General features: G+C 37.8%; 1 long non-coding RNA gene across 1 annotated transcript; it reads right to left on the reverse strand.

Annotated features, from left to right (window-relative positions):
- Window positions 1–32,540: 32,540 nt before the first annotated feature.
- Window positions 32,541–117,600, reverse strand: LOC129627234 (uncharacterized). The gene is made up of 4 exons (XR_008702498.1): window positions 117,525–117,600; window positions 64,174–64,307; window positions 63,676–63,752; window positions 32,541–32,808 (listed from the first exon to the last, which is right to left on the reverse strand). It is a non-coding gene; the product is annotated as an uncharacterized LOC129627234 (long non-coding RNA).
- Window positions 117,601–144,179: the final 26,579 nt, after the last annotated feature.

A 144,179-nucleotide genomic window follows, 5' to 3' on the forward strand; every position in this document is an offset into this window, starting at 1 on the left:
CTTAAACGACCTAATTTCTTAAATTAAAAAAAAAAATAGTGTGACTCTCAAAAGATCATTAAACTGTTATTAAAAATATGTAAGAAAAAATAAAAACAAAACTACGTACTGTCTTGGAGCCCACTCCTGTCCTACCAATAGAAATCGGAAGGAAAATTTAGAGAAAGCATGCTAGGAGTCGAGTAACCTGGGAATATTGAAATGAACTGAACAGAGGAAATATTGTGAATAACATCTAGTCAGTTTCTTTATCAGGCTTTCAGTACATACTCACATCTCTGTACCAGAAAAAAAGAAAGTGAAAGCTCAGTCGTGTCCGACCCTTTGTGACCCCATGGTCTGTAACCTACCAGGCTCCTCCGTCCATGGGATTTTCCAGGCAAGAATACTGGAGTGGGTTGTCATTTCCTTCTCCAGGAGATCTTTCCCACCCAGGGATCGAACCCAGGTCTCCTGCATTGTAGACAGACGCTTTACCATCTGAGCCACCAGGAAAGTCACTTCTCTACCAGAAGCCACTGGTAATTGTATACACATGTGAAGATTTAATTTCTAAAAGAATATACTTGTTCACCATCATCATATAAAAATCATTTGTGCACATTTTTGCATACTTCAAAAGGCATGTGAAGTTTACCTGCCATATGAGAAAACCAGTGGACGGTGTTAGTTTGATTTTGGTGCAGGTATTTAGATAATCACACCAGTGGTTTTCATCATTTAAGCACAGAGAGTGACTTCACATCTGGAAATTTTCAGGGCAGGTATTGAAAGTTGCTGAGTTAGAGAAGAAGGCCCCTTATTATTCAGCACAAAATAAGGCTGACACAATAACATTTGGATAAGCGATTTTTTGTTAATTTTAGAAAACTTATGCTCCAAAGCAATTTAGCGTTTCTGTGTTTGTTGATATTACCTTTTAATGTGACAACCATGACACCATTTTCCAAAACAGATGGATTAATGTCATTTTCTAAAAAAATTACTTCACCTAGACAGGTGTTTCCTGTGTATGTTTGACGTGAAATTAAACATAGCTCCAGATGTTCTGTTTGTAGCAAAGCCAGTTAATTTTATTAGAACGTTTAATCACAGATCAACAGTGTAATAGAAGGGCAGTGGACGTGAAGCAGAGATTTAACAGAACTTCCTAATGAATTGTGAATTAGCTTATAGAGGGAAATCTACTGAACTGCAATGCTGCTTATGTTAATCCGGTAAATGTATTGATTTGAGCATATTATTTTTTCCTAAATTCTGATACTGTTCACATTGAGAAGCTTCACTTGAATTGTAAAGTTTGTGTATATGTGTGTGTTAAGCTGGCAATACGATACACTGTTTAAAATCCAACATCTGTGATATTTTGTAAACACTGCTCCTTAGGCTTGAGATCCACACAGATGCCTCAAAGCACATTCCGGTGTGCCTGAGATTCACAAGAACTGCTCTGCCTGCTAGGCACATACTCAAGAGATAGCAGCGAAGAGTTCAGCTCTGCCAGGCTTAAACATCATTATATGCCTAGTTATTTTTCCTCTAAGATTAGCTATAGATTTCCCATTAATTATAACATCAGGTTGATTCATCATTAATAAAATAAATCTCAGTGAACTGTCACTGATTTCTTGACTAAAATGAAAACAAATGAAGAAAAACCCGTTCCTGTCTTTGTTACGCTCTTATCAAATTTGTCTTTGCAGCAGCATGGTCATTCCAGAGCTGGAGCAAAATATTCATAATTTTCTACTTTGAAATATTAGTGTGCCCATATGCACTAATAAAAACTTAAAGCCCTGCTATGATTGATGTTTTTTGTTGGCCCGTCACCTCATTGTATAGAAGTTTGTTTTAATGAGTTTCTCTAATGAATATTTTATATTGCTACTTGGATGAATGGCATATGGTAAATGCAAGGTAAATTACAGCTCTTTAAATAAATATTTTTCATAAATTATTTATTTTGTGATGCCTGTATTGGTAAGATGTCATGTCAGATAAAGATTGGAAAGTATTTACTGTAATACTTATTTGTAACTTGAAGAAGTAAAAATTTTTAATTATTAACAAGCTTCCAATATACTCATGAAACTTATGGCAAAATTAGCATAAACTCTGTGTGGACAGCTTCCATTTTAAAGTGCAAAAATAAGACAATCTCATATTTATAAAAATTTTTATACAGTACTATACAAATAAGAAAAATATCTATTCTACAAGGTTAAAAAAGGGGAACTTGGTAGGAACCAAACTTAAGATGAGATTTAGTGTTGAAAACTATTTGATTTCTGAATTATATGGTATTTTTAAAATTATACTGTAATTATTTTAATTGAGTAACTGCACATATTTCATTGTGCTTCTTATTTTCTTTGGAGGTATATTTGAGTGAGCAGGTTTTCATCTAATAAATATTAATAGCTAGCATTTGTTGACTTCTTTTATAAACATTATCTCATTAAATTCTCATGATAATCCTGAAAATATGGTAGAATTATCTCTAATTCTACATATAAGAAAATTGAGACTCACAAGGTAGGAATTAATAAAGATTTGAAGCCACAGAAGATTTGCTACCAAGCCTATGACTTTCTAGCTAAACTGACAAGGTCTCAAAACCACCTTCTACAAACAGATTTTAGATATGAGAAAAGCAAATATTCTCAATTGCTAAACTATTTTATTATTATTAATAGCAAAATCCAGCACTTAAAGAGCTATTACACTGTGCCTGCTACCAAGTGCTTTGCATATATAAACTTATATAAACTCCCCTGATACTAAGAGATGGATACTATCATGACCCCCACTCTACATATGATAAAGCTGAGGTACAGGTTGTTTGGGAAGTTGCCTAAGGTTACATAGCTTATAGAGAGCAGAGCTGGTATTCAAACTCAGACACTGGGCCAAAGTCTATGCTCTGAAGAACAAAACTTACCAGGTCATGCTGAAGCATGTTCAGGTATCACTTTCTTGCCTGAAACTGTGAGTATCCTAAACTTATGAGTGTCTTATTCATTTGTGTAATTCCAGAATCCTCAAGATTGCTTAGAAAACAGTAGATGCTCAATAAATATTTGTTGAACGGAACTGACTCACAAAATATCTGCTGTTTACACACACATTCAAAATTGAATGATTCTCACAGTTTTAGTTCCAAAAAGCAGAAAAATGAGCAAACACAGACAGCTGTGTGCCGAAATTCAATGAAGAGGGTCCCACCTGTGCTTATCCCGAATTAAATAGTAATAATAATAACAGCATGTGTGTATAGACAACAATTATTTGGGACAAAAGGAAAAAAAGAACAGAAGATTTGCTAGTGCTATTCTAAGCAGCCAAATGTTGACCCCTCATGTTACTTGCTAAGGTAAACATTGGGCTCCTTAGACTAGCACTAGCATTATGATAAACATTTTAGAGTAGTAGAATAAAAAAGCATTTCTTTAAAGTGGCAAATAAGGTGAAGCATCGTTATTAACTAAGTTAGGTTGATTCATTTGAAACCATTTTTTTGCAATCATTTTTCACCCATAATAATGGCAATTTCCTGTGGTTTAATCTAGCAAGTAACTGAGAGTTGACTTTCATACCATGCCATACCTAGACAAACAATTTTAAAATACAGCAAACTGTTCACATTATGCTAAACTCTACAAAGCACAAATGATCTTTCTTTAATCATTTCAAAAGGAATATGAAGATTTTATGGCTGTTTTAAGGATATCATTACAAAAAATCCATTTATTAAACTATTATAAGCACCACACAATCCAACATTTCTAGTTACACTTAAGTTTTGCTTTTAGAAAATGGAAATTTACTATACATAGCAAGCAGGAGACACAGGTTCAATCCCTAGGTGGAGAAGATTACCCTGGAGAAGGAAATGGCAACCCACTCCAACATTCTTGCCTGGGAAATCCCATGGACAGTGGAGCCTGGTGGGTTACAGTCTGTGGAGTAGCAAAGAGTCAGACGTGACTGAGTGATGAAACAGGCATGCAGACTTTATTATTTATACATAGATTAGTTCCTATACAGTTAAAATTTTCTTATTCTCTGCAAGTTAATTCAGAGGTCCAAATGCAAGCATTGGCAATCAAAATCATCACATAGTTTGGTACCATGTTCTCAAACAACACATTGATTCCAAAATATCCAGATAAACAACAAAAAATTCATCCGTATGTTGTTGTTGTTGTTTTGCTTTCTTTCCTGACAGATGGCATGCTTGAGGATAAATAAAAACAAATGCCTTATATCAGAAGAGTCCTTCTATTTATAAAACAATTCTGGTTAACAATTGAATGTAAAATATTATTTGATTGATGTAAATTTGACGTAAATTGCAAGTAAAACCACAGAAGATTGTCACTGATTATAAACTGGGAGAAAAGAAGCACAGGATAGTTTGCATTTTAGGACCTGCCTTTTCCCTCTTTGTTCAGTGGCAAGATGTCAGTTGTCTCATGATGAAAGCCAGCGAGGGCCTGGTGGGCAGGTCAGGTTTGAAAAGCCACATTGAGACACTGCCTTCACTTCTTGGGAGACAAAAGTGAAAGTGAAAGTCGCTCAGTCTGACTCTGTGACCCCATGGACTATACAGTCCATGGAATTCTCCAGGCCAAAATACCAGAGTGGGTAGCTTTTCCCTTCTCCGGGGGATCTTCCCAATCGAGAGACTGAACCCAGGTCTCCCACACTGCAGGTGGATTCTTTACCAGCTGAGCCACCAGGAAAGCCCAAGAATACTGGAGTGGATAGCCTATCCCTTCTCCAGCGGATCTTCCCAACCCAGGAGTCAAAGTGGGATCTCCTGCATTGCAGGCAAATTCTTTACCGGACAACTTTGCAAATACTTCCCTTTTTGTTGCTGAAATACTACCAGATGTCTTTGATTTTTTTCTTATCCTATTTTTATGTGTGTATGTGTGTGTTAGTCACTCAGTCATGTCTGACTCTTTTCGGCCTCATAAACTGTAGCCCACCAGACTCTTCTGTCCATGGTATTCTCCAGGCCAGAATACTGGAGTGTATCGCCATTCCCTTCTCCAGGGGATCTTCCCAACCCAGGGATCGAACCCATGTCTCCTGCTTCCAGGCAGATTCTTCACCATTTGAGCCTCCAGGGAAGCCCTTATACTATTTTTATTTAATGTTATTTTAAATATTGTTCTGATAGCTAGATACCAGGTGAAGAGAGAAGAATATAATGAATAGCAAAGCAGTTGATATTTGTAGATGAGACGAAAGTTGCTTGAGAGGCAGGACATGTTTATCAAAAGACCCAAGGATATTTTAGGGGCTTTCCTTGGGGCTCAGCAGGCAAAGAATCTGCCTGCAATGCAGGAGACTTGGGTTTGATCCCTGAGTTAGGAAGATCCTCTGGAGAAGGGTAAAGCTACCCACTCCAGTATTCTGGCCTGGAGAAGTCCATGGAGTAGCAAAGAGTTGGACATGACTGAGGGACCTTCACTTTCACTTTCAAGGATGTTTTAAAGGAGTTATTTCTGATAATTGGTTTGAAAGTGCTGACATCATTATACATACATAGACAAGAATGAACACCAGAAGTAGAACTGGGAAAACAAATATAGCAAGCCCTGCAAGCTTGGGAGAGCAGAAAGCAAAGCTACCCAGTAGGGCAGAAACTAGCAGTAACCAGTGCCCGGATCTCTCACCCTCGCATCATGTTCTTCCTTCCCAGCACCACAATCAGCCTTTTTTTTTCTGGCCACATTTGATACCTGGAAGGCAAGTGCTGGAAGACAACAGAGCACACACCGGCTAGGCTGTGGGGAGCAGCTGTGTTCTGTGGAGGTGATGAGAACTGGTACTTCCAGAGCCGAGCGCTATCTCTGTCTGTGACGGTCATCAGACTCCATTTCTGTGTAGGGTTCACTGCAGCCATTGACTGCTTTGAGGTAGGGGTTTGAGTATGTGTGTGCCAAGTTGCTTCAGCCGTTTCCAACTCTCTGTGACCCTGTGGACTGCAGCCTACCAGGTTCCTCTGTCCACAGGCTTTCCCAGGCAAGAATACTGGAGTGGGTTGCCATGCCCGTCTCCAGGAGATCTTCCCCCACCCAGGGGTCGAGCCCACCTCTCTTATGTCTCCTGCATTGTTAAGTGGGTTCTTTACCACCAGTGCCACCGAGAGCATGCCAGAAAGAACTAAAAGAATGTATACCCTCTCTCTCTAAGAACAGGAGGAATGAATACATTAATGCTAAGTGAACAAAGACCCAAATTTTAGAAGTGAAAAGTATGGTTTATCCCATATAATCACAGACTAGCTATCTCAAAGTACATTTTTTTTTTCCAGTTGGAGATTTTTTTTTATTTCTATTTTATATTGGAATACAGTTGATTAAGGGCTTCCCTAGTGACTTGGCGATAAAGAATCTGCATGCAATGCAGGAGACTTGCAGGAGATGTGGCTTAAATCCCTGGGTTGAGAAGATCCCCTGGAGAAGGAAATGACAACCTACTCCAGTATTCTTGCCTGGAGAATCCCATGAACAGAGGAGCCTGGTGGACTATAGTCCATGGGGTCGCAAAGAGTCAGACACGAATGAGTGACTAAACAATAAAAACAACATCGTTGATGAACAATATTGTACCCGTTTCAGGTGTACATCAGAGAGACTCAGTTATACATATACACAAATCTATTCTTTTCAGGATTCTTTTCCCATTTAGGTTATTACAGAATGTTTAGCAGAGTTCCCTGTGCTGTTCAGTAAGTCCTTGTTGGTTATCTATACACACTAGTATATTCAAAGCAAAGTTTTAAATAGCATAATAATGTGAAATAAAACTGACTTTCTGAGTCATTCACACTTGTAAAGGAAGGATTGTTTTGTTCAAGGTCCTAAAGTAATATTAATACCATAGAATTAATTCACATATTTATTTTCTAATTTCTTAGAAAATTTGCATCATATTTTGGCCACACTCACTACATGACAGAAGACACTGTATTTTATAAATAGAAAATCCTTACGTATGACATTTTATATCTTTCCTAAGCAACCATAGACAATCCTTAGGGAGGAGAAATGGTGGGGAGGGATTTAAATCAAAGTACTTTGACAATCACTGTCTTCAGACCTTCTAAATTATAGTGTAACTAAATTGTTGGGAGGAGGGAACAGTATCAAAATCACCTGGGAATGCTTTTCAAATTATAGGCATGCCATCATGGTCCCCACCCTCCCACACCATTCCTAGAGGACACTATGATTAATAAAAAGTATGTTACATCACTCAGGTGTTTGGTGTGTGGGCAGAAGGGGGCAGGATGAGGTGTTGAGAAGCCCCAGCAGCTCATACTGAAATTCCAAACACTGATTTGCAGGTTAAGTCATTTTAAGACTTGATTCTAAAGCAAGGTTTCATGGGACTTCCCTGGTGGTACAGTAGATAGGAGTCAGCCTTCCAATGCAGGGGACACAGCTTCAATCCCTGGTCCAGGAGGATTCTACACGGCTCAGAGCAACTAAACTTGTGCACCGCAACTACCGAGTCTGCGTGCTGCAAATACTGAAGCCAGCATGCCTAGAGCCTGTGCTCCGAAGCAAAGGAAGCCACCACAAGGAGAAGCCTGCACACAACAACCAAGATTCATCACAATTAGAGAAAGTCCAGGTGCAGCAACAAAGACCCAGAGCAGCCAAAAAAATAATAATAATAACAAATTTTTTTAAAGCAAGATTTCTCAAATGTTTCACTACTGACACTTTAGACAAATTATTCTTTATTGTGGCTGAGCTACCTTATTTACTGAAGGATATTTGGCAGCATCATGCTCTTCTACCCTCTAGATGCAGGTAGCTACCCATCCCCCTTTCCACACAGGCAATACAATCAGAGAGGTCTCTGGACTTGCCAAAGTCCCCTGGGTGGCTGAGCAGAAGGGATTACTACTATTAAGAAACACTGATCAAAAGATATGTAAAATACAAACAGGGAGAAGAATGCTGGTTTGAATCAAGCAGGAGACCTCTTAATCAAATATATATCATCATAATTAGAGAGTAAGGTAACAATTGGAAATCAGATTCAGGAACAGGGCTCAGTCCAACAGTCACAGTATACTTTGTCAGGATTGGAAAAAAGCAAGCAAGCATAGTTGCCTTAGTCCTACTCTCACTTTGAACGGAAAGTGCTAATTCTTGGACACAAAGTTTGTCTCTCATGAATGAGAGGAATGCTCACTTTGCCCTGAACTTGGAGAAGACTCTTGAGAGTCCCTTGGACTGCAAGGAGATCCAACCAGTCCATTCTGAAGGAGATCAGCCCTGGGATTTCTTTGGAAGGAATGATGCTAAAGCTGAAACTCCAGTACTTTGGCCACCTCATGCGAAGAGTTGACTCATTGGAAAAGACTCTGATGCTGGGAGGGATTGGGGGCAGGAGGAGAAGGGGATGACAGAGGATGAGATGGCTGGATGGCATCACTGACTCGATGGACGTGAGTCTGAGTGAACTCCGGGAGTTGGTGATGGACAGGGAGGCCTGGCGTGCTGCGATTCATGGGGTCACAAAGAGTCGGACATGACTGAGCGACTGAACTGAGCTGAACTGATGTGTTCACTGTTGACCTTACAAACAAAAAGTTTTAGAGCCTTCCATAATGGTCTAGTGGCTGAGACTCAGCACTCACAATGCTGCAGGGGGCTCCAGTTTGATTCCTGGTCAGGGAACTGAATCCCATGTGCCTCAACTAAGACCTGGTGCAGCCATATACATAAATAAATAAAAATAAATATTAAAAACGCAGTCTCTTCTAAGTTTTAAAAAAATTGAAATAAAATAATAAAAGCAAAAATTTGTTAAGTTCTTTTTCACAACAAAATAGGTATTGTGAAGATGTATATAATCTTTGGGGTAGGAACATAGCCCCATTGTGAAAACAGACTTGTCCTAGCAAGACACTGGGTCAGGGTAAATTTCTGATGTATTTAGTTTTGTAAAGATAGTACACCATGCAGTGTTTCTAAACACTCTGCATCCTTTACTTAACTTCCTTATAGTCACCATGGCAAAATAAGTTGAGATATGAACAAAGAATTTATAAGAGAAAAATAACATCTGGAAAACATAAAATTGAAATGATGCACAACTTCAATAGAAATCAATACCATAAAACATAAACAACATTAAGATCTGATTTTTACCACCTATTAGATTGGAAAAATAACATATTTTATTGAAACTAAGGTATCCCACAGACAGAGGAGCCTAGTAGGTCGCAGTTCATGGGGTCACAAAGAATCACCATTAGACTGCTAAGTCATAGAGTATATCTAGCCTTCCCTTGTGGCTCAGTTGGTAAAGAATCAGCCTGCAATGCAGGAGACCCGGGTTCGATCCCTGGGTTGGGAAGGCCCCCTGGAGGAGAATACGGCAATCCACTCCAGTATTCTTGCCTGGAGAATCCCCATGGACAGAGAAGCCAGGAGGGCTACAGTCCCTGGGGTCACAAAGAGTCAGACACAACTGAGTGACCAAGCACATACAGGTATCATCAATGACAAAGCACAATCATGGTTTTATGCATCAAAGAGAAAGTGAAAATGCTCCCATTCACCTATTACATTTCGTAGATGATAAAACATTCAATTTTTGGAGCTGCTAACACTGGAAAAAAGAAATGCATCTAAGAATCAATAAATCTATACTTAAAATTTTTATATGGCCTCATGTCAATGGCACCCCACTCCAGTACTCTTGCCTGGAAAATCCCATGGACGGAGGAGCCTGGTAGGCTGCAGTCCATGGGGTCGCTAAGAATCAGACATGACTGAGCGACTTCACTTTCACTTTTCACTTTCATGCATTGGAGATGGAAATGGCAACCCACTCCAGTGTTCTTGCCTGGAGAATCCCAAGGATGGGGGAGCCTGGTGGGCTGCCGTCTATGGGGTCGCACAGAGCTGGACACGACTAAAGTGACTTAGCAGCAGCAGCATGTCAATAAGGGTATGGAAATATGCATTCTCCTACAATAACAGGAGCATTGTAAATTGATACAAATTTTGGAAAGAAATTTGACAAAAGAATCACAATAATAAATCCATATATACTCTTAAGTGTGCATGTTAGTCACTCAGTTGTGTCTGACTCATTGTGACCCCATGGACTATAGCCCACCAGGCTCCTCTGTCCATGGAATTCTCCAAGCAAGAATACTGAGTGGGTAGCCATTCCCTTCTTCAGGAGATCTTCCCTATCCAAGGGTCAAGCCCTGCATTGCAGGTGGATTCTTTACCATCAGAGCCACTAAGGGAGCAACCAGGGGAGCCCATTTATACTCCATGACTTAGCAATCTAATGTCCAGAAATCTATCTAGCAAAAATACAAGCATAAGAGCAGAAGAGCACGAAGATACATGCACAGCAGATTTAATAAAATATTCTTATAAAAGTGGTTTTGCAAAATTAGAAACAACTTCAATGTCCACCAGTAGGTGAGAGGATACAAAAATTTTAGCATAAAACTGTAATTCTAAGCTGTCATTAAAAAAAAAGGTGGTTCCATTTATTTTACTTTGAAAACATATTAATATTAAATATTAGCATGGTACAGAACAAAATATCATATCAAACCTCATTTTTCTGTAAAGACAATTTTTTAATCATGTAACTTTTGTCATCACTTCTAGAAGATTGAAGGAGATACATTTTTTATTCTATTTACTTTTACTTTTAAAAATATCATAATTTTATAATAAGTAATGTAATAGAATCAAGAGCAAGAGAGAAGACAGAAGAGTGAATATAGAATGATATTATTAGACTTAGTAGGATGGTATCTACACACATGTATGTTCCATAGTTTGAAACAGCTCTTGAAGGGACTCAGGAATCTGATAGCAGTACTGGCCATTGTGGTGGAAAATTAGGGAAAGCGAAAAAAAAAAAAGTGAGATTCTTTATTTTATTTTATTACTTTCTATTTTTATGAAAAATAATTTTAAAATATTGTACAGTTTTTCATTTTATCTTGAAATGTTTCCTTATGTCCTTGTATTGATACAAGTCTAATAACATAACTTCAGATATTTTATTACTTGCTCTCTCTCTGGCTGAACTTAGACTGTTGGGTAAGAAGAAGGTATTATAAACAACCTGAGTAAGAGCAGTGTTGCAATGCCTGGACTCCAGCACCTGGATCCAAATTCAACAAACATTTTTCAGAAGTGTGACCTTGGGCAAGTCACTTCCATGTGCCAGATTTTTTTTTTAATATTTCACATATATTAACTTGTTTAATCCTTATTCCTTTGGGTAAGCTTGTTATTATTGTCATTTTAAAGATGGGGAAATGGAAGTACTGCTAGAAATCAGAGTATCTTGCCCAGAATTATTAAAAAGTTGGAGGTGTGAGATGTGCACTAAGTTGCTTCAGTCATGTCCCACTCTTGGAGACCTTATGGATTGTAGCCCTCAGACTCCTCTGTCTCACTCCTCTCCAAGCAAGAATATCTGGAGAATGGAGTGAGTTGCCATTTCCTTCTCCAGGGGATCTTCCCCATCCAGGGATTGAACCTGTGTCTCTTACATCTCCTGCATTGGTAAGCTGGTTCTCTACCACTAGTGCCACCTGGGAAGCCCCAGGCATGATGAGATGTGAGGTGAGGAAAGCAAATTCTCTTCTAATATAGAATGGCTTCCTGTCCACAGAAAGCATGGTTCATTGAGTCCCTTAAGGAGAAAATTTAGAGCCTTGGTGTAGCGGATGGACGCAGTATGTATGTTGAAAGATTGGTTGCCCGGCGCGTGAGTTCACTTGGAAACTAAAGGAAAGGACAAAATTTGGGAAAGTGGCTAATATCTGAACAACTAGACTTAGTTTAGGTCTTAGGTTAAGTGTCAAGGTTATCTCTGTACTTACTTTTTTTTTTTTCCATCACTTACTTTTGTAACTGAGGATTGATGACTGCATCTATGCATCCAGGTAGCTTCTAAGGTGACTTGGAAAGACCCACAGCCTTTGGGGTGTAGGCATGGAAAGATAGGAGAATTCTTTTACCTTCTTAAAAAGTTTATTTTAAATCAAGTTCCTGGATTGTGTTATTTTAAGGCTTTCAGTTGTATTAGTAGCAAGTAAAGACCACTTGCGGCCTTCTCCAGTGGCTCAGTGGTAAAGAATCCGCCGGCAATGCAAGAGACACAGGTTTGATTCCTGGGTCGGAAGATCCCCTGAAGGAGGGGCAGCCCACTCCAGTATTCTTTCCTGGAGAATCCCAAGGGCAGAGGAGCCTGGAGGGCTACAATCCATGGGATCACAAAGAGTCGGACACGGCTGAAGCGACTCAGCACATAAGCAGGCAAAGACCACTTGCATTCATTCAACAATTTCATTTATTTCCCAATACTCCTCCAAGATATGATTTGCTATTTGCACGTTACTGTCCATAAAAGTGAAGCCCTGAGAGGTTAGGCAACCTGCCAAAGTCTATATAGCCAATAAGAATCGGTAACAAAAATCAAATCTTTGTCCACTTGGCTTCAAAGCTAGTGCTTCTGTACAAAACCACATGACCTGACAGTGATGATCCAAAGTCTAATGTACCTAACCTGACTCCCCAATTATAGCTAGATCAAGTTATATCTAGACCACCTAAAACCATATTAGCATAGATTTCAAGCCTCATTTCAAAATTGGTGAATCAATCTTTTGAGGAGAGAGGCCTGTAATCACTGTTTACAGCAAGTTGCTCAGGCGAAAACTAGTAAAATAACTGAAACTTCCAGACAACTGTTATTGTTTTCCCATGGTTTACATACATCAAGGTTATATACATAATATTTTATCTTCATTCAAACTTAGGACTGTCATGTTAAATACTCACCAATAGGTATACACCTAATTACATTTTTAATCAGAAGTATAGAATTTGGCAACCCACTCCAGTATTCTTGCCTGGAGAATCCCAGGGCGAGAGGAGTCTTGTGGGCTGCCATCTATGGGATCGCACAGAGTCAGAGACGACTGAAGTGACTTAGCAGCAGCAGCAGCATAGAATTTATATATTTTTCAGTGAATCAAATAATTATGTGACAATGTAACATGTCAGGAAAAATGGAGCTCATATTTTTGTTGTTTTCATTTATTTATTTTATTGGAATATAATTGCTTTACAACGTTATGTCTATTTCTACTGTACAACATCATGAATCAGCCATATGTATACATATATCCCCTCCCTCTTGAGCCTCTCTCCCATTCTCCCATTCCATCCCTCTAGGTCATCCCAGAGCACAGAGCTGAGCTCCTGGTGCTGTACAGCAGCTTCCCACTAGCTAGCTATTTTACACTTGGTAGTGTATATATGTCAATGTTGTTTTACACTACCATTAGGTATGCTAGCGATAAACCAGGAAAATACAGAGATTTATTTAACATTAGGGAGAGCTTGGTCATTTGATTATCTCTATTTGGACCATTCAGTTACAAAATAATTAATAGAGCACACCAGCAATACTTTTTAAAAGTAATCTGTGATCCACTGAAATGCATATGATACTTTGGCAAACACCAAGTTTCCATGTTAGAATGCCGCTTGCTATGACTTGCAAAACACTGCATACTTCTCTCTGAAAAGCCTTACATCATTGACACAACCGCCCCTCAAACTCATAGCTGAGCTTTGTGTGTATAAAATTGAAAGTATCACTGAAAATTAGATAGTTGCATTGAGTGGTTATAAATTGTGTATTTTTTTAAAGCCCTATTTTTTTAAAGTATTTTGAGTCCAACAATTCCCTTTAACGCCTCTGGACAGTATTTTCAGAACTCATTTGTTTGAGGGGTTTTTAATCTGAGGACATTGAAAAGTTATACCCGCTGTGCTGTCGTCAATCACGCCAGGAGGAAACAAAGTGGCATGATTTGTTATCTGTTATTCCCCTTGCTGTGGGGACTGTCTGCCAGTGCCAGCTCTGTCCTTAAGGCCATCACTTATAGGGACCACTGTCTGTCAAAACCACAGCCAACTTTAAGAGCTGCCTTTGTTGGAACAGACAAATGAGTATGACCTTTAACAATAAAATAGGCACCTACTGAGAAAGATGAAACAGCAGCTGAAATTAAGAACACCATATAGCCATTTCAAACACTTGAGAAAAGTTGGAAGTTGGACTAAAACTTAATTATAGGAGTAAATGTGGGTAGACGTTGTCAATAATGAAACAGACATGGTCAGAAGTATCGATTTGCAGCCTGAACTAAAACTTCATCCAGGAATCATCTTACCTTTCATTAATAATGAATGGTATTGATGGGGTTTATTTAAAAGGGGGGATTAAATTATGATAGCTAAAGGTTTATCAGGGGGTGATATTTTCTCAGTAGATGCAGCGATATACAATTTGTTGATGAATATTCTAGAAGGGCAAAGGGGAAAAAATAAGAACACACTAAACCTTTGATTTACACTAATAGCTACTTCAAACGATTGGCAGCAAAGTGCCTCCGCCCGGGAAGGTATTGGCTGTGAACTGGCCATTGATATTTCATAGTGTTTCAAAGCTTAGGGTGAGCATTCCAGACATTGCATCAGAAAGACCACAGCACAGTTTGTGGTTTGAAAGGCTCTTGTAACCCAACCTGGCAAGTGGTCAGTGGAGACTACATTTTACAGAGAACACAAATCAATCTTATTGAACACTTTTCAAGGAATATAATATTCTGTCTGTGACAATAATGAAATTAGTCTATGGATTTTGTTTAAATATTGAAATGCCATTTGAATATTTAATGAAGCAGTACTTTATAAATATGCATATTTGTGTGGTTTTTACAAAAATGTCATTGATTTTTATAGAGAAATCATTGAGAATAATTTCTGAAAATCCCCTTTAATCAAAATTTGGTATATTTATTAATTCAGCAATACCTGTTCAAGTTAGTTAAAGAGTTCATGAATTTCCCAACTGTAACTCTATCATCTCCTATGTGGTAGACTTTTGAGTGACTCACATGTATTTCTTGTTTTCCTCCTTCAGTTTATGGTGGGGATGGGACGGGCGGTCATTTTAATTCCCCACCCCCAGTGACACTGTTTGGCCAGTGAAACGTGAGTGGAAGTGATGTGTCATTTCCAAATAAATGTATTTATTTAGCCATGTGAGACTGTAAGCTATTTCTTCCCTTGCCATGGAAATAAAGGAGAAAACTTTTGTGTTGAGATGTTAAGGAACCTGGATCACTAAGAATGGAAGACTGATTCTTGCAGGCTCTCCAGGGCTCCTATGAGAAAGAACTAAACAGTATTTGTTCAAATTCATTGAGATTTGTAGTTTTTTGTTACCCTAGGTTTTCCTTAATATATTCTAAGTGGGCTTTTTAATCTCCAAATTATCAAAACATAATTCTACCATGATTTCTTCTGCACGGTCTGTTTATGCATATGCATGCATATGCATGTGATTTAGTATGAGATACTTTAGATTTTTTCTACATTTTATGGAAGTTCTGTGCCATTTATACGTGTACTCCATGAGCTTAACTTGAGTCGGTTTGCCCCATAACTCTTCTAGCCCAAAATAAAATCACAGTACTTTCAAAAAAGAAAGGATCTAAGGTCTGAGTTCTAATCCTAGAATTGGCTTCACCTGTAACAAGTCCAGGGTTCACAATATAACCTCTAGTACAGAGGTGCACATCCTCAAAAGTACATAGAAATTTTTTATAATCAAAAGCCTGCACCAATGTAAAGGCCCAAGTTTTTAATAGGTTTGGAGTTTCCATTGTAACCTCACTCTGAAGTGGTTTTCCTTTCAGCGTAGGGTTAAAAAAGCTTTGACAAAGCACTGCAGGGAATACTGGATTGCACTCACCTACATTGTACCTAGCTTGGGATGGATAAATACAGTCTCATTCTCTAATGTTCCCAACTGCCTCTAGCAACACTAAATTTTAAGAGAGAAAAGCATGAATCCTGTATTTCAGGAGAGGTAGAACTAAGCCATTGTTAACTCCCCTTAAAAAGGATATTCAGTGGCCAGTTCAGTTTGCCCCTGAGACACCTAAAGCTGCATTAAGTACTTGTGAAAGTGAAAATCCACTGGGAACGGGATTCCAGTGTTTAAACCTCAGCATGAATAGTAGAGTTCCTAGCAGGGTGCACTTTTACATGTCGTTATAAGCAGATTCAAAACTTAGTGTATGCGGTCAGGCTACCGTATTTTTTACTAACCTATAGCTAACCATAGTCTTACATAAAATGAGCAATCTAAATATCAAACATTACATAATCTCTGTAAAATTCAAGGAAAAAAGCTGATGAGCAGCTGAAAGTCAAGAGTCTGTATATTATGTGTCACTTAGTGTGTGAACAGTAAAATGTAATCAATTCAAGCATTTTTAATCTCTAGGTTCTGTCTTTATACTAATACAGCATAATATAAATTCCCTCAATTTTTAAAAATATATTGATATTTGCTATTGACTGAATCATGTTTCAAATACTTACAACAGATAGGTGCTTTATGAATTCTGCTAACAAATGCTTGGTAGTATAAAATAGTTGGAAATTCATGCATTACATGAAATTAGCGAACATATAGTTTTAAATTGAAATCACATGTAGGCATATATTAATTGTTTTTTAAAGAGATCATGTCTAAAGGTAATCAGATTCAAAGATTTAGTTACTTTGCCTGAAAAGTGAAAAAACTTGAGCACTCTCCCTGTTATGCCTATGTTTTAAGTTTTAAGCTTGTACTTGTACAGTCTAACAACTATTTTACTAGAAACTACTGAGAAGTCTGCATTTCCTTCAATATTGCTTAGCAAATGCATTGTTATTCTGCTTTAAAGTCAATTTTAAACATAGCATCTTGATTGTTCTTTGACAATAATAGGTCAAGCATGGGATATTTTAGATCCTATTAAAATTTTTCAGTTCTAGCAAAGGGGACAGCAAAAATACCATTACAGGATCTTTATTATATATGCTAAAACCACAAATAAATTTTGCATCCCAACTTCCAATGTGCCCAGATGTGGCTGAAAGCTAAAGGGTGAGATTTTCTATTGATTTTCACATGTAAGCTAAGAGGCAAAATTATCCCAACTCTTTAAAGGTGCCTGTGTGGTGAATGATTTGGTGTATTTTATCTCCTAAAAATAAAATCAGCTGAATCTCAGGCATACCCTAAGGTTGTTAATGGCCAAAACAGCACAGTTGGAAGTACACAATTCATGGACCCCAGTTTCTTGTCTTTCCCACTGAGTCCATTCATTCTTGTCGTTGTTTAGTTGGTAAGTCATGTATAACTCTTTGTGACCCCAGGGACTGTAGCCCGCCAGGCACCTCTGTCCATGGGATTCTCCAGGCAAGAATACTGGAGTGGGTTGCCGTGTCCTCCTCCGGGGAATCTTCCTGACTCAGGGATTGAACCCAGATCTCCAGCTTTCAGGCAGATTTTTTACCGACTAAGCCACCAAGGAATAAAATCATTCCAAGAATTGCACAAGAGCCCTTGTTTTGAAACACCAAAGATAGTGATTTGGGATTTGGAAAAAGAACAGAACCTTATCAGCCCCTGGATTGACTTTAGAATCCTATCATAATTAAACATGTGCTATAAATTTCCCACTGGGAATTTGTTAATGACTCAGGTCTGACTTAAATATGGAAGATGGATTTAGTTGCTCTTCTTCCCAAAACCCCTTAAACAGGCTACAAATTTGCATGAAGGTAAAGCCCTCTTGATAAATCTTGATAGATTATTTCATGTTAGTGCATTTAATGAACTCTGCTCCTTTCCAAAAAGGATTTGAATCAGTACTTACAGAGCAGCAATTTTTAACCATTTGGATGAGGGGCAGTGGGTAATAGTTTCCACTGAAAATCTGATGAAATACACATTGACACTCATACACTATCTAGAATTTTTTAAAGTTCATCTTTTAAAATTTTTTAAAAGATGTTCAACTTTTAAAAGTTCATTATCATCTGAAACTCATCCATCAACTACATGTTAGTGACAAGAAGTATGTTTGAAATCTGCTTCCAGTGTTAAATAAATGATTGAATAAATATGAATACATGATTTACATATATTTATAGAAGTAATCAAGGGAATAACGTATGTAAGATGCTTCCAGAGAATTTGACATATAGGGCTCAATTAAGAATAACTTATTGATATATTATTATCATTAAAAGACTATTTTCCTTTAAGGGTAGAAGAAAATTATTCTCAATCAAATACAGAAAAGTTTATTCAAACAGCTGAAAAACAAAGGCATATACATACATTCCCAGCAGTAAATATAGTTACTTTCTTAACCAAATACACATAATTAGAAACAAGTGAATGGGACTTGACCAGTGGTCCAGTGGTTAAGAATACGCCTGCTAATGCAGGGGTCATGGGTTCGAATCTTAGCCCAAAATAATGGCACCTGGTGTGGAGCAACTAAGACCATGCACCACAAGTACTGAGCCCACATTCTACAACTACTGAAGCCTGAATGCTTTAGAGCCTGTGCTCTCCAACAAGAGAAGCCACCGTGAAGAGAAGCCCACACACTGCAATGAAAAGTAGACCCCACTTGCCACAACTAGATAAAGCTGGCCAGCAGCAAGGAAGACCCAGAGCAGTCAAAAATAAATAAACAAACAAAAATTGGTTTTAAAATGAATAATAATAATAATGTTCATTGAATTCTTATGGTATGCCAGACTTCATCCTCACAGCAAGCTTATGTGGACTTAAAAAAATTGCATAGGGACCTCCCTGGTGGTCCAGTGGTTAGGAATCTCCCTTGCAATGCAGGGGATGCAGGTTCAATCTCTGGTCAGGGAACTAAGATCTGACATGCTGTAAGGCAACTCAGCCTGTGTGCCACAGCTAGAGAGAAGCCGTGTGCTGCAATGAAGATGCCATGTGACACAGCTAAGACCTGGTGCAGCCAGATGCAAAGAGAAATACAATATTTTTTCTTAAAATTGCACAATGTGAGAGTTGTAAGCTAAGTTTTATTTGGGGCAAACTGAGGACTGCAGCCTGGGAGACAACACCTCAGATAGCTCTGAGAAGCTGCTCCAAAGAGGCAATGGGGGAAGGGTCAGTATCTATGTGATTTTGGTGGAGGAGGAATATATACAACCAAGCATTTATTTTTCTGGAAGATTTCTGCTAGTCTTAAGAAGCTTTGGAAGTCATGAGGAATAGTCATCACCATGAAGGATTTTATTGATTTATAATTATGGGGAGATACAAGATTTGGGCTCATAAAATTGGCTCCTGAAAATATCTAACCATCTGAAGACCTGTCTTGCCAGTTTTTGCCTGAGTACAGAGTGCCTTATTTCTGCTCTCCATGCTGAATTTCTTTCAGGGGATATTGAAGGTCAGCAGCTACAGCAGTACATGATTTAATCCTTGTAGAGGTAGATCACAAATGTCAATTTTCAGTTGACACTTACGAGGAATGTAATACAAATATCTCCATTATACCAGTAAGTGAACTAAATCATAATTTATTCCCATTATTTATTTATTACTTACCAGGGTCTACTGATAATATATTTTAGGCTTTTTATACAGTTCATGAGTTTCTCACGGCAAGTGTACTGGGGTGGTTTGCCATTCCTTCCACCAGTGCAAGAGCTGGCTTAAGACTAAATATTAAAAAAACTAAGATCATAGCAATGATCCCATTACTGCATGGCAAATAGAAGGGGAAAAGGTGGCCGCAGTGACAGATTTCCTCTTTGGGGGCTCCAAAATCACTGCGGATGGTGACTGCAGCCATGAAATCAGAAGAGGATTGCTTCTTGGCAGGAAAGCGATGAAAAACCTAGACAGTGTGTTGAAAAGCGAAACATTACTCTGCCGACAAAGGTCCATGTAGTCAAGGCTATAGTCTTCCCAATGGTCACATACAGTTGTGACAGCTGGATGGTAAAAAAAGTGGAGTGCTGAAGAATTGTTGCCTTTGAACTGTGAGGCTGGAGAAGACTTCTGAAATTCCCTTGGACAGCAAGATCAAACAATTTAATCTTAAGAGAAATTAACCCTGAATACTCATTGGAAGGACTGATCCTGAAGCTGAAACTCCAGTATTTTGGTCATCTAATGCCAACAGCTGACTCATTGGAGAAGTCCCTGATGCTGGAAAAGATTGAGGGCAGAAAGAGAAGAGGGTGTCAGAGGATGAGATGGGTGGATGGCATCACCAATGCAATGAACATGAACTTGGGCAAACTCTGGGAGATGGTGAGGGACAGGGAGACCTGGCATGCTGCAGTCCATAGGATTGCAAACAGTCAGACACGACTGGGCGACTGAACACCAACAACCAATAATATGCTAGCTGCTAAGTCTGCTAAATCGCTTCAGTCGTGTCCGACTCTGTGAGACCCCTTGGTGGCAGCCCACCAGACTTCGCCACCCCTGGGATTCTCCAGGCAAGAACACTGGAGTGGGTTGCCATTTTCTTCTCCAATGCATGAAAGTGAAAAGTGAAAGTGAAGTCACTCAGTCATGCCTGACTCTTAGCAACCCCATGGACTGCAGCCTACCAGGCTCCTCCGTCCATGGGATTTTCCAGGCAAGGGTACTGGAGTAGGGTGCCACTGCTAGAGACCTATATTAAAAAATATATATACTAATCAAAAGTAACCATCTATATTCAAAATTTCCTTTCCAGTTGTCCTACCAGAGCTTTTAAAATTCCATCATATTTAGCTATAAGGACTTGAATTGTGGTGTGATCTTCAATTCTGGTCTCCGTACGCCACGTATGAGGAGGCAGATGTAAAAAGTGTCTTAACAGCCAGGACTTAGGCATCAGACTGACCCTACTTTGAGCCTCCCTTTTGTGGCTCATAACCTCTGGGAAAGTAGGCAGGTTGTTTAATTCCTCAGAGATCCCATTTTCACTTCTTAAATGGACACAAGAACACCCTATATTACAGAGTTTAAATTTAAAATTAAAAGCTGATAAAGCATGTAGCCTGGAGCACAGTAGATGCTCAATAAAATATAGCTTTCCAACTATTAATTCATTCTCCATAATCACTTAAAGCTGCTCCTTTCTCTTTCTAGCCATTGCTACCCCTAGTTTCATCCTAAAGGATTATTGTATTATTCTAATCCAGGAAGAAGTTAGATTATTTTGTACCTGAAGCTTTGAGGCCTGTGATAACTTTTTCACTAACTGGATCTCCTGGGGCAGCTTTACTTTAATCGACTAGGATTCCTCCACCACCAATAGCATGCTTGCCAATAGTCTGCCTTGCTTTGCAGCCTGTGGGTTTTCCTCTGCTGCAGTCACCAGATCACTCACCTACTTAGCAAGAATGCTCTGGGTTTGATTCCCTTCAGCTGGAGAGAGCTGGGTGATTGGCAATGGCGTGGAGGAAGAAAGGGCTTTCAAACAGCCCAGTCCCCTCGAGGCCCCTCCTTTTGTTCTTGCTCCCTAGGAAATAGCCATTCTAGATAACACCTAAAAGCAGGCATACCTGCCTTGGAGCTATCCCTTTGATTGTAAGGATGTCAGGTTCCCTGCTCTACTGAAACTGGGCTACAGTTTCATTCACATTTCTGGACCTCCCTATTGTCATGAAGTAAACTATTCAGGAAGCAATTTATTTATGAGTTCTTTCACTCAGTTAGTGAGCATCTTCCCAGGGTCAAGGACAGGGTCAAGGGCTCATTGAGTGAGTGGACAGACAGGCATATAAACCATTAAGGTAACACAGTAGGACAGTGCCCGAGAACAAAGTGTCAGAGTTAACAGTGAGGAAGAAACAATAAACTGGAAGGTGAGGGAGTGGAGAGTTTTGGAAATCTTTCCTAAGGAGTTGGAAACTGAGCTGAGTGTTCAAGATAAACCCGAAGGTTACTATGCTCCCTGAACCCTGCAAAGGTTCCTGACATCCTCCCCTACTGCCAGCTAGCCTGAAACTTACTAAAATATTAGTGTCTACTCAATGAGCAATTGAATGAATAAATTAATTAATTTCAATTTAGTTGGGAGGGGAGCAAGTTAGGTTTTTTAAAATTATTATTATACAGAGTGGTCAAAATGGAAATGTATATTTAGGGTGGATCATAGATGTAATGAAGGCTTCCCAGATGGCACAGCAGTAAAGAATCCACCTGCCAGTGCTGGAGACACAAGAGACACAGGTTTGATCCTGGGTCAGGAAGATCCCCTGGAAAAGGAAATGGCAACCCATTCCAGTATTTTTGGCATGAAAAATTCCATGGACAGAGAAGCCTGGTGGGCTATAGCCCATGTGGTCGCAAAGAATCGGATACATCTGAGCAACTGAACACACACACACACACACACACAGATAATGAGATACCTGAACCCTCTCTCTCTGAATTGTCTGTGGCAGACACCATTTCAGTGGCTCCTGGAGAAATAATATTAGTGAGACTAATTATTTTTCCTAAAGCACACAAACACTTGACTCAGTGTTCTGCATACATTAACAACTCATCACAATAGTATTAATCACTCTGCTTTAGATGTAATTTAAAAGTTGCAGTTCAATAGCATCCTTGAGTGAGTCTTCCCTACTGCCTTAGATGGTAAAGAAATTACCTGCAATGCAGGAGACATGGGTTCAATCCCTTGGTCAGGAAGATCCCCTGGAGAAGGAAATGGCAACTCACTCCAGTATTCTGTCTGGGAAATCCCATGGAAGGAGGAGCCTGGGAGGCTATAGTCCAGGGGGTCGCAATGAGTCAGGCACAAATGAGCAACTAACATACACACGAGTGTATGTTAGCTGAGTCACAGTACCTCTGAGTCACAGTAACTTTCACAGCAAGGATGGATTAGAAGATGGGTCAAACTTCTGTTTCTTATGTACACAGGAAGGAATTTCCCCACTTGGCCCTTCTGCCTGTTAGAGATAAGACGTGCCCTTCCCCTCCACAGATCTGGAAGAGCTGAAGCCATAGAATTTCAATAAATGTGTAAAATCTCAAGCAGAAAATGAATAAATAGCCTCATCTAAATTAAAAGTGAAGAAATGATGCTATGGTTCAACAGGATGTTTAGATCTGTCCCCCTCCACGAAATAAAATTGAGGCTAACGTTGATTGCCTTTAACAAAGCTTTATCTTTCATTGGCCAATAAATAATACACTGAAATCAGTTTCAACTTGACACCACTGACAGGATGTCCCTGCAAGATCCATACATGGAAAACGGTGAACTGGGGTTCCCTTCGTAAAGGCAGCTGAACAATGATGTTCACACACAGTTCCGTCAAAGGAGGGGGTCTCCCTACTGACCTAGAGACCTGAACAGCCAGAGAGTGATTCTTTCCAACTCAAAGAGAAGAAGAAGCCACAGATGATTAAGAAATAGAGCAGGTAGGATGGTGAAGTGCTTAATCAGTAGCCAAGCAATCAATAAACACCAACAGGTCAAATCAGTTAAATTGAATTAGATTGACCTTATATCTTTGGAGAAAAGCCTAAGGACAGAGAGAAAGAGAACAGGTTAAGGTTGACTGGCCTTGTAGCAACAGAAAGTCCAGGAGTGGAGGAATTTTAGGTTATAGCCTATCTATTGAAGCCTAGTTAGAGATATGTGTATCCTCAATGTGAAGGAGCTTCAAATGGGGGGAAAGCAGTATTGTGTACACATTATAGTATTTGCTTATATAAGGATTTTCCTAAGCATCTCTCTGTAAATATTCAAACCTTTTCTACTTTCCAGCTGCAATCCACATTCATTCTTTCTTTGCTCAAGCTTTCTTACTTCCCATTCCCTATTTAGGGTAATGCAATGTAACTCCTCACTGCCCTACTGAAACTACACTGCTGACTTCTCACTGCCTGGTTTCCTAACTGTAAAGAATAAGAATCTTGATTGACACATTGTGATATACAAGTAACATCACAATTTAAATGTCATATATAAAACATGTGCACAACTTTTAAAGATATGATAACTAAACATTAGCTGCTAAACCAAAAGTTTGTAAAACCCAGGAAGAATTGGCAGAATGTATTAAATATAAGGTAGCAATGTGCACAGCATAAAATAAATCGCAAGTAAAGCATGTATGTGTTAAATATAGAAAGGCAAGGAAGGACCATGAGATACTGAATATTCCTGAGGCACCTGAGATTAAATATGCCAGAGGCACTACAGTGTATAGGATACACCAGTACTAATGTGTGCACGCTGTCGCTAAGTCGTGTCTGACTGTGACTCCACAGACTGTAACCCACCAGATTCCTATGTCTGTGGGATTTCTCAAGCAAAAAATACTAAAATGGGTTGTCATTTCCTTCTCCATAATACTAATAGTTAATCCCTAATAATCAAGATTTAATTGAGCCACCCATTAATGAAACCCATTCTGGACCCATGTTACTCTGGACCAAGAAACGTGTACAATATATGGATGCTCACCAAACTAATTGGTAATGTATACCTGACCATACAGGCTTGTCCTTCCATCTCTGATAGAGGAAGTGTTAATGATTGGTCTAGGACATCCTCTGTCTGCAAGTTATCTTACTAGAACCTCAGCTCTGGTCTTTCAACCACACCATCAGCAAGGCAAGTCTGATGTGGCAGAAAAAGAGAAATAGTACATATAAACACTGAGTACGTTCAAATTCAGATTTTGTGGTCTTCAACCTTACTTGCTTCTTTTTCTAAGTGCATTAATTTACTTATCACTTTCCCCAAATGCTTCTTTAAAATTAACTTAATAATCTACTGGGGCTACTATCCATGGGGTCTCAAAGAGTCAGATATGACTAAGCACGCATGCATTCACATTCACAGTGTCTCTCCCAGCAGGAAAGGGCTGCTCTGCCTACTGTCCATTGTAATAAGCATAGTTTATTAAATAAACAAAAATTAGGCAGGTTTACTGCTCATTACAAAAGGTCTGGGTTCCCCAAGACCGTGCTCCTCTCTTGTAACATAACCCACTGTATGGCCAGGTGCCACTTGACGCTGGGAAACAGGCCTCACAGAACTGACATTGACTGCGAGTCTGAGCACTGTGACTGCTGCTAATAATAAACTCATTTGTCTCTAACCCAGGAGACTCGGGTCTTCTGCCTGCATGCATAAAACTGTGGCAGGTTTACTTATTAGTTTGCAAGCAGAGTGAAATCTCAGACTGTTCAAAGTGAAAGCTGCTCAGTCATGTCCAATTCTTTGCGACCCTGTGGACTTCTCGTGGTCCATGGAATTCTCCAGGCCACAATACTGAAGTGGTTAGCTGTTCCCTTCTCCAGGGGATCTTCCCAACCCAGGGATCGAACCCAGGTCTCCCACACTGTAGGAGGATTCTTTACCAGCTGAGCTAACAGGGAAGCCCTTCAGAACCCTTCAAGGTGCTTCATAAAGATCAGGCAACCAACTACCCTAGTCTGCCTCCTTTTGATTTTTATTGGAAACCAACCAAATGTTAAGAAATTTCACCTAAAATTGCCAAGGTTACAGAGAAAAAGAAGATAATTTTCATGTGTTTTCATTCTTGGAACTCATGTATCTTTGATCTATGGGAGAGACTAACAATCAAGAGACCTAAAACTTTAAGTTATGGACAAAATTGCCTTAATGTGTCAAAGGTATTAAGCTTAAGTACCTTATAAAATCAGCACTTTCCAGTGTGTAGAAAATTAAATTCTAGAACTTTGAACATGTATTAATTTTAAAAAATTGCTTAGTCCTATGTTGGTGACAAAATAAGTCCATCTTCAGGCTGATATGCATGAATATCAGATCATCTTCTTATTTTATAAAGAAATAAAATATTTTGAAGAAGCAATTTCTTATTTTGAAACTACATAATTTTTTCACTCATCAAGTTGCTTAGCAAATCTACAGAAAATGTAAATTTATTTTGGATATAGAAAAGTAGTATAATGTTTATGTTAATAAAATTATGCTTTCACAATAAAAATATCAAATATGACTTCTTATAAACTTGATCTATACTTTCTGACAGATATAAAATATTGGTTCCATTAAAGCTAGAAGTGTTTCCCCCTCTTTATTCTATCATTTTTGGTGTATTGTTTAAATGAGTTATCAAAAATTCTTTACTTGCATGAGTTTTACACTCATATTTATTGCTTTAAATATCAACAAAAGCATGATTTTAACTTTTTACACAAGTGCGTTTTATAACCATGAAATTGATCCAACGGTAGGCAAGAAATACTAAACAAACATGAACATAGAATAATATACTAGTATCAACATCTACCATGGTCCAAATCCACTAATATACACATATGAACTGCAAATTAATATATATAAATATTTCGTTTATATTTTAAATATTAAATATTTATTTATTAAGATAAATAAAATAATAACTTTAATAAATAACATTTGTTATTAGTAGATTGTGTGCACAATATTTAGGCAGTTAATCTCACCTCCTCTAATATATCTCAAAGGATAAATGAAGAAGACTTTCACTTGATTGTCATTTTTCTCATTTCAATATTTCAAAAAATAGTACTAATAGCAGACTACATTTTACTGAATGCACAAAATATCACACATACTATTTCAAATTCCTAAGAGGTCTAGCCAAAACAGGGTTATTAATACCTCCTTTTCCAGAAAACTTTAGCTCATTCATTCACTATCAAAACAAGTATGGGAATATAATATCAATCTTTATATCTAACCCACTTCTATAGTGCTGTACTTCAAGCTCATTTATGTAATTTTGAGATTACCAACTATCAACTTCCTTCCTTTATGGACTCAACAAGATATAAATTTTCCTCTAACATAATTATAATTTTATTCATTTTTTCTTAAAAAGAAAAATTCTGTAATTTTTGACCTCTTAAAATAGTGGTTTATACTTTCTTTAAAAATCATGAGCCTAAATTAAACTGAACCCAAAACTTACAAATTCTTTCCTTAACCTGTTAGAAATTTTCACTAGAAGCCATGAGGACTATAACTAGTATACATGCATGTATGCATGCTCAATTATGTCTGATTCTTTGTAACCCCATGGACTCTAGCACAGCAGGTTCCTCTGTCCATGGGATTCTCCAGGCAAGAATACTGGAGTAGGTTGCCATATCCTCCTCCAGGGGATCTTCCCAACCCAAGAATAGAACTCATGTCTCCTCCGTCTCCTTCATTGCAGGCCAATTCTTTACCACTGAGCCACCTGGGCTTCCAAAGTAACTTTAAAAGAAATGATCACTAATCACCCTGCATATGAAAATCAATGATCATCTTATGCGGAAGAGAATGATAGCAAATATTAATAATCAGTGAGTATATCCCTTTGTCCAGGGGAAATTCAGGGCAAAATTAATGTTCAATAGATCCTTTCATTTTTCAAAAAGCAGTGTAACAGTCCCCACACATCTTATTCTTCCTGTATATACCTAAACAAATAGATGGGATATTAAAACAACCATATGAAGATCTAGGACGAAACCTTTCCTTTAGTGAAAGCTTATCTTAGAATACCTTTAACCTAATTGGCTAAGCCTGTTCTTTACAAGTAACTTCAACTAATAATTGACATCCTCTAATGCAGACCATACTGAGAATCTGTAGGTTGCTCATAGTGGGCATTGTGCTGGTCTTTAGAGATCTTCTTGAAAGGCACACACATTTCTGGGGTCACCATCACTTTCTAGGGTGAACGTGACTGCCTGGAATGTCATGTACCTAGCATGTAACTTGAGAACTAAGAAAAGGAAGAATTCTATTATTGTCTTCCGGACTTGAATGATAATTAAAATATATGCCAATTATTTTTCATGACTTCTCAATTTTATTGTGCTTTTTGTTATGAACGTTCTTTTGTGGTAAAGTCACTGCCTCCATTTTAAGGATTACCATAGAATTGCATGCGTGCATGCCAAGTTGCTTCAGTCATGTCAGGTTCTTTGCAAACCTATGGACTGTAGCCCACCAGCCTCCTCTGTCCATGGGATTCTCCAGGAAAGAATATTGAAGTGGGTTGCCATTCTCTCCTCCAGGGAATCTTCCAGATTCAGGAATCAAACCTGCATCTCCTGTGACTCCTGCATTACAAGCAGATTCTTTACCACTGAGCCACCAGGGAACCCTGCCATAGGATTATTTACTGGTAGTTACTAAAAGAGACCAGTCACCATTCTTTTGAAGCAAAAGACCTGTTTATCTAGATAAACTTTTGTTTTGCAAATGGCTTGTGATCAGACATTGTGCTGTTTTTTATGTCTTAGAGAATAAAGGTTAAGGTAGAGTGCTAAATGGTATGAAATGCCTGGTGGGAGTGTTAGATTTCATCTTCTACCCTAGAAGTATGGCAGGCTCTGCAAAGTCAAAGTGTTAGTCGCTCAGTCTTGTCCGACTCTTTGCTACCCCATGGACTGTAGCCCCTCCAGGCTCTGTCGATGTAATTCTCCAAGCAAGAATACTAGCGTGGATTGCCATTTCCTTCTCCAGGGGATCTTCCAGACCCAGAGATTGAACCCAGGTCTTCCGCATTGCAGCAGATTGTTTATCCTCTGAGCCACCAAGAAAGCCCAGTGGCTTCCCTAGTGGCTCTGTTAACTTTTTCTTGTTTGCTTTTATTCTGATGATCATTATTATTGATTTTATTTTATGATTATTACTGAAATAATAGAATAGGATACAGAAATAATCTACAAATTCTCTGCCCCATTGCAGCTTTAAGTCCAGAGCTGGAGGTGGTTAGGTGAGAAGATTATAAAAGTCAGTTAAAAGAGAGAAATACTGAGGGATAGTAAAGCACAGTCAAGGAATTGGAAATGTCAGCAAGGGGTGGGAGGATGAGAGAATATGTGTGGTGAAATTTTAAAGAGGTTCCCAAAGTAGATTTTATCATGAATGGAAATATTCCAAAAAGTCTATATATAAACTTCTTGAGTAAATACAAAAATTTATTTATTTACCAAATAATTTTAAATAAACATGTACAATTTTTAGGAAAAGAAGAGGTTGTGATTCACTGATTATTGATCTATCATCAGTCTTTGATTATTTAATCTGATAATATTTATGGGGCCAAGCTATATATTAGGGAATCAATTCAAGAGTTTTATTTTTTTTCTTCAAATTCTGTGTCATATTGCTACTGGCCCAAATAAGAAACATGCTTTTTCTCTAAATTAAGATATAAAAAAATCAGAAAAATTGTATCATTACCTTCTAAAGTTTATACCTAAATAACTTGACTGGGCTTCCCTGGTGGCTCAGATGGTAAAGAATCTGCCTCCAATGTTCGATCCCTCAGTCAGGAAGATCCCCTGGAGAAGGGAATGGCAACCCACTCCAGTATTCTTGTCTGGAGAATCCCAGGGACAGAAGAGCCTGACACTCCATGGGGTCACAAAGAGTCAGACACGACTGAGTGACTAACACACAACACAAACATGCAACTTGACTATCTTCCCACCTGCCCTAACAGAGAGGCGTAAGGAAGAATATAAAAGCCTTTTCTAGACTGATGAAACTGTTTTATTAATAGTAACATATAGCAATAGGCAACTAAAACATACATGGAGACATTTAGCTAATTATCTTCAGGCATCTTCACATAGTCCACCTTAGAAGTAAAGTGCTAAACTTATGCCTTGCATTTGCATTTAATTATTTCATCAACGAGGGGAAAAAGGATGGGAGAATAGATAAAACAAGATGCAAAATACTGAAGCTGAGTGACAGCCACCAATTTTAGGGGGTTCAATATGCCATTCTTCCTACTTCAGTGGTATGTTTGAGATGTTTTATAATAACTTATAAAAAATAAGGTCCTCATTTTAGAATATTTTGAATTATCATCAGGTGCTAAAGAAGTCATAAGAAATCACTGCTTCCTCAGCCACTGAGGACATACATTGCAAATCCAATGTTTTAAATATTTCAAAATAAAATCATCTTATAGTCAAATGACTAGTTCATAATATCCATCTTTAAATTATGTGTAAGCCAAAATAAAATACCTCATACTTTTTAAGGTAGTATATCAGTATTTCATTTATATATGTGTCCCTATAGATAAGAAAATCATACTTCCTCAGTTTGGTTCTGTCCATATATATAGCCACAGCCTATATTCCTATGGAAGTGGGGTAAGCCTCGGCCTCATCTTGAATATCTCAGGTGCCCTAATTTTAGCACTGAATGTCGTCTTGGAACTTATCTACCTTAGTTTAAAGTATAGGATCTCTCTGTATTCAATTCTGAAGCATGATGATTTAAGGTATTTATCAAAGGGGTCAGCGTTGACCTAATCTATACCCAGCAAAGAACTTCCCTGGTGGCTCAGATGGTAAAGAATCTGCCTGCAATTCGAGAGACCTGAGTTCAATCTCTGGGTTGGGAAGATCCCCTGGAGGAGGGCACAGCAACCCATCAAGTATGCTTGCCTGGAGAATCGCCATGGACAGAGAAAACTAGTGGGCTACAGTCCATGGGGTCACAAAGAATAGGACGTGACTAAGGACACACACACACACACATATACAGCAGAAGCATAATGTAAGTAGCTTATTTGTTGTTGTTCAGTTGTTAAGTTGTGTCCGACTGTGACCCCACGGACTACAGCACGCCAGGTCTCCCTGCAGCTTATTTGAGAGAGCAACTTTCCCAGATTCTCTGGGCTAATGATGACCAGCAATCAAGGTGAAATCATCAGGAACAGAGAGGTGTTCAGACACACACCTATTGCTTAATCAGACACCTGGCCCTAGGTGGCAAATCTCAGGAACCTTTGCTTCTGACAACATCCAGCAACAAAAGACTGCTAACAACACAAGCAAGTCAAACAAAGTTAGATGTATTCCTGTGTCTGAACAAAGAACATATCAGAGGGGACTGTGGGATATCTCTGTAAGAATGAGTTGGAAAGGACTCAAGGGTTTGTGTTCACATTAGGTGGTTTTGGGGGACTGTTCAAGGAAGCAAAGTTTGTTCTCAATTGGATGCTCTCAGAAAGTGGACATTACTGTGATTAGGTATCTTAATAATTTTTATCAAGAAGGGAGACGAATAAAGCAGGAATGAAGCTGTGGTTAGTAAAAAAAGCAACATTCTGTCCTGTTTGCTAGTAGAGGGGGATATTTGGTAATTTTTGAGGTTTGCGTAGTGACTTGGTATTTGTTAATACAAAAGAGGACTTTTTTTTGTCTCAAGTCATTGTGTTCACAGAGCAACCTTGTCTGATGATGGTAATCTTTAAGATAGTTTATATTCTATAGCCAAACTGTAAGAGCCAGGCCATCTCCTAGCAACCTCAAGGTACAAATATTAAGTCTGGCTATTAGAGATTGCTTTTGTCCTTTCTCAGAGTTCTATCCTTCTATTAACTTGAACCATAGTATAACCATTTATGTGCATCAAAAATGATTGATATTGACAATTTCATATAGTTCCACCTACATCAACTTAGATCAAAAGGATGTTATACTTAGCCTATGTTAGCTTAAAATACATGAAGTCTTTGTTATATTATAAAATTTAAATTAAGGATGGCTTTTTTAATAAAGAATAAATATACAGTAGGGTTGTATCAAGAACATGATCTATATTCTACAGCCTAACTGAGCTGTGGACGACAGACCCTGGGTCGGGAAGATCCACTGGAGAAGGGAATGGCAACCCACTCCAGTATTCTTGCCTGGAAAATTCCATAGACAGAGGAGCCTGGCAGGCTACAGTCCATGGGGTCACAAAGAGCTGGACACTACTGATCAACTGACACACATATAGCATATTACTTATATAACCTTGGAAAAATTTTGCAACCTCTCTAAATCTCTGTAGGATTATTCATAAAACATGCTTCAGTTCAGTTCAGTTCAGTCGCTCAGTTGTGTCCAACTCTTGCGACCCCATGAATCACAGCATGCCAGGCCTCCCTGTCCATCACCAACTCCTGGAGTTTACTCAAACTCATATCCATGGAGTCGGTGACACCATCCAGCCATCTCATCCTCTGTCGTCCCCTTCTCCTCCTGCCCCCAATCCCTCCCAGCATCAGGGTCTTTTCCAATGAGTCAACTCTTAAAAATACAAATTATTCAGGCAGTAAAAATTAGTTCTATCCTTTCCCTCCTATATCTGCAGTTTAAGACAAACTCCATTATGTTTGCTTAATGTTCACTATGTAATTAGCATAATAACCTCTTCCTAAAGAATATGTTTAAGAAATATATTTTAAAAATTTCAAACAAATTCATGATTTCTGGTATCATAAAACTTTCTCATCATTTTATTTCCCTTCAGGGCCTAATGGTCAGGAGTTTTACACTTTCAGAAAAAAATGTAGTGGACAATGAAATAGTTGCTTCACATTTCCATTATACTTTATTATTTGGAAGTTCTCTTTTATCATTATTTCAAATATCTTCTATGCAGGTTTCTATTTTATAAATCTGCCTCATATTGTATTTGAAAATTAGCTGTGTGATTTTTAAATACCAAGCCTGTAAATTTTCCCTCTAAATGCAAATAAAATTCAAGAAGGTAAACAAAATGATTGACCATTTCAGTAATCATGTCATGTCTATTGTATTCAGCATATAACCTGAATGAAAATATATATATATATATATATCAGAGAAATTTTGTATGCACTTAACACATTTGTACAATCTATAAGATGGAATTATAATTTCTAACTGGTCAAAATTGGGGGGGGGATTTATGAGAGGAGGGTTAGTTGGGCAAACTCCAGCTACCATTGCTCTGGTTGGCCGTGACTGGTGGGTTGACATCAACGGTCCTTTTCATCCTGATCACTTGGCTGTTAGTGTCTCTTCCACAGTGGATTCTCTCTGCTGTAATAAAAAATAAAACACAGTCTGCTTATTCCCATAAGTCTACTTAGATACCATTTTCCCAGACTTCCTTGCATCTTCATCAAGGCCCCTGACTGACTAGCTAAGTTATTTCATAATAAGCTAAGTCTGGCGCTAGTGGTCAAGAACCTGCCTGCCTTTGCAGGAGATGTGAGATGTGGATACAATCCCTGGGTCAGGAAGATCCCCTGGAGAAAGAAACGCATGACAATCCATTCCCATATTCTTTCTGGAGAATCCCATGGAGAGAGAAGCCTGGTGGGCTACAGTCCATAGGGTCACAAAGAGACGTATACATGAGTCTATGAATATCCTTAGCTCAGGCCACTTCTCTCTTTACATAAAGTAGTTGCTCCATCTGCAATTTAACACACTGACAAGATTTCCACTACCCACTTCTCTCCCAGCCACACAACTCATTGCAGTGTAACATCTAGTGCTGTCCTGTGCTTAGTCACTCAGTTGTGTTCACTTAGTCATGTTGGACTCTTCGCAATCCCTGGATTGTAGCCCACCAGGCTCTTCTGCCATGGGAATTCTTCAGACAAGAATACTGAAGTTGGTTGCCATACCCTCCTGAGGGTATCTTCCCAACCCCCGACTGAACCCTGGTCTCCTGCATTGCAATTAGATTCTTTACCATGTGAGCCACCAGGGAAGCCCTATCATCGAGTTAAGTTCAGTTCAGTCACTCATTGTGTCTGACTCCTTGTGACCCCGTGGACTGCAGCACACCAGGCTTCCCTGTCCATCACCAACTCCCGGAGTTTACTCAAACTCATGTCCATTGAGTCAGTGATGCCATCCAACCATCTCCTCCTCTGTAGACCCTTTCTCCTCCCACCTTCAATCTTTCCCAGCATCAGGGCCTTTTCCAATGAGTCAATTCTTCACATCAGGTGGTCAAAATATTGGAGTTTCAGCTTCAGCATCAGTCCTTCCAATGGATATTCAGGACTGACTTCCTTTAGGATGAACTGGTTGGATCTCCTTGCAGTCCAAGGGACTCTCAAGAGTCTTCTCCAACACCACATTTCAAAAGCATCAATTCTTTGGCACTCAACTTTCTTTATAGTCCAACTCTAACATCCATACATGACTACTGGAAAAACCATAACTTTGACTAGACAGACCTTTGTTGGCAAAGTAGTCTCTGCTTTTTAATATGCTCTCTAGGTTGGTTATAGCTTTTTTTCCAAGGAGCAAGCATCTTTTAATTTCATGGCTGCAATCACCATCTGCAGTGGTTTGGCAGCCCCAGAAAAAAAAAAAGTCTGTCACTGTTTCCATTGTTTCCCCATCTATTTGCCATGAAGTGATGGGACCAGATGCCATGATCTTAGTTTTCTGAATGTTGAGTTTTAAGTCCACTTTTTCACTCTCCTCTTTCACTTTCATCAAGAGGCTCTTTAGTTCTTCTTCACTTTCTGCCATAAGGGTGGTGTCATCTGCATATCTGAGGTTATTGATATTTCTCCTGACAATCCTGAATTCCAGCTTGTGCTTTATCCAGCCTTGCATTTAGCATGGTGTCCACTCCAGTACTCTTGCCTGGAAAATCCATGGACAGAGGAGCCTGGTAGGCTGCAGTCCATGGGGTCGCTAAGAGTCGGACATGACTGAGCGACTTCACTTTCACTTTTCACTTTTATGCATTGGAGAAGGAAATGGCAACCCACTCCAGTGTTCTTGCCTGCAGAATCCCAGGGACGGGGGAGCCTGGTGGGCTGCCGTCTATGGGGTCGCACAGAGTTGGACACGACTGAAGCGACTTAGCAGCGGCACTCTACATATAAGTTAAATAAGCAGGGTGACAATACACAGCTTTGAGGTACTCCTTTCCTGAATTGGAACCAGTCTATTGTTCCATGTCCAGTTGTAACTGTTGCGTCTTGACGTGCATATAGATTTCTCAGGAGGCAGGTAAGGTGATCTGGTTGGAGTAGTCAATAAAGCAGAAGTAAATGCTTTTCTGGAACTCTCTTGCTTTTTCAATGATCCAATGGATATTAGCAATTCGATCTCTGATTCCTCTGAGTTTTCTAAATCCAGATTGAACATCTGGAAGTTCATGGTTCATGTATTGTTGAAGCCTGGCTTGGAGAATTTTGAACATTACTTTGCCAGCATGTGACATGAGTGCAATTGTGTGGTAGTTTGGACATTCTTTGGCATTGCCTTTCTTTGGGATTGGAATGAAAGCTGACCTTTTCCAGTCCTGTGGCCACTGTTGAGTTTTCCAAATTTGCTGGCATAATGAGTGCAGCACTTCCATAGCATCATCTTTTAGGATTTGAAATCCTCTAGATGGCAAGCATATAGAGTACTTGCCAAATCTTGCTCATTTTCTCCAGTTGATGTAAATGTCATCAAGGACACCAATGTTTTGCTCTGTAGAATGTTTAAATAAATTCCAAGTCTCTTTGTGTATGACCATGAATAAATTCTGTGAATATGAACTGTTTCTGATAAATTCTTGATGTGTATTAAAAAGAACACATTCATATGATTGTACTTACATACCACATATCTGTAAGTACATATATGGTACTTACATACCACATATCATATGCTATGTTCTTCTTTAGTAAAGAGACAGTATTCAGCACAGTAGCTGAAATGATTAAGCTGAAAGCTAATCATTCATTAAGTGAATAGTATTGTCATATGAAGTGATTCATCTTATTTTTGCAGGAGCCAAACTGGTAAATTAAATGATGAGAAGGAACATTCTTGCATCTTTGAGGGCAGCATTAAACTCTGTCATTTCCCCCAGGGTATGATATTTTCTTTGATTTACCTTTTTGCCTAGGAAAGTTAGAGAAGTTTCAGTTACTTTTGTACAGCCTTTCCTACCATAATAGCTTTTACTCTATTGTATATTTCTTACTCCTGAGCCAAAGAACCAATATGAAAAATTTGACATTGCTAAGTATGTCTATTTCAATGATGCATTGGGAAGTTGGAAATAGCCACCAAATTTCCTACTGTGAACTGTACCTGAATGAGAACTCCATTTGTTACCTGATTCACATGTGACCTACTCTAACAGAGGTCAATATTGCTACATTGGTACCATAAGTCCCCAGATACCAGAAACACTTGGAACCCAGAATCAACATCCCTTGAAAGATATACACATTTGCCTTCCTCTAGTATATGATTACTTAAGTAAATAGCTATAATCTTTGAATCTGAGAATTGACTCAGGTTTGGAAACTAGACAAGGATTCATGAATAGCTATTGGAGTAATTAATCTTGGCCTTCTGCTTATTCTTTCCTTAACTCAATTATACCTAGTAAGCAATCATTTTGTTAGCTGCTCATCTGTCATGCTGCTAGGACACCATGTTATAATTTCATGTTGTGTGTGTGTTCAGTTGTGTCTGACTCTTTGCTACCCCATGGACTATAGCCCATCAGGTTCCTATGTGCATGGAATTTTCCAGGCAAGAATACTGGAGTTGGTTGCCATTTCCTTCTCCAAATATAAATATTACCATGTGTAAAATAGATAGCTAGTGGGAAGCTGCTATGTAACACAGGAAGCTCAACTAGGTGTCTGTGATGACCTAGAGGGGTGGGATGGGGGGAACAGGAAGAGGGCTCAAGAGGGAGGAAATATGTGTATACATGTAGCTGATTCATGTTGTTGTACAGCAAAAACTAATACAATGTCATAAAGCAATTATCCTCCAAATAAAAATTTTTTTAAAATGCACATTCTCAGGAGAAATGATCATTCTACAGATGATCAATTTTGTTAATCATTTCAAAGAACAAAATTTTCAGTTTGTTAAATTTTCTCTTCTGTGTATTTCTTTTCTATTTTATTTTCCTGCTCCATATTGTGCTCTTACTTCTACTTTCTTTAGGTTTCATTTACTTCTCTAGTTTCTTGATATGGTACCATGGATCACTGATTTTTAGTCTTACTTTTTAAAATATAGACATTTAATACTACAAAATATTCTTCTAAGTATTGCTTTAGCTAAATCTTACAAGATTTGATATGTAACATCTTTGTTGACAATGGGTTCAAAATCTTCTGAAATTTTATTATGATTTCTTATTTGACCTATGAAGTATAGTGGTGATTTACAAACATTGGCAGACTTTTTGATTTAAAAAAAACTTTTGTTACAAATTCCTTTTTATTTCTTATTTGCTTTAACTGTGTTCAGAAAACATACTTTGAATTATTTCAGTTTTTAAAATTTTTGTTTTATGCTCAATCTGCATTCAAAAAAAGAACGTATATGTTTTATCACTTTTGAGTGGCAGTATAAATATAATTCATTTAAGTCAAAAATTAATTATGTTCTTCAGGTCTCAGTTCTGCTGCATTCTCACTGGTATCTGGTGTTTCAACAGCTTTTTGTGAAAGTTTAACAGAATATTTAAATGTGGATATGTTACAGTAACAGCAATAATTATGAAGAAAAATTTTGGTAGATTTGACTTTGTAATTAAAAATGTATTGTAAACAAAGCTAAAAAGAAAATAACAGACACAAAATGTCTACAATGAACAAACTGTTCATTACTATCCTTAAAATGTGTTTCCCGGGTGGCTCAAATGGTAAAGAATCTTCCTGCAATGCAGGAGACCTGAGTTTAATCACCGGGTTGGGAAGATCCCCTGGAGAAGGGAATGGCTACCCATTCCAATAGTCTTTCCTGGAGAATTCTATGGACAGAGAAATCTGGAGGGCTACAGTCCGTGGGGTGGTAGAGTCAAGACTTGACTGAGAGACTAACACTTTCACTTTTCATTTTCATCCTTAATATAAAAAGAGATAAATGTATACATAACTACAATTTTTAAATGATGAGATATAATTGTTGTTGATGTTTAATTGCTAAATGGTGTCCTGCTATTTTACGACCCCAAGCTCCTTTCCCAGGCAAGAATATTGGAATGGGTTGCAATTTTCATCTCCAGGGGATCTTCTGACTCAGGGGTCGAGCCTGTCTCCTTCATTGGCAGGTAGATTCTTCACTGTTAAGCCATCCAGGAAATACAATTAGTAAATAAGTATTTGACAAATTATTTACCTCATGAGTAGTCAAATAGATGCAAACGAAATTATTTTTTTTGATCTTTCACATTGATAAAAAGTATAAAGATAGCCACCATATTGGCAAAAACTTGCAGAAACAAGTTTTGTTTTTAAATTTGTTAACCCTATTGGTGGAAATGCAAATTGCTACAACCTTTCTGGAAGGCACTCTTGTATTAAAAGCCTTATAAATGTGAGTTCAATCTGGCAAGAAAACAGAGCTATATGTCTAAGAGTGTAGCCTCTGCAGCCACTTGTCACAGGTTTAAATGTCAGCTCTGCACTTATGAACTATCTTATCTTGAGCAATTCAGGAGACTCTATTTAATTCTAGTGTGCATATTTAAATATTTCTTAGAAATTAATTGGCAGCATTTGGTTTCTTTTTAAATTGTATATAATAGTGGTGTTTCCTACAGTTGACGGCTATTGAATCAAATGTGATCTTAACATTTTATGCATCAGTATTCTGGGTAACTCCCTCAGAGAATTGTTCTGAAGATCAGATGAGCAAAAATGTACAAAGTAAGCATTGAGTAAATACATTTAAAGCATTTGTAAACTATTATCATTCTGCCATTATATTGTCAGAAAACTTAGTCTAAGATGTAATTAAAGATCTATGTACATACATATTGGCCACAGTGATTTGTATAATATATTGAAAAAAAGGAACAATCAAAATACACAAAAAGGATTGGTTAAATAAATAATGGCACTAAATGAGGTAATAATATATGTCCCTAATAAACACGTTGACTTACTTATTCAATTATGTTCACAGTAGATGATTATGTTTAAAATAGCTACAAACTACATATATACTATAAAATCATTTTGTAAACAAATAGTTATGTTATATATATTCATGTACCTTTTAGGAAAATAAGTGGAATGATAGAGCAAGGGAGAGGTATATTACTAATTATTCACATTTTATGTGACTTTTTTCCTTATCTGTAACTGTAAAATTTCCTCCCTTGATCCTGCATTACTGCATCTAATTTTAAAATGATAATTCAAATAAGTATCTTTTACAAGTTACTTTGCATGTGGCAAGAAATATTTTTGACTCAGCTTGGCAGGAAAATGAAGATTTGAAATTCCTTTCATGGATCTGAGCAAGAGAGAAGAAAAGTGACTTTACTCCTTTAGGTATTCTTACCACACCCCACATACCATGTCCCCACAGCACCTGATACATTCCAAGTGCCGAATTAATGTTTGTTGGAGGATGAAAGGAAAGAAATAGTTCAAACTCTCCACCTGCAAAACAATTACGATTAACTGATGGCTCAAATGATGGTTAGCATTTTTTAGCAATAAGGTATTTTTTTAAATTAAAGCATATACCTTCATTGTTTTTTCAGACATAATGCTATTGCACACAATAGATTACAGGACAGTGCAAATATAGCTTTTATATTCATAGAGCCTTTTAAAAAATGTATGATGCTGTGAAAAATCACAATGAAGTGGAAGGGTTTCATAGATGAAATGTGTGTAGTTATTTATCAGGACAAAAGGAAAGAGACTTTACCTCTTTTCTCACAACTTTTTGACATATTTTATAGCTTGCATCTGAGAAGGCAATGGCACCCCACTCCAGTACTCTTGCCTGGAAAATCCCATGGGCGGAGGAGCCTGGTAGGCTGCAGTCCATGGGGTCGCTAAGAGTTGGACACCACTGAGCAACTTCACTTTCACTTTTCACTTTCATGCATTGGAGAAGGAAATGGCAACCCACTCCAGTGTTTTTGCCTGGAGAATCCCAGGAATGGGGCAGCCTGGTGGGTTGCCCCATCAGGGCAACAGACGGCAGACAGCCTGCCGTCTATGGGGTCACATAGAGTCGGACACGACTGAAGTGACTTAGCATAGTATAGCTTGCATATCTTTGTGTGCAAGCAGTTGAGAATCACTCAGTGAAATAAAGGCGGGGCAGATTAGTTGATTAACAGGCTTCAAGAAGAAATTTGCTGATTGTTCATCTGAGTTTTTTTCATTTACCAAACACCCATCGATCCTTACCAGGTGCCAAGCAAAGTGCTAGATGGATATACAAGATGAACAAGACAATGTTCCTGCCTCAGTAGAGATTATGTCTCAGAGGAGCACTGAGACAGCAAACAAGTAAACAATACAATTACAGATTGGGTGTGTACAATGAAGTATATATCCAGTGTGCTCACAAAAATGCCAGAAGGGGCCCAGGGTGAATGGTGAGCTCTAGAAAGAAGGGTCTAGAAGGCCTTTCTGAAGACTCAATATTTAAACTGAAGCCTGAGAAATGAGCACCCTCCATGCAAACTGCCAGAGGCATGAGTTCAAGGTAGAGACACAGAAAGAGGAAAGAAGAAAATTGTGAAGGGCCTGGCTTGCTCTTGGAACCAGCAGAACATAACAAGAGCACAGACGAAAAAAAAATTGAGACGATAACAGATGGAAAGATAAACCTCAAGGCTATTTGAAGAATAGGTAGTATATTTTGAATATTGTCTTTTGAATTTGAGAAGGATTTTGTTACAAAAAGTGAGACCATATTTTGACATTTATACCTTTTCTAATTTAAAATAAGCCTTATATGATCTCCAAAGTAAATGAAGGTTGAACACAACAAGATGCAAAACTGCATGCCATCATCCATCTATACATGTATAGAATATTCTGGAATGATACATAAGAAACTGGTAACACTGGTTCCCCCAAGGAAAGAAACTGGATAGATGCAGAAGGAAGAACATTTACGATTCTGTAACTTATTAATTTTGCCTCATACTCTTATGTTACATTTAAGAAAAAATTATTAGTTTTTTCAAAATATTTAAAAATGAATTATTTTTAATATGTCATTATGGAGATTCAGCCCAAACTTGCTTAATTTTGTTCTGATTTCCCATTGGTTTCTTTTAAGATGAAGGCATATTACAGAAAGGCTTTCAGTGCAATATAACTGAGATGTAATCTCCCTTTTAAAAGTGTACTCTTCTATTAAGATCTTTTAGAATAGTCAGGGTGGTTTTACTGCTTTAAAAAGAATTTTTGCTAGTTAGCTTCTGACCAGCTCTTTATTTTGTGATTTTGTAGTAATTTGAGTGGGTAAAATTGATAGTCAATCTAAGATGCCAGCTCCAAGCCTCCAAACCAATGTTATTGGCAGTAATAGGGAGTCAAATTCTGGGTCTTGAATCTCCTCTTCACCTTTCTCCTTTGCATTCTCTGTCTGAAGTGAAGTGAAAGCCACTCAGTCGTGTCTGACTCTTTGCAACCTCATGGGCTATACAGTCCATGGAATTCTCCAGGCCACAATACTGAAGTGGGTAGCCTTTCCCTTCTCCAGGGGATCTTCCCAACCCAGGGGTGGAACCCAGGTCTCCTGCATTGCAGGATTCTTTACCAACTGAGCTACCAGGGAAGCCCTCTATCTGAAACGTAGATGTAATTGCAGAAACTAGATCAACTTCTTGAATAACAGGATGGGAGTGATGTTTGAAGGCTGGACAGAGTAGAGCATGTGTCCCAGCATTGTGGAGGTGCCATGTCAATCATGAACTGCTTAAGATCAGATGGATGAGAGAAAAATGTATCTTGTTTAAACTACTTTATTTTTGTTCATTTTTTTTTTCTTACAGCAGCTTAATTGTGTCTTAAGTAATATCGGGTTCCCTGTATCCAAGGAAGTCATAATCAAAGAGAGAGAAACAGGCTTATAAATGATTATAATATTATTGACAAGTCCTTTAGTTACAGTATATATTTAGTATTCCAGGGAAGAAGGAGCTAGTAATACTGATTAATAAAGAAAATGTTTATAGGGAAAAAAAAGACTTTTAATTGTCTTAACGGATAAATAGTATTTTCCTAGATATAAAAGAAGGTAAGAATATTCCTGGAAAGGGAAATCAAATATAAAAATTCCCAATTTGTGACAAGACATCTCTTGCATTGAAAGTATTGAAAAGCTCATTGTGACTGATATTTGAGGTATACAAGGGAAGAATGGCAACAGATACTAAGTTGGATGAAATTCTAATGCTAAATAAATTAGGTTTTTTTTTTCCTTTAGGTAATGGGGAACCAGCAAGATGCATAAACAGCAGAGTGACACCATCAGATTTGTTTCTTAGGAAGTTGCCAACTTCCAAATCTGATGGCAATTTGAAAGATAGATGGATTGGAGGAGGAAGAGATGTGTGAGAGGAAGGCTAATTTTAACTTCATGGAGAGTGTGTAACTTGAACAAGAAGGCATACATTTTTCATATTGGCTGATTAATTATTAAGTATGTACAAGAAAACTGATCTTAACCATCTTTCATTCTTATTCTGTATTTATATATTAAAAATATTAATAAAACCCTTATGAAATATATTAAAATAATTAACAGAAGTAATAAATATGAATGAAAATGATGTATATGTATTTATACATATACACATATGTAAGGGAGAGAAAAAATAGTAGGTAGATATAATGTAAGCTTTGCATGTGTGTTTAAATATGGATATCATTAATAAATGAACTTCCAAGAAAAATTTACATGTGTTCTGATCTGTATGTAGGTAGAAGCAGAACCAACCTAATAATTGATCTGTCCTGTCAGATAAGCATTCCAGGAGAAGACCAATTACACCAAGACCAAATTATACTTTTCAATTACACAGGTGAATCAATCCAACTCAACATGTCAAAGCATAAAAAAATGTTTTAGAAAAGACAGGCAACATACTAAATTTCCCTACCCATTACCTAGAAGTAAGTACTACTTGGAAGAGTAAAATGTCATTCTGTCAATATCCGTGAGCTTATGAAGGTTTCCCAACCCCATCCATCAGTGAACCTTCACTTCACTCTCAAATACTTCCCCCAAATATATTACCTTATGAATGATCTTTGAAATGTTTTTGAATTTGAGAAAATAAAGCAATAATAAAATAACAACATTTAGAGACCCATCAATGTTCCTACTAAGCATACTCTCGTCTTTCTGTTTCTGTGTTTTATGTTTCACTTTTAAACCTTGCCTTCCTGACTTCGGGTGTGTGATGCATAGGGTGTGGTTAATGCATCAAACTATATAATACTCAGGCCAGTAGGGTAAAAAGAGAAAAAAAAAAACTTCTCTATGTAGTTATGGTATTGTGACTCAAAAGCTAAAGAGGAATAAGGAGTCAGATGAAACAGGAGCAGTAACTTGGACCAGATCACACAGAAGTTTCAGACCAGCTTCAGGTTTTGGTCTTCATCCTGAGAATAAGGAGATGCCAGTGAAAGGCTGTAAGCAGAAGAGTAGGATAATCAGGGTTGCATCCCTTAAAAGATCTGTCTGGCTCCAGTTAGGAAAATGGGTTGCATGACGATAAGGATAGGAAAGGACAGACAAGAAAGGGACAAAAAGATGGCTTCAATGAGGCTGTAGGGAAAGCAGAGAAATGGACACAAACTAAAGTTATCTCAGAGGTAAAACTGATAGAACTTTGTGAGAGATTAGATAAGGGAAATAGGAATAGGGAGAAGTTGAGGATAATAATTCATATTGTATGTATTCACAAGACATTTTCTATTTATTTCACTTGATCTTGATACTACAGGGAAAACATGACAATTGTTATTATTCTCAAGCTTACAGAGGAATAAACAGAGACTAAAAGAAGGTAAGTGACTTAACCAGGGTCTTACGCACCTATTATTATTTGGAGCTTGTACTTGAACTCAGAAATTCTCTCTTCAAATTCAGGATGCTTTCTATTGAAAATCCACCCATCTGTCCTTTTATGAGAAGCTAGTCCCTGAAAAGGCCCTTGGATCACAACTGGGTACCAATTTATCTACTCACCTCTCAATTCTAATCTCTCTGGGCAGGGAGCCCAATCAATTTGGCAGGAACTTCAAAGCAAAGAAAGGCAAGGCCACAGCCACACAGCATTCAAAAATGAGAAGAAAACAAAACAAAGAGAAAAAGGAAAGCAAAGAACCCTTTTGCCCCATGATCACCTCTAAAAAAAATCATGTTGAACCTGGTTAAATGGCACCTAAATGTTATGTCACCAAAGCTGCTGAATAATAACAATAGAAGTTAATTCCTCTCTAAAGGCAGCAAGCTCAAATTGCAGGCACCCAGAGCATTAGTCTCAGGCCGATGTGCTGATGAGTTTCTTATACAGTAAATAAAGTTAAATAATGCAAGCCTTTCAACTCTTAGCATAATCTTTCTGAAGCACTGAATTACTGAGAGCAAACTGATGCACTAGAGCTAGCTTGATGTAATTTCAGTGGAAAGATTTCTACCTCCATGGCTGAGTACCTAGTCACATGGAGTGATTGGGGTAGGTAAGTTTCAACTTATGATCAGGAAAGGAAGAAGGCAGTGCATGGTATAACTTCAGTAATTTTGGAAATTTCTCCATCTAATAAATGTATAACCTAACTTTGGAAATAAAATATTATTGGTGCAGTTGAAACTTCCAGTGAATTCCTCCCTGATTTGATCTGCCTGCCATCAAATAGAGAGACTTCTACCTTGAATTCTGTGTTATTCATTCTCTTGCCTTTTTATACTCATACCACATAGGTATGTATTCCTAAGCCATGTGTTACTTTATTGTTCTTTTTCTGAATTGTGTTTTTAAAATTAAATCATAATATAGACTGTTTTCTGTGATTTGCTTTTCAAATTCAAAAATGTTTTATTTGTTTTAAAATGTAAGTCATTGGCCAACTTCGGCATTGGATGATTTTATTATTGGTGACATATTACTTGCAAAATACCTCAAAACAAACCTGGACAAAACTAAACACAGTGACATTGAACTTGAGAATTCATCAGCCTGAAGGAATATGACAATCAAAAGAATTATGATCATGCTTAAAAAAACAATTCTCATCCAGTCAGAGAAAAAGCTACTCATCTTATTCCCGATCTAATACATTCCGCAGCCTGGTCATCTTGTTGTTACTAAGTCTCCTGGGGGCGGGGGGATGAGGGATTCAACTTGGTCTTCATCAAGAAGTGTTGGAAACTGTCTTGAAAGGAATCTGACCTTTGAAAGTCTGAGCAGAGACTGGGATAAGAAACAGAAGTGTGAAAAAAGCCAAAGTTCAAAAAGATACATGCACCTGGTGTTCACTGCCACACTATTTACAACAGCCAAGGCATGGGGGCACCCTGAATGCCCATTGACAGAGGAAGGGATAGAGAAGATAAGAAGATGTGGTACATGCATATACACCATTATATTATAATGGAATATTACTCAGCCATAAAAAAGAATGAAATAGTACCATTTGCAACAACACGGATAGACCTAGAGATTGTCATACTGAGCGTGTAAGTCAGACAGAGAAAAGCAAATATCATATGGTATTGCTTATACATGGAATCTAAAAAAAAGGTACAAATGAACCTATTTACAAAACAGAAATAGAGTCACAGATGTAGAAAACAAGCATGGTTATCAGGGAAAAAGGGGGAGGAGGGATAAATTGGGAGATTGGGGTTGACGTATATGCACTGCTATGTATAAAATAGTTAACTAAAAAGAGCCTACTGTATAGCACAAGCAATTCTCTTTGATATTCTGTAACAAACTATATGGAAAAAGGTTCTTAAAAAGAGTGAAGATATGTATGTATATATATATATATGTATAACTGATTCACTTTGCTGTACAGCAGAAACTAACACAACATAGTAAACCATCCATACCCTAATAAAAATTAATAATAAAAAAAGAAGAGTTGGAAGGAACTTGACCTTTGAAAACCTGAGCAAAGACTGGGAGAAGAAACAAGTGGTCTGCTTTTCGAAGGGCTCCTGGGAACTATCCCTGGTGCTGGCCCAGAATCAACGCCTCTTAACACCAATTTTGGGTTGTTTGTCCCCAGCAAGAGTTCACTAATGGCCTGAGGTAGATGACGGCTCAGCTGGTGGAGCCGCTGGAGCTGACCAAAGCCCTTGTGTCAACTCTGCAATGATTGTCCTGTGTTCTGGGCCCTGGATCTCTACCACCTTCTCCCTTTTCCCCATGGGTACCACATCCCTCCTTGGGTACCACAAATAACAATCCCATAGCCATATCTTGAAGGGCTACTATCACTAGGCACTGGCTAATTATTGATATTAATCTCGCTCTAATCTAGTAAAAAAAAAAAAAAAAGCCCTGTATGAGAGTATTTATTTTACAAATGAAGAAGTAGCCTTAAGAACAGGTGAACTCAAAGTTACACATCTCTAACGAGGCAAGTATTGACAATATTTGCCTGACTTCAGAGTGATAATCATTTCCCTACTTCTTTCACTAGATGCTGCCTGAACTGTACTTTTTTTCCTGGAATCCCTGAAACTCCTACTCTTTCATGAGCCATGACTACTTTAGGCTGAATTATAATACCACCATTTAGATACATCTTTCTTGAAAACATAGCTAACACATATTGAATATTTTATATTTGCCAGGCACTGGCATTTGCATGTCATCCTCACATCCACTCTGTGAAAGATTTTATGCTTTTCCTCATTTTATAGATCAGAAAACTGAAGCACAGAGATGCAAGGATTTGAATGCAGACATTTGAGTCCAGAGCCCATATTATTAAGTAGTGAGCCACATTGCTTTCCTTTATCTTTAAACATCATCTTTGGTTAAATTGTTTCAAGGAGAATCCTGTCTAAGTACTTCTAATTTTATTTTTAAAAATAATAAGGTCATGTTATTACTGTAAGATTGCTTTAGAAATTAACTTAGGAAGTAAAACAGAATGATTCATTTTCCTAATGGCCTTTTAAACGAAAAATTAATTATTAAATAAAACAGTTTAATATTATAAATTAATACAGGCGAAATGGTGAAACATCCAACATCTGGCTATTAAAAGTAAATTGAAATATTGTAAGAATCAGATTTGAATGCACATTGAAAAACAGAAATGGTAAATGATATTATATTGGAAGCTAATTTACATACCCTTTCTAACAGTCTCCCTTTTGTTTTAAAATTTTTATATTTTTTAGTGACTTTGCAATAAATTACCAAATGTCAGGCTTTTTTAAATCAATTCAAACAGAATGTCAAACCAGTAGGTTTCATTCAGGGCCATGGTAGCTCCTTTGGCAGTTTCCACTTTCTCCCTCACTTTTGAAAATCTTCAATCACTGCCATTTCTGGTCTCAGCATTCATGACACAGCTGAAAAGGAAGCCCTTCTCAGAGACAGAGAGGCATTCCCTCCATGATGAACCTGAAATGCCCTCAGGTTGTGGCAAGGAAGGAGTTTAGCACTTGAACCTAGATAGCCCTCTGTTTTGTTTTTTTTTTCTTTTTAATTAAAGTGCACCATTCATGCTACATACTGCCTGCTGCACCATTTATTTAAACAATAAGGTATACCAGAGAAGGTAAACAATAATAATAATACAGAAATAACAATGTGTCCATAAATAATACAGGAAGCCACATGGCCCCAGCACCTTCATGAACTAGGACTTCAATATACATATTTCTTATGCAGTTTTATGCATGACTTCATTTCTATGGTTTGCACTTCACTGCTCTGTTGTGTCACTCTCCCAATAAACCTATACATCACACAGAGTGAAATATGTTCACGGTCTCTTTACTTGAAGGAAAAAAAGGAGCAGTGTGGTTTAGAAGAGTGAGCTCTGAATCAGCAGCTCAAAGATTTGAACTTGAGTCCCAGCCTTGCCACTTTCTGGATTCCGGATGTTGGGTGAGTCGCATCTCCTCTCTGCAATTCTGTTTTCACTCCAACGAGACATCTCAGTCCATGTCCCATAGTCCTTGTGGTAACGTATTGAGCTAATTCATGAGAATGCATTCTGAAAAATTGTTATACATAAGAGAAATCTTTGCGATGGAAGCTAAGAACTCGACAAATAAATAAACAGCTTTACTGCTTTTACTGTACAAATTTACAAATCTTTACTTTTCCTGAATTTACTTACAGATGCATTTGTTCATTCCTGGTATTTCTTTGTAGTTTATTACCATTTAAAACAATATGTTTATCTAAAAGGATGAAGATTTTTGGAGTTTCTTCCAGACATATTATATTTCAGGAGTGATAAATATTGCAAAGTATATGCTTAGGCTTGAATCATGTCTTCATTTCTCTTCAATGAATTATAATTTCACTTTTAAATACTACAGATACTCTGGGCAGAGGGAAAAAAAAGCAAAGCAAAAATGCAAACACATGTTAACAGACAGTAGTTTTTAATCATTCTGTATCTTAACTGTCTTTGGAAGTGAATCTAATTAGAAAGTCATTATCTAACTTGTTCTATGTTACCAATAATTCTGTCTTTTAAAGAATGTAGACCTGGTACATTTTCTGGTAAGTCTTTGGATCCATGCCTTTACAGTGTCAGTGATATTAAAGTCATAGTATGTCTTGGAAATCAGAGGTTGATTTTAACTAAAAATTTTGCACCTTTAGTGCAGTTGGAACTTATCTTTTCTAATACATTTTTTCCTAAAACTTTCATAATATCCAAAATCATACAAAGCCTATATAGAATGTTAGAAAAATAAATATTTTCTAAGCATTCATGATCCATGTGCTACATTAGGACTGTAAATTAAGGGCTGCTGTGTTGCAGAAATCAGCCTTCCATATCATAGTTTTCCTCCACGAATGAGGCAAGAGTCAGCCAGTAAATATATGTGGTCAACCTCAGATTTGCCTCACTGGGAGTTCACATGTATTTTTAACTGCCTTCAATTGTTAATGTATTCCTCAAATGAGATGCATCACCTTGAAGAATGACTTTTTGCCCCCTGGGAATAAGCCAAACAAGTATTTCATTCGCTATGATAATCAGTTCTACCTTCAGCAACATATAAACCCAAATTTAATAGGCACTGGTGATTAGGCTTTAAGTCAGAGAGTCATCACTGTCCACTGTGAAAAAATAATAAGAAAAAAAACAAATTATAACGAATTTGCCTTCAGGAGGCCTTGTTAGACATAATGGGACCATAACTATTTCAGGAGACTGTGAATAAATGTTTTTCCTTCTCATTATAGACATTTTTGAATCACCAATTTTCAGTGATAAGAAACACTTTCTTTAACTCATCCTAAAGATCCTAGGTCATTTGTTTTGTCCATTTAGTGTAGAAGAGTCTTGAAAGAAAAAAAAAAAAGAGGAGCACTTACCATAAAACACTTATTTCAGTCTTTTAAAATGCTTAAAACTATATAGAGCCATTCAAAGGGATAGATAAATTTGATCTTATCCAAACCTTCCACTGTCAAAATTATCTAAAGCTTTTTCTCCAACTTAAACTTTGCATTGAAATAAAAAAGAATTGTACAGGACATTATGGAAAATAACAAATCAACCCTTAAATCAGCAGCTTAGGTTGTGGACAGTAAATGATACAGTGGTTCCACTTTCTTGGAACTGAGTAGTGGAAGAAAATGAAGAAAGATACTACTGACAAGGAAGGATGATGGGAGCAGGCTAGCATTATGAATGATATGTTAAGTGATTGGCTCCGATGGAATCATGGGATTGCAGCTGCCTTTTGCAGAAGCTGATTTTCATTCTTATTGTTCATCTCATAAGACGCCAACATATGGGAGGGGGAGGGGAGAGAGAGAGTATGCGAACATGCATTCCCTATATATATATATATATATATATACACACACACATATTTGGGAATATTCTGAACATTTGCCCAGATATATAGAATGGTAGGAATAAATATCTAATGCCAAAAATATAACTCTTGTCAGCAAGGTTTATTAGTTTTAATATTCATGTATGCTTTCTGCACTCTTTCCTGTGAATTGATTGCCATATTCCTTTTTATTTGATAAAACCAAAGATATATATATATATATTCTTAACTCCAAAAAGTGTGAAATAATAATTCAGTACTCTAATAATTTATTGAAGATAATAACAAAGGCCTGCTATAGGCTGCTTTGATATGCTTAGATGTGCATTCTATATATTTCTTTCTTCAGTCTAGTAGACACTGCTTGACTCATTTCTGCCTGATGTGGTTTTGTGTGCGGGTGTGTGCGTGTGTGTGTGCACATGCATGCGCTGTCAGACTGAAGGTATGGGGGGAAGGAGCTAAAGATGGACCAGCAATCAGAGAAAATGACTGTTATATGATGCAGTATATCAGAAACACAGGCATAAAATTAAACACAATGCTGAAGTCAAAGAGTTCATTTACGATGATTTTTTTTTTTAACTACGTAAATGTGATTAACTTAGAGCTTCTTTAAATGTCAATTCTTTTGTGCACCAATGCTCAAATTTATAACATGATTCATGTTATAACTTTTGTTACTATGAATTTCTGGGTCCAAAACATCTTCAATATAGCCAACGATTTCTTATTTTTTGCATTTTTAGAAATCCAAATAAGCAAATTAATACCCTGTCTCTATAACGGTTATTTCTTCAAAGGAAAATATAATAGGAATCACTAATTAAAAAAAAAAGAAAAATCAGAGGAATTCAAAGCATGATATTATAAGTTTAGCCCTTGCTGTGAAGAGACCTATAGCAGCAGCAGCAGCAGCAGCATGCTAACTGGGGAGAGAAAAAATTTGGCAAGTAGGTGGTGATTAATTCATTTATCAAATCTTAGACAACAAGCTACCTTCCTTTAGATAAACTTTTTAGAAGCTACCTTAGGAGGGGCATGAATAATTTTTACCATCAACAAATAAAATGAACCTAAAAACTAATTTTGACTTGAGAAAGGACAAAATTCTAGCTATAAAATTGCCCTTAGAATTCTGATAGAAGGCAAAAAGAGTGTGATTTAAGGAAGATAAGCAAAAGAGCCATCAGAGGATGACTGTAATTACTATGCCTTCTAAATTGATGATAGAGTTATATACTTGTTAGTGTTAGGGGACCCTACAGATTTCATTTTCTAAGGTCTTAGCCCAGCAGGCATGTTCAGTGAAAGGGGTGCCTCTGAATCCCCCTGTACCACTCAGCTCACCCCCTGAGGGGAAACGCCACGTGCATTCAAATCAAACGTTTGCTATCAAGTTCTCAACTAATGGCTTTCCTAGGAGACCCAAGCCTGTCAGTCACCTATTTCCTATTTAGGCATGTTAAAACAGAATTTGTTGTTTATTTGTATTTCATTGAAGTGAGTCTGTTTTCTCATATTGAATTTGTATCCAAACCCCAGGTTGTCAATACTGCTTAGCTGGGGCTTCTGTTAGTTTTGTTTTTCTCTGCATGTAATCCAGAAAAATGGTGTCGTTCATGCCAGTTTCAACCCTTGTAGAAATTTATAGGCAGTGTATTAATTAATTGTTTAAAGGCCCTGGTGCTAATGGCAGAAGCTGAAAAAAACACCTCTTTCACTAAAGGCTGTTTTGTCAAATTCATTAATATACCAGAGCCACAGTTCAGTCTAACTCCCCATATGGACGAATCAGGAAAAAGATCTACTTTTAATAATGAAAGGCGGGGGAGCATTTTTAACTTAATTATTTTCTATGTGATTTAAAGCATAACTGGTCTCCTTAGAGAAAAATCCAGTGATGCAATGTCACATATTTGACCAGGCTGTGATTTTTGTTCCTGGTAGAGAAAAAAAAATTATGTGGTCTGTGTGTGTATTCCTGTGCTTACAACATCTCAGTTAGTTTACTTGTGTTTAAGACTAAATGTAAGTATTAAGCATTCCATAAAAACAAGAACTGTTATGTTTGATATGCACTTCAAAAGCCTAAAAGGCCAAAGAAAGCCCTTCCTTAATTATTGAAGAGGTGTCTGTAAAGGAAACATGAGCAAATAGCATTCATGCTTTCATCCCCAGTAACCTTTTATTGTCCTTTTCTTCAGATGGCCAAGTCAGTATATTTAATAAAGGCAGCAGCAACCATCAAAGAAGGCAGGGCTCTAATAAATGGTCCTGATTAAAGGCCCTGACAGGGTATGAACTTTGCATAAATTTTCTTATGGTGTCAGGCTAGGATACTGATTGAAAACTCATTAACATAATCACACATTTAGAGGAAATGCTGTAATGTATCAAAAACATTTCCCTTAGTGTAATAATTTTAAGGACATTAAAATGCAAATGATAATAAGGAGCTGTGTTTAGTGATGTTCAGAAAGCTTGATTATTCAGATATTTAGTATGAAGTATAGAGCTCCGTTCAGTAATGCATCCACATGAATTCAAAAATTTAATCCATATATGGACCCCAAAGTCTCCTTTGGTCATTCCAACTCTGTTTTTCCAGTCATCAGATATATAAAATTAATCAAGAAAATTTAACTTGGCTACTATCAGAGAAATACTAAAACATAATTTTAAATCACCACATTTCTAAAAAAAAAAAAATGAGTGCAAGCCTCCAGAATCCTGTTTTTCTTATGTTTTAAAAAATACTGAAAAGCGGTGAGCATTTTTGTTTCCATGCCATGGTACTTTGAGAAATCTGCTGGAGTATTTTTAGTGTCCTTTTCCCTGCTTTTATTAAAATGTATATAAAGCAGCAGAGACTGTCCTAGGTCACAGCAGTGTTATCCCTTAATGCTGATTCTTAACAATAAAAGAAACACTGCCCTGCCCCCACACAAATAGCCATAATTATGTAAAGAATGACTGCTTCAGACTGATGACTTTCAATATGCTCAAGTCTAGCATACTGGTATAAGAGGCCAGAAAGGTCAACAGTAATTCATAACTGCTATAAAATTGTGTCGCATCCCAGGACTACTGTAGGATGCTGACATTATCATGCGTCTTCTGCTGGTTTGTATATGTAAATTTGTGATAGGAAGTGCACTGCTTTTACCGAATCACACACAGAGCATCAATCAGGCAGTGGAATACATCAGAGTATTTTCATTATGCCTAGTTATTTACTGCATCAGAAGAAATTACCCTGGCAAGCCAAGCGGCCTTCTCTGGGTAGCATGATACGACCAACCAGGTTTCAGCTCAGGAGTCTTGTAAACATTACAGGATTAATCTCGCAATCAAAATCATCAATCTTTCCTAGTCCTGCCTGGGTGCAACTGTGGAGATTGGTAACCAGGCCATGTGGATTTAAATTTAACCCTGAACATCAAAAACTAGATGTCAGATCTCAGCTGCACATGGCAAAACACCTGTGTTTTTTCCAGTCTAGATGGAAGACAATAGACACAAGTGTTCAATGAAGTAGCTTAAGGTCATATTTAATGTGCTGCTTTCCTTTTCAGCATGTGCTTGGGAAATTAGAAGTTTCTTTTTAAAAATGCTTTTTTTCAGCATTGGCTAGAAGTGGGAAATGAGCGACCACTTTTTAACCCTCTAAACAAATGTAGACACTGCAGGAGGCTCACTGCAGAATCTTGAGATGGGACCCGAGCTTGAGGTCTGGGGCCCTGCTCCAACTCCTTTGGCACTGGACCAGAGGAGATGACAGCCCTGGGGAATTATGGCGTTAGCCCATATGCAAGACAGTGTGAAACGTGCGCTGCTGATTCACAAGATGACACTGGCATTGAATGCAGAAACAACGGCCTGCTTACCCTCCTGCCAAAGCAAAAGACTGTCTTCTCTCCCTGCACTCTCACCGAAGAAAGGGGAGATGAGATGAGGAAGACAGACGGGCTAAATGAACATTATATCATTTTAAGTTTAGCAACTGCACAGAACATAGCCTATTCTATTTAGATAATGCAAAAGATAATGTGCATTCATTTTTGAAACTCAGGTGAAAACCATGGTGATAATGATCATGTTTCCATAGTCAAGAAACAATAAATATATAATGAGCAGGTCACGTAGAGACTGCCTGGCAGTTTAATTTGAACTGTGACCTTTTATTATTATTTTTTATCCAACGCACTTCTTATTAAACACATAGCATGGAGTCAATTCTTTCTTTCTTCCTCTCTCACTCTCTTGCTGCCTCCTATCTTTGAAGAAAAGATGTAGTAACCATAAAGATATGCCTTTGCCTTTCTTCCAATAAGAGTTTCAAATCTAGCAGTTATATTCATGCTATATATTAAAAGTAGATATTTCTTCTGTATGCTTTAATCCCTGATTGATTTAACCATAGGTGCTTTGCTAGGAATGTTAGGACTACAGTTAAAAAAAATTATGTCAAATATTGAGAATTCCTTAAGAACTAGTCATCCCTACACAATGATCATTTTCTGATTTCCTTGATCTTATGAAGTTTAGCTTTAAATATATTCTGAAATGGATTAGGAATATAATTCTTTTTCCTAAATAAATCAGAAGACAATGAAAGATGGCAGTGACTGAAAGTTTAAGCCTCCTTGCTTCTGCTTTCTTTCTTGTTGTGTGGTTTTGTTTTATTTTTTGACTTTGTTGCTGTTGATGGCACTGTTTTGTGTCATTAATGCAGTTGCTGATTTTTGTAGTATGCCTGTCCTGAGGGAGACTGCCTTTAAAGTAGCTAATATCTTGAAGCTATGTTTATGTTTATAGAATTGTGGCTCTCCACATCCTCCTTAAGGTTCTGGTTTCTGAAATGTGGGGTTCCAAGCATCAGTGCACTGTGAATCTTCAACTGTTCACACAGGGTGAAATAGCATGCATGTTCTTGCAGTTTTACAACCAAATAGAGACTCTGCTCTCTTGTTACTTAAGAGCATGGTATGCTACATGAAAGTGATGACTTTGAAAAATCCATATAAAACATATCTGAGCAGCTGATGTTGTTCACGGCAGAAAAGCTGGTGCTGTGTGCATCAACATGGCGTAAGTTTGAGCAGTTTCTTTGGGCTGATTACTTGAATGTTTATAATATCCTGACAGATTTTGTTCTTTACTGAAGATTTAAAACAGAAAATAGCTACTAGATGTCCATGGTGACGATGCTAGGGCAGTGAAAAGGTGAGTGCAGCCATCAGCGGATTGGTAGGTAAAGAGTAAGCCGATCCCCTGCGATAGGAAGACAGGGCAGCGGTGACGATCCTCTGCATGAGACGCCACCAGGAAAACCTTGGACTTTAGAGTCAGGAAACATGGACTTGATCCTCAGCTCTGTTCCCTCCCAGGCACATAAATTAAACAAATCATTTGACTCTATCACTCTCAATTCTAACTCTTTTTTCCCCATCCATTTACTCAACAAACATCAACTGGACTCCTATTCACACCACTAGATACTAAATAGTGAGCTGAGGGGTTACAAGTTAGAAACACATGGGCCTCATCTTCAAACAATGAAAGCAGCTAGTATGTGCACCAGGCACTATGTAAATGCTTTCTACTATCCAATATTTATCAGGTTCAATCCTGGGAGCATTTATCCTGAGTTTGAAGGGTGATACCAAACCTTAAAATGATTAAATAAATTCGAGAGAGACAAGACCTGAACACAGGTCCATCTGATGCTGAATCTGCTGCTCAAGATTTTGTGGAGAATCTTGAAGAAATTTTTCTTTTAACATTTTACAAGATTTTAGTGAGGGTCAAATGAGGAAAGTCATGTGACATAAAGTGTTCTTAACTGTAATGTACTACGCAAATATATATTGATATTACTGTTAACATGAAAATAACAAAGATTTTTGCTCCATTTCTTTGTCTTGATAATACTCATTCAGATCATTTGGACCATCTCAGGTAAATGGTACCCACATACAAAAAAGAAAATTCTAACTATATTAACAAAAACACCATACCATAGGGGATTCCCTATCAGTGTTTCGAAGCCAGTTGTATGTGGCTCCTCAGTGAATATTAAACAAATACAAACCCAAGTAAGACATTTTCCTACATATGAAAATTTCTGGAAAGCACACGTCTACTGTTTACACTAGACCTGGAACATCTTATTAATTTTTTAATGTATCTTAGGGTTATTCACCAATTAAGCAAAAATAATGACATTAGTGTAGCACCTGCAGACCTTATATGTAAAATTCTTTAAAACTCAACCAGAATATTGATGCCATATAACACTGAATTTTCATCATACACACAATTTTTATATTTTTATCCCAAACCAGGGCTTTAAAACCAAAACATAAAAGGTTAAGGAAACCAAATGAAAACAAATGAACACAAAAAGCCCTCCATCTCTCAGCTGTGCCTTCTTTACACCATTTCTATCATTTGTATTCTTGTGTACCTTTAATAGAACAATGTGATTTTATACACATTTAATACAACACAAATTGATTATTCAATTGGAAGGAAGGTTTGTCAGTTTGTCAAAATTTGGGGTCTCATTTTTCGATTTCTCACATACAGTTAGTAAGTGCAATTCCTGGAGCTCTTTATATGAAGAAGAACATTCAATGAAGGGAATTCTTATTTCTATAGTAACAACATAACTAGTTAAAAGGAATAAAGTGAATTTCATGATAGTTCTTAAAATGTTATTTGATATCCACTGACACAATATAAAGTTTGATTACTTGGATCTTGATTAAAGAAACTCATTAAAGATTTAAGGATGAATGGTAGGTAAGAAATTCATTTTTTTTGGCATACATTTTTTAAAACTAAAGAAAAATAATATTTTTTAAAAGAGAACAAATGTTGACCCTTGGAAATAAAATCGAGAGGAACTTAGTGGTTGCTAAAACTATTAAAAAAAAAAACTAATTATGACTTTTATTAAAGTCATAATTAGTTTTATCTCCAAAAAGTATCTTTTTCAAAAACAATTTTTATTGGGATATATTATCTAATTAGCAACATTTAAACTTGTATTTCTTCCAAATATTTTCAAATACCCAAATTTTGTCACACAACGTTAATAGTTATACATGTTATGGTTCTCAGGTAAGTTCTAAAAGAGTTTTCCACCATGTTAAAAGCACACGTTACTAAGGATGGAATGCATTTCAGTCGATATTTTAATAAATTGCATGGAAATATTGAATTAAAATTTTAACTCTACTGAACCAGTATAAACATGGAAGATTGGCCTTTATGTGTATCATGCTTTAAAGTATGAGATTAATGGAGTTTTTAAAATACACATTGGAAATTTCTTCACTGAAGAATGGGATATTTATAAACATTTTCCTTGAATTCAGTTCAGTTTTAATTTCCTTTATTTTTTCAAACCAGTCATTGGAAAGTTTGCCCAAATTTTTCTTTATGTTGATCATAGCACCAGATATGTTTAAATACTTAAGTACTTACCATCTCTCATTCATAATAAAGCACACAAATTTTGCATTTGCTTATAGGAAATGTAACATTAAATAACACTAAAATAATGTTGTTATACTTTTTTTGGCAACAAAAAGAACCTTGGAAACTGAAGATTTTGTTTTATATGCTACTGGTTCTCGATTTCAAACACAACACCAGCATAGGAAGGTTAGAAGTGAAGTAACCACAACCTTTTCAAAGATTGTATCATTCAGCTTAGTGACACACGCAGGCTTACTTTTTCTAACAAACTTGCACAGATATCATTTATAGGTTTATTAAGGACAAATTGGATTATGATTTGAGCTGACAATAATTAATGACATTTACAAATGAGTACATAGAAACTATTCAATTCATCTGGGGACATGGGGAGTTTCTGTCCAATTAGAGATTTTCCTGTTTAGGTAGCAACCAAAAAAAATCATTTTACAGGAATGGCACTCCCATTCTCTAATAGAGTGATTAAGTATAGGCTTTTAGAACTTATTTACCATCAGCACAATCATTAACGTGTAAATTTATTAAAATGATTACAATGGTCACTTACTTCCAAAACAAACAAAACAATGAAATAAATCTGCAACAGCTTTGAAGTTTGTGTGGGGTTTTATGACACAGTAAACACTTATATTTAATTTCACTGTGTTTCCACAATTAAAGACACATATACACATAATCTTTAACATTGAAAATAAGCTACTAAATATGCATGTATTTGTTTAACAGTGTGTCTTTTTAAAGAAAACATATATTAAGCATGACCTATCAGATAAAATTTATGAAAATTTACAAATTACCTAAAATACTAGAAATTAATTATAGTCTGCTTTCCCCGGCATGTCAGCTTGATTAAATTTGGAGTTTGGAGATGAATTGGCCCAAATTCATTAGTGTTCCCTGGGTGCAGATGTTGGTCAAGGTCAAGCAAAGCATAGTGACTCTAACGTTAGAGAGGAAGGGGGGAAGGGATTCCAAAGAAGGTAGACTCTTAAAAGGTCTGGGGTTGCAGCTAGAAACTTTGATACTTTTTAACTTAATAAATCTTGACAGCCTAATCATGGCTAAGCCTTTGCTGTGTTATTGGTACAGATGGCAAAGCTTGACATATTTAAAGTGATCTCAGCAGCTAGTAGTAAGAAAGCGCTGAATCCAAATGCAGGGTTGGACTCGAGGAGAAAGTGAGAGAAAGGAGGATAAAAAGCTACACAGCATTTCCATCTCCTGACATCTCCAACAGCCTCAGATACAAAATATGATAAGGCTCCTGCTGAGCTAATAAGCCCAACAAATGTCTGTGTCCGTGAAGTAGATGAAGTGGGATCAAGCCGAGGGAGTGCTGTATGAAAATAAGCCAGCGCCCAGGGTATAATGGCACTAGAGAAAGCTACAAGGTCAGGCTGATGACAGAGACACCAGTTAAGGAGAGACCCCATCAGTAAGAAAGGTTTGCCTGCTGGATCCAAGACAGGACCATTAAAATCAAATAAAGTATCTATTTAAAGGAGGGAAGAAAAGAAGAAAACAAAAACCCTCTATTAGGAATTTTTTTGTGTTTTATTTTTCTCACCTATGACAACTGCATCCTTTTGTTTATTTACAGTCTGCCTGCCAGAGCAGAAACTAGAATATTGGGCTGGGAATGGGATAATTGAGATTGGACGTGCACTTCACGATGCTGTTAAATGTGTTGGGTCTGCTCTGCAATTTTAGTGGATTCACAACCTACCCTGAGCCTTATTTGTTTAGTCCAGCTCTGTATCAGGAAAATAGAATAATGACTGCTGCCTCATAATCCTCCAGTTTTCCAAGGGAAGAAAGATTGCTAGGTGAAACACAGATTCTTCCTCAGCTTCTCCCTTTTTCTGTCTCCTTTTAGATAGAGAATGTACTCATTCATTCTTTTTTTTTAATAATTACATGCAGTTATTTTTAATTGATTGATGATTGCTTTACAAGATTGATTTGATTTCTGTCATCCATCAACATGAATCAGCTATAGGTGTGCCTATGTCCCCTCCCTCTTGAATCTGCCTCCCACCTCCCACCCTTTTCCACTCCTCTAGGTTGTTATAGAGCCCCTATTTGAGTTCCCTGAGTCACATAGCAAATGTCCATTGTCTATCTATTTACATATATTAGTGTATATGTTTCCATGCTACTCTCTCCATTCATCTCACCCTCTCTTTCTTCTCCCCTACCCTTGTCCATAAGTCTGTTCTCTATGTCTGTATCTCCATTGCTGCCCTCTGGATAGGTTCATCAGTATCATCTTTCTAGATTCCATATATATATGCATTAATATAAGATATTTCTTTTTCCTCTTTCTGATTTACTTTATTTTTTTATAATAGGCTCTAGGTTCATCCACCTCATTAGAAATGACTCAAATGTGTTCCTTTTTATGGCTAAGTAGTATCCCATTGTACGTATGTATCACAACTTCTTCGGAAATGTACTCATTTATTCTTAGTGTGGGCTAATATATTTTTCAGTAAAATAAAGCACTGACTCCCACTGAAATTATGTAATTCAGAACATCAGATCTGACACAGTACCATAAAAAGGCAGCCAATGTGCTTGGCCTCTGATGGTGTCCCCATCGAGGGTGACAACTCTCCCAGTTTTTCCAGAACGATCCCAGTTTTAGAACTGCAAGCTTAGTGTCCCACAAAACCTCTCAGTGCTCACGAAACTACCACGGCTGAAGCAGTATTTTGAGGCAAAGCTCCTATTGTGTGGTAAATCTGGCTGGGTCTAGGAGCAAAAACCTTCCTGGCAATGCAGGAGACATAAGACACATGGTTCAATCCCTGGGTTGAAAAGAACCACTGGAGAAGGACATGGCAACCCACTCCAGTGTTCTTGCCTGGAGAATCCCGTGGACTAAGGAACCTGGTTGTCTACAGACCATAGGGTCACAAGGCTATACATGACTGAAATGACATATTATACCAGAGGCAACGTGTGTAAAGAATAGCTAGTCCTCAGACAGACAGGCCAGATTATTCAGGGCAAGAAATGCTTACAGGAGACTATGATCCTGATTGGTTGTCACTTTGATCCAATTAGCTTTATCATTCCCAACTTTTCCCATTGCATCTTGAAGCTGCTACTTCTTATTTAAGCACACACACATGTGAAGTGAACAAAAAAGGTATCTATAATTCCCTGATGGTTCAAATGATCCACACTTATCTTAAAACCGTCTTGGAATGTTCTCAGAGCAGCTAATTCATTCTGTAGCCCACTATCCAGGTCAATGGAAACATCCACCAATTAGTGGACAATGACAACGCTTTTCTTCAGGCTTATGGAAATGAAAACTAGCACATTGAAATAATACTTAAGAATCTCCCTTTTCAGATTTAGGGATAGTTTTGCATAATCTTCAGGATTTTTTTTTTACTTGCTTAATAATTAGACTATGCTTTAAATTTCAAAAGTATGTAAAATTGCTATGTTAATTCTTAACAGATCATGTCAATTTCATAATATCTGTGATATCTTGTTAAAAGGGTGAAAAATGTTTACACACCATGTGAGGGAATTCATTAAACATATAGCAAAGCTCTGAAATTCTGACAGCTTTACCATGAAAGATTGGATTTGGTACACCCTTAACCCTTTTTAAAATCCAGCATTTGGATATAGTTCTAAAATAGGATTCCATTGGTCTTAGAAATATAAAATTTATGACTTTAAGATGATTATGATGAAGGTGATGAGCAGGTGAAATTCCCAATAGTTGCTTTGAACAATTTTTAAGATTTTTCTCAAGCTATAATTAATATCTCTTTAAAAATATCTTCCCTAGAAGAAAAAAGGCAAAAAGACTATTGCATTCACTTTTTTAGTTTGGGCTTCCCTGGTGGCTCAGAGGGTAAAGCATCTGCCTACAATCCAGGACACCTGGGTTCAATCCCCGGGTCATGAAGATCCCCTGGAGAATGAAATGGCAACCCACTCCTGTACTTTTGCCTGAAAATTCCACGGATAGAGGAGCCTGGGTACCTAAAGTCCATGGAGTCTCAAAGAGTCACACATGACTGAGCAACTTCACTTCTTTTTCAGTTTAGCTTATTATTATAAAAAGTTAAGCATCAATGAAACTGATTTCCAATCACATAAGAATTATATTCAAATGAATATTAATCTTTAAACATTATGCTGCTGTTTGAAAGAAAAGAGTTTCCAAGTCCAAATGTTCTTGCTGAACTCATTTCAAGATTGCTAAAAAAGGGCTTCCTGTGTTAGTCTGATATTGAAAGGATGATCCATCAGTTTTCTTCTAGCTGTACAGTTCCATGATTCTGAGATCTTCCATCCAGGTTATGCATGAAAGTAAGATCTTCCCATAAGAGTGGGTATAGAACCTTTAACCTACTTCGTGACATTTTACGCATTCTACCTAACTCATTCTGTGCAAAATGGTTTTTGTTTTAGGAACGCAAAAGAAGTAAATATTTCCTGGGATAAAGAAAGATTAGCGCTGACATTGCCACCAGTGGTACTGAGAAAGATAAAGAAAGACTTTAATAATTCAAGTGTTTAATAAGTAGAGAGCACCATGCAGATAGTACTATTAGCTTAGTTGAAAGAGATGCTATGGGTAAAAGTGATAAGCAAAAGCAATAACATTAAGATTTCATTTGGTACACAGTTCAGTAACAATACATAGTATTTAGAGTGTCTTGAAGGGATACAGACTTTTCTGATATAATTTCTAGCTATTCATCTTAAACTAGTATTGATAGAATGTCTTCTTATTTACAGAAATATTTTACTGATGACAATTATAAGTACTATGAGTTTGGGTTTTATAAATAAATATGAAACATTAAATTATTTCATTTCAAGACATTATGAATAGCTCATTATTAGTTTTATCAGGTTTTTTAAGTTGAAATTAATAGTCTTAAAAACTGCTTTAGATTTGTCCTCTAGTGTATTTTACATTATAATAAATATGGAAAATACATAATTAAGCTTACATTAAAAAAAAACAAAACAAGAAATCTGGAAACTATACTTGTAACAGTTGTTCAGGATTTAGATTCTGAAATCAAGAAGAACAGGGTCAAATCCTACCTATGGAACTGACTGAGCAAGTTTAAATTCACTCATCCTCAGATTTCCCATCTAGAAAACGAAACTTAATAAGACTGCGCATTTTAAAAGGAGTGTGGAAATGTAAAATATAGTTTGATGTTAAGGCAGAGACTAGTTTGATGTTGAAGCTGAAACTCCAGTACTTTGGCCACCTCGTGCGAAGAGTTGACTCATTGGAAAGACCCTGATGCTGGGAGGGATTAGGGAGAAGGGGACGACAGAAGATGAGATGGCTGGATGGCATCACCGACTCAATGGACATGAGTTTGGGTAAACTTCAGGAGTTGGTGATGGACAGGGAGGCCTGGCGAGCTGCAATTCATGGGGTCGAAAAGAGTCGGACACAACTGAGCGACTGAACTGAACTGAACTGACTGAGTCAGTTTGCAACTTTTTGAATTCAGGTAACACTGGAAGCAGAAGCATAAGTAACCAACACAAGCTCTTTGAAAAAAAAAATTCTTCCTCTTAAAATGAAACTTTTGAAAACATTGGATAAATAATTTCTCCAATCCCTCAAACTTGTTGGCTTTTCCAACTTTCTCATCCTTCTCAAAGGTATCAATAATTTCCCCTGGGTAGATTCTGCCTTTTCTTTTCATTTTTTTTTTTTTTTTTTTTTTGGCTGTGTTAAGTCTTTGTTGCTGCACTGGGCTTTCTCTAGTTGCAGAGAATGGGGGCTACTCTATAGTTGGGGTGCACAGGCTTCTCACTGTGGTAGCTCCTCTGGTTGTGCAGCACGGGCTCTAGGTGTGAGGGCTCAGCAGTTGCAGCTGCCCCAAGGCATGTGGGATCCTCCCAGAACAGGGATGGAATAGAGATCAAATCAGCATTCCCCACGCTGCGAGGGGGATTCCTAACCACTGAACCACCAGGGAAGCCCAGATTCTGGCTTTTCATTTATTCCTATTTATCCTAATCCTCCTTGCTTTCTCTCTCCTTCTCTTCTTCCTCTTCTATGACCACCAATCACCATCATTATCATGCAAAAAAGTGCTTTAGTAGGCTCACACAATTGTAAAGTCCAGGGATCTGTCTCTTCAGGAGTAGGTGGATCAAAGAAGGCAGACAAGGTCTTCAAGCAGGCTCTTTTACCCTCTCTTAACTCTGTGTCATCTTGATTTCTTAGGAGGTCCTCTGGAGTTGTTGGTAAAAGGATCCAGAAGGGCTCACTGCATGCTGTCAGCCTAATTTTCTCTTTCTGCCTGTCTCCTAACTTATCTATTTTTCTCTTTAACTCATCTTTCATATTGGTAACATTTATTTCTTGCCAATATTTCTGAATTCATGTGTAGGGTGTGACTATAAAATGAATTTTTTTATGCTATGCTTAGCAAAATTACAATTTGCAACTGAAGAAGATCAGCTTTCAAGACTCAAGACATCGCCTAATGATGCAAACATTTTTAAAGGCTTCTGGATTTCCTTAGGGGATTTTTAGCTTGACCAACAAGAAATGTAATCTTACCTTTGATCATCAAACTCATAACCCTGTGACTCAGGTTACTCACTCACCTTCCTAAGACTTCATTCCACATTCTTTGGGCTGTTCCCAGGAATCACTGATTCTCCAAAATCTGCCTTTAATGGTGCTTGGTAAAAGGTTATAATCAAAGGAGAAATTTTTTGAAAAAAATTGACTTCTAAATTTAGGGAGAATATTAAGACAAGTATAAAGCTTTCTAAGAAACTATCCTTCCAAAGGGCAATATGTAGTTAGATACACAACTTTAGTATATGAGCTTAAAAAATCAGTTATAACTTTTTACATATTCCTTTTTAAAATGTAAGTGTATATATAAATATATCATACATATGTATGGGCATGATTATATATAGGTACACATATATATGGAGGAAAACCTCTGTAAAAGTTAGGAAATATAAACTTCATTGCCACATATTTTCATTTTATCAATCTGTCAACTAAAAATAGAGAGATGCCTTTAGCTAAAGAAACCTTTTTTCCCCGTGCTTTGTAAGTATGGTCAGGCATAAGACCTGGTGCGTTACCTGTCACATCCATATCGTGATTCAGGAAAGGCTTGTCTTTTCCTGGTCATATAACTTCAGCCCTCAAGGAATTCACTCATCATTTCATCATTAGTTGTACCTAAACTCCAGGAATACCCAGTGAAGTTGGGAACCTTAATTGAAGGAAGTAAGATTACGGGAATGTTTCCAGATATATCATAACTCAAAGTTTCTTGCAGCCCTACTCTAGGTTTCCACATTCATCCTTCTCTGACTTTTTACCTTAACCCAAAATTCTGCAGCAGCAAATACAGCATGCTTTTTTTTTAATGATACTCAATAATTAAACACTGGCCACAGACTTAAGAATTCAGCTTTTTAAACTTAGCAAACATAAGCATACTCTACACTGGGACATAATAACTCCTCACTTAAAAAAAAAATCTTAATAGATACCAAATATTAAAAACTGTCATAATATGAAAACATCAAGAGCAAGATCAATTCATAAAGCTCCCAAAACCCTCACATAAATTGCAGCATACCTGCAAAGCGGCCTTATTAAATTCTTCAATGTTTACTCTATTTTTCATCTTGTTTGCTTATCTATGCAACACATGAGCACAGTTTAAAAATCACGGAGCACTAAAAGACTTAAAATAGAAACCAATAGTACCTATTCCTTTGCTCTCCACTCCTAGTATAGCTGCTTACTTCCATTTTCCAGTTTTAGCTGATTCTTTTAAGCGTTAACTATGGAATTTCCCTGGTGGTCCAGTGGTTAAGACTTTGCACCCCACTGCAGTGGTTGTGGGTTTGGTCCCTGGTCGGGGAGCTGAGATCCTACATTCCTCATAGCCAAAAAAACAAAACATAATACAGAAGCAACATTGTAACACATTCAATAAACACTTTAAAAAATATTTTTTCAAAAAGAATTAAATATGAATTTTAAATTATATGTTACTACTATTGCTTCTTGGTTTATTCATTTTGGTCATTATCCTTTAAAATCCCATCCTCCCAATATACCTATTTTTAGTTAAATAAGTAGCAAGGGTTTTCATTATTATAATTATATCAATTTCATTCACTTCAGAGCCAAATATTATACTATGAATAAGTCTCCTTTCTAGGATAACATTTTGCTTTTCCTGGAATAAATAAACACTTTGCTATTTGCAAAAACCATGGTGACTCAGAGCATAAAGAATCACCTGCAATTTGCAAGACCTGGATTCAATCCCTGGAGGGGAAGATCCTTCGGAGAAGGGAATGGCAATTCACTCCAGCATTCTTGCCTGGAAAATTCCATGGATAGAGGAGCCTGGTGGGCTACATTCCATGGGGTCTCTAAGAGTTGGACATGACTGAGGGACTACCACTGTTTGCAATCTTTGGCACACATTGCTTCATTTTGGAGCAGTGGAAAAATCTTGACACTTGAAATTAATAAAGTAGCATTCAAAGTTGAGTGTGTTATTGCTTGTGACCTTTGATAAGTTATTTAGATTGCTGAACCTCAGCATTTATTCTGGTGGGGGAGTGCAAATTAATAACTCCCTTGAAGAATATCTGAGGAATAAAAAGAAATACCCTATGTGTATGCGTCTACTTGTAGTCCCCTCCACTAAGTGTAGCCTCTTCTATGTTGATCCTCAGAACAAAACAGGAGGTGGGTGAGACTGGAATTATTACCACAGGCTAGAGAACGGGACTCAAGAACACTAAAGGGTTTATCCAAAGATGCCAACAGACAAGGACTCAGACTCCAGCTTTCTAACTCCAAGTCAAAGGCTCTTCATCGCAAAGCACTATCCAGCCAAGCTGTCAATGTTACATACCTGAAACAAAATTATATAAAATATCCTTTATCTTAGTTAGTTTGGATCACTGATAAAGTGAATCTAATTCTTTAAATCTGTTTTCTCAAGACCAGTAAAAAAGATTCTAATAGAGATAAAGTCAAAAAGTATAAAAGATTGGTATAGAAAGTTGCATATTACTATATAAAGTCTCCAGGGTGGTAGGCTGGCTATTAGTCAGTGTTCTACCATCTTCCATATATTTAAAGCTCCCTTGTGGCTCTGAATCTGAAAATGTAACCATGCTCTTGCTCTAGCTTTGGTGCTTCATATCTTGCAAATTGTCATAAAACCAATACATTCTCAGGCTAGAACTTTTGAGTTCAAAAATAATTATGACAGGTACTGGGAATATTAAAAGAATCAATTGCTTATAAGTTAGAGGATAGGGTTATTTGGCTACAATCTTTTTTTTTTTTTCATCTTTTATCTTTACCAGTTGGAATATCAGAAAAACCTGGAGTACTTTTACAAGCTTCTAGAACCTCAATATGGCATCCTGAAAATCTGGTATGCACCAACCAGTTTTTGAGAATTCTCTAATCTGTATAAACCTTAATAACTTTCTCTGGGCCTTAAAAACATTTTTTAGCTTGCTTCCCTCACAAAAATATTTTCATAGCCTCCTTAACCGAGCAGCTATTTTCATGTTAGTGTGTAAAAGTAAAGTTAAGTGAAATTGAAAGTGAAAGTTGCTCAGTTCTGTCCAACTCTTTGTGACCCCATGGCCTGTAGCTTGCCAGGCTTCTCTGTCCATGGGATTCTCCAGGCAAGAATACTGGAGTGGGTTGTCATTCCTTTCTCCAAGGGATCTTCCCAACATAGGAGTTGAAGCCAGGTTTCCCAAGGAAGCCTCTAAGTGAAATTAAGCAATTAATAAACAGAATAGCTGGAGTTTGAATATAGCACTTTGAATTGTAGGTCTGACCATTTTAGACACTACCACAATCACTTTGTTACTGATATTTCAAAGAGTTAAATTAAAAAAGTAAAAGGGTATCATACCAGGAAGAATTCATTACCATATTTACAGTTGTAATTTCTGAATGCTAGCATATCCTAGAATTTGATGCTCTTACAGACTATGGACAAATAACACCAATCTCTGATTCCTGAAGGTCCTTGCCAATATGCCAACCAAAGCGAACATATAAAGTGATGACTTCATTGTATTCCAAGAAAACATATTTTCCCTTTGGAAAAACTTTGAGTTTAAGAAAGTTCTTTCTTATTTTATTTTTTTACATTGTGTGGAAATATACCTTCCTGTAATATCCAATCTTTGATTGGTTCTCCCTCAAAACAAGAATGATTCTAGGTTTTTTCCTCACCTGATAGTACTTTAAATGTTTGAAAAAGACTCACATGTTTTTTCTCAGGTTTTTTCTTTTCCAGTCTATTTGTCCCCAAACTTCTCAGCTTTTCCTCTTATGGTACATTTTCTTCACTATTCTTTTCTTTTGCCCTGGATTCTTTCCCTGTTTGGCATTATCTATTTTAAAGTGTGGCACACAAAACTGAATATAATACTAAAGTAAAAGCTTGTGTGCTCCACAGACCATAACTATCACTTCCCTTCTTCAATTCACTATACCTTCATTAATGCATTATGATCAACCTAGATAGCATATTCAAAAGCAGAGACATTACTTTGCCAACAAAGGTTCATCTAGTCAAGGCTATGGCTTTTCCAGTGGTCATGTATGGATGTGAGAGTTGGACTGTGAAGAAAGCTGAGAGCCAAAGAACTGATGCTTTTGAACTGTGGTGTTGGAGAAGACTCTTAAGAGTCCCTTGGACTGCAAGGAGATCCAACCAGTCCATCCTAAAGGAGATCAGTCCTGGATGTTCATTGGAAGGACTGATGTTAAAGCTGAAACTCCAATACTTTGGCCACCTTATGCGAAGAGTTGACTCATTAGAAAATACTCTGATGCTGGGAGGGATTGAGGGCAGGAAGAAAAGGGGATGACAGAGGATGAGATGGCTGGATGGCATCACCGACTTGATGAATATGAGTTTGGGTAAACTTCAGGAGTTGGTGATGGACAGGGAGGCCTGGCGTGCTGTGATTCATGGGGTTGCAAAGAGTCAGACACGACTGAGCAACTGAACTGAACTGAACTGAACAGTGGCTCGGCAGTAAAGAATCTGCCTGCAATGCAGGAGCCACAGGTTCAATTCCTGGGTCAGGAAAGATCACTTGGAGATAGAAATGGCAACCCACTCCAGTATGCTTGCCTGGGAAATCCCATGGACAGGGGAGCCTAGTGGTCTAGTGTCCATGTGGTCGAAAAGAGTGAGACATGACTTAGTGACTAAACTAGATCACATGAGCATTCAGGAAGAGCAATCACAACACAGTGTTGACCCAGCATCCTAACCTCCATGTTACCTACCATCCTTATATTCTGGCATCTGAGTTCTTGCCCTCCTCAATGCCAGTGACAATTTTCTCCCCCATCTCAGTCACTCACTGCCATGGTCACATTTAGGTGTTATCATCACTAGAAATCGTCACTCTATTGAAACCTCATTATCAAAAGTTGCACTCTGTGGCTACACATGATCACATATTAACATATTCTGAAGACCCTAGTGTTTTATTTTTTTAACTCCAACTTGTTTACCCTAGCTCTAGTTCACCTAGAAATCCACATTAGTCTTTACTCTCCTCATTGTCTGATATAGATTTCATGCTCTGTCATTTAATCATTCCCTGAAAACATCTTTTTTTAAAAATAATTTTTCTGTGTGAACCATTTTTAGGGTCTTTATTGAATTTTTTATAATATTGTTTCTGTTTTATGTTTTGGTTTTTGCCCACAAGCCATGTGGGATCCTAGCTCCCCAACCAGGGACTTGAACCCACACCCCCATGCATTGAAAGGCAAAAGTCTTAACCACTGGACCAAGAAGGAAGTTCCCCTTTAAAGCATCTTCAATTCTTTTCCCCCTCTCTTTGTTCCCCCAGGCACAGATCCCAACACTAGATGAACCCTGCCCTTTTTCTGACAGCTAGCAACAGAGTAGTTGAATGTCTTTGGAATAATACCCAAACTGACTATTTACTGTAGATTCATTATCAGAACCTCGATGGGATGCTCAGTTCTTCTACACAATCATATTGGGTTTCTCTATGTGGCTAGTTTTTAAACTCCCCATGATTCTTTCATACCTTATCTTTTTTTCCCTCAAACCTCATATAAATTCATATACCCCAAAACTACTGACATCATCTCATATTTCTTTGAGAAAATAGAAGCAACTCCAAATCCCTCACTCTCCTGCATCAAAGCTACAAACCAGTGTTCATCTGTACTCTGTATCTTTCTGATTAACCCTTTAGCCTTATTCATAATTTTTCATCTATCTTTAATTTTTTATTTTATATTGAAGTACAGCCAATTAATAAGGTTGTGATAGTTTCAGTTGGACAGCAGAATGACTCAACCATACATATACATGTATCCATTCTTCCCCAAATTCCCCTCCCATCCAGGCTGCCACATGACCTTAAGCAAGAGTTCTTGTGCTGTACAGTAGGTTCTTGTTGGTTTTCCATTTTAAACATAGCAGTGCGTACATGACCATCCCAAACTCTGTAACTATCCCTTCCTCCCACCCTTCCTCCCTTGAAGCCAAAGTCTGTTCTCTAAGGCTGTAAATCTATTTCTGTTTTGTAAATAAGTTCATTTGTATCATTTCTTTTTAGATTCCTCACATAAGGGCTATCATATCAATATTTCTTTTTTTCTGTCTGACTTAATTCACTCAGTACGACAATCTTAAGGTTCACCCACGTTGCTGTGTGCGTGCATGCTAAGTAGCTTCAGTCATGTCCAACTCTTTGTAACCCTAGGGAGTGTCCCACCAGGCTCCCTTTTCATGGGATTCTTCAGGCAAGAATACTAGAGTAGGTTGCTATGCCCTCTTCCCATGTTACTGCAAATTCAGCAGCTCAGCTCAGTCACTCAGTCGTGTCTGACTCTTTGCGACCCCATGGAGGGCAGCACGCCAGGCCTCCCTGTCTATCACCAACTCCTGGAGTTTACTCAAGCTCATGCCCATTCGCCTTATTTATAATTTTGATCATGCAGTTATTACAACTTTCTCCATTTCTACTGGATTCACATCCAAATGCCACCATGCTTTAGGATTTTCCTTTAAAAATCAACATCCCCTTAATACCGTATCTCTTTCCAGCCAATGCTCAAGTGTATCATTGCTCTCTTCATGAAAATTTCTGGAAGTATTTGACTAAATATAATGTCTCCATTTCTTTTCCTCCCATTTTCTCTTCTTTCTCTTCTTATGTATTATATCTATCTAACTTATGTGCCTCATCTATTATCTTGCCTTATCTATATCTTATCTATGTTTACTTACTGTATCTTCACTGAAATGACATTTATCAAGATCTTCCAACACTTTCAAATCATCAAATCCAATAACTTATTGGTTCTCATCTTATTCCATCTGACTAAACTGATTTTTCCCTCATTTAAAAAATACTTTCTTCTCTTGGCTCCCATAAGCCCCACAAACTCCTGGTTTTTACCACCCTCATAAGCAATTCTTTGGTCTCCTTCACCAGCTCTTTCTCTTCCCAATCTTAAACACTAAGTTCCTACCTGCTGAGCCCTGAACTTTCTCATATCCTTTGCCAAGACTTTTAAATTCTTAATAAACTTCACAATTAGAAGATCTGTTTTATATCAAACTCAGCTTCCTCTTGCTGATGTCAACTGTAAGTCCAATTTTACTTGATTTTTTCCCTCTGTCATACCATGGTGAGCCTGCTGCAGAGTGGGCTTAGACAAACTCAAGTGTAGCTTAAGCATGCCTGCATTCTTGCTGAGTCACTTCAATGTGTTTGACTATTGGAGACCCTATGGACTATAGGCCACGAGGCTCCTCTGTCCATGGGATTCTCCAGATAAGAATACTGAATTGGGGTGTGATTTCCTACGCCAGGGGATCTTCCCTAACCAGGGATGGCAACTGCATCTCTTGCATCTCCTGCATTGGCAGGAGGGTTATTTACCACTAGCACCACCTGGGAACAATTTTAAATGAATAAATATTCATATGCTTAACTACTATTTTTAGTTTTTAAAATTTTTATTATCTGTATGCCTAGACTAAACAATCCGAGTTTATTAAACTTTCTTCATTAACATAATTTTATTTTAATTATGAATCCTACCTTTATCACCATCATTCTATTAGCAAACCCCATGTATCAGAACGTAGACCTGGGAATGAGATAATGTTATAACTTTCTGAAATTAAAAAATCAAATTTTAAACTACTGATTAAAATATTCACAAATGTGAAAACTCCTTCTAAGTTCTAGAACTAAAACAGTGAAGTAGCAGCACTCTTGCTTTTCTAGCCAAATGCAATGATCACCTGAAAGCACTGACCCCATACAGTTTTTTCTAACTCATAACTACTTGAACAGCTCCAACAGAGTTGTGGAAACAAATGAACTTTGCTCTCCCCTTCACTCACCACAGTTTCTGTCTAATACTTCTTCCAGGGCACCTAGATCTCACTCCAATAGACATTATGGAGATAGACATATTTGTTAGGTGTCATGGAAATATTCAAGAACTTACTAATAACTTTAGAGTTGACAGCAGAAGAAGGCAAAGCACTGTGATTTTATAACAATAATTTTTTGAAAAATCACATTGCATGTATAAAAAGTGGAATTGTGTCCACAAATGCACTCCAGAATTTAAGAGTTTATTGGACAAGGAATCGTATCAAAGTGCACATACGTTAATATTTCAACAGAGAATTGGTCACTAAAATTTTACATATTTTTATATAATGCACCTTGAGTCATGGAGCAATATTTTATAACATTATTTGATTAAGATGATACAGCAGAAAATAAGACAATTTATTTTTGATAACAATTTGGTGAAATCAGGAGTTTTCATTTCGGATCTATTACTCCTAACAGGTAACAGAAGTAAGTATTTTCAAATTGAATTTTGGACTATTTTGTGTTCATTCACCATAATTAGAAAGTCTACAGTGAGGAAAAAAATTGCAGACATTATGCAGTTTCCCCCATAGCTGTGTAATATCTAGCTGAGAAAATGATATACTCCTTAATAAGACATCTTTTTGAGATTTTTTTAGAGCTTGATTGATAAATAAATACCTATGTATGTGTATATGCATGTATGTGCATGGGTGCTTGCTAAGTCACTTCAGTTGTGTCTGACTCTTTGCAACCCAAGGACTGTAGCCCACCAGGCTCCTCTGTCCATGGGATTTCCCAGTAAGAATGCTGGAGTGGGTTGCCATTTCCTTCTCCAATGTATATCTATATAAAAGTATAAATCATTAATTTTGTGAAACAGAAACTGTTGGATGCATTATACAAATAAAATGTTGACTGTAGATTTGCTCTCAGTTCAGTTCAGTTCAGTCGCTCAGTCGTGTCCGACTCTTTGTGACCCCATGAATCGCAGCACGCCAGGCCTCCCTATCCATCACCAACTCCCGGAGTTCACTCAGACTCATGTCCATCGAGTTGGTGATGCCATCCAGCCATCTCATCCTCTGTCATCCCCTTCTCCTCCTGCCCCCAATCCCTCCCAGCATCAGAGTCTTTTCCAATGAGTCAACTCTTCGCATGAGGTGGCCAAAGTACTGGAGTTTCAGCTTTAGCGTCACTCCTTCCAAAAAATCCCAGGGCTGATCTCCTTCAGAATGGACTGGTTGGATCTCCTTGCAGTCCAGGGAATTTTCAAGAGTCTTCTCCAACACCACAGTTCAAAAGCATCAGTTCTTTGGCTCTCAGCTTTCTTCACAGTCCAACTCTCACATCCATACAAGACCACAGGAAAAACCATAGCCTTCATTAGACGGACCTTTGTAGGCAAAGTAATGTCTCTGCTTTTGAATATGCTATCTAGGTTGGTCATAACTTGCCTTCCAAGGAGTAAGCGTCTTTTAATTTCATGGCTACAGTTACCATCTGCAGTGATTTTGGAGCCCAAAAAATAAAGTCTGACACTGTTTCCACTGTTTCCCCATCGATTTCCCATGAAGTGATGGGACCAGATGCCATGATCTTCGTTTTCTGAATGTTGAACTTTAAGCCAACTTTTTCACTCTCCTCTTTCACTTTCATCAAGAGGCTTTTTAGTTCCTCTAAAATTTTAGATTTGCTCTAGAGCTTATTATAATGAAACACTTGTGCAATTTTTATTTAAAATTAATTTTGAGTTTTCTCTGTGTAGTACCTATTCTTGATATAGGACTTGAAAAAAAAAATGGATCCTTCGAGTTGAAATGCTTCAGCCCTAGATTACTGTCAGAAAATATCTGGAAAGCATGCCTGATGAGATCCTTTGTTAGCAACTGATCATTTAATTGACATAATTAGTTTGCTTGTTTTTAATGGCATTTATCAATTAACAGATGCAGGGCAGCCCATACTTGAGCTACTCATTTAGCAATAAAAGAAAACCCTGCAAACTACATCATTGTGAAACTATGTCAGTTATTGGAGTTAAGGTGATGTAGATACAATAATTATAATCATCATTTATTGAGCAACTAGTATGTGCCAGTCATTTGGCTAAGCATGCCACGTAAGTTAGTACCTCTACTTAAATCCTACAACAATCTTGCAATTTAGAGATGATCCCCACACTTTACAGCTAAGGACATTGAGCTTCTGAGGGGTCTGGTGATTTGGCTAAGTGTGCATAACAGTAAGTTTCCAAGACAGAATATCATCATAGGTCTGTCAGAGAATAAAGCCTGTATGCTTAACTATTATGACCTTCCATTAAACAAAGGTCAAAAGTCATGCTCCACATCTTAATTATGACTTAAAAGCCTAGGGATTTCCCTGGTGGTCCAGTGGTTAAGAATCTGCTTTCCAATGCAGGGTACAAGGATTTGATCCCTGGTTAGAGAACTAAGATCCCACATGCCATGGGGCAGCTAAGACTTTACACTGCAACTAGAGAGAAGTCCGCATATTGCAGCTAAAACCTGACACAGCCAAAGAAATAATCTTAAAAAAAAAAAAAAGAGTTAAAAGAACAAAGTTTAGATGCAGAAATTCTCTGTTTAGACTCAGTTAAGAAATCCTCCTTCATTTTTGCAAGAAAGATCTTAAGACTTTTTCACAAACTGGAGTCAACATTGTTTATTATTTACATAACCAACACACATGAGCACTGATGATTGATGCAGTGATGAATAAAAGTTAGCAAAAGCACACAGTACAAATCTAGAGAAAACAGTGACAGCAAAGCAGCTTCTTATATATAATATTAATTTAGTTCACTATACAATCAATATTGTTATCTTGATGTGAAGCAAGAAAGTCCCACAGAAAGTGTTGGGATAATTTTTGTTAAATAATGATATAATGTTTATGGAAGGATTTCTTGATGTCATGATATTACTGAATTATCTCTAATTCTCAACAACTCAGAAAATAAATATTGTTCATCTTATTTTACAGAATAAGAAACTTCAGTCCAGTGAAATGTTTATTTTAGAGTCACTCAGTCAAAATTAAGTACCTAAAATTTTGTACCTAAAATAAAAAAATACTGTACCTAAAAAGCCCACAGTATTTTTCTCTTCTATAAGAAAATTCTTAACCTAAGGTAGAAATGCCCTTGGGCAAAGATAGTAGATTCATACATGGCTTAAGGGGTACACCACCTAAAATTACATGAAAAAATAGTATGTATGTATATGCACTTTCTTTCTTGTAGGGGCTCAGACAGTAAAGAATCTGCCTGCAATGCAGGATACCCAGGTTTGATTCCTGGGTCAGGAAGATCCCCTGGAGAAGGGAATGGCAACCCACCCCAGTATGAGGATTCATAACAATTTTAAATAGATCCCAAAGAATTCTGGGACTCAAAATATCACAATAACTCTAGCTTTCTCTCTGCTATATCCCTGCTTGCAGAAAAGAGAAGTAACTCTCTGAACCATGCAAACATTGGAAAGGAATTTCAGAACCATTCTCTACAAAAGGCTGTGGTTTTATCTGGGATCAGGAAGTAGTGCTAAAGGAGGTGAAAGACACACTGTTAAAAGTGAGAGGATGGGATTTGCTTTTTTTTTTTTAATTAATTTTATTTTATTTTTTAAACTTTACATAATTGTATTAGTTTTGCCAAACATCAAAATGGGATTTGCTTTTAAGGTGAGAGCTGAAGAAGGGGTCAGAGAGAGAGCAGGAAGTGAGAGGAATATACAGGCAAAGATTCAAAATCTCTACAGCAGTAGGATCAGGGAGAGAATCAGAAAAGACAAACTTTGGAACAGAAGCAAAAACAGGCAATAGCCCAGTATTACGAAAGGTACAAATCAAAGTGAAAGTGTTGGTCATTCAGTCGTATAAGGCTCTTTGAGAACCCATGGACTGTAGCCTGCCAGGCTCCTCTGTCCATGGAATTCTCCAGGCAAGAATACTGGAGTGGGTTGCCATTCCTTTCTTCAAGGGATCTTTCTGACCCAGGGATCAAACCCCAGTCTCCTGCATTGCAGGAAGATTCTTTATCTTCTGAACCACCAGGGAAGTCCCACAAGTCAAAGAACATCATGAAAAAATAAAAAGAGTGCTGAGAATTAAAAGCAGTGTTGGGAATCTCCAGAAAGATTAGCAAAACCCTAAAATAAATATTAAGGCACTGCAGAACACTCATATTTCATAAGCTTCAACAAGGTGTAAAGGCATTTTCTACTTAGTATGTGAGGAGGGGAAAGGATGAGATACAGTTAAACTGACATCATTTGTGTACCTTTGACAGTAATATATGTGCATCTTTGTGTATTAGAATTATTGCTTTAAGGAACTAGGGTTAGTTGAAGTATTAGGGCATGCCCAACTCTTTGCGACCCCATGGACTATGGGGATAGTCCATGGAATACTCCAGGCCAGAATACTGGAGTGGATAGCCTTTCCCTTCTCCAGGGGATCTTCCCAACCCAGGGATCGAACCCAGGTCTCCAGCATTGCAGCAGATTCTTTACCAGCTGAGCCACCAGGGAAACCCAAATAGGGCAATAGGTATTAATAAATGCTCATTACAATGTTTATTTATAATTGGCAAAGCACTCTAAAATACTACCTCATTGGATTCCCATAGCAAACCCCAAACCTCATCTCTCATCTCACTCTCCTCCCACCCAAATAAATATCATCGTTTTCCAAACCCTGTGTTCCACTCATAAATCTGGTTCCCCTCAAGGGTAGATGTTCTGCACCACTTTCTAGATCAATCTTATTTTGAGGTAGAAAGTTCTTTTATTGTTTCAGCTTCTTTACCCACTGACCTTACCCTGAAATCAACAGAAAAAAAGCCCTAGAGCAACATTCTGAACTTCTAGAGTATTTTCTAAGGTATTCATCCTACGGAGCATCACTGGGATAAGAGATTCTTATCTTATATAACTTGATAGGCTTCTGCATCCATCTTTAGTACTGAAAGATTGATTGCAACTGTCTGTCTAGGTCCTGAACGATACAGCTTTATTCTTGCGAAACTCCATTTCACCTGTGGGAACTGTGCCTCTACCCTAGACCAGTGTTTGGACTCTCCCTTCACTGTTTGTGACTTTCTCTCCTGCTAACTGCTTACCTGTCTGGGCTTCTTGTTGTGTTTCTGTTAGAATCTCCTTCTACAATCAGGGTTCCCAATCCTCAGACCATGGACTGGTAGGGGTCCACTGCCTGTTAGGAACCAGGTTGCACAGCAGAAGGTGAGTGGTGGGAAAACTAATGAAGCTTCATCTGTATTTACAGCCTGAATTCCTCCTCCTGTCAGATCAGTAGAGGCATTAAATTCTCATAGGACTGTGAATCCTACTGTGAACTAAAAATGTGAGGGATCTAGGCTGCACACTCCTTATAAGAATCTAATGTCTGATGATCTGATCTTGCATTATGGCCAGTTGTATAATTATTTCATTATATAGCACAATGTAATAACGGAATTAAAATGCACTATAAATGTAATGCTCTTAAATCATCTTGAAACCATCCCTGCCACTCTGGTCCATGGAAATTGTCTTCCATGAATCCGTCCCTGGTGCCAAAACAGGCTGTTGACCACTGTTCTACAACACTCTGTTACAGACTGTCTGATCAAGTCCAGTAACTTTGTTAACCTTAGGGCATCACCCTTGTGCCACCAGCCTGGACTCTCAAAGAGGCCTCAGAATCTAGATAAGTTTCTCCAATGCTCAGGCTGCCTTGGAGTTAACAATTAAAAAGGATGATGGGAGGTGAATCAGGGTGGTGGTGCTCAAGTGCAGTACAGCCAAAGTAAAAATGAGGAGAGGCTTAAAATGAATATTTGGAAATATATGTTGCTAGACACATCTAGTTACACAGAGACATTCCACAGACGCAAAGGGAAATCACCCTGAAAGGTTTTAGAAATGGTGATTTCGGAGTTTTGGTTGCAACCAATGTTGCTGCTGGAGAAGGCAATGGCACCCCACTCCAGTACTCTTGCCTGGAAAATCCCATGGATGGAGGAACCCGGTGGGCTGCAGTCCATGGGGTCGCTAAGAGTCGGACACGACTGAGCGACTTCACTTTCACTTTTCACTTTCATGCATTGGAGAAGGAAATGGCAACCCACTCCAGTGTTCTTGCCTGGAGAATCCCAGGGACGGGGGAGCCTGGTGGGCTGCCGTCTATGAGGTCGCACAGAGTCGGACACGACTGAAGTGACTTAGCAGCAGCAGTAGCAGCAGCAATGTTGCTGCATGTGGGTTAGACATCCCCGAGGTTGATCTGGTTGTTCAAAGTTCTCCACCAAAGGATGATGAATCCTACATTCATCGTTCTGGGCGAACAGGTAGAGCTGGGAAAACCAGTGTTTGCAACTGCTTTTACCAGCACAAAGAATATCAGTTAGTCCAAGTGGAGCAAAAAGCGGGAATTAAATTTAAATGAATAGGTGTTCCTTCTGCAACAGAGATAATAAAAGTTTCTAGCAAAGATGCCATCAGGCTCTTGGACTCTGTGCCTCCCACTGCAGTCACTTCAAGCAATCAGCCAAGAAGCTGACTGAGGAGAAGGGAGCTGTGGAAGCCCTGGCAGCAGCCCTGGCCCACATTTCCGGTGCCACATCGGTAGCCCAGCGCTCCTTGATCAACTCGGAAGCAGGCTTTGTGACCATGATCTTGTGGTGCTCAATTGAAATGCCAAACATTAGTTATGCTTGGAAAGAACTTAAAGAGCAGCTGGGTGAGGATATTGATTCCAAAGTGAAGGGAATGCTCTTTCTCAAAGGAAAGCAGGGTGTTTGTTTTGATATCCCTACTGCATCAGTAACAGAAGTGCAGGAAAAGTGGCATGATTCACAGCGCTGACAGCTTTCTGTGGCCACGGAGCAACCAGAGCTAGAAGGTCCACGGGAAGGATATCACAACTTCTGAGGACAGCGGGAAGGCAATCTAGGCTTCAGGGGACAGCGGGAAAGAAGTACAAGCTTCAGACGACAGCAATCAGGAGATAGCAACAAAAGTAACAGATTCCAAAACAATGGCCAGAAGCGGAGTTTTAATAAAGCATTTGGACAGTAACTTAAGTAGAGGATTCATTTGGCAGAAACAGAACTATGTTCAGCAATGTGGAACTGAACATTATTTTTCACACAAAGTTAAAAGCACATTGTATTTCCTTCCTGACCACTTGCCCAGTCCCCATCTCTTTGAGATAAAAAAGCTTCATCTAAATTATTTCATCTGATTGATGACTGTCATTTATAACTTTATTGCTACTTCTTTTTTTTAATTTTTTTTTATTTTTAAACTTTACATAATTGTATTAGTTTTGCCAAACGGGTATTTCTTTGGAAAAGGTGTATGGATTCATTATATGTTCTAATGTATTGTTTATAGATTATAAGATAAAGTCAAGCATGTATCTACTGATACTTTTTAAGTTGACCTGTCTTTATACTTAGAAATGTCTTTTAATAGTAGGCTTCCCTGGTGGCTCAAATGGTAAAGACTCTCCTGAAATGCAGGATCCCTGGGTCGGGAAGATCCTCTGGAGAAGGAAAGGGCAACCCACTCCAGTAATCTTGTCTGGAGAATTCCATGAACAGAGGAGCCTGGCAGGCTACAGTCCATGGGGTTGCAAAGAGTCAGGCATGACTGAGCAACTATCACTCAGACACAACTTATTGCAGGTGCTGGCACAATTCATTTGCTTATCAAACCCTCTTTTTCCTGATCACAATGAGAAACTTGGTCATTGCCAATGTCTAAGTTAACTGTTAATGTTGAACAAGTTGTTATTTTTGTTTACATATTATTTTTGGACAAATAGCTTATTTATTCATGAAATATTCTAAAAGTTATATTTTTTAAATAGAAGAAATGTTGGCACAGTTCTCCCCTTCAGCCCAGGGAGTCTTTCTGTGACTGTTTTCTCCTTTTCTCCATTTCTCTGTATTCATGCCACAAGCCAGAGGACAGTCAGCTTCCTCTATGTCAAACAGAGAAAACAGCAGAGTTTCGATTTCCTGACAACATCAACTGTCAAAATACAGAAATCTGTAACCCCACTAGTTAAGAATTTATCAAATAGTTAATAAAGAAGATTAGAAACTAGTGCTTCACTAAGGTTGTAACTGAAAGTGAGTTATTATCTATCTAATTAATTCTGTTTGGTTTCCCTGTGGCTCAGTGGTAAAGAATCTACCTGCTAATGCAGAAGACATGGGTTCAGTCTCTGAGTTGGGAAGATACCCTGGAGAAGGAAATGGCAACTCACTGCAGTATTCTTGTCTGGGAAATCCCATGGACAGAGAGAGGAGCCTGGTGAGCTACAGCCCATGGAGGCCCAAAAGTGTCTGAGGTAACTTAGCACCTAAAGCAACAACAATTAGTGAGGCTGTCATTTTTAATACTTAGACCAAATTATTACACATACTATTAAGCTATTAATATGACTAAGAACTCCAGTGGTCTATAAATTCATCTCTACTTTGTTCACCAATCTAGAAGACTTTTCCAGTCTGAGAAGTTTCTATTCAGTGGTTTTGGTTTTGGTTTAGCCTTAAGAAGAAGGCTAAAGTTATGCTGAAACTCCAGTACTTTGGCCACCTCATGCGAAGAGTTGACTCATTGGAAAAGACTCTGATGCTGGGAGGGATTGGGAGCAGGAGAAGGGGATGACAGAGGATAAGATGGCTGGATGGCATCACTGACTCGATGGATGTGAGTCTGAGTGAACTCCGGGAGTTGGTGATGGACAGGGAGGCCTGGAGTGCTGCGATTCATGGGGTTGCAGAGTCAGACATGACTGAGAGAGTGAACTGACTGAACTGAAAGTTATGTCAGGGCTTACTGTTTGGTTGTTCTTCCACTTTGAACTTAGAAAGAAAAGCATGAATTGTTTCCATCAATTCTCAAGAACACTAGTCTAAATATCCAAAATTGTATTTTTGGTGGCAATTTTTTTAGTTGTACTTACAATTTAATTTATTTCCATTTAGTTTCCTTACCTGAGGTAAGATAAAATTGTTATTCCCATGTGGAATATATCAAGTTTTTAATAATTCCCATGAAAATGAACTTTCTAAGATTATCTTTTTATCAATAGTTAAATTATTTTATGTTTTTAATTGGACTCTTAAGTCACAGCCTCTAGCTTCCCAGAATTGTAATGGTGTTGAATTAATTTAAAGAGACTCAGAGGAACCAGATATGGAAAGCTGTCACCATGATAATTTAGTTTTATGATTAAATCATGGAGAACACTGTAGAATTCTGAAGAGATTTTTAACCCTTCTATTTTGAAAAGGGTGTCATTCAGTTTGTTGGTCTCAAAAAGTCTGAATCTTTGGAGAGATTTCTAAGCCTATAGAAAATTCAATAAAATAAATGTCACAATAAAAGTAATGGAGACAACCACATTAAATACACACCCGATTTACAATCTACAAACTAAAATAACCAAATACACACACCCACACACATGCAAGTAAGCACATGCATACATTAAGCTACAGTGCAAGAATCAATGGTAATACAGCGATTTTTGAGAACTTTCTATATGCTTTGCATAATAAGTAACAGGGATATTTTAGAGGGGCAAAGTACTTTATTAGAATATTTAAATATTCAATTTATAGCAAATACTTTAAATGTTTTGATATTAAGAGTTCTTAATATTCTTTTTTCCAAGAATATTCTCTAAGAACAAAGAAACTAATATTTGTGAGCAGCTGACTGCTGAGAAGGCAAAAACTGAATTGACACTGAAGAAATTCTTTTCAGATTGCAAACAAAAGCAAGTACATGGGACCTATCAAAGTACCATGCAGTGACACACACAAATAAAAATGACTTTGTTTGAAAATATTTGTGGAAAATTAGATAAAGGGTATATGAGATCTCTCCGTATTATCTCTCAAAACTGCATGTGAATCAACAGTTATCTCATAATAAACAGTTTAAAAGTATGTGTTATCCAATGGTAATATCTTTTTTGCCATCTGTATGTTGCTTAATGCATTGACATACACTGAAGTATTTAAATTATATGTACTTGACAATGAAAGAGATTCGACTCTAATCTTGTGTTTATGTTGGCATTTTTAGGGTAATTGACTCAAAGCCAACTCAGTATTAATTTTTAATTGTAGTGGGTGGGTGAGGGCTCTGTATGGAGATAGAGGGCTATTTCATTCCATTTGTTAAATTAATTCATGATGTTAGTTTTCTTTTTTTTTTTGTAAACTGTAGGAAAATGGAGGAGGAAAAAAAAATCCCTTCTTTAAATACATCAGTCACAAGAACTGGGTAAAGGAGAATGCAGCTTTTTTATTTGATGGGATGAGAAAGCTAATAATGTATGACAGTAAAAAGGCAGAGGCTTTTAACGCTTTTTTTAACCTTACAAAAAAGGTCAACTCTGATCTCGAAATGAGAAGAACAGCCAACATATGGGAAAGAAGGGCAAAAAGCCAAGTGGAAAGTGAGAAGGAGCTGGGGACGAACACACTCACATGGCGGATTACAGTCCCTGCCATTGGCACCCCAAGACTCTCAAGGTGTGGGCTTGTCATCTCTGGATTAATTTAGTTTGTATCACAGGGTGAGGGGAGGGCCAAGTGAAAGACTGGCAAATTTACCAAGACCAGCAAAGAGACAATGCTTTATCTTGATTTAGACAGAGAGGAAAGGAAAAATTCTGCAACCAGCCTGCTAGATTCATTTTTGATGAAAAAAGTGTTAAATGAATATTTCTACTTCCAACTCTGACATGGGATAGAGCCCTCATTTTGCAGATATGAATTCTGAGAGGAAAAGAAACTTGCTTGAGATAAAATAGTCCATAAGAGCTGGCCTAGATTTGAATTCAGACCAACAGACTCCAAAACTCTTGTCTTTTCTGCCAGAGAAACCAGCCCTGATTTTGCTTTTGTTAGGGTCTTTAACAAAAACAGTGTCAAGTTTGCTTAAAATGAAAAAGCAAGTTTACTCTTTTTTAACTCCAAAGCTAATAGCTTGCCTTAAATCATCCTGTCATACAGTAAGAGCCCCCAAGAAGACAGCTCAATGAATCATCATGCTACAAGAAAAAAAAATGTGATAGAGGCTGTGTTGTGCTCTAGTTCACAAGAAGGGTAGGATTCCTGCCCCTGCCACTTACTAGCTGGTGATCAAGGGCAAATTACACAACCTCTCTGAACTTTGGCTTCATTATATGATAAATGAGGATAATAGTGGGTTGGCCAAAATGTTCACTTGGATTTTAATACAATGTGCTTAGTAAATATTAGCTATTTTCTATATGATCATAAATAAGTTGATAATATAATATTGAACAAATAGGTATAATATTTGCCAACTAGTTAATGGATTATAATATCCTCATATACAGCTCTGTAAATGTTGCTAATGAGATATAATTGATTTTTAATAAAGACAATAAGTTTAAGTACCTGACACTGTACTATTTAGATACTTAGATTTCAAGTTGATAGAAACAACTCAATACCTTTTATTGTGCATGACTTTCTAACTATCACAATATTATTTACTCTTAGAAATCAAATGTTTATACAAATGAGATTTCTCTTTTATACTGTCAGACTTTTACCCTTTTATAGCCTCTTTCTCTCCTGATCCAACTCATGTTTGCTTCTCTTCATGTATTCTCTGTCTTAGTAAATGCCAACAACCACCCCAACACTGGAAAATATTCTAGACATCTCCTTTTTCTGTCCACTGAAAAAGACCAGAAATGAGATAATGGGTGTTTAATATTTCCATCTCTACAATCATGATCTTAGCTTATTGCTTTACATCACTTTGCCAACCAAGGCCCATATAGTCAAAGCTATGGTTTTTCCGGTAGTCATGTGTAAATATGAGATTTGGACCATAAAGAAAGCTGAACACCAAAGAATTGATGCTTTCAAATTGTGGTGCTAGAGAAGATTCTTGAGAGTCCCTTGGACTGCAAGGTGATCAAACCAGTCAACCCTAAAGGAAATCAACCCTGAGTATTCATTGGACGGACTCTTGCTAAAGCTGAAGTTCCAATACTTTGGTCACCTAATGAGAAGAGCCTACTCATTGGAAAAAACTCTGATGCTGGGAAAGATTGAGGGCAGGAAGAGAAGGGGATGAAAGAAAATGAGATGGGTTGGATAGCATCACCAACTTAATGGACATGAGTTTGAGCAAACTCTGGGAGACAGTGAAGGACAGGGAAGCCTGGCAGGCTGCAGTCCATGGGTCGCAGAGAGCTGGACACGACTTAGCCGCTGAACAACAACACTCTCTGTGCCAAACACACTCCCCAGGCTATCAGGAGGGCTCATTCTAAAAGGCAAACTGATAGGACTTTAGGATTAACAAACATAAACCACTATATATAAAATAGAAAACCAACAAAGGCCTACTGTATAGCACAGGGAATTATATTTAATATCTTATAACATAATGGAAAAGAATCATAAAAAGAATATAGATATATAGATATACAGGTATATCTGAATCAGTTTGCTGTACCACAGAAACTAACACAACATTATAAATCAACTATGCTTCAATTTTAAGGAGTAAATTAAAAGGAAAATTTAATTATGCTACACTTCTGCTTGAATCCTCCCAATGTTCTATTGTTTTGAAGATAAAGTCCAAGTACTTTTGAGTAATACAAAAGCTCTTCATGATCGTCCTTCCAGCTACACCCCTGGACCTCACCTTCTGCCCTAGAATGATTTATAATTTTTTACATTCTCTCTGCTGTCTCCTGGTCTGCTTCTTCAACCAGTTTACCCACCTTAGTTGTCCAATAATAGTGAATTCTTCAAAACTCAAACTAATATATTACCTCCTCCAACAAGTCTTTCTCAAGTATGGATTAGATGTACATTCTAACAGCTCCATGTATGCTTCCAGTTACATCTAATCTCACATCTCCCTGTAAGTCTGTAAGCAGCAACAACTTAAAGTTGTATCAGAGTATACCACTCTCCTGCTTAAAGCCTTTCAGTGGTTTCTTATTCCAAACAGAATAAATGGAATTTATTCAGAAGGACGCTAAATAGTCCTTCTGTCCGCCTCTTTTACCCACGGATCATTGTGCTTCAATTCACTGTTCATTGGCACCTGTGATAAATGCTCCCAGCTCAACACTATTGCCTTCCTTACAGTTGCCATCCTCATTACCTTGAAAATTTCCACTTGGATATTTGTGTGGCTGACACCTTTCTATCATTCGCATCATCATATAACTGCCACATTTTTCAGGGGATCTCTCTAACCAACTCCCTATTGTTACTTGCCTTAACCATTCACTCTCTTTTTCATAACAATTATCACTATCTGGGTATATTGCTTCTTTATATTTCCTTATTTTCATATGTGTTTCATTGTTGGTCTCTCCACCAGAATATAAGCTTTATGTCTTATTTGCTACTGTATATCAATGTCCAGAAAAGTGCTAAATATAAATTTATTTTATAAAATATATAATATATATTTATTTTATAAAATATATAAATATAAAATCTAAGTCACTATTTTATCTCCAAGAAGAAATTAAGTAATCACTTATTGAAATCAATTGTGGTCATTAACTATGTCAAATCAACTTGTTATTTATTGTGGAGCACATCCACTACAAGCATGGAAGATTTGCAAATGATGCAAGTATAACTTACCCATAGAAATTTAAGCACTGCGATTAAACAGTTTGCCAAAGTAAGATCATTACATTTTAAGTGCAGAAGCTTAGTGCAGAGGTAGGTACTTAGGGCAGGATGCTAGCTGTTCCCCCAAATCTGTTCTTCCACCTACAGGACATGAACACTTGTGGCTGAAAAGCAGCTGCCTCACCAGGGACTATGGTCCTCAAGCCCTGTGCAGCAAAGCATATTATTATGACTTATATGACTTAGCCACTGGAAAGTGAATGTTGTTCAGTTGCTCAGTCATGTCTGACTCTTTGTGACCCCATGGACTGCAGCACGCCAGGCTCCCCGTCCTTCACCGTCTTCTAGAGTTTGCTCAGACTCATGTCCATTGAGTCAGTGATGCCACCCAGGGCTGCATCCTACTACTGAACAGTGCAGAACAAGTAGGATTGGCTTCCACACTCTCTTCCTCCTGCCTCTAGCAGGAAGCAGATGGAGACAGAAATTCAAGTGATGGCAGAGGCACCAGAGGAAAGAGCCGGCCTTGGTTCACCATGCAGAGAAGAGCCCCAGTGCCCACTGCTCTGTGAAAGACAGTGTGTTAGTTCACTGTAGCTGAGCCATTGTCCATTTCGTATACATTTGCTCCAGCACTCTGGCCTACTGACCTGAAATAACACCACATTCGATATGCTAATTTTCACCAGGTTTCCCAAAATTCATTGAGTCTAAGTTTTCAATTGATGAGTATAAGCCTTATGCCATGAATGTTTCTTAATCTCCCTATAAATGCTCATGACAGAGGGCTGATTCATAAACTTTTAGGAATATTTCCTTAACCTGAAAGCAGAAGGCTCGTGTCAAGTGAAAAACAAAAAACTATAAAAATCAGGAAAAGAACATTAGCTGAAATCTAAATGAAAAAGAATGTGCAGTTAGATCTGTGTATCCATTTGTATGTAAAGTGTGTTCCTTCTCTGCCTGATGACTGACCATATCAAATATCCACAGCAGAAAATTAGTTCATTCATAAATTGTTTGTTTATATTTTTCCAAATTGTAAGTTTTTAATACAAGACTAACAAAAACTTAAAATTTCATAATTTTTTTATATTTCAAGAGCTTTAGGTTTTACCTGGCTTATCAAGTTTAGCTTTATCTGATATGACCTCTTAATTTATAATCTTTTTGAGAATAAAGGTGTAGAAAAAGAAAAGAGAAAAATTAAGTGAACCTGCAAGAATCTGTATTTGAAGTAACCTATTATCAGATAAAATGTGAGCATAATTTTAATACTTCTTTAATCTAGTTGGGTCAAAATCTCTGCCATATCCCATTCAAATGCACAAGTATTAATTGTCATATAATATTAGCTCTTTTTTATGAAAATAACTGATGCTCCAATATTGGGTCCTTCCTTCATATTGGGCAAAATGAAGGAAGGGGGATTTTTTTTTTTAACTTTTTGTTTAATATTGGAGAATAGTTGATTAACAGTGTTATGACAGTTTCAGGTGGACAGCAAAAGGGCTCAGCCATACATATACATGTATCCATAACTCCGGGAGATGGTGATGGACAGGGAGGCCTGGCGTGCTGCGATTCATGGGGTCACAAAGATTCGGACATGACCGAGCGACTGAACTGAACTGAACTGATCCTCCCCCAAACTCCCCTCCCATCCAGGCTGCCATATAACATTGAGCAGAGTTCCCTGTACTATACAGTACGTCCTTGTTGGTTATCCGTTTTAAATACAACAGTGTGTACATGTTGGTCCCAAGCTCCCTAACTATCCCTGCCCCCCACCCCTAACTTCCCCTCCTGGCAACCATAAGTTCAAAGGAATGAGGATTTAGAGAAAGGGGACTGGAGATGGGCTGAGCATATGTACGTACGTAAGTGGCTATGCCACAAACCACCTCTACTTCTGACTACCCTCCCTGTACTAACTTATCTGAAATAATCACCCTCTCTCCCTTCCTCATCACAGCACCAGAAAACTCTCCCCCAAAATACATTCCCAAATTATATGCACCACATTATGTAAGAATTTTGTCATTTATCCTATTAAATTCTAGCTGTGTGGTGCTTTGTTTTGTTGTTTGTTTTAGCTTTCTATGTCATATCAGGGAATCTGGGATCCACCATGATTTTGTTTCCTATTACTGCAAACTAGGTATAATTTCAAACACTGTACTCAGTATACAAATTTTATTCAATAATAGAATTATTTGAAGTCCCATGGTGTTTATTATAATTGCTTTAATGGACTAGCCTTGTATCTGAACGTCAGTGCTGCTCTGGGAAATTACAGCATTTTCATATTATAATACATATTGATTATTAACCAACGCTAAGTATTTTAATTGATGCTATTTCACATTATAATTGCTACCCGAATCTATTCACAGAATTTAGATTGTTTTTAAATCTAAAATTGATCTTCATTATTACATTCTCTGTTTGTGACTGTTGTCAGACATCTGCAATTTTTTATATGCAAATAAGTTACTGAATGTGAATTAAAAGGACAATTATAGCAATAACAGAAATTATTTTAAGCAAACTTCAAAGGTTTGTTTGCCTCAGGGGATCAAAATGGTATAATGCTATACTCAGACACATTTATATGAAGATATGGGAAAAAATGACCTGATGCCTATTGGCATGAATGAGACTTTTACAAATGAATATCAGTCGTGATGCTCAGGTCTGATTTACTTCATATTAATTCAGTCTATTTGGAAGGGAAATTTTTAGACATAGTCTCACAATTGGCTTTCAGAAAGACACACCTGATTCTGTTGCCACATGGCTCATCTTTTTTTTTTTTTAATATTTAATTATTTATTTATTTGGCTGTAGTGGGGTCTTTGCTGCAGCGGTATAGACTTAGTTGCTCCCTAGTATTTGGAATCTTAGTTCCCTGACCAAGGAGGGAACCTAGGCCCCCTGCATTGAAAGAGCAGAGTCTTAACCACTGGACCACAAGAGAAATCCTGTACATGCTTATCTTGAATGTTCTTTTGAGGTCTAGCTTTGATTTACTAGTTCTCTGGTATGCATACTTTACCAATGCCCAAACCTTGATCACTACCATCTAATTTCTTTAATCTGTGTTCAGCCAGAAGTGCATTACTGAAAATGTCCAGAACCATGGGGATTGGGACTTTTCTAATTCCTTCTCTTAAATTCACACCTAATTTTAACTGATCAATTGAGGTTTTTTAGTACACTTTAGCTGACTCTTTGGAAAAGACCCTGGTGATGGGAAAGCTCGAAGGCAGGAGGAGAAGGGGATGACAGAGGACAAGATGGGTTGGATGGCATCACCGACTCAGTGGACATGAGTCTGAGCAAGCTTCAGGAGATGGTGAAGGACAGGAAAGCCTGGCGTGCCGCAGTCCATGGGGTTTCAGAGTCAGATATGACTGAGACCAACTTCAGACTGGAGAAGATGGAGGAGATGTTGGCGATCAGAGGTGACTCTGGGTCGCAGCTGGTCAAAAGCAGCAAAGGCGTTTTCACGGATGGAGGCTCAGATCTTGCTGGAAATCAGGGGGTGGAATCTCCACAGCCAAGGGCTTCTGAAAATCTCCTACCTTGAATGAGGAAGAACCCCGAGCACTGGCCTTCCTGGAGACCTGAACATGAATGGGCCCCGAGGGCAGAGTGCACAGCCTGCAGACCCCCTCCCTACCCCACGGCTTCAGCACGGAGCCACACTGCGCATGTGCAACTGCTACTGGACGTGGTTAACTGGAACACAGTAAAATTACTCAGATACCACATATTGACTGGTGGATGTATTTCCCAGAAATCCTGAGTGTCACTTTGGAAACTTAATTGATATACTTGGTTCATTTAGTATTGATGATATTTGAAAACGCTGAGACTTACAGAAAAAAAAAAAGTGTGTATGTATAAATATATATATAGATATATATTCTGTGTTGAGAGACACTAGCAATTAAATAAGTTTGATAGTATGTAACAAATCTTAAAAATAGGTAAAACCATATAATAAAATGGGAACAACAAGAAGAAACTAAAATTAATTTTGTCAGGGCCATAAAAAAACCCGGCAGGAAGAATTTTTTTTCTTAAGTGACTTGACATTTGACTCAGAAGGTACTTAGAATTTGAGTAGGAAGTAAAAACCAAGATGATGAGAAGAGATGAGGTCAAGTCATTTTGGATAAAGGCAATAGGAAGGTGCAGAGAAATAGCATACCAGGGAAATACCATTGGGTGGATAGGGGCTGGGGTCGAGGAGAAAAGTGATTGAAAATGAGGCAAAAGGGGAAGCCTAAGGTGCCTAGCTGTGAGCACCATTTGCCATGCTGAGGAGTCTTCCCTTCACCGTTTAATAGGAAGCATTAAGTGCGTTCTGAATTTCAGAAAAGAAATACAATGATGTTGTAGAGAATGAACTGAGGGAAGGCAACTAGAAATACCATATAACAAGGTGTTCATTCATCTTTATTCAACAAAGCAATATTTACCAAGCGTTTGTTAGGAACCAGACATAAAGTTGGGTACTGGGGTGAAGTGCTAATTTGTTTAGGTCGTGTCTTTTTGTGACCCCATGGACTGCAGCCTGCCAGGCTCCTCTGTCCACGGGCTTCTCGGGGCAAGAATACTGGAGTGGGTTGCCATGCCTTTCTCCAGGGTATCTTCCCAACCCAGGGATCAAATCCATATCTCTTATGTCTCCTGCATTGGCAGATAGGTTCTTTACCACTAGGGGCACCTGGGAATCCCAAAATACAGTCCCTAACCTCCAGGAGCTCACTATCTTATGAGGTGGGGGTAGGCTGGGGGAAAATAGTTTAATAAACAACACAATTAAGCTATCATATGATTTGGGCTTTAATATAATGTTGATAAAAATAAGAAATGTAAGAACTAATGTAAAACAGATTGGAAGAAAGAATGTATACGTGGAGATTTGCTGAAATTGAATTGCCTGTGGCAAACCAACATAGACCATGCTGATAGTATTTGGATAGAAGTCCAAAACTTGGATGAGGTGTCTGGCCTAGAGATATAGACTTGACTGCCCTTCGATGTGTAAGTGATTGTTGAAGACACAGGTGTGGATGAGATCACCTAAAATGGTAGATAGAATTACAAGTAAATAAAGAACAGAATCATTAGAATCTTTTCAAAGTATAAAGTATATTGTAGTATTTTTTCAAAATATTCACTGCCCTTTCCTACTGGTGGTGTGTCTACCCAATGTATTCCTTCTGGGTCTGTCCCTGAGGGAAAATTATAATGCCTAATTCATTAATGTAAAGCTGGACCTTATGATTGTCTTCAGCCAATGAAATGTAAGCAAAAAGAACATTAACCCCTTCTGTGCAAAACTTTTAAAAGCTTGTAACATATTTCTTCTCTCTTTCTTCCTCCTGGGCCTCAATATCAGAAATCAGTCCCAGAGTTAAGAACCAAAAGTGTCCTGTGATGACCATGTAACATAAACTGAAGTAAAACTGGTGTTTGGAAGGTTTTTACCATAAAATAAATTTGCCAGAGATGGATAAGACAGGATGAGTAGAAAGTATAATAGATCAAATAAAAAAGATGTTGTAGAAATAAGATTTTGAGATACCCAGGAAGTCTGAAATATAGGTTGTGAAATGTTATAAATGAGTCAAAAATGACTGAGATTTTTGAGTGACTGTGAGAAGGTAACTTTGTTATATGAGAAAGGACAGAGAACCCTACTACTACTTTTATATCAGAGCTTGCACTTAAATTCCACTTTGGAACTGGAGGAAGAACAGAGTCAAGATGTTGAAATTTGGATAAATTTGTTAAAGATATCTCTGGTACATTCAGATGGAAATGCCTGCTAGGCAGTGGAATATATAGACCTGGGGTTCGGGATGGGTTTATGGGCAAGATGGGGCCCCCAAGAGACTGCATCCAGTAAGAAAGGGGTTGAAGATACAAATCTGGAGGAAACTCATTTTTAAGGGAAACATGAAAGAAGAAAAATGGAGTAAAATAAACTTCATAAGAATGGTTAGAGAGAGAGAAATGAAACATGAAAAAGTAATGTTTAATGTACTCAGCAAAAAGATGTTATAAAAAGTGCACTCATGTGTGGACTGCTGCAGAGAGGTAAATAAGGTTAAAATTTGAGAAGATTATTTATGTTTACAATTAAGAGATACATTAGCATAGAACATTGCCCTTAAAAAGTTCTAAACTCTGTACCTGGGGTGATAACCTCATATCAGAATTATCCTAGGGAATCTCTGAAATTGCCCTTATATCTTGAGGAATCAGGCTCTGGAAACTCCACAGCAAAGAGTTAAATTTTGTTCCTTTTCTCTTTGAATTTGGGCTGTAGTGTCTTTTCTTCCAGATTGAAAGAGGCCAAAGCCTGGTTTGAAAGGGGATTAGAGTAGAGATGAAGAGGTTGTCCTCTCCCATTTTTTGATTTGGAAGGAATAGTTCAGTTTTGAAAGGGTAAATCCACATTTACAGGCACTGCCTTGAAGCTCCATAACTTTTAAGAGCTAAGCTTCAGGATTGTGGTGGGTGTGGATGCTTGATAGTAATGAGGAGAGAATTAAGTGTAATGAAGTGAAGAAAGCAAGTTCAAGGAAGAGGCCATCTTGTCAAGGGAGTCAAGGTTGAAGGGAGGTCATCTGGAGAATGGGGAGGTTGGGTGTGGTGAACACTTTTGTTGGCAGAAGGAATATTGAGATTGAAGACCCAGGAGAGAAAAGAGATAATTGATGGCAAACGTTTCCCATGTGAGCTAAGAGGGAACTGTACCAAGAATAAACTGAAAGGAAACAGCACATCACAAAGGAGAAAAGAATAGAACCTCTTCCTCTAGAACCTCAACAGAGGGCAGGAGGGACATGTAAATCACTGGGAGTACAAATAAATCCCATCGTGTCCTTAAGGAAAGTTATACAAGAGTAATTTGTAAGCTCTACGGCACTGAACAAATATTAGTCCCTATTATTATTTTAATTTTCACTTTGGCGAGTTATCAGGATCGTGGTCTGTAGCTTGAGGGCCAGGTCAGAAATGGACTGTCACTTTGAGAGTCACCTGTAGCAGAGTGATAGTTAAGTAAATTGGATTTAAGAGGAATCTCTCAGGTAAAAGTATAAGGAGGGAAGCAGGGAACCACAGACAGTGCATTGAGCTTATGAACTCCGTGGAAACTCATTGAGGACAATAAGGACTAAAGGACGTAGTGCTGACGAGAAGTGGGCAAAATTCTACAGCTTATAGTCACAAAGGGCTATTGTTGACACAAAGTGTCGTCAAAAGGGAGGAAGCCCAATGTTTCAAGCTACAAAGTCAATGACAGTGACGCCGACCCCGCCGCTGCCACAAGCCCCGACTGGGACAGGTACCCTAAGTGTTTGTGGTAAAATGACTGCAGGCTATGTTTAAGGGCACAGCATTTAGTGAAGAGCAGTCCATTTTGGGGTTGCCAAGAGTCGGACATGACTTAGCGACTGAACAACAACAACAGGCCGTTTTGAGAATCCAGGCTTTGCTCCAAGAATCCTGATGATGTCCCAGTTTAAAATGTGGTCAGGCAATGGGGGACTATCCTGGTGGCTCAGATGGTAAAGCATCTGCCTACAATGCGGGAGACCCAGGTTCGATCCCTGGGTTGGGAAGATCCTCTGGAGAAGGAAATGGCCACCCACTCTTGCCTGGATAATCCCATGGACAGAGGAGTGTTGTAGGCTACAGTCCAGGAGGTTGCAAAGAGTCGGACACGACTGAGCGACTTCACTTCACTTCACTTCACTTCAGGCAATGGAGAAAGAAGAAAGCTTCTGGCGAATGTGTGTATCAGACCTTGGTTCTGAGCAGAGGGCCAATGAGGATCACAGCCAGAAAAAACAAGGACCAGAGTTTTAATCACAAGAGCAGAAATATAACAGTCAGTTCAGGGAAAGAATCGGAAGAGTAGAACTTGAAGGCTCAAGAAGTAAACAGGAATAATTAAATGGGTGAAAATCTTAAATTGAACATCTTGTTCCCCTGGAATGTCCATAGTTGATTCTACCTCATGCCTTCTACCAGACACTTTATTAAGGCTTTGGGTCCCTGGACCACAGGTTTCCTTTGGTCATCATCATGGGTCACAAGTTGATGATCTATAAAATGCTGCTTTCATGGTGTTTGGATTTCCACTACTCGAATGGCTTTCATTCTCATTCTTTAGTGAGTCAGCCTCTAACTTTCTGAGATGCTTTTCCCTCTGTTCCATCCTCAGTCCTGCAATGCTGGAGCTTCAACTCCTCCAGCACTTGCTGTCCTGTACCAGTTCTTCACATCTCTTAGGCTCTGCGCTCATCTACCTTCCCCTTTTCCTTATAAAATAGCGTGTGTTGAGTGTCTACTGTGTGCTTAACCCTGGGCTAAACTCCTTCTGTGTTTTTCCTCCCCCAAAATTAAGAGGTAAGAAACTAGCGAACTCTGCTTTTTTAGCTCAAACGTTTGTAGAAATTTCCCCAAGTTCACAGAGCCTGGTGGAACCTGGAAGTGAATAAGGTGATCAGTACTCCCGAGGTTGTGTTCGGTATTCATCCTGCTGTATGTCTTTTCTAAATGCTACGGCCTTGGAATTTCCCTGGTGGTCCAATGGTTAAGAATCTGCCTTACAATGCAAGGGATACGGGTTCAATCCCTGGTTAGGGAACTAAGATTCCCACATGCTGCAGTGCAACCAGAGAGGCCCTCACACATCCTAATGAAGAGCCCGTGCACACTATGAAGGCCCAGTGCACGCTCCAGCCAAATTAAATACCTCTTACTTGCATGACACGGGTCTCATGACCAATCTTAGTGCCACCGCTCAAACCAACATCCTTTATTTCCTTTCCTTTTATACTTTTGCACATACCAAGCCAATCCCTAATTCTGAGGCAAACGAGTTGCCTATTTGCATCATGCTTATTTCCAGGCTGCTAAGTGTTGTTGGAGAAAATTAAATAGCTGTGCTGATTGCTTTCATTACATTGTCATGATGTCCCAACCTCAGCCAGGCCTTCGCAAACACTAGCAATCCCTCTGCTCCTCTCTCGACAGCTCTTTCCCATTTCCCAGCATCTGTTCCAAATCTGTTTAGTTTTCCTCGAGTCTACTTTAATTAAAAACATTCTTAACATGGCTTACTAGGCTCTCCAGAATTGGCTCCTTCCCACCTCCCTGCTCTCCCCTAGCACTGTGCTCCCCCTAGCTTTGCTCTTCTCTCTGATACTTTTGATCCTCATGTCTTGTCCCTTTTGGATATTCTCTTTGTCGAGTCTGGGAAGCTTTCTCTTGCTTCTTTGTTTAACTAAGTACTCATCCTTCAATGTTACATCATCTGATGAGCCTTTCCTGACCTCCAAGATTAGCTTAGATCCCACTCTAACATTTTAATATTCTGCACATTTTAATGATTTGTCTGAAGCCAGCCTTCCTCTTTTGGTGGGTAATGATGTACAGATAGTAACAACGTGTCTCATTTAGCTAGTTGTAACCTCAGCACATGGCATCATGCCCAGCCCTTGAGAAGTGCTTGATACATATTTATATGTAACTGGAATTGAAATGTTGGCATTAATAATCATATGTATTATTTTTTTACCCACAGACTGAAGAGACCTGGAGTATCTTGGTTGCATACAGTCTTTGAAGGTATAAAAGATACCTACAATTGAGGTTTTTCATGCTGACAATAAGCTGGATAAGAAGAGCTTCTCTGATAAAATATAAGACATGAGAAGATAAAGAGCAAGTGGGGTCTGTGGAAATATGACTCTCTTGGTCTTGATCTTAAAGGAACAGAGATGTTTTGTAGAACGGTCTATAACAGGGGTCCCCAACCTCTGGAACTGGGCTGCACAGCAGGAAGTATGCAGCAGGTAAGGAAGCTTCATCTGTATTTACAGCCACTTTCCAGCACTTGCATTATACCTGAGCTCCACCTCCTGTCAGATCAGCAGCATAATAAATGTAATGTGCTCGAATAATCCCCAAACCAACACCCACCCCTCAACTCCCAGTCCATGGAAAAATTGTCTTCCATGAAACTGATCCCTGTGCCAAAAATGTTGGAAACCATCATTGGTCTATAAGACCATATCCTTTGTTCAAAGACAGACCAAGAATTAGGAAATCAAAATAGAAAATGTCAGCAATTGGGGTGGAAGGTGCTGATAATTTGGATAAATGCTGCATGCTCCACAAATGATCAAGCAAGCTATTGAGGACTGTAGAAGCTGAGGCATTTTTATTTTTACTACTTTCCCTAAGCTTACTTCTATTTTTATATTTTCCTATTTGACATCTTCATCCTCTATCTGGGGGTTGAGGTTTATACTCTTGTGTTACAAACCTGGCCACAAACTATATTAGGAGCCAAAATTGCTGAGCACAGGTACAAGAAGTGAGAAAAAAAGTAGAATAAACAAAGGCAAACAGGTGAGGCAGCAGATGGCCCAGATATTGCAGGTCAATTCTAAATTCAGGCCAAATTCAAAACAGGCTGATTTATTCAGTCACTCTCATTCATTCAAAATGGGAGAATAGAGAAGAGGTATAACTTTGAAAATGCTGAAGGGAGAGGATCAGGATATTGAGCTGTGTCATTCAGAGGACTCTGTCCCATAGCAAGACAGAAGCATGAACAGTTTCTAGTTTCAGACAAATGTGACTGTTTGGGCTTGTCTCTTCACCCTTCCCCAGTGCCTCCCATGTCACTTCTAGATATAAGCATTCTTGTGGAAAGAGGTATATCTCTCCTCGGTTTTCATAAAAGCACTGGGCTTAACTCTTAATGGCTTGGACTGCACCTTTCACTTCTCCATGGTATGGAGTCAAGGACACAACTGTAAAGTCCCAGGTCTGACCACCAAGAAATCAGGGATCACTGTTGTACAGTATACCTTGAAACATGCAAGGTCTTAATTCAAACAAAGCATTAAAAGGTATTTACAAACCTCCTTTTTTCAGAGAAGGCAGTTTATTGATCTAGTGACTACTGACATCACATGTGTTCCTGGAGAAGGATGAAACCCCAGCCACACAACTGGACCCCAAATGGCAACATTTAGCCAAAAAAAAAGATTTTAGAGGACTTTGCTCTGGCTTGGGTACTAAGGGTGTATTATTCAGGACTTTTTTTGGCTTCAAGACACAAGCCAAACTCAAAGTGACTTAAGATGATAAAAATATGTGAAGGCTATTTATTGTTTTGAAGACTGCTGAGTGCATAAGAATTGATCATTGGTATGACTGGTTGTAGGGGCTCAAATGATGTCATTAGGATCTGGTCCATTTCAAAGTCTCTGCTCAGCATTCCACAGAGAGAGATCTGGTACCTCCAGCATCACTTCTTGCTGTCAGCAGTCCCAATGGAAAGAGCTATGTCTTTTCTCAAGTTTCATAAAAGCACTTGACTCTCAATGTTCCAAATTATACCTATATTGAACCTGGCCGGGATCAGGAAACATGCTGAGTGGCTGAGTCCTGCATTACATCCTTACTCTTTCCACTTAAGATATGTCAACCTCATCCACAGTATGGAGAAGATTGAGAATAGGGAGAGGCAGTATCCCAAGGAAAAGTGGGTTACTTTTATATGGGAGACCCAGGTTTGATCCCTGGGTCAGGAAGATCCCCTGGAGAAACGCATGGCTACCCACTCCAGTATTCTTGCTTGGGAAATCCTATGGACAGAGGAGCCTGGCGAGTTACAGTCCACGGAGTAGCAAAGAATCAGACACAATTGAGGGACTAACACTGTATGAATGAAGAGGGGAGGATTCTGAATAGAAGGAATAGACATCCATAATATTGGTGTTCTAAGGAAAGAGATTTTGCCTGAGTCAGAGATGAAAGAGATCAAGATATTTCTCTGTATTAGTTGGAATGTTTTTGTTGTCGTCATAGTTGTTAGAAGATCCAGAAATCCATCACAAACTAAGTTAAAAAGGAAATCCATTGCCTTATGTAAATCATACATGGAAGACTGGGCTGGTCTCAGGGACTGGATCTAGGGATAAGAACAATTATCAGGACTTTCTACTCTCCACCTCCTTCCCTTATCTCGCCTGTTGGTTTTACTTTCTTCTACCACTGAACTTTTCTCACCTAATGGTAAACATGGTTCCCTGGATCCATTGCTCCACAGTTTCATCAAAAAGAAAAAGGTGTTTTACTAATCAAAACTAAAGTAAGATGTCACCTCACCCTGGACACGATGGCCATCATTAAAAAGTCTACAAAAGACAAATGCTAGCACGGGGGAAACGGGGACCTTCCTACACTGTTTCTGGGAATGTAAATTGTTGTAGCCATTACGAAGAATGGTATGCAGTTTCCTTAAAAAACTAAAAATAGAGTTATCGTGTGATTCAGAAATCCCACTATCCCACTCCTGGGCATATATCTGAAAAAGATGAAAACTCTAATTCAAAAAGATATATGCACTCTAATGTTCATAACTTCACTGTTGGTTCAGTGGTAAAGAATCTGCCTGTCCATGTAGAAGATGAGGGTTCAATCTCTGGGTAGGGAAGATCCCCTGGAGGAGGAAATGGCAACCCACTCCAGTGTTCTTACCTGGAAATCCCAAGAACAGAGGAGCTTGGTGGGTTACAGTCCATGGGGTCACAAAGAATCAGACAAAACTTAGCAACTGAACAACAACAGCACACACACACACATATATACATATATACACAATGGAATATTGCTCAGTCATAAAAAAGAATGAAATAATGCCATTTGTAGCAATATGAATGGACATGGAAATTATCATACTAAGTGAAGTAAGAGAAAGACAAATGTCATGATATCACTTATACATGGAATCTAAAATATGATACAAATGGACTTATTTACAAAACAGAAACAAACTCATAGATCTAGAAAACAAACCAAAGGGATTACCAAAGGGGATAGGGAGGTGGAGGAGGGATAATTTAGGACTTTGGGATTAGCAGATACAAGCTGCTACATATAAGACAATTAAGCAATAAGATTCTATTGTATAACACAGGGAACTATATTCAGTATCCTGAAATAAACCTTAATGGAAAAGAACATGAAAAAGAATATATATGTATATACATATATATGTGTGTGTGTGTGTATGTAAATATATATATATATATAATTGAATCACTTTGTTGTACAACAGAAACTAACCCAACATTGTAAATTACTATACTTCAACAAAAATAAGAATAAATTGAAATTTTTTTTAATTAAAAAAAGGACATTTTATTGTCATTTCTGGTCTGAAAATCTGGGCAAAAATTTTTGACCAGTTTGATTCACTTTTTTCTCTCTTAAAAGTATAGTCTACTATCAGAAGCAGAGCAGTCTGCTGTGAAAAGATGAAGTCGACAGCATCATTTCTCAAACTTCTTGAGTCATAGACTTCACTGGAAGTCTGGAGAAGTCTAAAAACTCCATCTAAGAAGAGTACATCTACACCAGAAAATTTAACATATAGGAAAATAAAGCTATGATATTTAAATGCAGTTATTGAAATGTTTTAATAACAAATTATGATAAGTGAAATATATGCTTCATTATGAATGCATTAAATAATAATATATAGTAACAGACCTAACTAGCACTTTATATAAATATGAAAATATCTATGATTTATTATGCTAATATTACATGTGATTTATTGTATGCATTCAAATTTGAACAAAATTAAAAATTTGAGTTTGGAGTTAGTGAAAATAAAGTGATAATTTTCCCACCCAAGTTATCACTCCCTCTAAATCCTATTCAGAATCACTGAAGCTGCCACTCTAGAGGGTGAGTGAGGCAATAGTTTGAAAGAACCTTAATTAAGAGGGGATTTTAGGAGCTACTGGATCAGGGTTATCCATCTTCACCTGGATAATTTTATACCAAGGCCCATGCTGAGATTTGTTCTCATAAGAAATTCGGTTTCACTAATGTTATAGTAACTGCAGTTGGGGAATTACATTGGGCTGGTTGCTTTCACGGACCTAGTTATTCCCTGTGTGTCTCACCTGAAAAGTGAGATAATTTGTGATGTCACTCTATTGAGAATAGGTTGCTTTTCACACCTACACTTTGATTTGAGTTGAAAATTCCTAAGTGGGTAGCTCGGCTCATATTTAGCACTAAGCCTGAATACCAGAGCTTAATGTGTTAAAAAGAACAGTTATTTTCCAGTGGAAGATGAGGCATTCTCCATGTTTCAATGGCCAACCTAGATTGTGGAAACACAGACCAGAGATACATGAACAAAATCCATAAGATTATTTCTGTAAATTTTTATTGCAGTATAGTTGATTTATAATGTTGTGTTAGTTTCAGGTGTACTGCAAAGTGATTCACTTATAAATACACACACACATATATATATTATTTTTTAGATTCTTTTCCAATATAGGTTATTGCAAGATATTGAGTATAGTTCCTTGTGTTGCACAATAGGTCCTTGTTGGTTGCTTATTTTATACATAGTAGTCTGTATGTTTCGGAGAAGGCGATGGCACCCCCCACCACTCCAGTACTCTTGCCTGGAAAGTCCCATGGACGGAGGAGCCTGGTGGGCTGCAGTCCATGGGGTTGCTAAGAGTCGGACACAACTGAGCAACTTCACTTTCACTTTTCACTTTCATGCATCGGAGAAGGAAATGGCAACCCACTCCAGTGTTCTTGCCTGGAGAATCCCAGGGACGGGGGAGCCTGGTGGGCTTCCGTCTATGGGGTCGCACAGAGTCGGACACGACTGAAGCGACTTAGCAGCAGCAGCAGCAGTCTGTATGTTTTAGTCCCAAACTCCTAATTTATCCCTCCCTGTTCCCCTTTTCCCCTTTGGTAACCATAAATTTGTTTTCTAGATCTGTGAGTCTATTTTGCTTTGGAAATAAGTTCATTTGAATCTTTTTTTTTTTTTTAGATTCCACATATAAGTGATATCATGTTTATATTTGTCTTTCTCTGTCTGACTTACTTCATTTAGTATGATAATCTCTTTTTCATGGCAAAAGAAGCCATAAACAAAACGAAGGGCAACCTATTGAATGGGAGAAAATATTTAAGGATTAATTCCAAAATATACAAGCAGCTCATACAGCTCAATATAAAATTAAAAAAAAAAAACTCAATCAAAAAATGGGCAGAAGATCTAAATAGATATTTCTCTAAAGGAGACATCCAGATGGCCAAAAGACACATGAAAAGATGCTCAACTTCGTTAATTATCTAGAAGTGCAAATCAAAACTACAATGAGGTATCACCTCTCAGGGATCAGAATGGCCATCTGATCACCATCAAAATGTCTACAAACAATAAATACTGAAGAAGGTGTGGAGAAAAGGGAACCCTCTTACACTGTGAGTGGGAATGTAAATTGCTACAGCCACTACAGAGAACAGTCTGGAGGTTCCTTAAAAAACTAAAAATAGACTTGCCATATGATCCAGCAGTCCCACTCCTGGGCATACATCTGCAGAAAATCATACTTTGAAAAGTCCTTAGGTTTACATCTAGCACCAGACAGACCTTGGTGAGAACTAACTATGATGAGTCAAAATCTCTACTTCAAGAAGCTAATGATTTTTAATTTTTTTGCCTATTTATCTTTTCTTTCTTTCAGAGTATTTTAAAATTATTTTAAGACTTCAGGCTTCTTCGGCTGTGCTAAAAACTACCAAGGGAATTATCTATGATGGGACAAAACTTTTGAAGAGTAGTGAGGAATGAGGCAGTGGAAACTGGCACTGGCAGCCATCATAATTTATGTGTCATAAGTGGTTCAGGAAATAGATTAAGACTCCTTGATCAGCCACTCCTTGCTAATTGGCGATCTCTTTTCAGTGTTAAACCTTGGAGCTTTCGAGTGGATTTCAATAAGAAAACATTTAGTAAAGCATTAGTCAGACTACTGTGAACTCAGTTGGGGACAGAGCCAAAAAATCAAATCCAACACAAACTATTATGAGTCAAACCTTACGGAAGACATCTTATATATATTATCTTATTTAATCCTCCCTCAAACCTTGTGAAATAGCTACCATTGTTTCCATTTTACAAGTGAGAAAACTGCAACTCAGAGAAGGCGAGTAATTTATTGAAGATCACACAGCTGCTGAGCAACAGAGTGAGTAAGGAATGCCTCATAACAAATCTAGTACTTGTCTTTTCTATTGTAGAGTCTTGCCAGAAAAGCACACTTGTTCACCCAATTATTTCTAGTACCCATTGGCCAGCTTCCCTGGACCCCAGGCAATCTGCCAATAGAAAAAAAAAAAAAAAAGACCAGTGTTAGAAACCTGGGAATGGACCTTATGTGACCTCAAAACACATGTGCTTATCTTGCTTTGTGCTAAGAAAAAAGTCAAAATTATTGCAAGAACAAAAGCTTGCAATTTTCCTATGTTCTCACTTGGGCTGTACTCAAAAAAATAAATTTTTTAAGTGGTGATTTTAATCACTGGCTTATATTGAGATCAGAAAAGAATTATCTAGTATATCTCCAACTTAACACTGGGAACCATAATAGGAAACGTATGTAAAATATCAATTTTCTCAAAACAAATATTTATCTGTGGGGAGCAAGGGGTGGGGAGGAGAGAATTTAAGCTTTATGTTTGTTGAACTTCAGACTGATAGAACTATTACATAGAAATAAACATAACAATATATCATGATTAGTTATGACAGATTGGCACCACTCTCAAATTAATCCAGACATTTAGACCTTCAAAGCGGGTCACTATTTTTTGGACTACAGCAGCAATTAATAAATCAATCTTATCCCACAGAGTGATTGATTAGCACTTTTCACAAAATGTATAGCAAATGACTGTCTAATCAAAGGAAATAAAACTATTCATAGATCTTCTTTTAATTTGAATTCTCTCCAATTATAAACAGATTTTTCTTTCCTCTGGCCAGATCTAAGTGCATTTAATACTCTATGGATAGTAAAATGTTTCAGACTGACAAAACAGCCACAGCCTGTAACCTCTATTGGAAAAGGCTTTGATTACAGTAAAATTACACAAAAATGTGTCATTAAAAGGCATTGGACAGACATAAAATCTAACCTTTGGAGCTGAAGAATACTTGAGATTCTCTTCATGATCATGCAAGGGGAAATTCTTTGCTATGGAATAGCTATTTTCCTGTTAAGCAGGCTATTTCATCAATGATTTATTCCTGAGATGTAATAGGTCGTTTAAAATGGTGGTTTAAAAGTTGGGCCTTTTTGTTTAATTTTCTCACAGGCGGTTGGTAATTATCATGGTCCCGCAGTTTCTCTGGAATGCCGTGGAGGGTCAAATGGCAATGGAACCCTGGTTTATAGGGTAATTAAGACAGTCGACATGGTTATTAAATACATCATGCTAAACTAAACTGGAATGCTGTGAAATAAAATCCAAAATCATAAATAAAACTTGGGTATTCCAGCAAAGGGATATATGTGAAAAGGAGGAGCTTTACGCTCTCAGAATTGCAATAAATAGCTCTTGCCCACTCAGACTTACTAAAATCTGACTACCAAAAGCCTCTGGATTTGTCTTTTAGAGAGTGATACTGAAATCAATGCTACAACGCCACATATTTTTGAAGTTCCAATTCCCACTACTTCCTATTACATAAAACAACCTAAGAATGCTTTGAAAGGCATCATTTTTTCCTAGATTCCTTATTCCAAAGACCAAATGCTAGAAAAGGTGTGATACATTAAGTGATCCAATGTAAGTTTGATATGACTATCAAATGAATTTTAGACTTAAAAAAAATCAAGATTCTTTCCCTTTGTAAGGTCTTTCCAATGACCGCTCATCACTGTATATTCATGCTGCCTTTCAGAATTCATCTGTAACCTGCCTAAGATCATGATGTTATGACCAGAAATCAAAGAAACCAATAACAAGCTATATGAAGGCTTGTTGATGTTGGTAATTCTAAATAGTGGTGATAGGTAAATATTGTCATCAGTCGAGATATGTCTTCCAACGATGTGTCTATCTTGTGGTCATAAGCTTTCAAGAACCAAAAGCTTTGGTAATTTAATTTCTTTCCAGAAAATGTGATGAATACACAAAAATGCTGGCAAAAGGGCTGGACCAAATGAAAGCAGAAAAAAATTGTCTTTCCAAGCTATAATATGCTGCCTACAAGAGATTTTAAATTATTCTTCCCTTGCGTATCACTTGGAAATCTTTTCTTTTTTTTTTTCTGTATGCATGTTTACAGGCAAATGCATTGGTTTACTAGGCAAAGGAAAAGAACTAGTCTTAAATAGGGGAAATAAATATTTCCAATTCTAGCTGTAAAACTAGAAGCCAAAATGTGTAGTTGACAGGCACAGAGCCAGTTGACTTCAGATCACTAGCCTTTCCTTAAAATCAGTCTTCCTATTTCCACATGGAACACATTTTAAGTTAACAATGTGTAGTTTGGCAAAGGAATTGTTTTTCTTTGGCATGAAACGGTTGTCTCGTTTTTTAAAAATGTATTTTCTGCCTGCTCCTATATACACCGTATGTCAACATTCTCTGGAACTTTACAAATGGTTGTTACATCAGGAAAGTTTTAGATAATTACTTTTTTTTTAGTTTTGTCCAAATAGGAAAAAATATATTTAACACCTTCATACACTTGTACTTTTGCCTCATATAATTCTGAACATGGCTAAAATATACCTTGAAATGCGTATTGAATGGTGATTGAACTATATAGCATTCTTTGGAAATATAATCCTCTCATAGAAGTCATTCAAATTTTCTTTGATGAGTATTTTTACAGGATATACTGACGATGTACAACCTGAAAATAAATCTGGCCGTTTCCTTCTCGTCTCTCCATCGGAGTCTTAAAATTGAGTCATTCTATCCACAATATATTTATAGTGCTGAAAACAGTAGAGTGGAAATGCTAACCCATTCAAATGTTTGCAGGCTCCCCCTCTTCCCCCATTTTTGGCTACTGTCGCAGAAAACTCAAAAGCAGAAATGCAAATTTTCAGACACTGGTTCCACACGAAACAGGACAGACAGCTGCACCAGCTACTGTTGTGAGACCACGTAGGACCACTGCTGCCTCCACATAAAGAAGGCCATTAAGGAGAAGTTGTTTATTTCTGCTTCTGCAGAAATCATAAACACCAACTCCAAGCCTGACAGCGCAAGCTGTGCCGCAGTAAATTCTAGTACTTTGGCTGGCCATTCTAAGCTGCCCAGTAAAAGTTACTGTAGCTAAATCCCATATACATTTCACGAAATAATCCTACTCAGAAGATGGTATCATATTCATGCACAGCAGGGTGTGCAAATGCCTATAAATCACATGTAGAATCTGAAATACCTATTTTAAAAAATCTGTGCAAATTTAACCATAACCCTTTGCCCAGACAATAGGCCTTCATATGCCTTGCAGCTTAGCAGACACCCAGGAATTCTGTTTGGAAGTGATAGCTACTGTCTATGTAATATTTAGGACCTATTCATGAAGCATCTGGCAGGAAATAAAAGGGTTTTCTCCACGAACATATGCTAAAGGATGTGATCCTGTGCCGGCTCCTCCTCTTCTGATTTTTTGCAAATAGCACAACATAAGAGACGTTGTTTCTGGCTGCCCCACTGCCTGTCATGGCTGTCAGGCGAAATCCCATGAATTATTGCTCTTCCAGATGTAAGAGATTTTCAGGCTGCCTTAAACTGCCTGTGGTTTGTGGTACTGGAGAGGAGAGAAACGAGATTAAACTTCATCTCATCAGTGCAATCTGAAAAGATCACACAGAGGACTAATAATCAGGGCTTTTTCATTCCCGAGCCAGTCTTGAGAGCTGTGTGTTTTTGTTTCAAGGTGATGTCACATTAAGCTTGTTGGAAGACAGTGATTAAGGTCAAACAATATTTGAGGAAGATCAAAAATAATAAAAAAGACAGTGTTCAGCCCTCTACTGCTGCTTCCTTATTGCATTTACTTAAAGGGGAAGGACTGATCATTTTCACTGACGGCAAAGAATGGGAAGTGGATCTAGTCCTGTAATTCAAAGTTGTCAGCATTTCTTAACACAAGGTTAATGTGGGAAAAATTAGAAATGTTCCCATAAAATTATAGCTCTCCTGCTCATTGTAATTTAGATGATGGATTCATCACCATCAAAAAAAAAAAAATCAAGTGTCATTTTTTTGTTATCTGTAAAGGTCAATTTTGAAGTCTTGATTTTTTTTTTTTTATTCTATGGACATGTCATAGGGAGTCTGGAAATATTCATTAAAAAATCAGCAGGTGATAGTAATGCTCACTGATATATAGAGTTTTTAAGAGACATTTTAGTTTGGTTCCCCTCAAAAAAATGCACTCATATACTGCCCCCCATAAGTGGTAAATAGCAGCAGATTCAATAACCCCGGTTACCAACATTTAACTAAAGGTTTTCATAACTGTTTCCAGAATGACTCAGAAAATAAATCACACCCTCTCCCATTATGTACAGTTTGAGTCCTCAGGGAGAAAACTTTTAACTCATTACATTTCCATTCCCTTTGATCAAGTACCACATACAGCACCTGGATATTATAATTTTAAATAATAGTTATGACACAAACTAGGATAATGCTTAAAAACCTACGAATCTTAATATGGTTGCTATTAGTTCTTATCATTTATGGCATGGAGAAATCATGAGTGGTTTTGTGGCATTTTTCTAGAGCTCTATTAGCAAAATATTAATTATAGATCAAGAAAACATGCTTTTTTAAAAACACCTGGAAATAATCAACAAATATATATGTCTTAGATCAGAATATAATTGCCCCAATTCAACCTGTATAACTTTTTCTTTTTTAAGATGTAGCCTGTTTAAGTAATGGGGTAGGCTACCAGATGTAAACCCTCCCAGGCCAGCTTTTTTTTTTCCATTTCAGCTCAGGTACGTCACAAAGTCTCTCTAATGGGAGGGATCCCAGTGAAACAGTGATGAAAACCACAGGTACCAGTGGCTTACATGAAAGCATTTATGGCTTTCCATGCATTGCATTATGGCAGAGTGGAAAAAAAAAAAAAAAAAAGCAGCCCTCCATTGAAAATGCATTAATTATTTGACACTGGTTTGCCTCAAAGTCATTTTTTACTATGGGATGCAAGTGAAAAATCACAGCTGAAAAACAGATCATCGTATGTGAGGTAGGCTCACAGGGTCTTTTCTTATGTTCTGTGTGAAGCTGTCTTGAACTGAAACCTATGCTCCTTAAGGATTAAGGGATTGAAAAGACTGAAGCTGCTGTCATTTAAACCTAGAGATACCCCAGCACAAAGGTGCAAAATGGACTAAGCCAAGCTGACTATTTCCCAGTTCAGTAAAGAAATAATTTTCCTGTAGAGAGTTTTACACTATTAACATTCCAAAAGTATTATCATCTTTAAAGCAAGTGGTCTTCTCTTGGCTTTTACTATGCATTGAGTATTTGCAAACTTTGAAGAAGTGGACATGGTTTTAAATGATAATTTATGACCTCTGTAAACAATCCTTTATGGATGAGAAATATAAATTTAAAAAAAAATGCATAAGGATCATCAGTGACTTGCATTTTCTTAGTTAAACTGGTATTTTGTTCATTAAATATTTTGTGGAGTTTGGTATCATATATGCGCTTATTGCTTATTTTTGAGAAAAATACTGATTTCCAAATCAATGAAATTTAAAAGTATTATTTTTCCTTCAAAATAGTGAAAAAAAATCATTTCAGAACAATAGAAAGTCATTTAGTTCCAGGCATCTGTTTCCTTTCATGTGAGTTAAATCAAAATGAAAGTTCAAAAAAGTACTTTTTATTCATTGATTCAATTCAAAGGTTACTAAGCACCTACTACGTACCATGCAGTCAGGCACTTCAGATGCAATAGTGCAAAAATAGACATAATTTTGTCCTCATGTCTAGTGAAGTACACTTATGTTAAATTAATAAGCAAGTAGCTATTTCAACTACAATGGTTACACATGTTGCAAAGGTGTTGCATAGAAAAGAACTGTGGAAATACAGAATTCATGTGAATGTGATGTTTGTAGACATTTGTGGTTTTATAGCTTGGCCATGAGAATACAATGATTTACCCCAAGTAATGCAACTAAAGGTGTTCCTTACTGGCTCAGTGGTAAAGAATCTGCCTGCAATGCAGGAGACCCGTGTTCTATCCCTGGGTCAGGAAAATCCCCGGGAGCAGGAAATGGCTACCCACTCTACTATTCTTGCTTGAAGAATTCCATGGACAGAGGAGCCTGGCAAGCTACAGTCCATGGGGTTGAAAAGAGCCCGACACGACTGAATGATTAACACTTTCACTTTTTCTTCAAAGTAATTGAAAGCTTTATTTCTATAGTTTCTAAAAACACACAAAAATCTTTAAACAAAAGATTTGGAAAGGCTGAAATCTTTGTGTGATGATGTCAGAATTCTGGGTTTCATATTTAGTTTCTCTGTTAGGTAGGAAAAATAGTGAGTGAAAGAAGATATTATTTCCAGAATAAGCCATTTCTAAATGGTTCTTACTGATTACATCCATTCTCCCTTTGAAAAGCCATATGGAGAAAATAGATCATCTTAAAATATCAAGCCAAAAATCCTTAGTCACAAAACCTGAATTCTAACTTTTGATTTTTCCGCACATCAATAATCTACTCCAATCCTTCTCAGACATTCAACCCACATTTCTAATCTACTCTTTGTAGGCAGAGTGTAGCATCATTTTCTCACCTTCAATTTGATAATAGATTGGGTATTTCCTATCTTTTCAATCTTTTACCCTCTGGATTTCACTTCTTTTCTTTATGTTGTTACTACTTATTTAGCTAATATTTTTGCTACTTATTTTTCATGCCTTCACTAAAGTACAATTGGGTAATGATTTGTTTTATTTGATTAACTTTGGTGAAACCCAATAATATAAAGTATACAGATCATATGTCTACATAGATCAAAAGAGGCTTGCTTGCTTTTTGTTTGAACCACTCAACCCAGTTCCCTTTATTTTTTAATATAATTTTTATTTTATACTGAGATATAATTGATTTACAATGTGTTAGTTTTAAGTGTAAGCAAAATGATTCAGTTATACAAATACATATATCTATTATTTTTCAAAGTCTTTTCCCATATAGGTTACTAAAGAATATTGAGTAGAGTTCCCTGTATTATACAGTTGGTTATCTATTTTATATATACTAGTGTGTGTATGTTAATCCCAAACTCCTAATTTATCCCTAGCCATACTCCACTTTGGGCTTCCCTTGTGGCTCAGCTGGTAGAGAATCTGCCTGCAATGCAGGAGACCTGGGTTTCGTCCCTGGGTTGGGAAGATCCCCTGGAGAAAGGAAAGGCTACCCACTCCAGTATTCTGGCCTGGAGAATTCCTTGGACTATATACTCCATGGGGTCCCAAGAGTCAGACACAACTGAGCAACTTTCACTTTCATACTCTACCTTTCCCCTTTGGTAACCATAAATGTGTTTTTGACAGAGAAAGACAAATATCATATGATACCATTTATATGTGGAATCTAAAAAAATGATACAAATGAACTTATTTACAAAACAAAAACAGGCTCAGGGACCCTTTAAGTACTTTCAAATTTTTGTTCCATTCCAGCCATTCTTACCTCTGCTCTTAAATGTAAATCCTTCACCTTAACTGAGTTCACCTTCACTCAACTTTCAAGTCAAATTACTCATAACTGAAAAATTTTCAAGTATTCTCCCGTGTAACATCCAACATTTACAGAGTTAGTACTATACTTAGTTTTTCAAACATGAGTGATGACTAAAGAGAAAGGTGTAATGAGGTTGAATTTAGGGAGTGGTATTTATTTCAGAGGTTATTTTTTCTGGTAAAAAAGAATAATAGATATTTATTGTCTAATAGTTGCCAAAATATGGAAAAATATAAAAAAGTGAAAATAACCTGCAATCCAACGAAAGTGATCAAATTAATAGTTTTTACCACTTTAATTTTCCCTATTATATGGCATATATACTCTGGGGGAAAAACATTGTTTATTTTTCTTTTGTTAATTTTAAAATAGTTGATGTAGAATTGCATGTTACAAAGTTCTTAGTAGAATGTAAATAAAAATTTACTTAAATGACACTGGCCATTGTCTTCTCTCTAATCATTGTTACCTCCCATTACAGTAAAGCTTTTACAAGTTTAACCTGATGCTTTTCATTGCTGAAATTTTTAAGTATTTGAATATTTTGGTAGGAATTGCTCAACCTCCCCCCGCCGTCATTATTTCTGCAAAACTGAAACATTTAGCATTTTAAAAAAAAAAAACTTACAATGATCTCCTGACATAGAATAACACCTCTGGTCATTCATTCGTTGTAAAGGAGAGCATGCACATCTACTGTGCATTATTGGGTTGTATATTTGAAAAATCAAAGAAGCAAAAAACAGTGATCATGTCCTCAAGAAGCTTATATGGTCCTTTAATTATTTCCAATATTTCACTGATAAAAAAATTCATTTTAATATTGTATTAGTCACTCAGTTATGTCCTACTCTTTGCAATCCCATGGACTGTAACCCACCAGGCTTCTCTGTCCATGGGATTTTTCCAGGCAAGAATACTGGAATGGGTTGACATTTCCTTCTCCAGGGGATCTTCCTGACTCAGGGATTAAACTCAGGTGTCCTGCATTGCAGGCAGACTCCTTAGCATCTGAGATACCAGGGAACCAAGTAAAATCTAAAAAATAAAATGAAAATGTCAAAACTTCATATCACCTACTATGAAATAAAATGCAGAAATGTGTATTTTATTTAATATTTTAGGAATTCTAGTCCACACTCTTCTATGATTCTGTGAATGTTAATTTGGCTCTATTAACAGCAAATTGTATTGCTTGCTCCTAATGACTTCATACAACTGCTACTCCCTACTACATTCAAGTTATTTTTTTTTTCTATAAAGAAATAGAATTTTAAAAATCTTACAAATTGTATTTGATGACACACCAAACAAAAGTATGAATATTGAAAAGTATTCCAGTATCTCAAATTTGCATGTGACTGTGGGAGGGAAGGGAAGTTTTCACAGGGGTCTATGGTTTTCCAGCTGTAGATACTACTTTGGTCAAAGCTTTCCACTTAAAACCTTGAAATCCTATCTTGAAGGTTCAGACACCCACTTTAGGAGTAGAAGTAATTCCATTTCTGTACTTCATGTGCCTCTTGAGGCCAGATCTGCCAGTAAATGCTTAATTGGGTTGGAAGATAGTGGATAGTACCAGTTTATCATACAGGCAACTGACACAAAACTTTTTCACTTATCTGAGATTGGGCTGTGTCTGGGTTCAGAGATGAAAGGTCAGTTCTTTATCCACTAAGTCCCCTAGACATTCCAAAATCCCCAGTACATTACAAATTTGAACAGTTTAAGCTCTCTTAAATAAAGAATCTCTTCTCTGGGTAAAGTATACAGTGTATATAGATACAGTGGAAAAGAAACATGTGAAAGGTCACAGCCATGACCTTTTAACATCAATAGTTTTATTTATAGCCAGGCTCTTAGTCTATAGGGCTTAATATAAAAGCAAGAAGAAAGACAAAGGTATCTGGTTAGCTTTATAATAGCTATCCAGTTATATAAAATTTGTCTTTTTACTCTTGAGCTGAGAATAAAAAATTATAATTAAAGTGATGGCTGTTTCAAAGTAAAGAATAACGTTTCTCAATCATTTTTAATTGGACACATTCCATTTCTCTCTTTACGTGGCCTAAAGGAATCCACGAGGTTTTAAAGAAAGAGATTTATTTCTTCATTTGTGTGATTCATTTTTAAAAGACAAAAAATAACATTGTTTTATTTTTATTGCTACCTGTCTCCTTGTCACCTATGTGATGTCTTGCTGTGTTAAAAGTTACACATACAAGAGTTGTAGATTACAGCAGTTGAAACCCTGTTTCATTGAACTTTAGTAGTTTTGGAAATTTAGCAAACATAGATGCATGCATGTTTTTGGTTTCCAAGATAGTTCTCAAGGACTTTGAAGAAATAAATGTCTAAGGTACATTGAGAAGTTCAGAGAGGTGGGAAAATCCACAGCGGGAGCAAAGTGTGAAACAAAGCTGGAGAACAAGTCATCAAGGGCTCCATGTGACAAACCAGAGAAGTTGACTTGACCTAAAGGAAGTCTGGAAAGGTTTTATATGGAAGAGAGCCTAATCTTAGTTCTCAACTCTCTTCTTGGATAGTTACAGGAAGTCCCCTACAAACCTTCAAGTTGTGAACTTACAAAGCTGTGAACATGTATTCCATCAACATCAGGCATGAGTGAAACTGTTTTCCGTCTTTTACTGTTGACAACCCTTCAGCTCTACCGTCTCCCACCACCACTCCCTCCTCCAGTCAGTAGCTCTTCTTGCTTGTTCTCTCGATGCCAGCTCCTGTATGCCAGCTGCTGTACTGTGCTACTGTACTTTTCAAGGTACTGTACTATTAGACTAAAAATATTTTCTTTGCTTCTGTTTGTTTTGTACGTATTTTTCTGTGAAAAGTATCATGAACCTTTTACAGTACACTGCTATACAGCCGATTGTGTTAGTTACCTAAGAGAGTTGTAGATTATAGCAGCTGAAACCATGTTTCATGGAACTTCAGTAGTTTTGGAAATATAGCAAACACAGACATACACATTCTTTTTCTAGTTAAAAGGATATCTGCTTGATCATTGAGTTTTAAAGAGACCTTAGGTAAACGGCTGTTGTTGAGCGGCTAAGTTGTGTCCTACTCTTTTGTGGCTCAATGGACTGTAGCCCACCAGGCTTCTCTGCTCATGGCATTTCCCAGGCAAGAAGACTGGAGTAGGTTTGCCATTTCCTTCTCCAGGGGATCTTCCCCACCCAGGGATCGAACCTTTGATCTCCTGCATTGGCAGGCAGATTCTTTACCACTGAATCACCTGGGAAGCCAGTATTTTGGATCTAATAGTGGGTTAAAAACTCTAAGTATCAGAACTGATGAGATACTAAGAATCTTAGAACAGGTAGAAGCCCAGGTTCTGAATCCAGATAGTCCTGGATTTGAGCCTCTAATCAAAGACCCCCTTGATCTGTGGCTTTGACCAGTGGCTGATCTTCTTTAAGCCTCCTTTTCTTAAAATGAGAATAACATATAATGTAAAGTGTGAAAAACTGAGGCATTAATGAGTTCATTTATTTAAATGACAGGGCTGGTTTGTAATAAGCATTCACTTCATCTTAATTTTTATTAGTATCATTGAAGTAAATTCCATTTGGATAATAGAAGGTTAAGAAAATCAAGGTTATTGACAATATTTAGGCAACCAAATGCAGCATTAGATATCATTGACTATTCTTGTAGTCATTTTACATGTCTCTAATATGTAATCAGTAAATAGATTGGAAGAAAATTCTAATACATAGGAAGAAGAGCAATGATAAAATACTACTAGTGAAATTCATTTCCTTCAAATGTAACTTCCTTGTGGTCTCCAGAAAGTGACTATTTTAACTATTTTAACTTCCCCAAGGAATGAAAGGGAAACATTTGCTCACATTCTCTGCCAGAATTTTGTCAGACTGTATTAGACAATCATTCTGGTGTCATAACAGAATCAGAAATGGTGAAGTTATCAACCCTCCTTTCTCAGATCCTATCATAGAAGATCTAAGCAGCCCCAGAGAATTACTGTTCTCTTTCTGCCCTATTCTGAGTTATACTAAGAATGAAAATCGGCTCAGCTGTAGGTTGGTACTTCAGTATCACCAAGACCAAACCCCTTTATCACAAAGAATAATTTCTGGCTCATGTCCTCACTTTTTCTTTGCTTCCATTGCTTTCTATTCTTATTAGTCAATCTAATTATTGAAAGCCTACCATGTTCCAAACCCTACATGAGGCCTTCAGGTAAACATCAACAAAGTCAGCCACACGTCTGAAGCCTGCTCATCCTAGAGCCTGTGCTCGGAAACAAGAGAGGCCACTGCAATGCAGAGAAGTCTACACACAGCAACTCGAGAGTAGCCTCCACTTGCCACAACTAGAGAAAAGCCCAGGCAGCAAAGAAGACTCAACACAGCCAAAAAAAAATAATAACAATAATTGAGTTGCACACTTTTATCTGCACTTTTTCCATATATATTGAAGAGAAGTCGCTCAGTCGTGTCTGACTCCTAGCGACCCCATGGACTGCAGCCCACCAGGCTCCTCTGCCCATGGGATTTGTCAGGCAAGAGTACTGGAGTGGGGCGCCATTGCCTTCTCCATCCATATATATTATGCTTCTGTTAAAAATTTTTAAATGATACATAGATTTCTTTTTCCTTTGCATAGAACAGATATTTTACATAGACTAGGCACACATTCTATAGATTCAATAAATATTTTAAAAACTGTATTATAACATAAATTTATAAATAATTAAAAACTAAAAAGTTTCAGTGAAAGTGTTAGTTACTCTGTCATGTCTGACTCTTTGCAACCCCATGAACTGTAGCTTGCCAGGCTCCTCTGTCTATGGAATTCTTCAGGCAAGAATACTGAAATGTGTTGCCATACTCTCATCCAGGGGATTTTCCTGACACAGGAATCAAACCCACGTCTCCCGAATTGCAGGCAGATTCTTTACAGACTGAGTCTTTGAGGAAGCCCCATCTGTGAACTGAGAACTTCCAGACATACAAGCTGGATTTAGAAAAGGCAGAGGAAACAGAGATTAAATTGCCAATATACACTGGATCATAGAGAAAGCAAGAGAAAAACAGCTTCTGATTCACTGACTACACTAAAACCTTTGACTGTGTGTATCACAACAAACTGTTGAAAATTCTTAAAGAGATGGGAATACCAGACCACCCACCTGTCTCCTGAAAAACCTGTACGCAGGTCAAAAAGCAAAGGTTAGAACTGGACGTGGAACAATGGACTAGTTCAAAATTGAAAAAGGAGCTCATCAAGGCTGTATATTATCATCCTGCTTATTTAACTTATATACAGAATACATCATGCAAAATGCTAGCCTGGATGAATTATAAGCTGTAATTAAGATTGTCAGAAGAAGTACCAACAACCTCAGATATGCAAATGATAGCACTCTAATGGCAGAAAGCAAAGAGAAACTAAAGAGCCTCTTGATGAGGTTGAAAGCGTAGAGTGAAAAAGCTGGCTTAAAACTCAACATTCAAAAAACCAAGATCATGGCAGGTGGTCCCATCTCTTCATGGCAAATAGTTGGGGAGAAAGTGGAAACAGTGACAGATTTTATTTTCTTGGATTCTAAAGTCACTTCAGACAGTGACTGCAGCCACAAAATTAAAGGACGCTTGCTCCTTGGAAGAAAAGCTATGACAAACCTAGATGGCACATTAAAAAGCAGAAATCACTTTGCTGACAAAGGTCCATATAGTCAAAGCTTTGGTTTTTCAGTAGCCATGTATGGATGTAAGAGAGAGACAAAAATGGCTGAGTGCCAAAGAATTGATGCTTTTGAATTGTTGTGCTTGAAAAGACTCTTGAGAGTCTCTTGGACAGAAAGGAGATCAAACCAGTCAATCCTAGAGGAAATCAACCCTGACTATTCATTGGAAGGACTGTTACTGAAGCTGAAACTCCAGTACTTTGGCCACCAGATGTGAAGAGCAAACTCATTGGAAAGACCCTGAGCTGGGAAAGATTGACGGCAGGAGAAGGGACTAACAGAGGATGAGATGGCTGGATAGCATCATCAACACAATGGACATGACTTTGAGCAAACTCTGGGAGACAATGAAGGACAGGGAAGCCTGGTGTGCTGCAGTTCATGGGATCTGAAAGAGTCGAACATGGCTTAGCGACTGAACAACAAAATGTCTTAACTCCTTTCCCAACCATGAAAACAATTCGTATTTTTGCAAATGAATCTTTATGCTGAATCTTCAGTTATGCTTCTATTTGTAATAAGATCATTCTGTCCAAAGCCTTTCAGACTATTCCCGCATATTCAAGAGATATTATATTCACCTTGTCATCCTGAAGAGTGCTTTCCACCAGAAAAGTTATCATACTAGATGCCCTGAAATTCCCACTCAGGTTTCATTTTATTCACCTACCAAGAGCCTCTTAATGATGTCTTGAGCAAACAAGCAATTGCATTTACTGTATCCTCCTGGTATTACACTATATTAACATCCTTCATTTTTTTTTTCATGAAAATGTCATCTGTGGGTATGATTTACTTTTTAAAAATGCTCAGTTTCTACTGCTGAATATAAAATACATCCAAGTCATGGAAAAAATATAGAACCAAACCAAACAGACCCTCAAAATTGTTTTAGAATTAATTCCATAGATAGCATATAATTTCCCCAATAAATATAATGCTAAACAATACATAGCAAGTAGTGCTAAATTTACTTCTCTCTGTAGAATTTAATCCTGTTGAATACATGCCCTTTTGAATTTTCCTTTAATTTCAAGCCACAAGATTCAGCTTATTCCTTACTCTTCTGAAGCTCACATTCTAGGCTCCTCTATCTCTATCCCTGATGACAAAATAAGATTCCATACCATGTATTAATCTCTGGAAAGTACTTGCTCATCCTTAAGGTTTTGCTCCACAACTCCTTCTAGTCTCCCTGTATGTACTGTCTCTCAAAGTCAACAGGTATTGCCATGGTTTTAATAGAATCCCTCTTAGCTTGAACTTTCAAACCCTAGTGGCAGCTAGAAATTGTAACTTGGCAGGTTCCAACCATTCCCGCAAAACATATCCAAAACCCAACTGCATGCTCTTCAAATCTGCTTCTCCCCTCCTCCACCTCAAGTTGCACTGCCCTTAATTAACCCACTAAATTTTCTGTATTGTTTAATTACAGTCACTCTCCTGGATGACTTTTCAATATCCGCCTCATTACACCTTTGCTACACAACTCCACTGTCATCTATTGCCTTCATCTGGGCAAACTCTAACCCTGTACCTCTGCAGTCAAAGTATATATTGTGATGTGCTTTCCTTTTCCTTATTCATTCACTTTTTCATTCAACAGATATTGGTTGAGTAACTGCCCCTGCTAGGCTTTGGATACTCAGAGGTAAAAGGGACACAGACCTTTTTATGAAGAAACACTGTCTCAAGGGGGAACACATTCAAGAAAGGCTTATGTTCTGCAGCAGCAAGTTTAAATGCCTTTGTATGTCATCTAAATGTTCTTCATAATCTGGTCTCAACAAACCTCTCCTGCTTCATTGACTGCATTTCCCTAGTGTGTGTCCTTGCCTCCAGGCATCCAGAACTCCATGGGGCTCTTCAATGAGCCTTGCCCTTGGGCTTTTACTCCCTCAGCCTGAAATGTCCTTCTCAACCTTGTCACTCCAGCGGACTGATTCTGGAACTATTCTTTGGCCTCCTCAGACACTTGGCTGTCTGCTGTACTGAGTAACATCCTGTGCAAATTTAACATTTATCACACTACTTACTAATTATTGATTTTCACTTCTGCCTTTCCTGCTAGATAGTGAGGTGCATGAGAGCAGTGATTGAATCTCCTGTGCCCTTCGGGTTGAATGAGCAATAATCATATACTTGGGAATAAGAAAATGATTAAGAACACAGCCCAGGGAGTCAGACAGCCATGGATATGAATCTCAGCTCCACTGTACAATAACTATGTAGTCTTGAGAATTTACCTGTCTCCTCCAAGCCTCAGTTTCCTTACCCATTAAGAGGAATAACCATGTTTATTTCAAATTGTTCATGTGTAATAATATGCAAATAATAAGAAGAATGCAAATAAGACAATTAAATAAGATAACAGCATCACTGACTCAATGGACATGAGTTTGAGTAAACTCCAGGAGATAACGAGGGATAGGGGAGCCTGGCGTGTTATAGTTCACGGGGTCACAAAGAGTCAAACATAACTTAGTGACTGAACAACAGCACCTGTCAGGTACAGTCTCATCTATATGAAGTACTTAATAATTTTTAGCAGTTTTTATTATTATGTCCGACTGAAAGTAGTGGTGGCATTATGGGCCCCTTCACGGTCTACAGCTGTGATCAGGGGATAAGAAACAGATGATGGAAAGAGGAAAAGGAAGTAACCTTTTAAGAATCCACTCTACATTCATCATACTTTCGGTGTGCTATCTCACTGATACTCCAGCCACTTGTGTGGAATAAGTATTTATTTGTCTATTGACAAATTAGAAAACCACTCAAAGAGCCTAAGTGACTCATTCAAAGGCACAGAACTTAGCTTTGAGACACATTGTATTAGTCATTTCCAGCTGCCAAAACAAAATGACATAGATTGGGTGGCTTAAACACAAAAACTTACTTGTCACCATTCTGGAGGCTGGGAAGTCCAAGATTAAGGCGCTGTTGCATTTGATTCCTGTGACAGCCTTCTTCTTGGCTTGTGGATCCTTACCTTTCTGGCTATGCCTTCATGTGGTGACAAAAGAATCTCTGTCTTCCTCTTTTTATAAAGCCACCAATACTAAAGCCCCATTCTTATCATCTTATGATTTTATTTAACCTTAGTGAAAGTGAAAGTGTTAGTCACTCAGTTGTATCTGACTCTTTGCAACCCCATGGAATATAGCCCGCCAGGTTTCTATGTCCATGGAATTCTCCAGGCAATAATACTGGAGTAGGTAACCATTCCCTTCTCCAGGAGATCTTCCTGACCCAGGGATCGAACCCAGGTCTCCTGCATTGCAGGTGGAAAATTTACCATCTGAACCACCACTGAAGTATTATTACTTACCTCCTAAAAGCCTTATCTTCAAATACGGTCACATTGGGTGTAGGGCATTGACAAATGAATATGAGGGGGGGGATACAATTTAGTCCATAGCTCTCATGTTCTTTGTGCTAAGTCTCACTGCCATCAACACAAGATGAACCAACATGAACAGAGTCCACTGCTAAAGTCCTTGAAGGCAAGAAGGTCTGGATCCTGTTTGCCCTAAAGCTTGAGGCATTTTAGCCATTATCTCTTTATTCCATCTCCTACTACTAGAGTTTCTTGATATTCCATAATATAACTTTTAGCAAAGCAAACAATAAGCCCATGTCATGTGCTACTCACCCAAAAGGAATACCTCTAAGGGACAAATAATTTAAGGCTGAAAACATTCTGGAGCATGAGTCTGAAAACAGTTCTTCAACATAGTCATGGGGGTGATGAAATTAAAAGACACTTACTCCTTAGAAGGAAAGTTATGACCAACCTAGATAGCATATTCAAAAGCAGAGACATTACTTTGCCAACAAAGGTTCGTCTAGTCAAGGCTATGGTTTTTCCTATGGTCATGTGTGGATGTGAGAGTTGGACTATGAAGAAGACTGAGTGCTGAAGAATTGATGCTTTTGAACTGTGGTGTTGGAGAAGACTCTTGAGAGTCCCTTGGACTGCAAGGAGATCCAACCAGTCCATTCTAAAAGAAATCAGCCCTGGGATTTCTTTGCAGGGAATGATGCTGAAGCTGAAACTCCAGTACTTTGGCCATCTCATGCAAAGAGTTGACTCATTGGAAAAGAGTCTGATGCTGGGAGGGATTGGGAGCAGGAGGAGAAGGGGACGACAGAGGATGAGATGGTTGGATGGCATCAGTATGGATGTAAGTCTGAGTGAACTCTGGGAGTTGGTGATGGACAGGGAGGCCTGGTGTGCTGCGATTCATGGGGTCACAAAGAGTTGGACACGACTGAGTGACTGAACTGAACTGAACTGATGTATCAGTGAGAATGGACAAACTAAAACTACATTGTAGCAATATGGATTTTCTTGAGATCTTGCTAACTTCAGAAACATAATATTCATAGTCTCACAAACATAATATTGAGTGACAAAAGTGAGTACATGTTGTATGATTCCATTTGTATAAAGTTCAAGTCAGACAAGACTGATCTAAGGGGTTAAAAGTCAGGAGGTTAGGCACTCCTGGAGAGGGAGAGGAAACAGGTAAGATTTGTGGTTCTGGTAAGGTTTTGTGTTTTGATCTGCCTTCCGATCTCACAGGTGTGTTTGCTTAAGGACAATTTATTAAACTGTTTATATATGATTCCTGTGCAATTCTATTTGTTGTAGTTCAATTAAAATCCTAAAATTTAAAAACACCACTCTGGGTATATACTGAAAAGGGTTCAAAGCAGGGATTCAAATAGATATTAGTACAGCCTGTGTTTATATCAGCATTATTCACAATAACCAAAGATGGAAAACACTTAAATGTACATCAACAGATTAATGGAAAAGCAAATATGGTATTTCCATAGGAAGGAATATTATTCACCCTTAATAAGGAATAACATTCTGATACATGCTACACCAAGGAAGAAACTTGAAAATGTTACACTAAGTGAAATATCGGATGCAAAAGAACATGTATGTTTCCATTTTTATTTTGTTTTAGTCAATTCTGACTTCTACAACAAAACTCCATGGACTTGGTGGCTCAATTTCTTACATTTCTAGAGGCTAGGAAGTTCAAAGTGCTGGAAGATCCAGTGTCTTATGTTCATAGTCTTCTTCCTGCTATGTCTACAAATGGCAGAAGGGACAAGGGAGGTCTCTGGAGTCTCTCCTTAAAAAAAAAAAAAAGATATACACACACACACACATATATATATATTAATTGCAGGATAATTACTTACAATGTTGTGTTGGTTTCTGCCATACTACAATGTGAATCAGCTATAAGTACAGGTATGTCCCCTCCTCCTTGAGCCGCTCTCCCATCCACCCCTATCCTACCCCTTTGGGTCATCACAGAGCACCGGTCTGAGCTCCCTGTGTTATACAGCAACTTCCTACTAACTATCTCACTTACACCTGGTAATGTATATAGTGAAAGTGAAAGTGAAGTCTCTCGGTAGTGTCTGACTCTTTGCGACCTCATGGGCTGCAGCCTACCAGGCTCCTCCATCCATGGGATTTTCCAGGCAAGAGTACTGGAGTGGGTTGTCATTTCCTTCTCCAGGGGATTTTCCCGACCCAGGAGTCGAACCCGGCTTTCCGGCATTGCGGGCAGATGCTTTACCGTCTGAGCTACCAGGGAAGCCCTAATTTCAGTGCTAATCTCTCAGAGTCTTTTATTTTAATGAGGACACTAACCCAATCCATGAGACTTTGCCCTCATGACCTAGTCACCTAAAGTCCCACTTCTTAATATTATCACATTAGGGATGAGAATCTCAACATATGAAAGCAGGGTGGGGCACAAAAATCCAGTCTATAGTATATAAGGTACCTATCGTTGGAAAATTCATAGACATAGAAAATAGAATAGTGTTGGCTAGCGGCTAAAGGGAGAGAGGAATGGGAATTATTGTTGAGACATGGAGATTGGATATGAAATGATAAAGAAGTTCTGGAGACTGGTAGTGGTGATGTTTGCACAATAATGTGAATATACTTAATGCCACTGAATTGAACATCTAAAAATGGCTGAAATAGTAAATTTATATTATGTGTATTTTACCAAAATAAAAAAAAGCATGGAAGCACATGTTTTTCTTTCCTTTCAGTGGGAACTTGCCACCCTGTCCACAGGATCTTCTAGACAAACCTCCACAGTTGCTTCAAGGCCACCACAGTTTCCATCCTCAGGATCTATCCCTGGGATCTCCTTCTTTCTCTGACCAACTTCTTTACCTTGAGCCCACATGCTCAAATTTTCCTGAGCTGGTTCTATTTCACCCATAGGAGTAGAAGAAAGTATCTTGAGAGGAATCTACTTGTTTGATATAATCAGGTGATTTGAGTTACTGACCACTCTACAAGAATATCTTACAAATATTACATCATTCCCAGACCAGTATTCTAAAATATACTTCTCTGAATGAAAACCTTGGTAATATAGAGGTAATTCATTGTTTCTCTGAGAAGAATACAATCCATTGAGCAAAAACCTCAACATTTATTTATGGCTCAGACAGTAAAGAATTTATCTGCAATGCAGACCAGAGTTTGATGAAGGAGACCGGAGTTTGATCCCTGGATCAGGAAGATCCTCTGGAGTAGGGAATGGCTACCCACTCCAGTATTCTTGCCTGGATAATTCCATGGACAGAGGAGCCTGGAAGGCTACAGTCCATGGGGTCGCAAACAGTCAGACACAACTGAGCGACTAACACTTTCACTTGCATTTGTGAACTGACCTAAGACTAAAATTAAATGGTCAGACTCACAAAAGAATAATCTGGAAACAAGAGAGAAAACATTTTAAGTCACTTTATTTTCAAATAATACCGAAACATCTGTTCAATTGAACTAACTCTTCATTTCTTTCTTATCTACATAATGGTAAAAGTTTGACTGAATTTTTCATTGAATTTATTAATATTTTCACTGAATTTCCAGGTGTTTTGCTTTCACATAGTGGTGTCACTATATATCTTTATTTTTTCCTTACACTATAATTCCTATGTATAGTTTATTGTTAGGAGATAGCTGCAGGGCAGGACAGATATTAAAACTATATAGGATCTCATAAGATGTGAAGCTGAATATCTTTTTTTAGATCAAGTAACCTTTTTATAGCTTTGGGGAAAACATGGATAGTACTCCAGTGTGTGTGTGTGCGTGTGTGTGTGTGTGTGTACATAGACAAAGAATTCTTCTATATTGAGGATGAGCAAAATCTTATGTCAACCACTGAAAGAAAACCCTAAAAGTTTTTTTTTTTTTAATTATAAAGATTTTCAAAGGTTCTTCACAAATATACATATCAGCCCAACTCTTGTATTACCTCAGAGGAATTAGTATAAAATGTTGGTTTAAAAGACAGTTTTACTGTTTTCTCTGACATTCTCCTAATTTTCCTCAGTTTTCTCGTCTGTATTACAGGGATAAAAATCACACCTTGGGACCTCACTGGAGGTAAAGTGGTTAAGAATTCATCTTCCAATGCAGGGGTCGTGGATTTAATGCCTGGTCAGAGAGCTAAGATCCCACAAAAGTTGTGGCCAAAAAAACCAAAACACACAACAGAAGCAATATTATAACAAATTCAATAAATACTGCAAAAATAATAAACATCAAAAAGAAATTGCATCTTCCTTCTGAGATGTTGGGTGAGAAAGGACTTAACACAGTGACACTCTCAATTAGTGTTAATGCTCACAAGAAGAGTCAGAAAATTGGGTTTTTTAAATTATGAAATAATTTTCAAAATGCAAATATCCAAATATGTGGTGACACTTGAATTTTAATGTTGCTTTAATAAGAAACATTTCATAGGTAGATTGTGACTTGTTCAAAGAAGAGCATGGAGGACAAGTTGGTTTGAACAGAACAAACAGGAGAAGATACAGTCATGGCAGGGATGTGGTCAGACAGGGAGGCAGAGCCCAGAGCCAACAATTTTATTTTGTTTAGTTTAGGGAGCAAATGAGGTATTTGGGAAAGCATGAACCTGATAGAGTTTTGTTAATACCACTACACTATCCTACTATTCTGTTTCTTTTAAAATGATAAAATTGTCTGATGTAATTTTGATGACAATACTTCACTTGAGTTAACTCATGAACTTGGATGGTGCTGTTGGTAAAGAACCTGCCTGCCAATGCAGGAGAAATAAGAGATGCAGGTTCAATCCTTGGATGGGGAAGATCCCCAGGAGGAGGAAATGGCAACCCACTCCAGTATTCTTGCCTGGAGAATCCCATGGACAGAGGAACCTGGTGGGCTACAGTCCATGGGGTCGCAAAGAGTCGGACATAACTGAAGTGACTTAGCAGGCACAGTCATGTACCTCTTTTCTCCTTTGTTGCTGCTGGTGACTCAGTTGCTCAACTACTAACAGTTGTTAGTAGACTCCTTTTTTTTTTTTTTTTTTTTTTTTACTTTTTTTAAAAAAGGTTTCAATTCTTAGTTTTCTCTTCTTATGATTCAACTGGATAGCAAGAACTTGCCTGTGAGTAAGAGACAAAATGTCTTTCCTCAAACTAAATCTCTAAGACTCAGGTCCCCAAGTGTCATGGAGGTGCCAGTTCCTTGGTTTAAGACCTGTAAAATCTCTACCCTCCACTGGAGCAACTCTTTCTATGAGAATGTCTCTGGTCACTTGGTTCTCACCCCTCCTGTTTCCTAGAACAAAGAACTCTGTGATTCACAGGCAAACATGTGTCCTTCTGTCCAGCTCTCAACTTCTAAGTCTGTTATTTTACTACACAAGAAGAAATTGTTCTAAATTAAACCAAGACTGGCTTGTCAGAATCCTGCCTGGTTGTGTTTCTAATGGCCTCCAGACTAACAATCAGCATGCAGATGGCTCAATATGCTTCTCAGTAGCTTGGAGCATGTTAATTTCTTGTTGTTGTTGAAGAACTAGACCTTTGCCTGAGTTTTTTTCCCCTAGCCCACATCTTCAAAATCTCCAAAAAATGTACCCTTTGGAAGTATATATGTTATATTGCTCTTTTTTCATAACTGGAGTTTTAGTTTTCAAATAGCTCAAACAATAATAAAAACTCTGTTTTAAATAAACAACCAAATTTTTGTTCTATATCTCCATCACCCAAGTGAGCACAGTATCTTAAAGTTTAGGCAGTGTCTTTAGCTTAATGATAACTCTAAGTATCCTAAACTGAATTTTTATATAAACTCTTGCTTGATCTATTTAGCTTCCTGAGTTAATCTTTCTTTTCTAATTAACAAAACAGAAAATTCTTGTAAATATTTCACAGTTATATATAAGGTTAAAAGTAGAGACATCTTCCTCACCACCAATCTCACAACTCAGACATAAATCTTTTAAAAATTACTTGGTATTGTTACAGATCTTTATCTGTGCACATAATCAGAATATAAGGATATGTCCATTACAAATGTGTTTATCTTTCCTATTTGTCCTTCCTATATCCCATCCCTATCCCCTGCCAACCAATTCAGCCAGTTATGCATATGCATATCCAAGAAGAATATGAAAAGGCAAAAAGATAGGACACTGAAAGATGAACTCCCCAGGTGGGTAAGTGCCCAGTATGCTACTGGAGAAGAGTGGAGAAATAACTCCAGAAAGAATGAGAAGACAGAGCAAAAGCAAAAACAACACACAGTTGTGAATGTGACTGGTGGAAGTAAAGCCCGATGCTGTAAAGAACAATATTGCATAGGTACCCAGAATGTTAGGTCCATGAATCAAGGTATATTGAAAGTAGTCAAACAGGAGATGGTAAGAGTGAACACCAACATTTTAGGAATCAGTGAACTAAAATGGAATGGAATGGGTGAATTTAACTCAGATGAACATTATATATACTACTGTAGGCAGGAATACTTTAGAAGATATGGAGTAGCCACCTTAGTCAACAAAAGAGTCCAAAATGCAATTTATGGGTGCAATCTCAAAGACAACAGAATGATCTCTGTTTCTAAGGCAAACCATTCTGTATCACAGTAATCCAAGTCTATGCTCCGACCAGTAATGCTGAAGAAGCTGAACTTGAATGGTTCTATGAAGACCTACAGGAACTTCTAGAACCCAAAAATGATGTCCCTTTCATCATAGGAGACTGGAATGCAAAAGTAGGAAGTCAAGAGATACCTAGAGTAACAGGCAAATTTGTCCGTGGAGTAAAAATGAAGCAGGGCAAAGACTAACAGAATTTTGCCAAGAGAACACACTGGTCATAGCAAACACCCTCTTCCAACAATACAAGAGAAGACTCTACACATGGACATCAACAGATGGTCAATACTGAAATCAGATTGATTATAGTCTCTGCAGCCAAAGATGGGGAAGCTCTGTACAGTCAGCAAAAACAAGACCAGGAGCTGACTGTGGCTCAGATCATGAACTCCTTATTGCCAAATTCAGACTTAAATTGAAGAAAGTAGGGAAAACCACTAGACTATTAAGATGTGACCTAAATCAAATCCCTTACAATTATACAGTTCAGTTCAGTCGCTCAGTCATAACTGACTCTTTGCGAACCCATGAACTGCAGCACACCAGGCCTCCCTGTCCATCACCAACTCCCAAAGTCCACTCAAACCCATGTCCCTTGTGTTGGTGATGCCATCCAACCGTCTGATCCTTTGTCATCCTCTTATCCTCCTGCCCTCAATCTTTCCCAGCATCGGGGTCTTTTCAAGCAAGTCAGCTCTTCGCATCAGGTGGCCAAAGTATTGGAGTTTCAGCTTCAAAATCAGTCCTACCAATGAACACCCAGGACTGATCTCCTTTAGGATGGACTGGTTGGATCTCCTTGCAGTCCAAGGGACTCTCAAGAGTCTTCTCCAACACCACAGTTCAAAAGCATCAATTCTTCGGTGCTCAGCTTTCTTCACAGTCCAACTCTCACATCCATACATGACCACTGGAAAAACCATAACCTTAACTAGAAGAACCTTTATTAACAAAGTAATGTCTCTGTTTTTTAATAAGCTGTCTAGGTTTGTCATACCTTTACTTCCAAGGAGCAAGTATCTTAATTTCATGGCTGCAATCACCATCTGCAGTGATTTTGGAGCCCCCAAAAATAAAGTCTGACACTGTTTCCACTGTTTTCCCATCTATTCGCCATGAAGTGATGGGACAGGATGCCATGATCTTCGTTTTCTGAATGTTGAGCTTTAAGCCAAAATTTTCACTCTCCTCTTTCACTTTCATCAAGAGGCTCTTTAGTTCCTCTTCACTTTCTGCCATAAGGGTGGTATCATCTGCATATCTGAGGTTATTGATATTTCTCCCAGCAATCTTGATTTCAGTTTGTGCTTCCTCCAGCCCAGCATTTCTCATGATGCACTCTGCATATAAGTTAAATAAACAGGGTGACAATATACTGCCTTGACGAACTCCTTTTCCTATTTGGAACCAGTCTGTTGTTCCATGTCCAATTCTAACTGTTGCTTCCTGGCCTGCATACAGGTTTCTCAAGAGGCAGGTCAGGTGGTCTGGTATTCCCATCTCTTTCAGAATTTTCCACAGTTTATTGTGATCCACACAGTCAAAGGCTTTGGCATAGTCAATAAAGCAGAAATAGATGTTTTTCTGGAACTCTCTTGCTTTTTCAACGATCCAGTGGATGTTGGCAATTTGGTCTCTGGTTCCTCTTCCTTTTCTAAACCCAGCTTGAACATTTGGAAGTTCACGATTCATGTATTGCTGAAGCCTGGCTTGGAGAATTTTGAGCATTACTTTACTAGCATGTGAGATGAATGCAATTGTGTGGAAGTCTGAGCATTCTTTGGTATTGCCTTTCTTTGGGATTGGAATGAAAACTGACCTTTTCCAGTCCTGTGGCCACTGCTGAGTTTTCCAAATTTGCTGGCATATTGAGTGCAGCACTTTCACAGCATCATCTTCAGGATTTGAAATAGCTCCACTGGAATTCCATCACCTCCACTAGCTTTGTTCCTAATGATGCGTCCTAAGGCCCACTTGGCTTCACATTCCAGGATGTCTGGCTCGGTGGCTGCGACGGACAGTGCAGAAGCATGGACAAGAGGAGCTACCCCACGTCCAAGGTCAGGGGCAGCTACCAGGAGGAGCTACCCCATGTCCAAGGTCAGGGGTGGCAGCCCGGAGGAGCTACCCCACATCCGAGGTCACGGGCGGGCAGCTGGGAGGAGCTACCCCACGTCCAAGATAAGGAGCAGGCTGTGGTTTGCTAGAGCAGCCGTGAAGACATAGCCCACGTCCAAGGTAAGAGAAACCCAAGTAAGACAGTAGGCACTGAGAGACAGCATCAGAGGGCCGACAGAGGGAAACCACAATCACAGAAAACTAGCCAATCTGATCACATGGACCACAACCTTGTCTAACTCAATGAAACTAAGCCATGCCTTGTGGGGCCACCCAAGACAGATGGGTCATGATGGAGAGGTCTGACAGAATGTGGTCCACTGGAGAAGGGAATGGCAAACCACTTCAGTACTCTTGCCTTGAGAACCCCATGAACAGCATGAAAAAGAAAAAATATAGGACACTGAAAGATGAACTCCCCAGGTCAGTAGGTGCCCAATATGCTACTGGTGATCAGTGGAGAAATAACTCCAGAAAGAATGAAGGGATGGAGCCAAAGCAAAAACAGCACCCAGTTGTGGATGGGACTGGTGATAGAAGCAAAGTTTGATGCTGTAAAGAGCAATATTGCATAGGAACCTGGAATGTTAGGTCCATGAATCAAGGCAAATTGGAAGTGGTCAAACAGGAGATGACAAGAGTGGACATCGACATTCTGGGAATCAGCTAACTAAAATGGACTGAACTGGGTGAATTTAACTCAGATGACCATTATATCTACTACTGTGGGCAGGAATCCCTCAGAAGAAGTGGAGTAGCCATCATGGTCAACAAAAGAGTCCAAAATGCAGTACTTGGATGCAATCTCAAAAATGTAGAATGATCTCTGTTAGTTTCCAAGGCAAACCATTCAATATCATGGTAATCCAAGTCTATGCCTTGACCAGTAATGCTGAAGAAGCTAAAGTTGAACAGTTCTATGAAGACCTACAAGACCTTCTAGAACTAACACCCAAAAAGGATGTCCTTTTCATTATAGGGAACTAGAATGCAAAAGTAGGAAGTCAAGAAACACCTGGAGTAATAAGCAAATTTGGCCTTGAAGTACAGAATGAAGCAGGGCAAAGGCTAATAGAGTTCTGCCAAGAGAACACACTGGTCATAGCAAACACCCTCTTCCAACAATACAAGAGAAGACTACACATGGACATAATTAGATGGTCAACAATTATACAGTGGAAGTGACAGATTTAAGGGATTAGATCTGCTAGACAGACTGCCTGAAGAACTATGGATGGAAGTTCATAACATTGTACAGAAGGTGGTGATCAAGACCAGCCCCAAGGAAAAGGAATGCAAAAAGGCAAAATGGTTATCTGAGGAGGCCTTGCAAATAGCTGAGAAGAGTAGCAAAAGGCAAAGGAGAAAAGGAAAGATGTACCCATTTGAATGCAGAGTTCCAAAGAATAGCAAGGACAGATAAGAAAGCCTTCCTCAGTGATCAGTGCAAAGAAATAAAAGAAAACAGTAGAATGGGAAAGACTAGTGATCTCTTTAAGAAAATTAGAGATACCTAAATTTTCTAAATGTTCCTAAGGGAACATTTCATGCAAAGATGGGCACGATAAAGGACAGAAATTGTATGGACCTAACAGAAGGAGAAGATATTAAGAACAGGTGGCAAGAATACACAGAAGAACTGTACAAAAAATATCTGCATGACCCAGATAAGCATGATGGTGTGATCACTCACCTAGAGCCAGACATACTAGAATGTGAAGTCAAGTGGGCCTTAGGAAACATCACTAGGAACAAAGTGGAGGTGATGGAATTCCAATTGAGCTATTTCAAATGCTAGAAGATGATGCTGTGAAAGTGCTGCACTCAGTATGCCAGAAAATTCGGAAAACCCAGCAGTGGCCACAGGATTGGAAAAGTTCAATTTTCATTTCAGTCCCAAAGAAAGGCGATGCCAAAGAATGCTCAAACTACAGCACAAATACACTCATCTGACACACTAGCAAAGTAATGCTCAAAATTATCCAAGCCAGACTTCAATAGTACATGAACCGTGAACTTCCAGATGTTCAAGCTGGTTTTAGAAAAGGCAGAGGAACCAGAGACCAAATTGCCAACATCTGTTGGGTCACTGAAAAAGCAAAGGAGTTCCAGAAAAACATCTACTTCTGCTTTATTGACTATGCCAAAGCCTTTGACTGCATGGATCACAACAAACTGTGGAAAATTCTTCAAGAGATGGGAATACCAGGCCACCTTATCTGCCTCCCAAGAAATCTGTATGCAGTTCAGGAAACAACAGTTAGAACTGGACATGGAACAGCAGACTGGTTCCAAATAGGAAAAGGAGTATGTCAAGGCTGTATATGGTCACCCTGCTTATTTAACTTATATGCAGAGTACATCATGAGAAACACTGGGCTGGAGGAAGCACAAGCTGGAATCAAGATTGCTGGGAGAAATATTAATAACCTCAGATACGCAGATGATACCACCCTTATGGCAGAAAGTGAAGAAGAACTAAAGAGCCTGTTGATGAAAGTGAAAGAGGAGAGAGAAAAAGCTGGCTTAAAACTCAACATTTGAAAACTAAGATCATGGTATCTGGTCCCATTATTTCATGACAAATAGATGGGGAAACAATGGAAACAGTGAAAGACTTTATTTTGGGGGTCTCCAAAATCACTGCAGATGGTGACTGTAGTCATGAAATTAAAAGATTCTTGCTCCTTGGAAGTAAAGTTATGACAAACCTAGACAGCCTATTAAAAAGCAGAGACATTACTCTGCCAACAAAGGTCCATCTAGTCAAACCATGGTTTTTCCAGTGGTCAAATATGGATATGAGAGTTGGATTATAAAGATAGCTGAGCACTGAAGAATTGATGCTTTTGAACTGTGGTATTGGAGAAGACTCTTGAGAGTCCCTTGGACTGCAAGGAGATCCAACCAGATAATCCTAAAGGAAATCAGTTGTGAATATTCATTAGAAGGACTGATGCTGAAGCTGAAACTTCAATACTTTGGCCACGTGATGGGAAGAACTGACTCATTTGAAAAGACCCTGATGCTGGGCAAGATTGAATGCAGGAGAAGGAGACAACAGAGGATGACATGGTTGGATGGCATCACTAACTCGATAGACATGAGTTTGAGCAAGCTCTGGGAGTTGGTGATGGACAGGGAAGCCTGGCATGCTGCAGTCCATAGGGTTGCAAAGAGTTGGATACGACTGAGTGACTGAACTGAGTGATGCATATGTTACATGCTTTTTGTTCAGGATTTCTTTTTTGTTGAGCGTGAAGGGGCAAACATAAAAGCAGAAGTGGCTCCAAAACCATTTCCTTCAGTCTTTTATAGTAATTTTAAGTCATATAAAAGGTTATACAGGGACTTCGCTGGCTTCTCAGGTGGCATGGTGGTAAAGAATCTACTTGCCGATGCAGGTGATGCAAAAGACGGGTTTGATCCTTGGGTTGGGAATAACCCCTGGAGAAGGAAATGGCAACCTGCTCTGGTATTCTTGCCTGGAAAATCCCATGAACAGAGGAGCCTGTTGGGCTACTGTCATGGGATCACATAAGAGTTGGACACGACTGAGCAACTCAGCACATACACACATAGGGAGTTTCCTGGCAGTCTGGGGGTTTAGACTCTGCACTTCCACTGCAGGGGGCATGGTTTGATACCTGGTAGGGGAACGTTAGATCCCACATGTCAGAGATGTGGCTAAAAAAAAGGAAGAAAATAGGTTATCCAGGTACCTTTGAAAAAGGCTAGAGAAAAGGGGAGACATTTTGAGGTCCATTAAAGGAGAGAGAACAACTTTACCCCAAACTAAAGAATGAAAATCGGGGAATTTGTGAGAATGAAGAGGGAGACTATTAGTGTTAAAATTAACACCCTCAGTGCCAAGGTTTCTCAACTTAATTGCATGACTTTCGTAAGAAAGCAGGGCTTTAAACAAGGACTCCATGCTTGTAATTCTATAAGAATTTCTCTACTCTACATATGCCAGGTAAGCAGAAGAAATAAGATTTCAAATGTTCATTCCTGAGTTGGAAAATAGATGGTCAGTGTTGAGGATGATGGACTGAAGATTAGATCTTCTGCCCAACATCAAACAGTAACCGGAGAGTATGGAATGGACTCAATCAACACAGCTGCAGTTGAGTTCTTTATAAAAACAAATAGGATGGGTCTTGAATCTGATTTAAATAGACACAAATAACTGAATACTTCCAGTGTATCTAAGATGCCCACTAGGATAATCTCCAAATATTGAAGTAGAGTGGGGGGATGTGTTTCATTTTGTTATATTCAGTTTTAATAACGGAAATGTGATTACCCCATGCTTATTTTTTTTTTTTCCTATACATTGGTTTTTCAAACAACCATTATGGAGACTTTTCATGATAGTATATTCTTTTTCATAGTTATACAGTATTTCATCATGAACCCACAATTATTTATTTATCCATTCCCTTACTGATAAACATTTAGATTGTCTATTTTTTGCTTTTGCAGGAATGATTGCATTGTGTATTTCTACCTGTAGGATTTCTAAAAGTGAAATTATTATACTAATGGATTGAGTACTTTAAATGGTTGTAGTTTTGAGAGTCTCTTAATGGTCTTTATTATTAAACATGCTTTTATTCTTAACATTCTATATTTTAAGTATTTTAATTTCTTGTCAATTTAATGTACATTAAAGTTATCTTACTATTGTTTTATTAAGATATATCTGTCATTAATGACTTAAAAGGTTTTTTCATGTTTTTTCAACCTTTGCTATCTCTCTGTAGTGAATTGCTTCTATTTTCCTCATCGTTATATATGTTGTTAATCTGAAGATAGGAGCTATTTCTATATAAGAGATAGTAACTCAATTTATCAAATATATATACAATATACTTTATCAACTTAAAATTTATAATTGATATTATCTAGCTCATTATTTTACAAACCTATAAATATTAAAATTAAATGTGTATTAAATATTTAAATAAACATAATAATTAATATATGGATATTTATGCATCTAAGACAAATTTTTGTAATTTCCTTTTTATATTTTATTTATAGAATATTTTGCAGAGTGGATACTTTTCAGTTTTAACAATTTGTCAATATTGTTTTCTCTTCTGCTTTCCTGACATTCACATTATACTCAAACAGTTCTCATTCCCTAATTTTTAAGTATTTTTGTAATTTTACTTCTTACAGACTTTTAAAAAATGTGATGTAACATAATATCCTAATTCTATCTGTTCCCAAATGAGGAGCTAATTATCATCATACTATTTTTGCAAAGATTTTTCCCTTCCTCTGATTCAAAGCACCACTTTTATTAGATAGTGAATTTTCATGTAGAAGTGCATGTGTTTCTGGGTCTCTTTTGCCTTTAATTACTGTTACTTAGAATATAGTTTGGGCTTCCCTGGTGGCTCAGAGGTTAAAGCATCTGCCTGCAATGAGGGAGACTTGGGTTTGATCCCTGGGTCGGGAAGATCCCCTGGAGAAGGAAATGGCAACCCACTCCAGTAATCTTGTCTAGAGAATCCCATGGGCAAAGGAGCCTGGTGAGCTACAGTCCACGGGGTCGCAAAGAGTCGGACACAACTGAGCGACTTCACTTTAGAATATATTTTGATGTCTGACAAAGCAAATTTCTTTTCATTATTATTATATTACAAAATTTCCTTGACTTTTTTTCAAGATAAACTGAGACTCAACTCACTAGTTAGAATTTACAGGGTAATAACATTCAGAAGAATGAGCATTTCTACACTATTATGTTTTACCTTTTAAGAATGGGGTATGACTGTTCATTTATTAAGGTTTTTTCCTTTTATCTTTCAATAACGACAGTTTTAATACGTATAGATTTAGCACTTTCAATGTATTTTATATTTTTCATTATTTTAATTATCTTTTCTTATTGTTTACTCATGGATTATCAGAAATCTATTGACTTGTGTGTTTAACTCTTTTTTTAAAAAAAAAGTTATAAATGCGTAGTTCTTTACAGTCTAAGCATTATTCTTCCAAGGTAAATCCACTTCTGGAGCCAGGTGGAGGAAGTGTTACACAATGTAAAAAGTGATCCATTTATGTCAAATCCTGCTGAGAGAACAGAGAAAATGGTCTGAGTGCCCTTGAACTAGACAAAATGGAAGTCTCTGGTGATCTTGTCAAGAGCAGCTTCCAAAGAAATGGGAATAAATATCTAAGTGGAGAGTTTGGGGAGAGAATGGGAGGGGAGTAAGTGGAGACAATGCTTGATGGATTTTGCTTTAAAGAAAAAAAACAAAAAACAAAAAACTGGAGGGGAGCAGGAGATCTAGAGCAGTTTTCTTTTTCTTGCTGTTCAGTCTCGTCCGACTCTGCGACCGCATTGACTGCAACATGCATGTTGTGTCTCATCACAGTGGTGAGAAATTAGTGTGATAGGAAAGAAAAAGGAGAGTCAGACTTGAGTAGCAGGAGGAGGGGGGATCCAGTGAACAATTAACTTGGACTTTGAAGAAAGAAAACTTTATCCACATAGCCAGAATATAGGATTCAGAGGTAGACAAGTTGATTGATAGATTTGGTGAAGAGAAAATACAGTAGTTCTTCTAACAGCTTCTAGTTTCTTTTTTGTTTTACTGACTTGATTTTTCATACTTAAGGTTTTAATTCATCTGGACTTATATTATGGTTCAAGTTAGGGATCACATGTTACATTTTTCCAGGTAGATAGTCACCTGTTTCCACACCATATTTTCCCTGAAAGTGAAAGTGAAGTCGTGTCCGACTCTTTGCGAGTAGCCTATCAGGCTCCTTCATCCATGGGATTTTCCAGGCAAGAGTGCTGGAGTGGATCGCCATTTCCTTCTCCAGGGGATCTTCCCAACCCAGGAATCGAACCTGGGTCTCCTGCATTGCAGACAGACGCTCTACCGTCTGCGCCACCAGGGAAGCCCAATGCTTCACAATACCACCTTTGTCCTAGTGGAAGCTCTCTTATCTTTGAAGGCTTATTTCTAAGTTATCTATTCAATTCTTCTAGTCTATTTGTGACAGATTGCACTTTTATCATTATAACTTCATTATAAGTTTCATAATTGGTAAAACAAAACTCTGCTTAATATTTTTATACATAAATTATAAAATGAAACTTTGCTCATTTTCCCACTAGATTGTCTTATTTTTAGTCATCTAAATATTGTCTGTATCCATGTACATATTTTTCCTCCTTATTTTTAGTATTATTTAATAACACACTCTTTTTACTTTGATGAGACTTGCCAGAGAAGATTTTCCACTGTTTAGTTTTGCTTCTGGTCTTGACTTTTTTCTCTAGTCAATAAAACACTTTTCAATTTTATTTAATGTCTATTTTTGTTTGTTTTTCTCAGTTTTTTCCATTTTCATTAATTTTACTTTAAAAAATTCTTTTATAAATGCAATCCCTCCTTCTTAGGGGATATTTTTAAATAACTTAAAATTAAATTATAAAACAAAATAAAACCAAATTACAAAAGTGAACATGTTTTCCCCTTTCACAATATATACATATACCAAATTGCTACATTGTACACTTTAAATGTTATGATTTTATCAATTATATCACAATAAAATAATAATAAAATAAAATGAAAGCAAAAAAGTAAACATGATTGCAAAACATTAATAAAGAAAACGTTTCATGTCAAGAGCAATGTTTTGAAAGTTCTCTGAGTAGTTAAGTGGGCTTTATTACACTGAGTCATGTCAGTCAATAAGTCCACAATGAGCCTATGTGCAGATGGCTTTTTACTATATGGTTTGAAGAGCAACAAAAACAATCCTTCTTCAAAAATAGCTCTCTTGATACTTTGAACTTGGCATTGCTCCCTATACCTATGCAGATTACCATCTAGCTATGAGGTTCTTGGTAACTGGATACCAATAGTGGTTGTTCTTCTCAGCAAAAGTTCTCAAATTTCAACATTTCATAATAGAGAATGAGGAAGCTGGATTAAAAGGCAGATTCAGAAGATCTTACGAGGGGCCCAAGAATACAAAATTTAAATAGTCATCCCAGTTAATTATGATAGCAGTTATCCTAGAACCTCACTCTGAAAAACAGAAGATGAAAGGTTAGCCAGTCCTTAACCTGGAAATGATCCCAGAGTTCTCTCCCTGTTAGCACTTCAGCACCTGACTTTCCATTAGCCGATAGTACAAGACAAAGGACAGAGAAATCTAGAGAAAAAAGGCATTAGAGTGATGACATTGAATAGGAAGCAGTGTTGATGGTGCCAGTCCAAGGAAGGATATAAGTTATTTGAGTTTTGGACAGCACTGGCCAATAGAACAGTCTTCAGTTATAAGAATGCTTTATTTCCACATTCTCCAGTACAGTAGCCACTAGTCCCATGACTTTTAAGCACTTGAAATGTGGTGAGTCCAACTGAGTTGACTGAATTTTAATTAAAAATTTTTTTAATTTTAATTAATTTTAATTTGAGCCTATATAAGCCACATGTGATAGTGGGTATCATATCCAAAACCAGAAGAGAGCAGCTCTGTCTAAGGCTGGAATAGGGATTTAGTGAAAAGAAAGTAAATTAAACAATTTCTAATTCACAGTTTTCCAAAGGTTGGCTCTGTTATTTAAGATCACAGTATCAAATCTTGATATCATGCTACCAGAGAGAGTTGTAAAATTGGTAAAATGTATTTTACTAATAGTTCCTCTATCATGCTGCCAGTCAAATAAATTGCCTTCAATATAGAAACCATTGAAGTGTATTTTTGAGAAATCTTAGTGACAGTTTGGCAAATGATAGGCAGAAGAAAAAATATTGGTGGTAAATATCCTTAGTACACTCTTCAAAGTCTTTCAAGCTAAATTTTCAATGGACTTTGAAATTTTTATTGAGCTTTTAAAATTGAAAAAAAGGTTTTTGAATGAGGAAACTTTATTAATGATGGTGGCTAACACTTATGGAACACTGATGACATGACAAGGAGTGTGCTAAGTATTCTACATGTGTTTTTAATTTAACCCAGACAACACCATTAGAAACACAACATTCTTAATCACACTTTGAGATAAGAAAATTGAAAATCAGAGAAGTTAAGAAACCTACCCAAAGTGGCACAGCCAGTCAAGTTGAAATAAGAATGAAACAAGACCTGTTTACTGCCAGATCATTACATTTTATTTTACTTCTCTCTATTTAGTCTTGGAGTATTGGGTTTGACAAAAAACTTTCTTCAGATGTTGAGCATTTAAAAAAAATTAATTTAGGGAGATGTGGCCAAGATGATGGAGCAGAAAGATCCTGAGTTCACATTCCACAAGGTGGATAGGAGGGACAGAGATTTTTTAAAGGCCTACTCTTTTGGGTAGGCAACACACAAAGGGGAGGATAATTACAACTGTATTGTTGAATTCAGTTTGCAATGGTATTACATGTGGGATGTAAGGAAAAGAAAATCAACAAGAATGAGTTTGTCCTGGGTAACAGGAAGAGTGGAGTTACCCATTACTAAAGCTGGGAACCTGTGAAAGGAAACAGAGTTGAAATCAGGAGTTTGTTTTAGACCTACTGAGTTTTGGATGCATTTTACATATATCCACCCAGAAACTATGAGAAGTTTTCCGCATCAGAGTTCGGAATTCAAGTCTGGAGAGGTCTGGGCTACAGGGGAAAAAACAACAACAATAACAACAAAAAACTGAGACTGCCCAGAGGATGGATGGCTACTTAAGACCACAGGAGTAGATGGAGTCACTTTGAATGAGAAGAGATAGAGAGAAAGAGGATGCAAAACTCCCACTCTCACTCACAAATAAAAGTCAATAGGAAGAAAGTAATGTGAATGAGGCTGTTTGTATCACAAGCAATTTCTTAATACCATTGGCAGTGCTGCTTTGATGCCATCAGTCAGTATTCCCAGCACTCAAATCCAGAATTGAATTTGTTTAGAGAAGCTGGATGCTCTGAGAATTAGTCACCCATCTTGGCACAGTGTAACATTCTCATCTTGGCGTAGGAACATTCTCTTGAAAGTTAGACTGAGATGCATGCTTCAGTGCTCAGGCTGCCCCAGCTAGAGCAACTCAGCCTGTATTCATCTTTGACCCTTCTTTCATCTCAAATCCTTGTTTTAGCTAAAACCAGGCTTCTGTTCCTCATCGCTGCCACCCATTGAGCAGAGCTGCATCTGTAATTCCCAGAAGACAAAGAATAGAAATAAAGATTCTGGTTCATAAGTTTGTAAACAATCCATTGTCGTGTTAAAGGCTAAATACATTTAGACATGTGTGGTCACACGGCTTTTTGTTTGCCAACCTCATTTTATGTAACCTGGACCAACAAAACCAACAAGAGGGGAAACACACAGGTATAAGGTCAATTCAAGGGTTCAACAAAGTGCTCAAAATGATAGAATCAGCAGATAAAATGTTTCTTGGGTTGCTAAGAAACCTTAATCTGGGGAAAGAATCAGAATTAAGTTTTTGTTAAGAGGTTTATCATTCCCTATCCTGATCCTTTGATAGAGATAGTCTATAGGAATCTTAGCTTGGCAATTATATGGCTGTTATAATTGGGGAAAAGTTAGAAAAGGGGTTTGAACAAAAGGATAATAGCTTAAGAATTTGAGAAGTCACTTGGGGAGAGCTGGGTCATCTTGAAATTGCTTTAGACAAGTTTAAGCTGTTTGGAAGATTTTCTCTTTGTAAAAGAGAAGAAATAAAAGTAAGCATCAGTATTCTTCTGTGTGGTTTTGTACCTGACGAGTTACTAATAGTTGAGTAAAGCATTCATAAAATCTATTTAATTATTAAAACATAGCATTAGCAAAACTTATTTTCACTTGTCCTCAGAGAAAAGTTTTTTGCATGTTGTACATGCTGCTATTTATCTGATTTAACTTTTGCTTCATAAAGGACAAAGATGCAGTCTCAAACTTCAATCATCCCAGGCAATGTAAATAGAAAACAAAAAATACGCAACCATATGGAGTATTTTAAAAATGTTTTCTAAATTTTTATTTTCACAATTTTTTTTCACGCTAAGTCGCTTCAGTCATGTCTGACTCTTTGCGCCCCTATGGACTGTAGCCCACCAGGCTCCTCTGTCCATGGGATTCTCCAGAGAAGGATACTGGAGTGGGTTACCACGGCCTCCTCCAGGGGATCTGCCGAACCCAGGAATCGAACCCAAGTCTTTTATGTCTCCTTCATTGGCAGGTGGGTTCTTTACAACTAGCATCACCTGGGAAGCCCTATCTTTATATAAACTTATTGAAAAGGAGGTAAAACCAAGAGCTCTCTTATACCCTTTATTCAAATGTAATTATTTACAATTTTCCCCATTTGTTAGTAATTTATTCCCTTTCTCTAATTCTCTCAATTAACAAATGAGAGGTGCAGGGGGAAGAAAGAGGAGTGAGATGTGGGCACATTTTCTTTGAGAGAGAAGCAGACGTGATGATATTTTATCCCTAATGTTTCCATGTGTATTTCCCAAGAACATGGACATTCTCATGCATAGCCATGGTACAAAATCAAGATAGTTAACATGTATACCAACAGAGGTCCGTGTAGTCAAAGCTATGGTTTTATGTGGATGTCATGTGTGGGTCTGAGAGTTGGACTATAAAGAAAACTGAGCGCCAAAGAATTGATGCTTTTGAACTGTGGTGTTGGAGAACACTCTTGAGAGTCCCTTGGACTGCAAGGAGATCCAACCAGTCCATTCTAAAGGAAATCAGTCCTGAATATTCATTGGAAGGACTTATTTTGAAGCTGAAGCTCCAGTACTTTGGCCACCTGATGCGAAGAACTGACTCATTGGAAATGACCCTGATGCTGGGAAAGACTGAAGGCGGGAGGAGAAGGGGATGACAGGGGATGAGATGGTTGGATGGCATCACCGACTCAATGGACATGAGTTTGAGTAAACTCCGGGAGATGGTGAAGGACAGGGAAGCCTGGCATGCTGCAGTCCATTCGGTCACAAAGAGTCAGACATGACTGAGTGACTGAACTGAACTGACTGACAACATTGTTATCTAATCCACAGTCCACATTCAAAGTGTATCAATTCTGGGGGGAAAAAAACCCTTTGTATGAAAACTATAAGCTTTTGTACAGGATCCATTTTAAAAGAACACACTACCTTTAGAAATGATGTCTTTTTCATCTCCTTTAATCTGGAATATTTCCTTAGTCATTATTTGTCATAGATTATCTTGACACTTTTGAAGAATACTGGCCATGGTTTTTAACAACAAATGAAAATGAAAGTGTTAGTCGCTCAGTCATGTCTGACTGTTTGACACCCATGTACTGTACCCTGCCAGGCTCCTTGGTGCATGGGATTTTCCAGACAAGGACACTGGAGAGGGTTGCCATTTCCTTCTCCAGGGGATCTTCCCGACACAGGGATCCAACCTGGGTCTCCCACATTATAGGCAGACTCTTTACCATCTGAGCTACCAGCAAAGTCCAACAAAGAATATATACAATGGCTGTAGCCCCTGAGAAGGACTGGAAATGATGATGCTCCAATAACAACGTGCACACCCAGCATACAGATCTTGGTCTCTAAATAGAATTTCCTACTAAAAGGAGCCAGTGATTTTTAACAAATGGCTGGTTTTGACACTGAAACTTATATTCTACTGGGAGTGGCAAAAAGATATGAGATAATGAAATTACACTAGATAATTCTAGATTGTGAGAGGTGTTATAATGAAATAAGGTATGATAATAAGAGAGAGAGGTTAACTTTCGTTATGGTGGATAAGGAAGGACTCCGTAGTAAGTACCTTTAAGCTGAGACCCAAAGAAGAAAAGGTCAGCCATGTAAAGATGGTAGGGAAAGAATTCTAGGCATGAAGAACAGAAAGAAAAAGACACTGATGTGGAAAGTGTTTGGCTGGAGAAGAACACTATACACTGTTCTTGGTGGATGAGTTGTGGGGAAGGGGATGCCGGGGAGAATGTGAGTGTGATGTTGAGTGAGGTTGGAGAGATAGGCATGAGCTGGTAAACCAAGCAATTCAGGTTTTATTCTCGGTGCAAAGGGAAGGTCTTGGGGTGATTTAACACGGGTAGTGACATAACCTGATTCATGAGTTACAAAAATAAATTAGAAAGAGTGTGAGAACGAAAACAATGAGACCAGATAGAAAACTAATGTGAAAATTCAAACAAGAAAACAATGAGACCAGATAGAAAACTAATGTGAAAATTCAAACAAGAAACAGCGGTGGCCTGGACCAGTGGTGTCAGTCAAGATGAAAAGATGTGAGTGGATTCAGATTACATTCTGGAGTTACAAACACCAGGATTTATGTGAGAATGAGAGTGTGAGGTGGCAGAGAAAAGGGGAAGGTTAAAGGGTGTTGTTGGATTTTCTATTTTTGGATCAAGCTTAGAGAAGCTCCACCACTTGGTTTTAAGCACAATATTCTAAGATGTTTTAGACACCAAATAGAAACATTAAATAATCAAGGAAATTTACAAATTCTAAAGGTCCTAGGGGATTCTTCTTTCCTTTTTATGAGATTAAGATATAAGTTGAATGAGAACATCTGCATCATTTCATCAAAAGTGAAAAATTAAAGGAAATCATAGTCACCTTCAGATAGTCTGCAAATTTAAAGAGCACTGTGTGATGTTAAGAAAGATGATATATTGAGATTACCTAGAATGATTTAAGGGGGGAATTATGAGAAAATTAATTTTCTAAAATAGTCTGAAGAGCTACAATTGAATAAAAGAGAATATAAGTTAAACATCAGAAATAATTTTCTGGGCAAGAGTAATTCAAATCAGGATGTCTTTTAAAGTCTTATGAAAGCTCCTTCAACTGAGACATTAAAAATGAGATGATATAAAACCTAGTTTAGAAAGGGAGAAAAAATATATTACAAAGGAGATGGAATAAATGTTCTAGCAATGTTTTTAAAAGTATTTTTAAAAGTGTTTTTAAAAGTTTTTAATATTTATGAAACCAGATCTAGTGAGTTAAGTGTTTCTCCTTTTTCCAGGGTAACAACTATAGCTTTTTGTGTAATTTCTTACAATTGGTGGAAACGAAGTTAAATGGGCCAGTGTAATTTTTTAAATGCCCTTTCTGGAAGTTTTTGTAATGCAGAACAGAAAATATTTAGGTGCATGTCTCATGTAAAATGGAGGTGTACTAAAGAGAGGTAGGAGAAAATTGATAATGCTCTGGGAAAAAAAAACAAATTTGCCTCTACTTAAGTGAAGAAAAACTAGATTTTAGAAGAGTATAATACAACATTCAGGTGAAAATATGTAGTTGTTGTGAGTAAATGAATTTGCTCTTAGTTACAAAGAATTTTTATTCCAAAATGGCTTTAATACTTACAGTGTGCATGAATAAAATTTAGTCTTAAGAAACCGATACATCATTTCTATTTTTAAGGTTAGATATTGAGATTACTTGGATTTATTATTTTCCTATTAATCATTATACTTCTGCAGAAAAGTTGTTTGAGGAACATTGTATTCTTGAATCAGAGCATTGGTAATCTTTTTTTATTGTACAAAGGCATTTGAAATATTTTTCAACAAAAATTCTTTTCATATACTAATTTTATAAGACAGTAATTTCCATTAATAATAAATATGGCATCATTTATATACTGATACCCTAATTTGTTTCCAAAAGGATTTAAAGCAGAGTGTAGCATTATGAATCTGGGAAGCAAAACATTTCTGCCATCATACAATACTCCTCTGCAGTAGTAAAAGAAAAGATGTGAGAGCCATTTAAATGCCATGCGGAGAAACATGAGAAAAATCAATGCTGCAATGAGTAATTGAATGATGTTTTCAAAGGCTGAGTAGGTCATCATTAGACATGACACAATTGAAACAAAATTCCTAGGGTTTTTCAACCTAACATTAGTGGAATCCAGTAAGATAAGACATTGCATTTACTGCTAAAATTTACATCGCTGTGAAGACTTAGAATACAGTCATCAAGCTAATATGAAATGAAGGAAGAGGCAATAATCAACGAGTATGAAAATCCAGCGACAATAATGGCCTTGGAATGCTGTAAATATAAGATATTCCTGATAACCCCTTCAAAAGCTGCTTTTTCACTAAAAGTAAGACCACAGACTTTATAAAATAGAGCAAAAATAAATTTTAAAAATACAGCCAATAATGATGTTTGAGAGAGTTTCCATGTCAGGTACTTTCAACAGAAAGTTCTACCTAGAAAGTGAGATACATAGCCTTCCCTAGTTTATGATAACAGGGGCAGTCTCCCAGATGATTAAGATTTATTAAATCTTACTTTATGTAACCAAAGCAGAGAATCCAACTTCAGGCATCATGCAGGACCTCCCTGAGACTAGACTGTTGCATCTTTCCTCTCCTCTCAAGACTGTCATTACATCCACATAATGAAAAGCAGAGCAACACTGTAGCCTGCCTCTCTTTAGTCCTGCTTCAGTTATGTTATATGTAGCTCTCTACTTTCAAACTGTGTGCATGAGTGTGTGCGTGCTCAATCGTGCCTGACTCTTTGCAACCCTATGGACTGTAGGCTGCCAGGGTCCTCTGTCCATGGGATTTTCCAAGAATACTGGAGTGGAGTGTCATTTCCTACTCCAGGGGATCCTCCTGACTCAGGGATCAAATCTACATCTCTTGCGTCTCCTGCATTGGCAGGTGTTTACTTTACCAATGAGTCACCTGGGGAGCCACTTTCAAACTACATCATCTTAGAAAGGAGTTCAGTTTTTAAGCAATGGAACAAAATTGTAAAGTTTATATTGAATATGTCTAGTAATACAAAGTCTATATCCTTCTTGTAAGGCAGACTCTTCCATTGATGACTAGCAATGATAATTAGGGAAAAACCTAAGGAGTGTGTCAAATGTCCTTCTCTATAATGTTGGCCATTATTCCTACTGATTTTTAAAGCACTATAAGAAATGTGCTTACCCTTTTCTCTAGGAAGAATCTTTTTTATATATTTGGAGACAGTTACATCTGCAGTGTTTGCTTTTTCAGTTTTATTTATGTATTAAAAATTATTTTATATGGGCCATTTAAAGTCTTTATTGTATATGTTACAATATTGTTACTGTTTGGGTTTTTTTTGGGCTGGAACGCATGTAGGATCTTAGTTCCCCTACCAGAAATTGAACCCGAAACTCCTGCACTGGAAGGCGGTCTTTTAACCGCTGGACTGCTATGGAAGTCCCAGTTTTCACTTTCTTAAACAAAATCTGGCCTTTTTAAACTGACAGAATATTGATTCTAGAACCCTCCCCCAAGCCAGTAATCTCTCCCTGATAGACTCCAGTGTGTACTTCTTGCTATAAACATGTGCTGACAAGAACCACATACCACACACTAAATGTGTTTTCCCAAGAGATCATCATCTTCTTTCCTCCTGGCATGCTACTCCTATTGATATTAACAGCATTAACAAAACAAATGAAACATTAACAGCAACAGAAAAAACAAGCAACTGGATCCCCTCGTTTTATTGCTGGTTTATTGAATTTGCTGCCAACAAAACCCCTCATTCATTCTACCGTGATGCTCTTCTATGTAAATTTCCTATATCCTTCTAATGTACACTTCCTTTTCAAACTTCCACTCAAGCCTTTATATTTAACTCAGAAAATAGTTGTGATAATTTTTAGTCCTAATTCGGCTTTCCAACAGCATTATCATGTGCACTCTCATTCTCCCTCTGTCTATCTTTGTGTCTCTCAGTCTGGGGTCATCTGTAAATCGGAAAGTCACACCTTCACTGTTTGTGTTGAACAGACTAGACGACGATAAAGTGAGGGCTGGGCGGTCTGCAGCTTGAAACCTTGCCAGGAGAATTTGCATACACCATGATGTTCCAGCCCAATATTGCCAAAATCTTTTCTGTGGGAATGCAAGTCACTGCATTATCAGACAGCTGCTAATATTGTTACATTTTCTGTATGAGGAGCAATTAGCTTACCATGAGTTTGAAAGTGCATATATTTACCCAGGACCGTGTACTTTAGTGTTTTAATTGAAAACTAGTGAGAAATATTTCAGGATCCAATGTTTTTTAGGACTAGCTTTACCTGGAGCATCTCATTCATCTTACCTCTGATCTCTAGACCCAAGCTAATGCTAGACAGGCCTGAAGTAAATTATTCTCGAAATGTTCTTATATCAATAAAAATGAAAATAATGCCCTAAGACCTATCTTTTAAATTCTGCTTTAAGACGAATCACAATTTGGATATGGAAAGCTATAAAATTATGAGTAAAATTGTTGCCATCTAATAATAATATTTTTCCAGGTAAAGTAGCTTTTAAAATCCTTTAAACTTCAGCAGAAATGCTGCTTAAATCAGAAAAAAAAATCAACTTCTCTTTGGAATGGATTTGATTTATCACTGTTATTCTAATCATTAATTTTAGCTACTATCCTAGCCTCTAAGGCCTCAAAATGGAAATCTGG

This window comes from Bubalus kerabau, chromosome 14 (assembly GCF_029407905.1).
Source record: "Bubalus kerabau isolate K-KA32 ecotype Philippines breed swamp buffalo chromosome 14, PCC_UOA_SB_1v2, whole genome shotgun sequence".
Taxonomy (NCBI): domain Eukaryota; kingdom Metazoa; phylum Chordata; class Mammalia; order Artiodactyla; family Bovidae; genus Bubalus; species Bubalus kerabau.